Source organism: Ictidomys tridecemlineatus, chromosome 6, assembly GCF_052094955.1.
Source record: "Ictidomys tridecemlineatus isolate mIctTri1 chromosome 6, mIctTri1.hap1, whole genome shotgun sequence".
Lineage (NCBI taxonomy): Eukaryota > Metazoa > Chordata > Mammalia > Rodentia > Sciuridae > Ictidomys > Ictidomys tridecemlineatus.
The window spans coordinates 124354163-124498341 of NC_135482.1; the positions used below are offsets into that span (position 1 = coordinate 124354163).

Below are 144179 nucleotides of genomic sequence, written 5' to 3' on the forward strand. Positions count from 1 at the left end.
CTCCATTCCTGCTGAATTAGTATGGAGCTGAATCACTGTGCTTAGGTGATATAATGATTATTATATTTCTGGGTGTGTCTCCTTTTGGGGGTTGGTAGGTCACATGACCTAAATATACTGAAGAACACCAGGAATATGTAGTTAAGTTTCCAAAAGTGAGATTATGTTTCCGATGACCAAAATCAATTAAGAATGTATGTTTACCATTCTAAATATGCAGACTGATGGAGAGAAAGTTGACCTCTAATCAGAGGACAAAAGCAGGACCTTGACAGGCTAAATGTGAAAGTCATTTCAGAATGTAATAGCTTGTATCTTTAATGTAACACAAAAAATATTTAATCCATTATATTATATTTGTGTGTCATGTCCCTCCATTTCTTCTACAAGTTTAGTAGTACAAAGTTGTCATAAGGCTCCAGGGAATTGTACAATTCACTGCTAATCAAAGGAAATTCTCTGCATTGATCAGCTCAGACATTCTTTTAGAATGCAGGCTTATGAAAATATTCTTCTTTTTCCATACATATATGGGAGACATAGGTACACTGATAATTCTTATTTCCTCTGTTTTAGCCATGTTATCATTTCTTGATCCACTTATGAGGGAAGACATAGGACCCACATCTGAGAAATAAAGTATAATAAGCTTAAAATACTAAAATGTGGTAATCACAAAGAAGAAAGCATGTGTCACAGAATTATCATATATCAAGAACAATTATGATTCAAAATCATTATATTTAAAATGACAGTTTTTGTGTTCAAGTTATTAAATCTACAAAGTCTTCTGCTTAAAAATTAATCTGTTTGGGTACATCATGTTAGTCTTTAAAGGATCTTATCAGAAAATTAGCTATGTAAGAATGAGAATGTCAGTCACAAAAGAGTATAACCATAGCAGGCCCAAGTCCATGGGGTCAGTTCATAGTACCATCACTCCCCAAAATGAAAAAATAAGCTATCTTTAATAAGATAACCAAAGTTTCTGAAATGACATCTCATGTGAACAAATACATGATGCAACACCCATTCCCAATGGCTGGTCATTAAAGCAGGAAGAATGAGTAGCTGTAGATTACACAATATTAGCAGCCCCACCTCTTCCAACAACTCAGGACCACTAAAATCTCGTCTTTTATTAATGCAAATATACTGAAGCCACATGAAATTCATTGTCTCAGTTTCTTAATTTTGTCTTCCTTCTCACCTATCAAGAGACATATTTAGATTATAAACAAGATTGATGTTTCCCCATGATCTAATTATAGCCTGAACTATGATCCAATGGTCCTCATTGACAATCTCTCAAGAGAGGTCGATTCCCTTGCTACCTGGCATGTGGTCTAGGGAGCTGGAACATTGGAATCACCTTAAGTTGTATCAGAAAAGGTAGAATCAAAAACTGCTGAATCTGAATGTATATTCTGGACATAGTCCCCAACTGATAACTCATTAAATGTTGAGACTCTTGGACTATACTGATTCATTTCCAAGTTCTCTACATCAAAAGTTCAAATAAACTCTTGGGGAGACACTAGATGTTACCAGATCAATGCACACAAGCATCTCAAAGATTCACCACTCAAGACAAGTGGAAAGTTTTCAGAAACAAAATACCATAGAAACATGAAGATCCACACAGTTTACTATGTTCTACCTCAGAATATTAACTTTTTAAAAATCCCTTTCATCACCAATTGTTTTCAAATTGACAGATATTTCTACCTCTTTATCAATGATTACACTGTCCTTTATTTCTGAAATAATTTTGTCCTCTAATATGAAAAATTTCTTGTCTGCTTAAGAAAGTCTTCCTTGAATGTGTCTATCATTCTTTCTTAAAGTGGTGTTTCGTTTCTTCACGTTTCCTTATCACTTTATCTGTTTTCTACTGTACATGTATGACTTAAAGTGTACATAATTTATTGCATGTAAATCTCTCTTGATTGTGAACAGGAGACAATCAATCAGTCACTTTTCTCCAAAAAGATTTTATTGTTGGATGCCATAATTATTCTGTGAGTTTCTAGTAAGAACTAATGTAGATAATGGTGTTGGAGATGACTTTTCTACAAATAATAGTGACCTGAGAGTTCAAGTATGAGGATACCAGCTAGAGGGAAATAAAGAATGAGCAGATGGAAGGCAGTTACAAGATAGGATAGCATCTCTAAATGGGGTCTGTATTTGTCTAAAATATTGGGATTGGTGAGAAGGAATGCCAGACAATTGGACAGACTGAGGAAAGGGATAAAGATAGTTGAACAGAACTCATCCTATCAAAGTTTTCTGCTCATGATGAAACCAATCAAAGTTATCAACTGAGATGGAGAATGAACTCCAGGAACTGTTTATGAGGATTGTGTTCATCATGTAGTTCCACATTTACACATCTTTCTATGTTAAGGGAAAATATGTAGGTATTTTATTTGGAACATTATGAGAGAAGGATATATGAGACTCCTCAACCTGTAAGATAAGTACAGTGGTAAATCTTACAGGTTAAGCAGATGCTTAGCATCTGGGAATGCGATTCAGTTGTCACTGTGTAAACAAAAATCAAACAAGGTAAAAAGATACAAAATAAGAGGAAAAAAGAAGCAGAACACATAGGCTACTTGGGATATATCAAGTCACTACTCTGGGAAACTAATAATTGCTGCCTACAAAATAAAATACCAATTCATTCTACTGGAACACAGTACAATGAATCTGACATAGCTTTCCTATGTGTATATATGAATACATCATAGTGAATTTCAATGCCCTGTACACCTACAAGACTGGGTTTCCAATTAAAATATGGTATCTTCCATCCTTTTATAAATATATTCAGATAGATTCTACTGCCATGTGGAACTGAAAAGATTAAATAAAATGAAAATAATAGCAACATAAAAACATATATAACAATATATTGTTTGATGTTCTAAAAGCAGTCCTGATCACAAAAGTAATTATGGGCATCAAATAATCTTTGACTCAACATACAACACACTCAATGCAATTGCTCAATAGGCTGAGTGTCATATTGGAAATAAAATTGATTATTTTAAGAGATGAGATTTCAATATTTCCCAGATTGACATTGAACTCCTGGGATCTAGTAAAACATTTGTCTCAATCTAATTTGTAGCTGGGATTATAGTTTTGTACCACTGACCATTCCATTTTATATATATATATATATAAAATTATTATATAATTATTTTTTTGCATCAGGGATATAACCAACCAGGGGCTCTTCACCACTGAGACACTGAGACATATGTCCAGTCTTTTTTTTTTGTTCTTATTAATTTGCTTTCTATTTAGCTTTGAGGGTGCTATGGTGATAGGCTTGTATTCTCTTTAGAGACAGAGTCTTGCTGAGTTGCTTAGGGCCTTGCTACATTGCTTGTAATTATCTGTTTTTAATCATTGGTACTAACATTGACACTCGTCTTTCTTATGCCAAATCTTCCCCTCAAATTTTGAAGAACCAGAGAAGAATTAGTAATGGGATAATTGCTACAGTATCATACATTTCATTATCACTCTTTCTAGAGAATTTTTACTGCAATATTTACCGATTTGAGTGTCATTATATTCTTCTTCCTTACTACTTTATTTAGAAGGGAATGTCTTATTGTAGTGGTAGTCTATATGGGATTGGAAAAAAATAGTAGGAAGGACCTGACAGCCTGCAGCCATTACGCACATGCTCAGTTTATGACTCAAGAAGAAATAAAAAGAAAATCAATTGTGCACAAACAGTGAACATATATTATTATTGACTATATTAACTACTGTAATGGAAAAGACTCCTTTACTTTTTACCAAGATTTTCACAGAAGAAAAAAATACAATCAATCAACAAATATATAAAAAAGTGTTCAACATCTCTGGCAATTAGAGAAATGCAAATCAAAGCTACACTAAGATTTCATCTCACTCCAGTCAGAATGGCAATCATCAAAAATAGAGACAGCAATAAATGTTGATGTGAATGTGAGGAAAAAGGTATACTCATGTATTGCTGGTGGGATTGCAAATTGTTACAACCTCTATGGAAAGCAGTACAGAGATTCCTCAGAAAACATGGAATAAAACCACCATTTGATCCAGCTATCCTACTCCTCAGTTTATATTCTAAGGATGTAAAATCAGCATACTATGGGAATGCAACCATGTCAATGTTTATAACAGCTCAATTCCCAATAGCTAAACTATGGAACAAACCTAGGTGCCCTGCAATAGATGAATGGATAAAGAAAATGTGGTATGTATTTTCAATTAAATGTTACTAAGCTTTAAAGAAGAATAAAATTATGGCATTTGCCAGTAAATGGTAGAGTTGGAGAATATCATGCTAAGCAAAATAAACTAAATCCCCCAAAACCAAAGATCAAATGTTCTCTCTAATATGCAGATGTTAATTCACAATAAAGTGGGGCACGGCACTAGAGAGGAATAGATTTTCTTTAGATTAGATAGAGGGTAGTAAAAGGAGAAAAGGGGATGTGAGGATAGAAAGGATAGTAGAATAAAGCAGATATTATTAATTTATATATATAATTATATGTATATATAATTTACATGGCCAATGTGATTCTACAACATGTACACTCAGAAAAATGAGAAATTATATCCCATCTTTGTATGATATGTCAAAGTGCATAAATGCATTATACTGTTATCTATAACCAATTAAAACATTTTCACTTTTTTCTTTCTTTCATTGTTCTTTATTTTTCCAGTGTGTCATATATATACATACAATAGATATATTATACATATATAATATAATATAATATAAATATATATATATATTCCCATTTCTAGGCTTTTTTAATGAAAGAAGTCAATTTTTCTTACTCTGCATTTTGAGGGCTAGGATTTTCAATTAATAAATTTTGATTTAGTTTTGTATTGTCTATTTCACTTCTCTATTTTACATCCTTTCTCCTTTCATTGCTAACAGCCAAATTCTACCATACTCTTTAACTCTTCCTTGAAATTTTTATTTCTCTATATACTCTTTCATCCTCATAATCAACACATCCTATATCACCACTTCATTTGACCTAATCACCACATAAAATTGCAAACACTTTTCTATTTTCCTGACTCTACTTCTTTCCTCTTCATCAAATTATCCTTGAGAGATATTCACACTAAGACATGTAATGAGTCCAGTGGTGCATTTTGGATTTGACACACATCTTAGATAATTGTTGCCTTTAAAAATATTTTTCTTATGCTCATAAAGACAATTTTGTGCAAAGATGAATGCCTATGTTGACATTGGTCTTTTTTGTATCTAACCTTCACTCTTCACTTCAAATTGGGGATACAAAAGACTCATAAATAGAAACATTTCAGAGGTTTTCATAGATGGCCACCATATCAAGTGTTTTCATACAAGCATTTCCAAGGAACTATTTAAATGAATTCAAGTAAAAATCTATGTCCCTGGTACATGACATTATTTCACAATTAGCTACCTTGTTTCTTGCCTTCCTCCTTTCCTCCATCCTTCTGGTTTTCAAAAAGAACTGCTACAATGGTGGTCTCCATCTGCCCATGACAAACCCTATGATTCCTAAGTTCCCAAAGGTGCTAAAAAAAGTACCAGCATTTCATAGGATGTTCAATTCTGTATGTGGCTGTTGGAACATATATAAGTTTACAGATGATGAACCAAGGTACCTCTGCATGACTGGGACTTATTTTGAATTTCATTGATTTCCACTCAGACCTTATGTCTTATCTTCTACTGGTTTTGGTATTAGTTTGTTTTTTTCTTTACTAATGACTTGAGGTGGAGCGTAATCTTATTATTTATTTGGAAATCTTTCATTTGTTTTTAATAGTCTTTAAAATATATATATATATATATATATATATATATATATTCTTTTTTAAAAGACATATATATGTCTTTTAAACATATATATATAGATAGATAGATATAGATACAGATATAGATATAGTTATAGTTATATAGATATATTATGTTGTGTCTTTGGATTTGTGTTTCTTTTTATTTCTTTATGACAGCAAAATACATTACAGTTCTTATTACACATATACAGCTCAATTTTCATATCTCTGGGTGTATATAAAGTGTTTTGACACCAATTTGTGTCTTCATACATGTACTTTGGATAATGGTGTCACATCACATTCCACCATCCTTGACAATCCCCTGTCCCCTCCCTTTCCATTCCACCCCTCTACCCTATCTAGAATTTATCTATTCCTACCTTTCTCCCCTCCCTACCTCACTATGAATCAGCCTTCTTATATCAGAGAAAACATTCAGCATTTAGGTTTTTGGGGGAATTGACTAACTTCACATAGAATTATATTCTCCAATGCCATCCACTTATCTGATAATGCCATGATTTTATTCTCTTTTATTGCTGAGTAAAATTACATTGTGTAATTGCCACATTTTTTTTAAAACATTCATCCACTGAAGGGCATCTAGGTTGGCTCCAGAGTTTAGCTATTTTGAATTGTGCTGCTATAATCATTGATGTGGCTGTGTCTCTGTAGTATTTTAAGTCCTTTGGGTTTAGACCAAGGAGAGGGATAGCTGGGTCAAATGGTGGTTTCATTCCCAGATTTCCATGGAATCTCTACAATGCTTTCCATAATGACATCTCCAATTTGCAGTCCCACCAGCAATGTATGAGTGTACCTTTCTCCCACATCCTCACCAACACTTATTGTTGTCTTCATAATAGCTGCCATTCTGACTGGAGTGAGATGATATCTTAAAGTAGTATTAATTTGCATTTCTCTGATTGCTAGAGATGATGAACATTTTTTATATATATATTTGTTGACTGATTGTATATCCTCTTCTGAGAATTGTCTGTTCAGGTCCTTGGCCCATTTATTGATTGGGTTATTTGTTTTCTTGGTGCTTTGCTTCTTGAGTTCTTTATGTACTCTAGAGATTAGTGCTCTATCTGATGTGTGAGGGATAAAGATTTGAAAACCCTGCTTATGAACAACATTTATAGGATTTACTAATTAGTTACATTTAAATGATATGTATCAATTTTTATTCTAAGTGTAGTTCATCCCTCACAGAAATACTTGGCTACATCTACCTTAATCAGAGGTGTGTTGTTCTCACTGTCACAGAGGTGAATGTTGCATTTCTTCTTTATTAGAAAAGCCACCACTTCTGCCTGGTCATAGGCACATGCGTAATGTAGAGGGGTCCTACAAAAGTTAGAAGATTGGTTAGGAGGTCATAGAGCTCCCACTTAAAACAGACAATTATTCATGACATTGTGAACATTAGATAGCAATTAATTCCTCTCCCTTCAAAACAATTTCTTAGGAAGGAACACCAATATTTACTAGCTGTTATAACTAAATTAATGAAAGATCAGAACATTCTAGCTGCCTATTCACTGACTTCTTTCCTTTCCCCAGTCCTCACTGCTGAGGATCAAACTGAAGGGCACTCAACACTGAGCCATTTCCAGAGCCCTTTTATTTTTCACTTTCTGCTAGGGTCCCACTAAGTTGTCCAGGCTCATCTTGAACTTGCAATCTTTATGTCTCACCTTCTCTCCCAAATCACTGGGATTATAAGAATGCACCATTGCTTCTGACACCAGTGAATCTTGTTTTTTGTTGTGTTTTGTTAATAATTTTTCAGATGTATTTTAAGGACTATGTATTTCAATGTTTAAAATGTTTCTTCATACATAAAAAAAAGAACCATCACATAATCCATGGTGCCTTACCTTAAGTGAAAGATGATAAAACAATCAACCAATGACAGTTCTAGTCATATGAATGAAATTTAAATAAATTTTAGTTACAATAAGTATTATAGATAAAGAGGGTTGAATAAGAAAACAGCAAAAGACAAAATTTAATGTAAAGTTTTTCTTGTTTTTTTTTTCAAGAATCGTAAAGCCAAAGGAAATGTATGATTTCAAATGAAATAGTATGTTTCACTTTGTTCAGGATTTAGACTTGTAGCACGTAAGTAAATTGGATATACCCAATACTTTATATCAGTATTAATGTGATCTTAACTTTTCAAATGGGCAGTTTACAAATTCTTATCTCCAGAAGTGCTTTTGTTTGAAAAGCAGGAGGAAATGCTTCACTTCAAATTGAGTTCTATCCCTTCAGTTTTAAATCTCCAGTCAGGGAAACACGAAAGAGGACCTGAGAAATAATAAAATATGTTGACTATATAATAGGTATTCAGGATATAAATGGTGAGTTAATAAAATGAAAGAACACATAAAGTATACTTGGGGAGTTCAGTGCGTGGTGTTTTTTTCTTTATTTGTCTGTTCATTCTCTACTGGGAATTGAATCCAGGGGCACTTAAACACTAATCCACAGCCACAGCGATTTTTATTCTTTATTTTGAGCTAGTTTATTTTGAGACATCTCCCTTAGTTGCTAAGGGCCTCTCTAAACTTGTGATCCTTCTGCCTCAGCCTCAAATGTGGTTGGGATTACAGATTTACACTAAGGCACCTGGAGGGATGTTCAGCATTTTTAGATAAAAGTTTTGTAAATTAAAATAATACTTTCACAGTAGTAATACTCTTTTATATTTGCTTTCTTTTACATTATAAGAATGTAACTAAAACAAAATGATAACTACAATTGCATTTGAAATAAACCTGTATGAAATGAAACATACATGCGTAAGAGATATATAGGTAGTAACATGTATAAGCACGGATGAAAAGATTACCTTCTCTTCTGAAGAGGCTAAAAGTCCGCTGAAGACATCAATCTACAGAAACACACACGTACGCAGAAGTTAGTAGAAAGTGAAAAATTTTATCAGCACAAGATTCATCTCCCTGCTCCTCCCAGAGTTTATTTTATTAATAAGAAATTCTCACTAAAATTTTTACACATATTCATTGTAGAAATAACAGGTAAGAAAAAGGAAAAGTAGAAGTCAATGTGGAATTTTACTAAAATTAACCATATGGAAGGTTAAAAAAAAAAAAGCAGAACACAGAAAACGTCAAAATACTGCACCAATACAGAGCATGTTAACTGCTGTCAATGAAACTAAGGTAGAAACAAACAGAAAGATAAAGAGGAATGACCAAATATTCAAAATAAAATATTAAATGAAAGACAAAATGAAATTTTTTTCTTAGTTGCTCGAAACATTACTTTTAATTTGAATGCTGTAAATAGTAAATTTTCCTACATTTTGTACATATTTGTGCCAAACAGGAAACCACAATCTATTTGTGTATATGTACAGTGAAGCTTCATTTTCACTTGATATTCAAAAAGACTTCTTCCCAGGTCAAAATACATCTTTGTCATCTTTAATAGTCACATAATATTCCATTCTAGGAATGCACTGCATTTTCTTCCTACAATCAATTCTATGAGTCTTTTCTAAAACATTGCTATTTTAAGCCATTCTCAGAAAAACAATCTGTATGCATCTTTTAGTATACCCTAAAGATATTTAGTATAAAGAATTTGTGTACAGAAATATGCATTATTAAAATGAACATACAATAGTTTGAGAAGTCATAAGCAACTCAGCACTTAAATAGCAGTGTAAATACCACTACTCTCTATCTCACAAGTTTTGTAACTAGAAACTATATTTAATTTATCATTAAACTTAAATTTCCTTCTCTAACCAGGGATACAAAGTACTTTTTCCTATATCCACAGGTCACTTTTGCATCTGGAAAGAAAGGAATTTTCCTAATTTAAATTAGAGTTCAAGGGCTCTAGGATTCAGTTTTGTGGCAGAGCACTCAAATAGCAAGCTCAAGGCAATGGGCTCAATTCCCCGGAACAAAATTAAAAACTAAGAGAGAAAAAGAACAAAAGGAAGACTTCTTCTTCAGTTCATTCTTTCCTAAGGACTTTGCCCACATAAAATGTATACAGAAGAATTTGTGTTTTCGTCTAACATTTTTCTCATTTTGTATTATTTAAAATTAATAATCCATATTGTACCCAGGAATTATTTTTGTGACATAAAAATCCAACTAGTTTTCTACAATTATCACGCATCTCATTGACAAATAATTCTTTTCCTACTATTATGATATGTCATCAGTAGCACATTCTAAACGTTTTCAGATATTTGGGTGTTTCTTAGTTTTATTCTGTTCCACTCATTTATCTGCCTTTTTGTCTGTTGGCGATTTGGGACAGTTGATGTGAAATTTGGTACAGAGACAGGCAAGTCTTTATTACAAACATTTTCTTAGTGTCATCATTATCCTAAAAGATTGTATGTAGAACTCAAAAAAGATTAAAATCTGGCATTTTTATTTGGTTATTTGAAACTGTTAACCATAGAAAAAGCTCAGACTTTGGTAATAATGAATATTTCTCTTAAAATACACCACACCAGGGTTCAGGCCCTGGCTATTCCAGGTCTCCTTATAACAAAACAGAGAAGGGGCATTAGGGCAGCAGTTTGCAGTCTGTGCAGGCTGGGCATACCCTGCCTGCCGTCCTCTTGGCCCTGGTGACTGAGAGCCTGTACCACTTAGATGCTGTGAACAGATGCTCTGATCAAACAAAAGAACAAGAATGGATAACTACAGGAAATGATACCCGGACAGCATGAATCTGCAGATTTTCATTCAAAGCATTTAGTGAATGTTCCTTAGTGTGGTCAGCCTGAAATGGTGACAAGATTGAAAATCCACAATGTGCTTGGTACTTTGGAGAATGTGAATGCTGCCTTGCATGACCTCTATTCTACTCTCTCAGAACTCACGAAAGTTAACTTAGTACCTGCAGAAAAAAACAAGGATTCTCAATAATCATGTTAAGAAGATGTTTGTCTGATCAAGAGACATTGAGAACACATGAACTAGTGAGTAAAGCATATGAGAAGTATAAATAAAATAAAATAAAATAGAAGTAAGGAGCACATAAAGAGGAGTAGAAGTGGCAACCCGAAGAAAACTAATGTGAAAAATAATTGCAAAACTAAACCCAGAACAGGGAACAAAAAATCACTGGCCCTCATCAAAGACCCTTATAAGGCTCCAGAGTAGACAAAATGTAAACATAAGTATACATCCATAAAGTAGTATATAGTATGAGTGACATTTTTATGATATTTTTATGAGTTACATTTCCTACTTGAACTATATATATATAGAAAAAATATATATATATATATTATTTTTTTCTAATTTTTATTGAATCTTCTTAGTGAGACATAGTATTAGAGTTAGGGTGGCATAGGCACCATCTGGGTGAGGACAAAGATCACCCCCCTCCAGCCTCAGGCAGAGCTCCTTCTCGCTGACCTTTCCACCTCTTCCCTGGCCCTTTACCCTAGGAGTCTAGCCCAGAATGCAAGTCCTGCCTAAGGTAGGACCCATGGACAGAGGAGTGGACCTGGCACATCTCCTAGCCCAGACTCTTCCCCGATGGAGGATGCCCCCAGCATGTCAGGATATGTGATCCTGCCCTCTGCCGGCCCTTCGTGAGGCTCCTCAGGACCCTTGCTTAGGTCCAGGAGCCAACCCTCGCACTGTCCCCTTGGTGAACAACTCTGCAGTGCTTGCTCCCCAGCCTCCTGAGGGGATATGTTAGCACCCAGGAAACTGGCTAAATTGTGTTTCCATGTGGCTGCTCATTAAGAGGGCCTGGGCGTCACACTGCATAGGTACCATAGGTACTAGGTGCTGATGAGTCCCTGGGAGTGTGAAAGCCAAACAGCCCAGTAAAAGAAGACCTGGCCACCCTTCTGCTCTGTCCTCCAGGGAATGGCCAGGATGGTGCAGGCTTCTTCACCATGGGCCCTGCCTCCCCCAGTAGGCCCCTTGCCTCTGGGGCTGCGGGCCTCCATACTCTATTACCTGTTCTTCTGATCTCTGTCATTGACATGACAGCTCCCTTGAACAAGGAGACGCCTCATCTCATCCAAGTCGCTATCCCTGGCAGCTTTGTGTTGTCTTCCTGTGGGGCTGTACCCAACCACCTTTGCTCCTATTCCGATGGCGCCCAGGGTCTCCAGGACACTGTTGAACCTTGTCACCGGGTGGGGGTGTAGGTCAGAGGCCACCTACTGTGTGCCTGTCAGATTGGGAGAGGCAAGTCCTCCATAGAGCAAGACCCAGGGACAGAAGGATGGACCTAGCACAGGCTTAGACCTACTTGAAAATGCTCTCAACTAATGAGCAAAGCCTATGAGAAGTATAAATAAAATAAAATAAAACTAAGGAGCGCTCTTGTGCCCTGTGCAGCTTCTCAGTCTTCCCTGCTGAGGTCCTGGCGGGCTCCAATCAGGGCGACAACCTGGCAAAAATAGATGTTGCTTAAACATGCATGGGAATTCCACGGCATCTGTCTAACCGGCAGCACTGACTGAGCTCCTGCAAGACCCACGTGAGCTCCAGCCAGTTCTAGGCTCTTCTGCCCACTTAGAAGGTGGAGGTGTGGGACATCAGGTCCCAGAGGCAAGGGCGCTGGAAGAGGAAGTAGAGCCTGGCGCGCCTCTGGGACCCAGTAGATAACTGTAGAAGGAGAGCTGGCCCTGCCTTCACCAAGCACAACTTGCAGCTCAGCACTGGTGGAGTGGATGAAGATTAAGCCTCCTGGTTCCAGATCAAAAATCACTAACCTGGCGGGCTGGAGCACCAGGGGCTCTGGAGGCACAGACAGGAGGATTGCGAATTCAAAGCCAGTTTCAGCAAGTTGCCGAACCACTTAGCAACTCAGAGAGACCCTGTCTTGAACAAAATATTTTTAAAAGAGGTTGGAAATGTGTCTCAGTGGTTAAGCACCCTGGGTTCAACCCCCAGTAACAAAAATAATAAAATAAATCAAAACTTTTTTTAAAAAAATAGTGAGCTTAGGGCAGAGAAGACCTTTCCAACTCCTGCAAGGCCAGACCAGCGCTGCCCGTGCTCAGCAGCACCGAGGGTGCTCTACTGCACTCCACAGTCTTGCCTTGCTGCTGAGGGGACACCAGGCCCCAGAACCCGTCTCTGAGAGTGCTGTTGGTGCCTCTCTTTCTTAGGGTTCTGCTCCTGCCATGTACTCTTTCTGGGTCCCAGCGCTCTATCAGCTTAGGCAGCCCAGTATTGCAGCTGGAGCCTCCTTGTCACAGGTCTGCTCAAGGTCAGGATTGTACACCACAGGCCAAGAAAGAAGCTTTGCAGCCCAGCTGTCCCTCCACCCCAGGGGATAGCCCTTCCCAAGAAGAGGTCCCTTCTCCCTTTGTAGCCACCTTCCTAACTGAGGGGCAAAGGAACTGGGGTGAGGTTCCAAGGGGAAGGCACAGAATCATACCTTGGTTAAAACTGAGTTGAAAGTAGGCTGAAATTTATAATGTAAAGCTTATTAGTCTTTTTTTTTTCATTATTATTTACTTACCTACTTACTATTAACAATTGAACCCAGGAACAATTTAGAACTGACCTACATCCCCAGTCTGACCTTCAACTTGTGATCCTATTGTCTCAGCCTTCTGACTTGCTAGGATTACAGGTGTACACACATCCTGGAATATGGCCTCATCAGTATCTTCTCCTTCCTTCTTTTTTCTTCCTCCCTCCCTCGCCTCTTTCCTCTTTTCACTTCTGCTAGCTGTTTTCTTTCATTTTTCTTTGTACTACATATTGCATCTGAACAATATCCATAATCTTTTTTAGTTTTCATTTGGAGAAATGATCTCACTAAATCATTGAGGTGGTGTCAAACTTGCTATCCTCCTGCCTCAGCCTTGATGAGATTTGCTAGGAGTAGAGGAGTGCGCCAAATGGTCTGATTTTTTCATTTTTAAAAACATCATCCTAGTCTTAATTTTTCATGATTGATGACATCTTCATTTTATAGTTTCTTATTTATATAAAGCATTTTAAACAATTTACTTTGATAAACTATTTTACAAAGATACTGTATATTTGACAATTATTTATAAATTTGATGTTCTATAATAAATGTATACTTGAAGTGCTCTAGCTACCTAATTTCTTTTTTTCATAATTTTATTGGTGCATTACAATTTTACATTCTAGTAGGTGTAATTTTTTCCACTGTTAAAATATACTGCTGCTGTTCATGTTTTTGACAAAAATTCTCTCCAATCAATTTTTTATAATATGTGATTCTTACCATTCCCATGTCTATCTACTCTATGTTTTGCTCTTTGGTATGCATTACAAGGCAAATGACAAACATTCTTCTTTAGAACACTTTCATAGATACTCTGCTAAAATTCATATCAATAATGAGTTGCATAAAGATTTCTTAGCCCTTCTCTAAGAAGGCACCCAAGTTGCCTGTTTTAAAGTCAGTGAGTCTTAAAAATTAGACAACTAAGTTCATATTGAAGCTGAAGTTTTTCTAAAGAGAGCCTCACCCGTATTCTTCAGATAAAGCTGAACTAATGTGTTCATGTGGTTACTCACACTGTAAAACCAGGATGGAAGAAAGAAGCATACCCACTATCCACTGATAGTATACCCATGGATGTACATATGTGCACAAGGAAATAACCTCAGTGTACTTAATAATTTTTTTCCTTCCCCACCAAAAATAGTACATTTGAAAAAAAAATGTAAACAAATTTTTATAAGCACAACTGCTTTCTACACCATTAAAGATTTCCTGTTGACAGACTGTTTTAGTGTTAAGATACTTAGCTGAGTTTGACTACTGTAGTTGCTTCATTTAGGTCTATGAGAGTTTAAAAAATGTGCAACTACCTTTTGATAATTCACAGAAAATCTATTTTAATAAAATGACAAAGTAGTAAGATACTGTTTCTATGTTTGACTTTTACATTACAGCACACACACATCAGCCAGAGTATACAACATTTCCACCTAAGAAAGAAGTAAACAAAGGACACCAAGCAAGAAAAGACATTAGCAAAAAGCATGCAGTGCTTAGGAACTCAGAAGAGTTTGAATCAGATAAACTATTGTGAGGCTGCACAAAGACATAAAAAAGCTGTGGGAAAACATTAGAGTCAATTACAGAGAACAGGTGGCCAGAACAAATCCCGAGACATTGGCTTTTAGACTAATAAAAGTCTTAATTGAAAAAAAATAGGTTGCAGTTGGACAAGGGGGAAATTAGGTTGAAGATGGGAAACTGCCCTCTGATAGAATGAAGGGAAGAATCCCAGAGATCCACAGAAAGACAGCCTCTTCTAAAGATAACAAACAGTAGAAGAGGGCCTTGGTTTATGCCTGAGATGTCAAGGGAGGACAGATGAACTGTGAAAACTACCTGCAGATTCAGTGCCTCCCCAGGAGCTACCTCCAACTGGGGTCTTTTTCTAGGCTTTTCTTCATGAAAAAAAATCAAAAGCCTAGCCTTTTTATTTTGTATCTCAAATACCCAACTGTGAAATTAATTCAGTATGTCACCAAAAAGAGTCAAGCTGAGTCTAGGAGAGAAGGTCAGACACAAATCTTGTGAGAGCGCTGAGCAGCTGGAGGGAAGATCTTGTGGTCTACCTCAGAGATAGAAGCCAAGGATACTTTTTAAAATTTATGTGGAGTTTGGAGCTATGTGACAATGAGTTCCAGGGTTGGATGTGGTAGAAAACTTACTACATGCAGCTCCACACAGATGAGAAATATTCTCCATCCTGAATACAGTACCATGCTCAGAGGCATTTGGAAATGTTGCCTACACTTCCACCAAGAAGGTCCCAAGCAATTCCCTGCATAGTCCATTAGAGCCCTAAGGGAAAGCTCCATTCCAAAAGATTCCATGGCAGGAATGTCTGTGTGAGAGACCAGAAACCCCTGCATGGCTCATAGCTCAAGACACCATAGCCACATCCCTTCACAGTCATGGTGTTTCCCATCACAGAGTCTGGGCTCAAGAAAGAGACTGACAGGAATGTGCCCCAAACTGGTTAACAGGAGGTTTGGCTTGGCTGTTGGACAGTCTATAGAGTCAAATTCAGTGGATGACACTGCCCATTTCAAATAGATACTCTGCGACTTATGGCAGTGTGAGAAACCAGCTGTGTGTTCTCAAAAGGCAGAAGGATCCTGGAGCAAAGGGGCATGGTCTGATGGAAAGCTTGTTGCCAATAGCTCCCCCAACCAAGCTCAAGTTCTGCAGGCAGACTGCTTCTGCCATGCTCAGAGACACTAGAAAGAAACCCCATGGAACCTGAAATCTTGCACACCCCTAAATTCACTGACTGAAGGACTCAAGAAGTAAGGTCTGTACTGTGGCCTGGCCTCCAGTGTTCACAGCTTAGAGGGCTTATCAGGTAGCTCTTGTTAGAAACAGACCACATCTGTGGGTACAAAAGCAAATAGTGAGCACAACTATACCTACACAGCTGTCAACATTCCCTCAGCACACTCTTGGGGCCAAGAAGGAGAGGAACTCAGCATACACACCACTCCCAGGCTTGGCCTGTTTGGGCTGCAACTGAGAAGGAACAGCTGAATATAGTTCCTTCCAAGAAACCTCCCAAAGCTACTGGATTCTAAATCTAGAATTACTGGATGGAAGTGTGTTCCATTTAATTGCATCAGCAAGGAAAAATCTCAAATATTTCTGGTTGTTGCTCTTGGTCTTTGGTCACTTACTGTATATGGGTTCCCCTCACTATTTGTCTCTTATGTTCCTTCTAATAGTGGGATCTTTTGGTTTCTTTATTTTTTCTCTTTAGAATCATACCTTAATGAAGCCCCATCCTTTCTAATTTTTTTTCTTCTCTCCCCATTGATTCTTCTGCCCCTGTTCCTTGCCAGCACTTTACTTTTTATTCTACCTCTTCCTTTACATGTTGTTGTGTTTATTGTCATTAAAATTAATTTTTTTCAGCCAGGTGCATATTGTTATTTCCTACTTCTCCAATTTTATTAATGAAGTCATTTTTAGTTGACATACATTTTGTTTCTGTGTTGTTCCTGTTACTGGTTATTCTTTCCTCTTATAGGATTCTGGTAAGTGAACCTAACACTTTAGTCCTGTTCAGTTGCGGCTTTAACACTGAGATATATCTGTGGCCAGGTCACATCCCAAAGAGAAAATTGTTCACTAAAATGATCCACATATAATAGAATAGAAATGTATCCAACTTTATTCACAGACCTCAGAATAGTAACAAAGACAACATGAGAAAACAATACAATACCTCTAAAATTTCACAACTCCCCAATAACTCAATCCATATATTCATATCCTAATACTCACTGAAGAAGCTGGACAAAAATTGTTCAATAATATTTACTCATTATCTACACATAAATAAAATGAGCTGAGCAGGTTTTTCTTTTCATGTCCTAACAGCAAATGTAGAATGTTTAATAAGCACTGGATTTTAATTTTTTATATTTTATTTATATATTATAGCAGAATGCATTACAGTTCTTATTATATAGAGAGAGCACAATTTTTCATATCTCTGATTGTATACAAAGTATATTCACACCAAGTTGTGTCTTCATACCTGTACTCTGGATAATAATGATCATCACATTTCACCATCATTAATTATCCTACGCCCCAGCCCTTCCCACTCAACCTCTCTGCCAGATCTGTCTGTTCCTCACATTCTCCCTCTCCCTATCCCACTATGAATCAGCCTCCTTATATCAAAGAAAACATTTGGCATTTGTTTTTTTGTGCCTGGCTTACTTCACTTAGCATTCTCTTTTCTAACTCCATTCATTTACCTGAAAATGTCATCATTTTATTCCCTTTTATTGCTGAATAATATTCCATTGTGTAAATATGCAACATTTTTAATCCATTCATCGATTGAAGGGTATATAGGTTGGTTCCACAATTTAGCTAGTGTGAATGGTGCTGCGATATACATTGATGTGGCTATCCCTGTAGTATGCTCTTTTTAAGTCCTTTGGGTATAGACCAATAAAAGGGACAGCGGGGTCAAATAGAGATTCCATTCCCAATTTTCCAAGATATCTCTATACTGCTTCCTGCATTGGCTGCACCAATTTTCAGTTCAACCAGCAGTGTATGAGTGTACCTTTTCCCCACATCATTGGCAACATTTATTTTTGTTTGTCTTCATAATAGCTGCCATTCTCACTGAAGTGAGATGAAATCTTAGAGTGCATTTGATTTGCATTTCTCTAATTGGTAGAGATGATGAACATTTTTTCATGTATTTGTTGATTGATTTTCCATCAACCTCTGAGAACTGTCTCTTCAGGTCCTTGTCCCATTTATTTATTGGGTTATTATTTGTGTGTGTGTGTGTGTGTGTGTGTGTGTGCGTGCGCGTGCACGCGCACATAGCTTTTGAGTTCTTCATATGCCTATGTAAAGATTAGTGCTCTATCTGATGTGTGATGGATAAAGATTTTCTCCCAACATGTAGGCTCTCTATTCACCTCACAGATTGTTTATTTTGTTGAGAAGAAACTTTTTAGTTTGATTCTATCCCATTTATTGATGCTTGATTTTAGTTCTTGCACCACAAAAGTTTTATTAAGGAAGTTGGGGCCTAATCACACATAATGAATATTAGGGTCTATTTTTTCTTCTATTATACACGGGTTCTCTGGATGTATTCCTAATTTCTTGATCCATTTTGAGATGAGTTTTGTTCATGGTGAGAGACAGGGGTTTAATTTCATTTTGTTGCATATGGATTAACAGGTTTCCCAGCTCCATTTGTTAAAGAGGCTCTCTTTTCTCCAATGCATGTTCTTGGCACCTTTGTCTAATATAATTGTTTTTGTGGGTTAGTTTCTGTGTCCTCTATTCTGTACCATTGATCTACTAGTCTTTTTTGGTGCCAATACCATGCTGTTTTGTTATTATTGCTCTGTAGTATAGTCTAAGGTCTGGTATAGTAATGCCACCAGCTTCACTCTTCCTGCTAAGGATTGCTTTAGCTATTCTGGTTATCTTATTTTTTCAGATGATCTTCATGATTGCTTTTTCTATTTCTATGAGGAATGTCATTGGAACTTTGACCAGAATTGTATTAATCCTGAATAGTGCTTTTGGAAGTATGGTCATTTTGATAATATTAATTCTGCATATCCAAGAGGAAGGTTGATCTTTCCATCTTCTAGTGTTTTTTTTTTTAGGCTATTAAGAATGGAGTAGTTTTCCTCATTGCCCTTTGTGAGGATTTGATACTTATATACAAAAATGCCCTTGACTTATGGGTGTTGATTTTATATCCTGCTAATTTTCTGAATTCATTTACTAGTTCTAGAAGTTTTTTGGTGGAAATTTTAGGGTGTTCCTGTTGTAGAATCATATCACCAGCTAAGAGTGCCAATGTGAGTTCTTCTTTTCCTATATGTATCCCTTTAATTTTTTTCATCTGTTTAACTGCTCTGGCCAGTGTTTCAAGAACAATGTTAAATAGCAGTGGTGAAAGAGGGCATCACTGTCTTGTTCCAGTTTTCATAGGGAATGCCTTCAATTTTTTCTCCATTTAGAATTATGTTGGCCTGGGGCATAGCATAGATGGCTTTTATGATGTTGAGATATGTTTCTGTTATCCTGAGTTTTTCTACTGTTTTGAATGTAAAGGAGTGCTTTATTTTGTCAAATGCTTTTTCTGCATCTATTGAGATGATCATGTGTTTCTTATCTTTAAGTCTTTTGATGTGATGAGTTACATTTATTAATTTCCTTATGTTGAACCAAACTTGCATCCCTGGGATGAATCCCACTGGATTGAGGTGCATGAGTTTTTGATGTTTTTGTATTTGATTTGAGCAAATTTTATTGATAATTTTTGCATCTATGTTCATTAGAGATATTAGTCTGATGTTTTTTTCTTTTTCTTTTTGATGTGTCTTTGCCTGCTTTTGGAATCAGAGTGATGTTGGTCTCATAGACTGAATTTGGAAGTGCTGCCTCTTTTTCTATATCCTGAAATAAATTGGAGGGTATTGGTATTAGTTCTTCTTTAAAGGCCTTGTAGAACTCAACTGTGTATCCATCCAGTCCTGGGCTTTTCTTGGTTGCTAGATTTTTGGTGGCATCTGCTATTTTGTCACTTGAAATTGATCTGTTTAACTTGTGTATATAATCCTGATTCAATTTGGGCAAATTATATGATTCTAGAAATTTGTTGATGCCTTCAATATTTTCCATTTTATTGAAGTACAGGTTTTCATAATATTTTCTAATTATCTTCTGTATTTCCATTAGCATGGCTAAGGTTCCATTAATTTTATTTATTTTTTCAAAGACCCAAAATTTTGTTCTGTGAATTTTTTCAGTTTTTCTTTTATTTTATTTTCATTGATTTCAGCTTTGATTTTAATTATTTTCTGTCTTCTGCTGCCTTTGGTGTTGATTTGTTCATCTTTTTCTAGGGCTTTGAGATGTAGTGTTAATTCATTTATTTGTTGATTTTTTTCTTCTTATAAGAAATGAATTCCATGCAATGAACTTTCCTCTTAGAACTGCTTTCATAGTGTCCCAGGGATATTGTTATGTTGTATCTGTGTTCTCATTCACCTCTAAAAACTTTTTAATCTCCTCCTTTATTTCTTCTGTAACCCATTGTACATTCAGTGGCATATTATTTAGTCTTCAGGTATTGGAGTGCAATGTATTGCTTCTTTTATCATTGATTTCGTTTTTCATTCCATTATTATCTGACAGAATGCAGAGTAGTATCTCTACTTTTTTATATTTGCTAAGAGTTGCTTTGTGGAATAATGTATGTTCTATTTTAGAGAAGAATCCATGTGCTGCTGAGAAGAAAGTATATTCTCTCATTTTAAGTTGAAATATTCCATATATGTCAGTTAAGACTAAGATATTAATTGTATTGTTTAGTTATGTAGATTTTTTTCAACTTTTGTTTGGAAGATCTATCTAGTGATAAATGAGTTATGTTGAAGTCACCCAAAATTTTTGACTCTTAAACTTGAGAAAAGTTTCTTTGATGAACATAGCTGCTCCACTCTTTAGGGCATACATATTTAAAATTGGTAAGTCTTGTTAGTATATGGTTCCCTTGAGCAGTATATAGTGTTCTTCTTTATCCTTTTTGATTGACATTAGTTTGAAGTCTACTTCATTTGATATGAGGATGGAAACCCCTGCTTACTTCCGCAGTCCATGTGAGTGGTATGATTTTCCCCAACCCTTCACCTTCATTGTGTAAATGTCTTTTGCTATGAGATGAGTCTCTTGGAGGCAGCATATTGTTGAGTCTTTTTTAAAAAATACAATCTGCTAGTATATGTCTTTTGATTGGTGAGCTTAGGCCATTAACATTCAGGGTTATTATTGAGACATGATTTGTATCACCAGCCATTTTTTTTATTTTTGGTATTTAATGTGACTTGGTTTCTCCTCTGATTAGAATTTCCTTTAGTGTAATTCCTCCCTCTGCTGATTTTCATCATTGTTTTTCATTTTTTCTTCTTGGAATATCTTGCTGAGGATGTTCTGTAGTGCAGTCTTTCTAGTAGTAAATTCTTTCTTCCAAGTGATCTAGTCTGTTGGTTATGCTTCCTATTGAATTTTTTTTATTTGATTTATTTTATCCTTCATTTCTAGGATTTCTGACTTTTTTTCAGGGCCTCTCTCTCTCTTGTAATCTTTTGTTACCTGTATTTGCTCTCTTATCTCATTGTTGGAGTGATAAATTTTTGCTTGTATTTTCTCATTTAGGTCATTCTTTAATTCACAGATCATTTTAATTATGAACATTCTGACCTCCTTCTCTGACATTTCATCAACTTCACTGTCCATAGGTTCTGTTATTATAGCATCCGGGCTTGTTTGGGGCACTTTTCTCATTTGTTTTTTTGTGTTATCTCTGTGTCTTCCTTTCTTGCAGCGTGGATCTGAGATATTATAATTTCTTCCCTAAATTCTTGGAGTACCCATGCAGAATTTCTGTACTGCACCTTGATGTTGGGCTTCCAGACCCTGCTGGTGTCCCTCAATGGATGGTACTGCATCCTGGATCTGAGACCTGCGTAAGTTGGAGTGGGTGGATCTGGTTCACTGGCTTGAACCCCAGTGGTAGAAAGTGTGTGTGTGTGGGGGGGGTCCTGCACCAGAAGCTAGGCTCTGGAAAGTGTCTGCCCCACTAGGAATGAGATGGGCCCAGTTTGCTCCAGGCCTGGGCCCTGCAGAGGCCAGTGTGTGGGGATCTGAGCAGCTGGGCTTGACTTCCCCGCAGTAGCCTGCTTGTAGGAAGGTGTGGTCCAGTGCCAAAGGCTTGGCTCTGGCAGTCTCTGCCATGGTGGGGGAGGGGTCAACCACCCTATTGAGATCCTGGAACCCATGTGGACTAGTGTGGGCAGTCTATTCGGGATCTTGGCTCCCTACACAGTCCACTGATCAGAGAGGTGGTTTTGCACCAGAGGCTAAGCTCTGGCTAGTGGAGAAAGGGGTGGACCAGGCATGCTGTGTGCCTGGGCCCCGCAGTGGCTGGTGTGGGTGGATCTGTAGCATGAAGTTTTTATAATGAGTAATCTATTCCCTACCTTTTCTTAGACAGTAAAGTCAGGACAGAATAAAATGTCTGACCTTGGCATAAGGGACTGGGAACATAAGACCATAACTTTGAGCCACTTGGAATGATTATTCTTTAAAATAAATTCGTTCAGTGGCCATTGCGTTACATGTGTTCATAATTTGAACTGGTTATTTATGAGTCTCAAAATTGACCTAACATTTTTATCAAGTTACCATGAATTCTAAAAGCATTTTCCAATTCACAACCATTTACAATGATTTTAGACATAAACATTAAGTGGAAATTTCTGGATTGTAAAAGAGTATTCTCAAAAAATTTAGTATAATCTTAAATATATTTGCATGAATTTTACATGGTAACATCTGGTGTCTCCTCAGCTGTTATTTAATTTTTTTTTTCCTGAGGACATTGCATTTATTTGGAAACATGGAAATTCACACTCTTCACTGTTTTCTACCTTTCAATCAATCTCTGTTCATTTTTAGTGGCTCCCAAAATGATGGATACTTTTTACATCTTTTTTCTTTAAATATTTATTCTAATTGTTATGATAGCAGAATGCATTTCCTTTGGTTTTTGGAGATTGGCTTTCCTCACTTAGCATGATATACTCCAACTCCATCCATTTACTTGCAAATGCCATTATTTTATTCTCTTTTATGCTTTACAAATATTAACCAAGTATTAATACCTATAATTAACTCAATATTAACAAATAGTTCATATCAACAATAATTATAATTGTTCTAAGAATTATCTCAAAGTATAAGAAGGAGATATCCAATTATATGCCCAGAGGACTTTACAAACTTGATAGGCAAATGACAAGAAAAAAAGAAAAATGAAGAGGTTTATTAGTTGTCAACTAAATGAAAACTAACATAATTGGTTATTATTACTGCTCATAAGACTGACTAATTTAAAAAAAAAATCTTGGTAGCAAGTGTTCAGGAGATACTGAGATGATAGGACCCCTTTCATTTACAGGGAAGAAATAAAGACTGGGAAAACAAAAAAAAAATTAAGTTTTTTAATGTATCTACTAAATTATAGCATAGGTATGGTTATGACCCAGCAATCTCACATCTATATGAAATGAATTCATATGAGCACCAAAAACTACAGATTTATCTTTTGAAACTCTAAAGTGGAGAAACAATATAAATTTACATCAGCAAAATAATGTAGCTTTAAAATTAGCATATTGAGGACTGGGGATATAGCTCAGCTGGTAGAGTGCCGGCTTCCCATGCACAAGACCCAGGTTCAATCCCCAGCACAACAACAAGAACAATAACAACAACACCAAAAAGTTGCATATCAAGGCAGTGAAACAAATACACAATTAAATTGAAATAAATGACAATCTCGCCATAGAGAATGACACAAATGTAGGTCTAAAGGAAGATGGCTCACAAACAAGAACATATTATCACTTCAAATCCCAACAGATTACTACATGAGAAAAGTAATCAGAAAAAAAATAATCATTTTTCTAGAAGAAGGAGGGGTAGTGACTGGGAAGTCATTTAGAAGTTTCCTCTGAAGTGGAGGAATCATAGGTGGTAAATTACTGATAAATGTAAATTTTATTAATAGCCTTAGAACAAATACATTAACAATTATTCCTGATGGTTATATAGCATTTTACAGTTTTGAAAGAACTTTCACATACATAATGAAACCATCACAAAATCTAGGCAGGGTAGGTGTTATTTTTCTTTTACTAAGGAGAACAAAGCTCAGAGGTGAAGCAGGGTCATACTTGGCAAATAATGGAGCCAGGACTAGAACTTAGGCCTTCTGACATGCTGCCTCACTAAGAACATTCAAGTAATGATGTCCACACTATATAATGAAATTTTTTTCTCCTATAATGTTGATTAACTCCATTTTTTATAAGTTTTCCTATCACCTTTCTCTAATATCCTTGAACATTCAAACTGATAAGACATTTCTTCCCTGCTTCAGGGCTATTTCTTAGATGTATCTAGCACCATTCTAACATGAAATTTATGATTAAGTTTTAAGGATCCTTGGCTACACATGCTTAGACTATGATATGAAGATTTACTTCAAAAATTTCTTCCTACATATTCCCATGCTGTTTATATCAAACTAAAACCAAACAGGTTTGTTTTTATTCTTAAGAGATTTGCAATCTATAAGACATTTAGGTGTATAAATGCAAAACATGGGAAGGTGTTTGGCAACATTACTGGGAAACCTACCCAGAGTATACCTGTGGGGACAAGTGCATGAAGTACTGCATACATGGCATAGGTTAAGGGTGTCTGAGTGGCAAACTACTTACCCTGTAGGCATAGCCCTGTGTGGGAGTCCCTGTGCTTGCTCCACAGCCCACTCTGCAATTGGTAGCTGCAAGGACAGTTAGCAGAAATTGCATTGGTGGTTGCTGGTAATCTGCTTAGCTATGCCTGAGTATATACATGGTAACTGTACAATAAAATCAGACCTGCTACCTGCTTGGTCTCTGGAGGTCTTGAATAGCTACTTCACAGCCACATTCTCCTCTACCCTCTTCTGTGGACATCCTCGCTGGATGAGAGGGAGACCATGCATACCTAAATGAAAGTCACATGACACTTATTTGTGTTCCTTGACCTTAAAAGAGGAAGAGAATCACTATTTTCTACTTCCAAGTTTGAAGCCATCTCATGTGTGAAATCCTTAGCAATAAGCTAGAAAAAATGATCTGAATTATACCAATAGAAGGACTCAAGCAGTAGTGTACAAATCATATATATATGTGGTATGAAGGCAAGGGATAAAACCCATCTGATCTAAAATGAAGTGAAAAATGCAAAATAGAAGGTTCAAGTAAACTAGAGAACATCAAGCATGTAGAGCATATTTTAAAAACATGAAAATGACACCTGTATTATCAGGCACCAGGGCTGGAACTCGGCTCAGTGGTAGAGCGAGCGCCCGCCTCACATGTGTGAGGCACTAGGTTCAATGCTCAGCATTCCATAAAAATAAATAAAGACATTGTGTTCAACTACAAATAAAAAAATATTAAAAAGAAATTAACACCAAAACCACAAATGACCCAATCAACAAATAGGCCAAGAAACTGAACAGACACTTCTCAGAAGAAGATATATACTCAATTAACAAATATATGAAAATTGTTCAACAACTAGAGAAATGCACATCAAAATTACTCTAACATTTCATCTCACTCCAGTCAGAATGGGAGTTATTAAGAATACAAGCAACAATAAGTGTTGGCAAGATGTGGAGAAAAAGACATATTCATACATGATGGTGGGACTGCAAATTGGTGTAACCAATCTGAAAAACAGTATGGAGATTCCTTAGAAAACTTAGAATGGAACCATCATTTGACTCAGCTATCCCACTCCTTGGATTATACTCCAAAGACTTAAAAACAGCATACTACACTGATGAAGCCACATCAATGTTTATAGCAATACAATTCACAATAGCTAAATTGTGGAACCAACCTAGATGCCCTTCAATAGATCAATGGATAAAGAAACTGTGGAGTATATATTCACAATGGAATATTACTCAGCATTAAAATCATGACATTTGCAGGTACATGGATGAAGTTGGAGAATATCATGCTAAGTGAAGTGAGCCAATCCCAAAAAGCCAAAGGCCAAATATTTTCTGATAGTGGATGCTGATCCATAATGGGGTGGGGGGGGCAGGAAACATGGAAGGAAAGGTGGAACTTTGGATAGGAAAAATGGGAGGGAGACAATGGGGGGGGGATGGGAGTAGGGATGATGGTGAAATGAGATGGACATCATTATCCTAGGTACCTGTATAAAGACACAAATGGTGTGACTTTGTGTACAACCAGAGAAATGAAAAACTGTGCTCCATTTGTGTACTATGAACTGAAATGAATTCTGCTGTCAAGTATAACAAATTAGAATAAATAAATTAATTACTTTTTAAAAAAGAGCAATAGGGATAAATTTAAGACTGTGGGGGTGAGTACAGAATGAATGGGATTTAGAGAGGGATTTAAGGTGGGAAGTTAGGGAAAAACCAAGAAAAAATTTAAATACATTCAACAATTTAAAAAAAATAGTGACAATAAATGTGACTATTTTATCTTTCCAAACAAAGTACAACTTTAAATATAGGTTAGAAATTAAAGATTAGTCCACAGATTGGGCTGTAGAAACTGAAATGTAAGTGCTACTGTCAGTAATTGATGGCTGAAAACTGTTTCAAAAATAGAATTGCTGTGGTAGGACTAAACATTAATGAAACTATTAAGAAACAAATACTTAACTTTTGTACCTGAAGCCTAATTGAAAAACATTTGTGCTCTTATTTAAAAAAAATCTACCAGTTTGAACTAATGTGAAAAAATAAGAATACAAGCAACGATAAGTATTGTAGCTATATTTTTCTATTAAAAAAGTTAAGATCTAGAATGTTCTAACACAGTATATCAGCTCAAAACCAACTACACACTTTTTAAATGAATGTAGACTAGAGTATCCCCCTTACATAGTATCATTGTCATCATTATTTAATGTTTTCTCTTCAGTGGGTTTGATTCATTGCCTGTGTTCTGTAATGAAAGCATGTTGGTGGTAATAAGAATATTTTGGGGCTCAGTCATTGAAGGATTAATCAGAACATTTTGAACTACAGTTGTTGAAGGAACTGGCTTGGCAGTAGTGGAATGAGAAGGTGGAGTCTGCACTGTAAATCTTTGGCTTGTGGCTAACACTGGAGTTGGTCTTTGGCTTGTGGCTAACACTGGAGTTGCAACTTTACTTGAGACAGACACTGTTTATGGTGCTGCTGCTTCAGATTGAATCCAGGCTTAATCATCTATAAGCTGGGTATCCTTGGGCAAATTCTTTTGTACCTCTGTTTTCTCATATATAGTAGGGGTATTAGTAGGTCTGGTACCAACAGTACCAACACTTAACCATGGAATTAGTCTTCCATGGTTAGGTCCCTTTTGAATTAAGGACTTCAGTCTGTAGTTTGGAGCTGTTAAGCAGTATCTATCAGGTAGCAACCTAGGTCCTAAATATGGCTTATTCAGTGGCAATGGTGTTTGATTTTTTTTTTTGCCTTGCAATATACAGTAATTAGAATACTAAATGTCTTAGTCTCTCTCAAATTGAGCTCACAGACATGTGATTTGAAGGTATATTTTATATTTTGGGGCTTTACAGAAAGAGACCCTTCAGAAAATCTGTTGTGGGAACACGGTTGAGGATACTAGGGGGCAGTAGTGCTCATTATTCTCAGGTATGGGATATCTGCCAATATGAGACACTGCCTTTAGAACTTAGTCCAAAAATAAAAGTCTCTTTCCTAAAGAAAGCCATTCTCCCTTTTATTCAAAATGAAAATTCTAAAACAAATTACAATCTATTTTATCTGCTAGGAATCTCTAAGACAAATTAGGAGTTTAACTATGTAGGTCACTGCATCATTCATTTTGATACATATTTTTCCCTCAATTTGACTTTCCAGTGAATCAGTTTTTCCATCTATTTGATTTTTCTTTTCTACATCATCATTATTTCACTGGAGTGATTTCTTTCTGTAGTTTTCCTAAATCCTTTGTGGAATAAAACAATGTGAATTAAATTGACCTTGATGTATCATGGTTTCCTTCTTCTCTCATTTGTGATTATCTAGAATAAACTTGAAATTTTCCAATTCTTTTCTGTTTGGTAAAATGATTTAACAAAAACAAAAACCAATCTTGTTGGAATTTTAATTGTCACAGCTTTAAAAATATATAAAAATCTTTATCAAATGTCACTAACTTCTACGAAAATACAGAGACTATATTTAGAATTTTAGAAATTGTTTCTTTGTTGAAACTTAATAGTACTTTTCACATGCTTCACCTAAAGGTCATACCATTCTATTTCACATCTGGCTTTTTAATAATTACCTACAAAGGAGAGTAGAAATTATTTTATCTCCTAATATGACTGTCCTGGGTCTTCCAGGAGTCATTTCCCATTGCTGCATAATTCTTACACAATTCACAATTCAATCTCTAATGAAGGATCAATTGATGACCCCAAGTAACACAATAAACTTAGGACTCTCAATTTCTATCAGAATATTTTTGTACTGTCTATTTTTGTTCTTATAGTTCTTTCTGAAGACAACAGAAGTGGAATTAACCCAGTACGTACATGTCTAACTCATGTTCTCCAAGTCCACATCAGGCTGGTAAAGCAAAGGTGTCAACTAGTAAAAATGAGAGTGGCTAAATCCAGATTAACCCTAAAGCATTTCAACTTCCACCAAATGAATGCCTCTTGACTAAGTTAAAAAATTTCCAGAGATTGCCCATGGGAGCTGAGGTATTTCTCCTTGTTTGGATCAGTGGGACATGAGTTCTGGAGCCTCCCTGTTTGCTTCTCCTGATGATGACCACTTATGCCCTCGGGCCATGTGGAAGCCATCCTAGGGACAGCAGGTATAAGCTACTAAAAATTTAGGGAGCACATTTCTAATCCAGTGTTGCTAGGTACCAAGAAGCCTGACTTCTAGATCAATTAGTGCTACAGCATTTGATAATTCCAATCTGTGTTCCTTAGCTTTGTGTTTCCATTTAATACAAAAGATACCTTTGTTAGAGTGGGCAAAAATATCCACTCCCATCAGTGTCATACTTTTGGACATGAGTCACAAAGTATAACAGGACATAAGTCCATAAAAGTCTTACAGAGATCAATATATCTATCACTGCTCCTTATGGTCCCTGTCCTTCTTTTGAGGACTCTGTCATAAATTCTGCTTTGGAGAAGTTAACTCTAGTCTACCTGAGAACTTCACAATGTCTTCTTCTCGAATAAACATCTCTTCTTTTCACAACACTGTATGACCCTGAGAACAGTGTGAAAATCTCAAATCTCAGTCCTATCTAAAGGTGAGCTGTTCCCATGAACATATAGTCATCCTCATAGATATGTGGAGAGTCCTCATAAGCATCTAACCAAATCATGCTGTTTAGATATGAGCATGGAACATTACAAAAGCTTCATTCATTTTGAGACTCCTCCCTCATACTAATAAATCAAAAGATAGAAATCCCATTTCATACAGTGAAAATTATGAACAATTATTGCTTAATCTTCTGCAGATACAGCGTTTTGTAAGACAGTAGGTATTGTAGGAACATTACCAAAGTGACTGCTATAAAAGAGACATAGAGAAAAGACAGAAAAATTAACTTCCTGTAGTCATTGCTTCATTGCTTAAAACAAAATCTAGTGACTTTAAACCAACTGATCATTTTCACTATCCACTGATTCAACTGTATGATGCTTCTGCTGATCTGGCATAAGCTCACTCATGTAGCTGCATTTACCTGGTAGGTTAGCTGGGGGCAATGTATTTTGATATTTAAAATGCACCATATGCCTGTAGGGTTAAATCACTCCACGTGGGCTTTTGTCCTCCAGACTCTTAGACCTGGCTTCTTCATATAGTAACAGAAGCAGTCTAAGCAGCCCAGCTTCACAATCCTTTATGTCCCACTGGTTAAAACCAGTCAAATGGAATGGGATCTACAGAAAAGTGTATCTGGGAAGGTGTGATTCCTTGCAGGCCATTAATGTAGCAATCTACCATGGCAGCTCCCTACTAGGGCTGTTACTTAAAATCCTCTTAAAATCCTTCTAATACTTGAGTGCTGGTATTCTTTAACAAATTTTCTTTTCTACTGACTCCATAACTTATCTTTTTAAGAGCTAAAGTAGTGTACAATCAGTGTCTTGAAAAATTCTGCTCTATATGTGTAATATGAAATGAATGGCATTCTGCCATCATGTATAAAAATTAGAATGTATAAAATTTTAAAAAGAGCTAAAGTACTTTTATGGGTGTTCTAAGCTGATACTAGTCCAATATATCATGGACTCAAAAGTATTTTGAAATTTAAAATGCACCATATGCCACAGCAAATGCTCACTACTAAATTCTTAAAGCTCTTCAGGAAGGAATAAAAATTCCTTGAATGTAAGTGCAAAAGCCTTTAAATATACCAGGGCCAAGTAGTTCCCCCACCAGGAAGAAATGTATAATTCTGCCACTGTTGTCACACAGTCATGCTTCTGAGGCACTTTGCACTTCTAATCAACTCTGAATGTATTATCAAACAAAATGTTCAAATTTCTTAAGAGTTAGAAAAAGAACCACTATTTTCTGGTTTCTATACCATTTGTATACCATCTTCTGGTTTTTATACTATTTCCATCACCAAGACAAGAAGATGCCCAAAAGTATACATATATTAACAATCTGGACACCAGTCAACAGTATGAACAAAACAGCAAACATCACCAAAGAAAAGGTAAGAAGGAAAGAAATGCCTAACTTTATTCTACTTTACAAGTTGCTACTATTTATAAAATACTCTGATAATTTATGGAGCAGTTGAATAGGTAAAATAATAATAATTGAACTGTTAAAGGCATTGACTATACCTCTTGTGATTAGTTTTAGTATATACCTTTTCTTCCATCATTTTTTAAAAACATCAATTCCAGTTCAAGTTTGTAAGTTGTGGTGAAAATGAATGTGATTCGGAAAAATGTGTGTGCCTAGGCAACTAGAGGTGTGGTCAAACTGTGATCATCAGGTGGGTCACTTTGGACTAAGGAGTTTAGAGCTATGACCAAGGCTAACACCTTTTACTATAAAAAAGTCAGAGTAGCCCTCTGAACAATTATGCTGATGCCAAACAAGATGCTGCTCTGTGAATAGGTGACAAAATGCTTTAGAGCTTTTCCATCAGGGTAGTCAAATGTGGAACTTCACTCATGCACAGAAGATGATTTTTTGTTGTTGTTAAATTGGACAATAAAATCAACTGACCATAAAACAAATAAACAAAAATTAGGCCAATAGCAGAGTTATTTTTAGGTTACTTATTTCAATTTTTCATCTTAATGGGCTGGTATACAAAATAGAACAGAAAATGTACCATATGCTACAGTAAATGCTCAAATCCTTATAGCTCTCATGAAAATAAATGATCTTTATCTTAAGTTTTCCATTCAAATGAAACTAAACCCAAAAATATTCTGACATATTTATCAGTTGCCAGAAAATAAAAATATCTACATATTATTGTTAAAACACAACATTTTATCACGTTTGCTAAAAAAAAATGTGGTAACAAAAGAGCTAAAATGAGAATGAAGGTATTGGCTAACAATTGCAATTAAAAGTCAATATATAAAGAAAGCAGCATTTCTAATTCCACAGTGATGAATAGTTCTGAATTTCATAAAGCTACAAGTTTTAGATGACTCATCTACTTACTTTATAATAAAATCAATATAAACTCTCCCAAACGGTCTCAATACTGTAAAGATATAAACTTTCAAAACTTCCTTTTTGGGTGGGAGGGAAGGGGAATGGGCATAGAGGTAGAAAAGATGGTGGAATGAGATTGGACATCATTACCCTAAATATATGTAAAGACATGAAAGGTCAAAACCAGAGATATGAAAAATTGTATATACAATTTTATATACAACCAGAGATATGAAAAAATGTGCTCTATATGTGTAATATGAATTGCAATGCATTCTGTTGTCATATGTAACAAATTAGAACTAGAAACAAATTTTAAAAACAACTTCCTTTATTATTTCAACATGCTACATTCTAATTTAATCACTAATTATATTTCAGAAAACTAAGGTAATCTTGTTATTTATACTATTGGAAAAATTATAAAGATGAGACAGAATGCATGACATTTAAGAATGTGTATATGCACAAAACACATGATCTTGTAATAAAAAATTGATTTATAAAAACAATAAATGTGCTTAAATTAATTAATATTTTTAAATGCCATTATACAGCAAAATATTCACTATTTTTTGTGATGTCCTGCTTTCCCTGAAGGAAACAAAAAATGTGACAAATACTTGGTGTCCATCCCACTAGGGCACAGTTGGCAATTAGGGTGAGGAATACAGAGTGCTTATTTCCTCAAATTAAAAAATAAAAACAAACAAGAAAGGCAAACAAGTAAAATATCAAAACTTGTGGTATTCTCTTGCAGTTAATTAAATTCTAAATTGTGAGTATCACATGTTACATGTACAGGCCTATTTTTTTCTCTGAGCATAAGGCAGACCAATATTGTTAGCTACAGTTCATCATTCTATGTAACCTAGATTTAACAGATGAAAAGAAGCAATATGAAAAATATTTTTAACTAACCTACACATTTATGAAAAAATTAATTTTCAAATAACATTGGTCTACTAAGAAACTCTAATTTCCCAAGAAAAAAAAACTTTAACATAAAACCTCAACTTCTAAAGAAATTCTGTACAAAAGATTAAATTAATTTTATGTTCTAACATTTGAAAATGCACTTCAATATTCTTCATTTTTTTATACAGTCCTAAACATACTTATTTAAAATCCATCCTTTACAAACTAATTTGGTTTAACAGTGGGTAAGAACAATGATTTAGGTTGAATATTAAGCTAGATACAAAAATAGTTTCTTGAATTTTAAAGAAATCACAGTATCTTGCAAGAAAAAAAAGGCATTAAGAAAAGGAAAAAGCTAAAACACTGGCTGCTCTTCGGGGAAAATGTTCTTGAACTGGAAAAAAAGGAATAAACATATTTTTACACATTCATAAATTCAACACACTTTGTGCTAGACATGTGGCTTGCTTTGAACACAAGTTCATCTCTAAATGGTAATTAACACTTTTCAAGTCAACTTATTTGAATGGGACCATGTCTGAAGGAAACAAACAAAAAAAGAGGCTATGTCATCAACATCAGCATGACAGTGTTAAATTTTTATTAAACATTCAACCAGGTTCATACCTAACTTTTCCTTTTTAGTCATGTAAAAGGTATGGCAAGTCTATGGAAATAACTTAAAGGCAGCAAAATACACTGACATTATTGACAGGTGATGTGACTATGTTTAAGTGGTTTGGTTTTATTTTTATCTTTCTCTAGTTTCTAAATTCATATTTAAATCACTTAACACCCATTTTTATTATCTACTTAAGAATTTTTACTGGAAGATTACCTCTAAGTAAGTATAATGGAAACCCCAGCTTCTACAGTTAATGAACAGATATTTGTAGTGCTAGATCAGACTTTGAAGAAAAGTTCATTACAGAATTGATGTATTGGTTAAATTCATTCATTCCTCCCAGACAAAATAAAGCCCTCCCCATGACACAATACCATATAACAATATCATATAAGAAGAGTTACTATGCTCACACAGTAACTACTTTTTAAACATAAGCTTTTTATGATAGGATCACTAACATATGCTCCCAACATCAATGAGCTAAAGAATATATATTACTTGCCAAACCTTTCTTCCACAGAGCACATTATCTCCTCAGTAAATAATTATTTCCAGACAAATGGGAAATAAAATTGGACTTCTTTGACTAAATTATCCCATATATTTTCCTAGCACTGAGGAAGAGGAAAGACATGAGTGTAAAAGTGTCTTTAAAATGTTCTTCCTTAGTGCTTCATTACTGTCTGAAAGCTGTAAGAAAGATTCTAACATTTCAACCTAACTTTCCTAGTGTGAATGTGTAAAGTGGTGATCATAACAGATAGGATAATGTATTAATGACAACAGGGGAGCTCTGTGAGGAGCTCACACCATAGAATAAAATGGTCTGGGCCATTTAGACAGAAGGGAGAAGAATGCAATTTCAGTAGAAACTACAAATTAATTAGTCTTATTTATATTAAAAAAAAGAAGAAAATTACTTCAGAACCAGAAAAATTGGCTTCCTAAATTTAAAACATAGCCAAGTTAAGAATAAAATTCCCACCTAAGTTTTTTACAGGCCTCTGTAGAGGTCCTCAGAAGAGAGCCTTGATATAAATTACCAAAGATATGTACTTAAAAGATGTGAAATCATTCCATCCAAAGCCATTAATGGAAGGCAGCAAAGGTACTAACAGGAGTCAAAATGAGGTTCAGGAAGGAGGAATCTTATATTTATTATATAAAACTGTTAATAATATGATTTTATTGTAATGACTGGGTTATTAATCTAAAAATATCATATTAAGCAAATTGAGATTTACAACTTTTGATAAAAAATAAAAGAAAATGCTGCAAAGGTAAGACAAAAATCTTAAAATAAAGCGGGGCAATATCTAGTTTTGCCACATCTAATAGCTTCATAACTTTATGAAAAAAACCCTTGTACCTTCACTTGTAAATACCACAAACAAAATTAAAAATTAAGTTTCATGTTTCAAGTTTCCAAGGATCTACTGGTTCAGGCAGAGACAACATTTGACTTCTGAGCATATTCACAAAGTCAGACTTTTCTCCTAATAATCTTCCTGGTTCAGTTTTTTGTAACGAACCTGCCTGACCAAAGGGAGCAAGAAATGGGGAATATGATGTATGTGCTTCAGGTAAATTGCTTATTTCCCTTTCTTCTAGCTTCTTGGAATTTGCAAGGTCAGATATGAAGATGCTCTTATAAAAATGGGTTGCTCCATCCTAGAGGACCAACCAAGGCAGTCTAATTTTTAAGATAAAAAACATATATAAAACTAAGCCATCACACAAATAAAAACATCTCCGCAGGAAAAAAAAAGGGGGGGTTAATCTGGAAAAAAGAAAGTCTTAAGATCCATAGTTAAACTGAATTGTGAGCATCTATTTGCTAGCAGGTACTATGTGGAAGATTACAAATATTCTTTTTTGTTGTTATTGTTTTTGATGAACCTTTATTTTATTCATTTACTTATATGTAGTACTAAGGACCAAACCAGTGCCTCACACATGCTAGGCAAGTACTCTACCAATGAGTCACAAACCCAGCCCATATTTTTTAAATCATAAAACTACTATGATGCAGATATTTTCATCTATATTTTACTGATGAGAAAAGTAGGTTAAGAGATTAAATAAGGCAATTAGGTCATGCAGCCAAGATGTGACTTACCCAGGATTCACTCTCCATTGATCTGATGCCAAGCCTCTTTCCATACTGTCAAGTCCACATCTCTATTAACTAACACCACTGCTTGGCTTCTACCTGTGGGCCAACACTGCAAAGAACTGCAAAAGAAAAAGAAGACATTATCTTTACACTCCAGGTAGTTAATATCTAAGAGGCATTCCGAAGAATCAGATGCCCAGTTCACCAGGGGCAGTATGGTATATCAGAAGAACACTGGCTAGAGAGAATAATAATTCACTTACTCTGGGTTTTGCTATTTATTAGTCATAAATAATAATTTTATTATTTTCAATCTCTCTTTCTTTGTTTTATTCTAAAGAATCTAATTGTAATCTTTACATAATTTGGTTCCTATGCATGAAATCAAAGATTTCTATTACCTGTAGAGACACAGGGGAAGACATGAGAATCAGTATTTTGTGTTTTCCCAAATTAGTCTTACAAATAGCAAAATTAACAGAGTGAATTTTTCACATATTTAAATTTTATTCAAGATATTTTCTCAATAGCATCATCTGTAACATCTTATAAAATTACCAAGTTGAAACATATTAGTTCTCTTTATTTGAATAAATGCTTTTATTTTCTAGCAATAACACATAATTCCTTCAACCAATACTAGGTTTACCTTGGTTTGTCATAATTTACTCAGATATTATTCATGGGAGAGTGGAACTGCTGCATCAAAGTGCACACTAAATTTCTGGATGTGGTGGTACATACCTGTTCTCCCAGCAGCTAGGGAGGCTGAGGCAGGAGGATCTCAAGTTCGAAGCCAGCTTCCGCAAATTACCAAGGCTGTAAGCAACTTAACAGGACCCTGTCTTGAAACAAAATAAATAAATAAAAAGGGCTGTGGATATTGCTCAGTGGTTAAGCACCCCTGGATTCGATCCCTGGTACGAAAAAAGAAAAAAATATACTAAATTCATTTTGACTATTGCACATTGAAATTTAAGAACTATCAAAGTGATTAAGTTTTGGTGTTGGAAAATGTGATTAAGACAAGAATATGTGTAGTTCTTAATGGAAAAGAAGTCTACAAAATGTACATATTAATAGTTTTTCAATTAAATCTTTCTTAAATTTGAATCTCCTTTGCCATTAAACAGTATTTTCACCTCTAGTTGTATTTCCTCATCCTCCATTAACATATTTGACTCTGAGGAAAACCTTAATAGTTCAATAGCCATACATAGGTTAGCAGCCCTCACACCTGAGGAAATTTGGTCTTCTTGGACTTTTTGTTATTTAGATCACACAAATATTGCAATTAATGAAATGAAACCACAGCCTTGTCTGTATTTCCTCAGACAGTCAAGTCCTAACTCATATATACTTCATTTCTTATTGTCCTAACTCTAAAAGAGAGTAGACTGTATTTTTCATAAATGCTTTATTGAAAAAATCCTTCTCTTCTGAAAGCCTTCTGACTACGACATTGATAAAGTACCATGTAAAACAGCATAAAAGAATTTTCATTCAACAGTGGCAACCACTTTAGCCAATGAACCAAAACTTTAAAGACTCAGAAATTAAAAATTCATATATTTCTGAAAATATTATTATTTCACAAGTAAGAGCAAAATTATAAAATAGAAGCATGTCCTCTGAGCCTTAAAATTCACATCCACATCTTTAAGCACATTTTATTTAGTCAAAGAAAATTCAAAATGAATTCAAAGGGGAGAAATACAGGCTGGATATTTACGGGCTACTTTAGAATCAAAAATCACAAATTGCTTATTCAAGATATTTAATGTGACAACATAAATGATTAAAAATACAAGGATAAAAAGAAATGATGATGTTTGATTTACAGCTTTCAAAACAAAATATATTACATTATTCCTACATTAGACTTCCTGTCAAAAAGAGAGAGAGAGAGAGAGAGATGTGTTTTGAAGAAAAAAACAGGAGAGAGAATGTGTGTGGGTGTCCCACGGTTAACTGCCTGGCTGGGGTTGTGGCTTTGCCCATAGCAAGGAAGAAAGAACATCATGAAAAATAACTGGAATCTCAGTCTTAGTCTTTTCATGAATCTCCCCTGTCTCCTCCAGCTAACTCTGTGTAATCTACAAAATATACATCAAACTTAAGAACAGAAACATTACCCCAGAAAGACACTATGAGGTTGGTTTTGCTCTTCAAAAAATATAAATACCAGAATCCATAAATGGAAAAAAAACACCAAAAAAACTACCTAAAGAGCCACCCTAAGTAAATACAGTTGAAAATCCTCCTTACCCAAAGGTACACAATAAAATCAAGTAAAATGGCCTTGCTGACTGGTTGAGAGAGAGCCTGGTTGTGCTCAGCTTTCAGATGTCGCATTCCAGGTGCTCACTCACCTGCATCCTGAAGGTGGCTGGGACAGAGTGGGGTGCAGGAGATGCAATGCCCCAGAGTGTGGGCAAGAAAACCTACCACCACCAAGGACAAGGCTGGCAACATCCCAGAAGTTGGCACCCGGTTCCCAGGCAGAGGATCCCAAATAACATGCTCACACGCGAGTCCCACAGCTACTCCTGGGAGATGGATGCGCGCCAGGATGGGGGGCAGAGAAAGCCATAGCCCACTGGTGTGCCACATAAATAGCCTTGGCGGGCTCTGGCTGACTGCGGGTGGCTCTATGCTGGAGTCTGGGCAAAGCAGCAGTTGCAGAGCTTCTGGCACCAGCATGTCTAGTGCTTTCTTGGAAGCTCTGAGTTCCAGATGTCTCTGGCTACCACTCCTCTCACCAGGATCTGCAAGCTTGTATGTACCTACATACTAGCGAGAATGTGCAGGCACCCTGGCTGATGCTGTTGTTAATGCAAACTGCACACAAACCATGCAGGTGCCCCCTCGTTTCCAAGGGGTGCAGCTAGGGGAGACAAAACTTGTTTGTCTTACTTTATGCTGTTACTGTAGTCCTTGTTCTTGATCCTAAACTTGGTTAGGAAGCCGCCAATTAAGATGACTGTCTCTCCATTCCACCTATCTCCCATCATTCCCCAACTTCAAAGGAGGGGAAAATGCAGGGCAGAATATTGTTCGGATTGACAGTGGAGCCTCCAGACTGTCGTGGGGTCCACATGCAATGTAAATAACTTACTGGAGAACTTGTTTGTTCTGCACCCTATCTTCCCCCACCCCCACACTTCTGCCCACTTTCTTCTGCCTCCTCCTGCTTTCTCCAGTTGGCAAGTCAAGGAAATGGGGTGAGGAAGAATGGGAGAACAAAACCACATGCTGTTTTGGCAAAGCCAAGTTGTGTCTGCTGCTTCTTGGCAGTCCCAAAAGTAGGTTCTTTAAGCAGATAAAGCTGCTGGCAAATGAAACAGGGGATTCTACCTGAAGTGCAGAAAGCTTGTAAGGGATTCAAAGCCCTTGGTGGCAGGTAAAGTACAAGGGAGTCAGAAAGGAAGACCCGAGGGTGCCTTGAAACACTGGTCTTTATTTGCATGGTATGCATCTCTAGAGCCTGCGGTAGAGACAGGCCAAGCATCTTTCTCAGTCTTCATTGTAGTGGCTCCAGTCTCACTTGGGCCTAGGAGTTCTTAGGCTTCCTGGTGGTCCTGAAGCCCAGGTTACTGAAGCAAGGCTTGGAAGAAGGGAACTTCTGAGACTTACTTGGGGGAGAAAAATAGTAGGGATGAATGGAAAGAACAAATTGCCAGAGCCTTCTCCACATACACTTTAAAGCCCAAGCACCAGTGTGAGTGATGCTCAGGCCTTGTGTCTAACAGATACTCCCTGCTCCTATCCATGGGGTGAGAGGGGGCTTGCTGGCCAGCTAGGAACCTAGGGGAATGACAGGGGAAAGACCAAATGCAAGACATCTATGGGCAGCAAGACCAGAATCAGGGTGGAGCTTCCTCCTGAGCCCCTTCCCTCCCTGCTATTTCCCACCAGCTCATCTCTAGCCCACCAGCACCACAGCCCTTCAGCCCATGGGCTGCTGGACCTCTGCCCACTGCCTTTACTGTGCCTTGCTGGCTGAGCCAGTGCTCTGCTCGCAAGTCAATTGCAAAGCTTGGCTTTCCTAAAGGTGCTGAAACTTTCCTCCAAATACCTGCAGCCAAGAGACCATAGTAAACCCAGACTGGCCTAGGACTTCTTCCTGACTCTCCTCCCTGGAGGAAAGACAGCTAACTTTAGAATCTCCAGTCCATGCAAGACTCAGTGAGCACATTAGCAGAATCACCTATCAACACATCTGCAGATCGCCAAGACTTCGCTCTTCTCCCATGCAGGTCACTCAGCTGCTACCTACACACAGCACAATACCATCACCTGGCTCTCCCACCTCACCAGACACCTCAGCGCTGAAAGCAGACAGCCACCATCTTGGCTCAATATTTTCACTGTTAGGTGGGGTCAGTTCCTAGATCTGATCTCCAGGGGCCAGTGGATTTTCACAGAAATTATCAGCACTGTGACCACCCATGCAGAAATGAGCCTCCAGGCTTGAGTAATTCTCCAAACTCCATACCCAAAGCCAACAGTTCTAGTTCATGCACAGTTCACAAGTTGCTTAGCAGCAACACATATAAGCACCTCTGTAGAACTCCAGACTGTGCTCCACTCCCATGCAGGTTACTCGGCTGCTACCTATCCACAGCACAAGGCCATCACCCAGCTCCCCTCACATCACCAGATATGCCAGAACTGGAAGAAGACAGACTCCATCTTGGCAAACCTTTCTCACCATTTTGTGGTATGTGTGTCTATCAGATCAGATCTCCAGTTGAGCGGGTACCTGATTTCCAATTCCTCCCCCTTCACTAATAGCGTTAACTCAGCACAGTGGCCGTCCAACACAAGATCAGCTCTCACTTGGGCAGGAATGCAGAGCAAACAGGGTGCCACCCACCTAGTGTGAACCTGGAGGTGAGATCAAGCAGTTGGGATCTGATAAATAAGAGAGAGGAGGGGACTAAAGTCTGGAGCATAGCAGAGACATCAGGATTTGGGAAGTCTCCAGGCAAGAGAGGGAGACAATACTGGGGGCTTAAATCAGACAAGTGGTCACAAAAAACACCCGTGAGGCACTATTTTTCTGCTGGGACTGGTGGACAGCACTCCCCAAATTCAGATGCTCCACACCAGGTACAGTCTTCACACCCTGGTTACCTACAGCATCCTGAGGGCAGAGACAGCTACTGCATGAGACAAGCCCACCTACTGGATGAGAAGAGAAAGAAATGGATCTCTAAGACTATTTCTTTTTCTTTTTCTCCTTTCTCTTCTATCCTATCACCCTCACATCCCCAATATATGTAAAATCAACAACTTTGCTTGGAATAGGACTTTGAGGAATAAGTCACCTAATGATATAATATAGAGGAATTGCATAAGCCCCCCTTTTCTTTTATTTTTCTTCACTCTTTTTTTCTTACTTTCCCTTTTTTATTATTCTTCTTCCTTCACCCTCCAAATATACCATTTTAACATCCTGTATTTTTCTGAAAACATACGTGTGTTAGCTTTAGGTACTCTACTGCCTTCCCATGTAATTGTCTACCCCAAATTACCTCCTATCTATTCTGCTGCTGCTAACCCACTTCACTAGATTTCTCCTTCACATTTCCTAAGATATATTATCTCTATACCCTCACATCTTCTCCCCTCAACATTTCATCCTATGCCTTACCCCCAGTTCATTGTCCACCACCAGAAAAAGTAAACCTTTTTATGAAACTACTGATTATATTTTAAATAATAATTGAATCCAACATTTCTGGGCATTGAGACTAAACCGTAAATGTCTTAATAACAACAATTTGTTTATAGGTAATGTATTGTTGATATTGGGATCTGTTAACATTGGTCTTATCCAAAAAGGAGAGATCTTTGTAGTACAAAAGCACTACAAATTTATAGGGTAAAAACAATAACACACCAGATCCACAGAGCTGGAAAGGAAGGCACATGAGCAACATGAAAAGACAAGGGAAGGAAGTAGCACAAACAAATCAAAACAACACATCATTAGAAGCATTGGCAGCTACAGAAGAAAAAATGACAGTGAAATATTTCAGGATATACATGGGTAAAATGTGTTGGGATCTCAAGAACAAATACAGGCAGTGAAATATCACTTCAACAATGAGCTACATAAACAAATCCAAGAAGCAAAAGATCACTATGAAAGCATCAACAACAGAGTAGACCACTTAGAAAATAGAACATCAGACAATGAAGATAAAATAAATCATCTTAAAAGAACATACACCACACAGTGAAAATGATAAGAAATCATGAGCAGAATATCCAAGAAATATGGGATTGCAAAAAAAAAAAAAAGACGAACTTTAAGAGTTATTGGAATAAAGAGAAGCATAGAGGTCCAAACCAAAGGAATGAACAATCTACTCAATGAAATAATATCAGAAAACTTTCCAAATATGAAGAATGAATTGGAAATTCAAATTCAAGAAGCCTACAGGACGCCAAATGTACAAAATCACAACAGACCTACACCAAGGCATATTATAATGAAAATACTCAACATACAGAATAAGGAGAAAATTTTAAAAGCCACAAGTGAAAAGAATCAGATTACATAAAAGGGAAAACTAATTAGGATGACGGTAGATTTTTCAACACAAACCCTGAAAGCTAGAAGATCCTGGAAATACATATATCAAGCTCTGAATGATAATGGGTGCCAACCAAGAATCTTAAATCCAACAAAATTAAGCTTTAGATTTGAAGATGAAATGAAAACCTTCCACCATAAACAATAGTTAAAAGAATTTAATGCTAAAAAACTGGCACTACAAAACATTCTTCGCAACGTATTTCATGAAGAGGAAATGAAAAACAGCAATGAAAATCAGCAGAGGGAGGTAGTATACTAGAGAGAAAACTAATCAAAGAGGAAAACCAATTTAAGTAAAATAACAAAAATTAAACAAATATGGCTGGAAATACAAACCATGTCTCAATAGTAACCCAAAATCTTAATGGATTAAGCTCACCAATCAAAAGACATAGGTTAGCAGATTGGATTTTAAAAAAAAGACTGAACAATATGCTGCCTACAGGATACTCATCTGATAAAAAATTACATACACAGACTGAAGAGAAAATGTTGGCAGAAATCATATCACTCACATGGACTGTGAAAGCAAGCAGGGGTTTCCATATTCATATCAAATAAAGTAGACTTCAAGCCAAGGTTAATCAAAATGGATAAAGATGGACATTACATACTGCTCAAGGGAACCATTTACCAACAAGACATAACAATCATAAACATATATGCCCCAAACAATGCTGCAGCTATGTTCATCAATCAAACTCTTCTCAAGTTCAAGAGTCAAATTGACCACAACACAATAATATGGGGCAAATTTAACACACCTCTCTCACCACTAAATAGATCTTCAAATGAAAGTTGAATAAAGAAACTATAGAACTCAATAACAAAATCAATAACTTAGATTAACTGACATTTATAGGATATTTCAACCTGAATCAAGCAGAAACACTTTATTCTCAGCAGCACATGGATCCTTCTCTAAAATAGACCATATGCTATGCCAAAAAGTAACTCATACCAAATACAAAAAGTAGAGATACTACCTAGCATTTTTTCAGATCATAATGGTATGAAAATGGAAATCAACAACAAAATAAAAAGTAAAAATTACTCCAACACCTGGAGACTAAACAATATGCTACTGAATGAACAATGGGTTGCAGAAGACTTTAAGAAGTAGATTAAAAAATTCTTACAGGTAACTGAGAACATAGACACAACAAATCAAAGTATCTGGGACACTATGAAATCAATACTAAGAGGAAAATTCATTGTATGGAGTTCATTCCTTAAAAGACAAAAAAGTCAACAAATAGATGACTCCACAACAACATCTCAAAGCCATAGTAAAGAAGAACAAATCAGAAGCAAAAGCAGTAAAAGGCAAGAAATAATTAAAATTAGAGCTGAAAACAATGAAATCAAAACAAAAGAAACAATTGAAAAAATTGAGAAAACGAAAAGTTGGTTCTTTGAAAAAACAAATACAATTGACAGACCCATAGCCATGCTAAAGAATAGAAGGAAAGAGAGAACTCAAATTACCAGCATACATTATGAAAAGCTAATATTATAGAAGACTATAGAATTACAGAGGATAATTACAAATTATTTTGAAATCTTATACTCCAATAAAATAGAAAACATTGAAGTCATTGACAAATTTCTTAAGTCACACGATTTGCCCAGATTGAGTCAGGACGATATACACAATGTAAACAGATCAATATCAAATAAGGAAATAGAAGAAGCCATCAAGCTAACCAACCAAGAAAAGCACAGGACTGGATGGATACACAGTCAAGTTCAATTTCTACAAGACTTTTAAAGAAGGAATAATACAAATACTCTTCAATTTATTTCAAGAAATACAAAATGAGGCAGCACTTCCCAAGTCATTCTATGAGGCCAATATCACCCTGATCCCAAAACCAGGCAAAGACACATCAAAAAAAAAAAAAAAAAGAAAACTTCAAACCAATATCTCTAATGAACATAGATGCAAAAATTCTCAGTAAAATTCTGGCAAATCAAATACAAAAATGTATCAAAAAGATCGTGCACCATGATCAAGTGGGATTCATCCCAGGAATGCAAGTTTGGTTCAACATAAGGAAATCAATAAATGTAATTCATCACATAAATAGACTTAAAGAGAAGAATCATATGATTATCTCAATAGATGCAAAGCATTTGACAAAAATGCTTCATCCCTTCATGTTCAAAACACTAGAAAAACTAGGGATAACAGTAACATATCTCAACATCATAAAGGATATCTATGTTGAGCCTCAGGCCAACATCATTCTAAACAGAGAAATATTGAAGGAATTCCCTCTAAAAACTGGAACAAGACATAAATGTCCTCCTTCACCACTTTTACTTAACATAGTTCTTAAAACACTGGCCAGAGCAGTTAGACAGATGAAAGAAATCAAAGGGATAAGTATAGGAATAGAAGAAATTAAATTATCAATATTTGCTGATGGTATTCTATACCTAGAAGACCCAAAAAACTCCACCAGAAAACTTCTAGAACTAGTAAATGAATTCAGCAATGCAGCAGGATATAAAATCAATACACATAAATCAAAGGAATTTCTGTATATCAGTGACAAAGCCTCTGAGAAAAAACTGAGGAAAACTACCACATTCACAATAACCTCAAAATAAATAAGATACTTGGGAATCAACTTAATAAAGAGGTGAAAGATCTATACAATGAAAACCACAGAACCCTAAAGAGAGAACTCAGAGGAGACCTTAGAAGATGGAAAGATCTACCTTACTCATTTTAGGCAGAATTAATATTATCAAAATGACCATACTGCTAAAAGCATTATACAGATTTAATGCAATTCTGATCAAAATCCAAATGACATTAGTCATAGAAATAAAGCAATCATGAAGTTTATCAGGAAAAATAAGAGACTCAGAATAGCTAAAGCAATCCTAAGTAGGAAGAGCAAAGCAGGTGGCATTGCTATACCAGACCTGAAACTATCCTACAGAGCAATGATAACAAAAAGAGTATGGTATTGGCAACAAAACAGACTGGTAGACCAATGGTACAGAATAGAGGACACAGAGATTCACCCACAAAAACTACAATCATCTTATATTAGACAAAGGTGCCAAAATTGTGCACTGGAGAAAAGATAGCATCTTCAACAAATGGTGCTGGGAAAAGTGAAAATCAGTATGCAACAAAATGAAATTAAACCCCTATCTTTCACCATGCACAAAACTCACCTGAAAATGGATTAAGTACCTAGGAATGAAACCAAAGACTCTGCATCTAATAGAAGAAAAAGTAGGCCCTAATATTCATCATGTGGGATTAGGCTCCAACTTCCTTAATAAGATACTTATAGTGAAAGAATTAAAACCAAGAATCAATAAATGGGATGGAATCAAACTAAAAAGTTTCTTATCAGCAAAAGAAATAATCTTTGAGGTGAACAGAGAGCCTACATCCTGGGAGCAAATTTTTACCCCTCACACATCAGATAGAGCCCTAATCTCTAGAGCAAATAAAGAACTCAAAAAGCTAAGCACCAAAAAACCCCAAATAATCTAATCAACAAATGGGCCAAGAACATGAACAGACACTTCTCGAAAGAGGATTTACAATCAATCAACAAATATATGAAAAAAATGATCATCTTCTCTGGCAATAAGAGAAATACAAATCAAAACTACTCTATCATCTCAGTCCAGTCAGAATGGCAGCTATTATGAAGACAAACAACAATTAATGTTGGCAAGAATGTGGGGAAAAAGATACACTCATACACTGCTGGTGGGACTGCAAATTGGTGCAGCCAATATGGAAAGTACTATGAAGTTTCCTTGGAAATCTGGGAGTGGAACCACCATTGGACCTAACTATCCCTCTCCTCAGACTATACCCAAAGGATTTTAAAAACAGCATACTACAGGGAAACAGCCACATAAATGTTTATAACAGCACAATTCACAATAGCTAAACTGTGGAGCTAATATAGATGCCTTTCAGTAAATGAATGGAGAACAAAATGTGGTATATACACACAATGAAATTTTACTCATCAATAAAAGAGAATAACATCGTGGCATTTGCTGGTAAATAGGTGGAGTTGGAGAAGATAATGCTAAGTGAAGTTAGCCAATACCAAATATAAACAAATGTTTTCTCTGACTCATAGTGGGGTTGGGAGGGGAACATGGGAGGAATAGAAAAATTCTAGATAGCAAAGAGGGGAGGGAGGAAAAGGGAGGGGACAGGGGATTAGGAAGGATGGTGGAATGTGATAGACATCATTATCCAATGTACTTGTATAAAGTACAAGTACTTGTGCTATAGGTGTCTTATTAAGGAACTTAGAACCTGACCCCACATGATGGAGATTAGGGGCAACTTTTTCTTCTATTAGATGCAGAGTCTCTGGTTTGATTCCCAGCACCATTTGTTGAAGATGATATTCTTTCTCAAGTGCATGCACCTTTGTCTAATATAAGGTAGTTGTAATTTTGTGGGTTGGTCTCTGTGTCTCTATTCTGTACCATTGGTCTACCAGACTGTTGTGGTGCCAGTATCATGCTGTTTTTGTTACTATTACTCTGTAGTATAGTTTAAGGTCTGGTATAGCAATACCACCTGTTTCACTCTTCCTGCTTAAAATTGCTTTAACTATTCTGGTTCTCTTATTTTTCCAGATGAATTTCATGATTGCCTTTTCTATGAGGAATTCCATTGGGATTTTTATCAGAATTGCATTGAACCTGTATAGTGCTTTTGGTTGTATGGTCATTTTATTAATATTCTGCCTATCCATAAGAAAGGTATATCTTTCCATCTTCTAAGGTCTTCTTTTTTTTAAAGAGAGAGTGAGAGAGGGGAGAGAGGGGGAGAGAGAGAGAGAGAAAGAGAGAGAGAGAGAGAGAGAGAGAATTTTTAATATTTATTTTTTAGTTCTCGGCGGACACAACATCTTTGTTGGTATGTGGTGCTGAGGATCGAACCCGGCGCATGCCAGGCGAGTGCACTACCGCTTGAGCCACATCCCCAGCCCACTAAGGTCTTCTTCTATTTCTCTCTTTAGGGTTCTATAGATTTCATTGTAAAGATCTTTCACCTTTTTTGTTAAGTTAATTCCCAAGTATTATATTTATTTATTTTTTTGAGGATATTGTGAATGGGGTAGTTTTCCTCATTTCCTTTTCAGAGGATTTGTCACTGATAGACAGAAATAGCTCTGATTTATGGGTGTTGATTTTATTTCCTGCTACATTGCTGAATTCATTTAGTAGTTCTAGAAGTTTCTTGGTAGAGTTTTTTGGCCATATTATCTTAGGTCTCTGTAGGTTTTCCTCCAAAATACACAAGTTTGAACAATAGAGCATTCTGGAACTCTGTGTACCTCTATAATGTGTTTCTGTTCTTGACAAATTATCCAGTCTATGGTACTCTGTTAAAGAAGCACAAATGGACTAAGATATGTCTCTTTAATCACTGTGTGAAACTTTTATTAAAAATTTCAATTTTGCATATGTATGAACAAAAGACCAAACTTTAGTATTATTTTTAAATTCATATTCCTTAAACTGAGGGTAGAGATCAGTGGGAAGGAGCAAGATTTGAAACAATTTCTGGAAATCTTATCAATAACAAACAATGTTACTAATCACAACCTTGATATCAACAGAGCAGAGAAAGGGGAGTTCTTTTCCTACCTCTCTGGGCAGAAACATAAAAGAAGGTGGGTGCAGTTAAGAAACATACCCCTAAAAACAGACCACCAGGGCTGGGAATGTGGCTCAGTGATAGAGCACTTACCCAGTATGTGCAATGCCCCTAGGTTTGATCCCTGGCAGCACACACAAGTGTGACATAGCAGACAACTTTTCCACAAAGAATATTACATAAAAAATAAATGTAAATAAAGTCATTTAACTTCTGTGATTCAACTCCATCCTTGAGGAGAAGCTACATACCTGTGGGTCCCATCATCTTTTCCTAGCCCCTAAAGGCAACTGCTAAAGCTCTGATTACTATGACTTCTGCTATTTACTCCTATATTTTGAAATAATATTTTATTTATTTATTTATTTATTTATTTATTATTATTACTATTATTGTTGTTATTAGCTTAAAGTACTGAGGATTGAATCTAGGGGTATTCTAATAGTGTGCTATATCCCCATCTCTTTTATTTATTTGTTTTATTTTGAGATAAGGTTGCTTTGGGTGACCCTGAACTTCAACCTTTCTGCCTTGTCCTCCTGAAGGGATAGGTATGCACCACCACACCTGGTTTATGTTATCTTTACTTTTCAGACATAATCTGTTGACTTCCTACTACGAAAGGTAAGGATTATTTTACCTTTTTCACCTCAAATACATACCATTTTTCTTCCTCTCATCTTCCTAATAGAGTGGTATCATAAACAACAAAGATTAATCCTTTAACTTGTTACTACATAGGTATGATAGTATGCTTCAGTGTGTAAAGAAATGTGTAATTATATACTACTATATATTTCCATTAAAATAATACACATTACTATATAATTAATATACTATTATATATATATTACTATTGCATACTTTACTTTTTAATTTTCCCCACTAATCAATGTACTATTTAAGGACTCTTAATTCATAACTCTATTTTATGTATCTCTAATTGTTCCACAATTCTTCCCCAAATTTGTGAGCTCTTCTCATGTCACTAGTTGATCACATTACTAGTTCCTTTCTATTGTTAAGAAAGACATCCAAGTGGGCACCATGTCACACTCCTATAATCCCAGGGACTTGGGAGGCTGAGGGGGGAGGATGGCAAATTTGAGGAAAGCCTCAGAAACCTAGAAAAGCCCTAAGCAACTTAGCAAGACTCTGTCTCAAAATGAATGAATGAATGAATGAATGAATGAATGAGTGAAAAGGCTGGCTAAAGATGTAACTCAGTGATATCAAACCCCTGGATTCAGTCCCCATACCGGGAAAAAATAAGGTATCTACTCTTCTAGACCATGTGTCTTCCCTTTTCATTTTAGAGAGGTTGTTTCCAGGCCCCCTGCACAGCTAGGACACTCTTTCCCTATCTTACTGGGAATTAATTACATTTACCTCTTTCATGGTTAAACCACTCTTTGTACCCAAGTCTTCCTCTTTGTTGGCTACATCCTCTTATTGTAGGGTGAGTTGATTTCTGAGAAAGAATGCAAGTTTTCTTTTTTCTTTTTAGACTTGCACATCGGACAGTGTTTTTACAATATTTCCTACCTGCACATATCACTAACAGTGCAGCTAGATATAAACTCTAGGTTGGAAATGACTTTCCCTTTGGTATCTAATGCTGCCAAGAAGGCCAGTGCCATTAGGACTTTCTTGTTTTAAATATATTTTTGGTTGTACATGAACACAACATATTTATTTATCTTTATGTGGTGCTGAGATTTGAACCCAGTACCTCATGCATGCAAGGCAAGTGATCTACAACTGAGCTACAACCCCAGTACTCCCATCTTACTCCCATTAGGGTTTGAGATATGACAGTATGGAATTTTCTACCATATATTATATGAACTGTTTTCCACTGTCTACAACTTTGAAGATTTCATCATTGCTTCATTATCTATGAGGCTCTAAAATTTCAGGTGGTATATTTTCACATTTTTACACTAATACCTGTTGTTCCACGAAATTTTCTTAAATTACTTTTTGTGTGCTTTTCTGCCCTCTTGTTTTCTTCCTAGAGTTCATATTAGATAAAACTTTCCATCTTCTTTTTTTCTATTTTAACTTTCTTTGGGTTTTGGAAGTGTTCTCTAATATCCAGTACATTATATACACTTTTCTTAAATTTCTATCACTTTTTAATTTTCTATAGATCTTCCTTTTTAGGATTTCCTATGTTAAAATATTATCCGTTTTCAGTTTTTGATTGTAATATATTTTCTTACCTCTCTGAGAATATCAATTGTTCTTTTGTGAAATGTTTATCTACTATCTGTACCACCCCTATATTTCAAAGTTCTTTTTTTCTGTTTGATTCTATCCACTGTGTAAGAAGTTACTCACTAATATTTAAAAATTACTTGTTAAAAAAAGTGGCTTTTTTGCACGAGGATAGGGCTGGTGAACAGGCAAGTCTTTGTAAAGTTTTAGGGAAATAACTTGATGGCATCCTTACCCAAAGTACACATATGAAGATGTGAATTGGTGTGAACATACTTTGCATACAACAAGAAAATAAGAAGATATTCTACTTATATCAAAATAGAAAAAAAGAAAATTTAAAAAATGGTTACTTTCTGCTCCATCTTTCTAAAGATTTTGCCCTGGGTATCTGAAACTTGCCAGATGACATAATCTCTAAGAATGTTATTTACATCATATTTAAACTATGTTTTTCAAAAGAACTCATGGGAACTCTTCCTAGAATGTCCAGTTACCTGTACATATTGCCAATTAATGAATGCATTTTCTCTTGCTAATTATTTAGTTTGTTGTATGCTCTCTGTGGACACAGCTAGAAAGATAAATGAAAATTATTCCCTAACAGTGATAAAAGGTAATTAAAGGGTTGCTTAATTTTCCATTGCCTGCAGGAAAAATCTCATGACCTTGATGATAGATTAATCTCCCTCCTTTTCTCTAGCTTTTCTATACAGCCCTCCTAGTGTAACTAACCACACTGAGCTGCTTTCTATGATCCCCAAACTATTATAATTTTAATTCCATTGCAATTCATTTCACGTTTCTTCTCCCTTAAAAAAAAACATATTCTTGTCTTGGGCACATCACTGTTCAAAAAGAATTTTGCTAATTTCCTGCCAAGAAGTGTATATGTTATATATGTATACAGACACACACACACACACACACACACACACACACACACAGATGCCAGCTACCTTGATTCCAAGTAAGGATATGGATATAAGAAAGGAGGCCCCTACACATGAACCCAGTAGCATCATCTCATTTGAAGAAAGACTGCTCTCCAATTCTTTGCTCAAACCAAGCTACCAGTTCAAGAAGAACCCTGCACACCTACAACTGGTACAACGCTAGGTAACTACATTTCCCAGAGAGAGCATGACATCATCTAGTCTATGTTCTCAGTACTCCCTTCCCTTTTCTTTCTTTCACCTCTCTCTTCCTATTCACATTCCATTTTCTTGTTTCTCAAAATCCTCACTCTTAGGTAACTGTCATCATTCTCCTCAGGCAGTTGGTTGATAAAGACTTAATTAAGCCAGTGGCTTGCTGGAGCCAAACTGTACCAGCTTGTGAGAGATAACTGCTCAATATTTAGGAATTTTACAAGCAAAGTTTCAACTTTTGGTAGCTAGTAATCAGCCTTGGAAGAAATGCTTATACCAGGAAATTGGCATTGTTAACACTCCCTACTGGCCTGTGAGGAGCTGGTTTCTGCACACCACTGGGTATTACACTGCCCAGGGGATCTTGCAGTCTTAGTGGGTACTCCTGAAAACCTTAAAGATTCACAATGAACTTCCATTTCTGAGATTTCTCTAACAGGAAATATTTTACGTATTTTGATTATCATGTGTAAAGAAAGAAAAAGTTAAAACTGAGAGAAAATTTTTTAAAAAGAAAAAAGAAAAGCTTACATATATTTATAGCTACACGTATTTTGTCTTCTATTTTTGATTTTTGTATATTAAGAAAAAAGACAAATCAAAAGTTTCCAACCCAAGCTAGGTAAAATTGGAGAAGAGAAAAAAGCAGGCAATACAGCAAATATCTTTCTGACACCTGCGGCTTCCAAAACCAATAAGAACACTCATTGAAATTGATTGTATGAAAATTTATATTAAATTATGTAATGAATATTAAATAATCTGATTTATGTTAAATTTTATTTAAATTAAATTAATTTCTTTACATTTTATTAAATTAATTTAAATCAAATTTAATAAATTTTTAAATATAAATTGTTATAATTTAATATGAATTAATTTTATTAAATTAAAAATAATACTAATTAAATTTTAAGTGCTACATCAAAAAATAAATTTAAATTAAATGTAATAAAACTAACATAAAATAATAAAATAAATTTAAATTAAATGTGATAAAATTAAATTATATTTAAATTACAATATAATTTATATTTAAAAATTGATTTCATATTAAAGTTTGTTAAATTAATTTTAATAAAGAATGTCCTTTAATGGTTCTAAAACTACAGGTTTCAGAGAAGCAATTGCCACATAATCTGCTTTCTCTCTTCTCCGACTTTGCCCAACTCAAGCTAGAAACTCGATTCATCTTTTATCTTAATTTACAAAAATAACAAAGATTAATTTTATATATTCTTTTTGTTAACCCAGAGAAGCATTTAGATAAACAGTCCATATTTTAATGATACATTCTTATGAATTGACTTTTCATTGGAAATGATTGATGTAATAAGTCTTTTGGTTTGACTCAAACTTAATGTGTAGAAAATATTTTCCTTATGAACATATTTAACTCCTAGAAAATTGAGTTTAACCTGAAGTGACTTCTTAGACAATTAAAAATAGTTAAATGGATAGGTTCATAGTATTTTGATTAAAAGAATCTTAGAATTAATCCACTAAATTTTTCATTTGGGCCCTACAACTGTAATTTTCTTTTAGTAGTTGTACAATGTTTTCCTTGATAAAGAATTCACAACTTCTTGCTACATCATACTCTAACTCTGGAGATATATCTTTATCATATGGGTTGGATTTTTCTTTTCCGTCATTTAAATGTATCATTTTTATTTTAATATAATTAAATTTAACAAATATTATAAAAAAGAGGTTGAGCTGTATAGTTCACTGATACTGCTCTGATTCACAATCAAAGTATTTAAGAATTGAATACTGCATAGAGTTACCTCATAACATCAGAACAAATTTTAATAAACGAAAAGTGCTACAGCAAACAAAGAATCAAACAATTTTAAGTGTTACATGAAAACAAAAACAAAAACAAAAAACTTCATAGCTCTATATCAGGGTTTTTTTCTTTATCTTTTTTCTAAAAATATATGACTTTTTTCCAAAAGGAAAAAGTACCTTGAGTTTATGGATTCTGTAAAGTACTAAATTATCTCTGGCTTGAATATTATCTATTGCCTACAAAGGTCCTTTAGTACAACTCTAGGGCTGTTGTCAAGGGGTATTGGCAATAGTGTACAGTTCAAATGAAGATGCCCAGGTCCACCAGGCCCAACCAAGTCCAGCTGGGTTAATAAGAGTCACAGCTTCCAAATGGGGAGCCAAGAATGGCTGAATTGTGTTCCATATTTACAACTTCCTGGTACTTTTACACCTGGCTTTCTCCTTCCTAAAGGTGAGTCTAAAAGTTTCATGGTATGATCAGAAATTTTTCTTTGTAGAATAGCTGGATGAGATTCTCTTTCCAGAAATTGAACCAAAAGTCCTGAAAAAGAACTTTTAAGCCTAGTTTGCTCAGCTGGTCTCAAAGGTATGTTGGGGTCACTTTTGGATCTTCCCATTCAAAATGTAAATCCTTGTTCTCTTTTCCATAATGCAGGTCTGAAGTTGCTGGTGGACGTCAAGGACATCCTAGGAGTATGAAACTAGAGACATTCTAGCATGAAGAGCTCCTCTCTCCATGTCTTTCTGCTGGATAATTTGAGTGAGTTTCTCAACCTCATCTTTCGACAGCTGATCTAACTGTCTGGTTAAAGACATATTCTTTGAATTCTGAAGTTTAATCTCAAGTATTCGTTCTTTGACTCTTTTCACAAAATTTTCCATTTTGGCTTTACAGATGGCATGGTTTTCACTCCCATTTTCTGTATTAAGGCTTTTCACTTTTGTTTCTGGAAAACTATCAGCATTCTCTGTTTCAATATCCTGTCTCTCTTCATGCCCCTGGGCTTTTATTTGTTCAATGGTTTTCTGCAAATTCTTAATTTCCTTGTCTTTTTGAAAAAACAGTTGAGTATGTGCAGCCTTCATCTGCTCATACTGGTATTTAAATTTATCCATTTCCTCCTTCTGCTCCTGTAGTGAATAAAGTAGTTGCATGTGACTCTGGTTTTGATCTTCAATGACCTTTTGATGATGTGTAACTTCCTCTTCCAGATGATTCTTGATGATATTCAGTTGAGAGACCTCAGATTCTAGTTCTGTGATACTATCAAGGGTTTTAGGCTCAGCCACAGCTACAACTCGATTCTGCTGTTCCCTAATTCTTTCCAATTCTTCTTGCAGATGAGTGTTTTCTTCTTTCATGGAGCTGAAACTTCTGTCTTTTGCCTCTATGGTCTGCCTTAAAGTTTCATTTTGTTTTAAGGCCTGAGAACACTTATCTAAATCCTTTTGCAGTGCTGAATTTTCTTGTTTGAGTTGGTCAATAAAAACTTCTTTCTCATTTATAAGTTGCATCAATTGCTTCTCTTCTTCTAAATGAGATGCCAACATTTCCTTAGTTTCTTTCTGATCAGTAGCCATTTGCTCAATATTCTTTTTGAGTCCTGCTATTTCAAAGTCTTTCTCTTGACTGAGTTGCACTACACGCTCCTGTTCCAGCTGTAAGGCAGAGGTATTCCAATTACATACATTTGAGAGTTCCTGAATTGTCTGCCTGTAACTGTTTGCTTCTTCCAACAGTCTCTTTTTGGCCTGACACAGTTCTACTTCTATCTGTACTTTCTCTCTTTTCAGCGTCTCCATAATAGTGTCTTTTTCTAGAGAAATTTGGTTGTTACCAGCAATAGATTCTTCCAACTGATGCCTTATATCTTCACATGCTGAAATCAACTTGTCATTTTCCATTTTGAAATCAGAAGCAACTTTTTTTAAATTTTCATTGAGCTGTTCTACTTCTGCAAGATTTTGCTTCAAGTTTGTAATTTCGACTTCCCTTTCTTTAAGCAAGTCATCCTTAAAATTTCTGTTAGAGTCTTCATTAACAGCATGTCTTAACTTGTTCCGAACTGTACATAATTCCTCCTCCTTTTGGCTAATATGATCCTTAAGTTTCAGGTTTTCCTGCTGGATGTTTAAACTACTTTTCTGTGACTGACTTAGCTGACCTACTAAATCTTTGACTTTATCTTCAAGCTTCTGCTTGGTTAAATGCAAATCACGGAGGTTCAGTGCACTCTCAGTTAACTTTTCTTTCTGTACATGCAACTCTTTAGTCATGTCCATATTATCCTCCTCAAGTTGTTGAACTCTCTCTTTTTCATCCTCTAGATCTTGTTTCAACTTCTTGATTAGACCATCTCCTTCATTTTGCTGTTTTGATAGCTTATCTATTGTCAAATTCATGTGCTTTGTATCTTCCTGGTGCTCGTTTTTCAGTTCTTCTAACTGAGCTATCAGCATTTCCTTTTCATTAATACTCTCATTCAGTTCTTGCTCCTTAGCCTCCAAGTTCAGTGTTAACTCATGTATTTGTACATTTAAATTCATGTCATTTGAAGCCTTACTTTTAAGGACTTCACATTCCCAGCTAAGTTTGCAAAGTGATATCTGAAGTTCTTCCTTTTCTTGTCTTAATAATGACTTCTCTTGTTCTAAAACTTGCACGTGCATTTGAAGTTTCAGATTGTCTTCAGCAAGACTGGTATCCTGCCTTAAACTACTCAGTTTCATTCTTTCATTATGAGTATCAGACAGGGCTTGTGGTAGTCTGAACACTTCTCCCACTGATGAACTCTGTGGAGGAATTGTTCCCTTTTCTGCCACAGGATCACTCTCCTCCATCACAGAAGGCTGCAATTTACTGCATTCCAGTTTCAAGTTTTCACACTCTTCAGTTATTTGTTGCTTTTCTACACTGATATGCTCTTTTTCTCCCTTCAGGACATCTCTGTCGTGTTCTGCAGAAGATAATTTTTTCTTTATGTCTTTTATTGTATCCTCAAGTTCTCTGATTCTTTTTATGGACTCTAGTTTTTCACTTTGTAGAACCTGAATCATGTTTTGCATCTCCCAGACATGAGACTCATCACTTACTGTAACTCTTGAGTCACCTTGGTGTAACAGCTTTTCAAGTTCTGCAATCCGTCCTTCATAGTCATTTGACTCTTGTTGATGCTGGTGATTTAACTCCGCCAATTTCTGTTGATGTGCATTCTGCAAAATGGACATTTCATGTTGGTGATGATCCATGTCTTGACTGCGGTTTTGTTCCAGGACCTTAATAGTATGTTGTAGTTTGCAGATTTCACTGAGTCCATAACCAAATGAACAAGGTGCTTTGGTTGCTGGTACACCACCCACTCCTGAAGGTACTGATTGAGCAGCTGAGTGCGTGCTCAACAACTGCTTCTGTACTGCCATCTGCCTTGCTTGAAAATGGCTGATTTCTACCTGTTTCTGTTGCAGCTGATTTTCGTAACTTGTAGATTGAAGGTTTATTTGAAACTGTGATGCTTCATCCTTTCTTTCCAGATCAGTACAATACTTTTCAAGTCTTGTATTCTCGGATCTCCACCTTGATTCTGTGGCTTCAATTTTCTTTCTCCGACAACGAAGTGAACCGGCTTCCACAGCTTTGGAGACCTCCACAGGCATATCTATAGTGCAGCTGGAGACTTGGCCAGTGGGGGAAGCCAAGCTGCCTCCCTCCTGACCCAAGGACTGGCCCAAGCCGAAGCCTAGGCCTCTAAACCACGAAGACATTGCTAGAGCTTCAGAGAGCCCTCATCTCTGCTCCAAAAACCACTGTATGGCCAACCACCTTCCAGCTGAATGTCCTGGAACTTTGTTGAGGTCAATTATGACAAAAGCATTCAGAATTCTGGACAGCGCAGGGTTCCTGCCACCCTTGGTGCTCTGCCTTAAACAGAGACCTGGCCTGGGCTTTGACCAGGAACTTGCCGCCAGGGGCTCAGTCACCCCCGCGAGGCCTCTGCTCCCTCCCTGGACTTTCAGCCCTCTGGTTGGATAAATTCTCCCTTAGAGTTAGTGACTCCCCGGGCTCTGTGGGCTGCTCCTGCCACCTCCATGCTGGCCACCAGAACACCCCCATGTGAGAGCCTTTATCCTGTCTTAGAGGCATGAAGTTGAAGTTCTGTCCTCAAGGACCATAAAGAAGGAGTTACAAAAAAATTAACTAAAATTAACTAAAACTAAAACACAACAGAGGAGAGAGAGCAGGAAAATTTGGTATTGGGATGGGGAGAAACTAAAGAAATGGGATTAAGGACAAAAACCAATATACAAACAAACAAACTAATGTAAGATTAAAACAGTTTAAACCTATATATAATTATATCCCACCTATGTCAAAACAAGGCTAAATCATAAACACATGCAAAAGAAAGCAATTAAATGAAAGTACATAAATATATATTTTTCTAATCCATCCACAAAGTGAGGACACACACACACACACTTGTACACCTCAAAACTTACAGAATAAAAAGAAATTATAAAGAAATAAAATACAATAATTACCCAACCCCAGGAATATGGTTCATTTGTCCCATAGCTAATATGGAAAATGTGTATTATATGGTATATACTATGTAATTGCTTACATTATAATTTATACACATCATAAGTTCAAGAACTCCAAACTCTCTGAAAGTTCACGCATTCTTTGAATCTGAATGAAAAATATAGCACTCTTCAATAGGTGAGGCACTAGAGTGACACAAATAAAATAAGAAAGTCAAGTATAAATACACATGGAAAAAAGAATTTATAAAAATACATATAACCAACAGTATGAACTCATTGAATGGGTTAAGAGACAAAATAGATTATAAAACATCATGAATAATATATCTAATTATGTTTTGAAAAAGTAGCTATGGTTGTTTCAGGAAGCTAGAAATATTTAGCCATGTCCAAATCAAGCACTGTTTTCTCTGGGTTAATAATTCCCAGTTCTTCTCTCTTAACTTATGTGGCTTAAGATAACGCACTTCCACCATCCTACTCACATCTCTTTGGATATATTCTGCCTTGACATAATCCTATAGAAGATGAATAATAACAAGTAATAGTTGAAGAATAGCCGGATTGGCTGCTTATAAAAGAGGCCCAATCTATTTTGTAGTGGGGAGGCCATTTTGTAGTAATGCAGCCTAAATTAAGAAGTGCTTTTTAGTATAATAATATTGTATTGCTCACTCATTTTAAACTTAAGTCTCCTAATCTGACAGATTACATTGGCATACACAGGTTACATTCCAGCATATGCTGGAATATGAAACTCCTACTGTCATTTCAGAACATATTCCTTACTTGCTCATCCTGAAACTTATGGAATAGTAAATAGAATATGACATTTGAGAATAAAATTTGGTTTAGTATAGTGAATATTTTATGTTGAAACTAAATATGGTCTACATGGGAAAATAAATTTTGAGGATATTCTCTTTATCTTATATGTTCTTTCTACAACATCTTCGAAAACAGAGAGTATATTCTTCAAAAAGATGAATTATATTCAGGAGGCTGAGTCAGTAGGAGTCCATGTTCCAGAAAAAAGTAAAAAGGAAAATGGAAATGGGAATGTAGCTTACTAGTAGAGGATTCCTGGGTTCAATCATTAGTACTACAAACCACCACCAGCACAACAAAAAACAGGAACAACAACAAAAAAGCGTAATTCTGAGAGTTTGTATTTATTGAGACTTTACTGTGAGCCACAGTAACATTGTGAAGTAGAACAAAATGTATTTGAGATTATTTTAGATTATTAGATGAATAAATAATTTAGATTATTTTAGAAACTGATTATTTGCTATAATTCTTACATAAAGAATTTTTCAAAAATTATTCTTTTATTTTTTTATTTGTTCTAAGTAGTTATACATGAGAGAAGAATGCATTTTGAGCATCACACATAAGTGGAGTATAACTTCTCCTTCTTCTGGTTGTACATTATGTAGAATTATATCAGTCAAGTAATCATATATGTACATATGGTAATAATGTCGGATTCATTCTACTATCCTTCCTACCTAACCTCACTCCCTTCTGTCTGATCCAAAGTTTCTCTATGCTTCCCTACCCTACTCCCTTACTGTGGGTTAGCATCCACATATCAGAAAACATGCAGCTTTTGGTTCTTTGGAATTGGCTTATTTCACTTACTATTTCCAGCTCCATCTATTTACTAGCAAATTCCATAATTTCATTCTTGATTAAGGCTGAATAATATTCCATTGTATATATATACCACATTGTCTTTATCCATTCATCTACTGAAGGACATCTAGATTGTTTCCACAATGTATCTATTGTGAATTGTGATGCTATAAGCATTGATATGGCTGTGTCCCTGTAGTATGCTGTTTTTAAGTCCTTTGGCTATAGACTGAGGAGTGGGATAGCTGTGTCAAATGGTGGTTCCATGCCCAGCTTGCCAAGGAATCCCAATATTGCTTTCCAAATTGGCTGCTCCAATTTGCAGTCCCACCAGCAATGTATCAGTGTAAATATTTCCCCACATCCTCACCAACACTTATTGTTGTTTGTATTCTTAATAGCTGCCATTCTGACTGGAGTGAGACAAAATCGTAGAGACTCATGCTATGTAGCAGGCAATCTTTTAAGAGATGGGTCCTGAGACATTTACAAATTCCCAGAACCAGAAATACCATTATAGCATGGAATTCCTCCCATAAAGTGCAGCCAAGTATTACTCAAACCTTTTAATTAACTCCTTAAGACTTATATAATTCTGTGAATTGAGAGCTAGGCTCATTAATAAAGCTAATAATAAAATTATGTCTGGAAAATTTATTGAAAGTTTGTGAGTTTTCTCTCCTTACCTCCTCACAGAATGCATGACAAAATTCATCATATGCATCCAAACCACTTATCCATGTGGCATTCCAACTTCATAATTCATCCTAAATTTCTATTCTGAATAAGCACAGATTTCTTCACTTTTTCTTCAGCTGTGGGCTGATACTATTTGCTGGTTAGATTTAGAATGTTTTTTCTGTTAACTTGTTTTGCTTTTTCCCTGTTTCTTTGTTTAGAGGGGGCATTTTCCAAAAGAGATAGAGACTTTCCTGTTTCACAACAGGTACATGGATGGAAACATGAGCTAAGAACTATAAAGTCAGGCTGAGATGAGGATACTTGCTGCTGAACAGGCTCAAGCCCAGGTTAAATGAAAACTCTGCAAACCATGTGTACATTGACACAAAGTTCCAATTATTACATTACGTGGACCACTGGTGTTCCTTGAAAGCAATCAAAACTGCATATGTAAATTCTCTAAATGTCTAAGGTGTTATAATGAATTTTAAAATATGCTAATATAATCTGCAAATATATAGCCTTTCTAAAGGGGGGTGGGAAGGAGAATAAATTGGTGAGAATTAGTGAGCCCTGTGAAAGGGGCTGGGTTATTTGCTTTACAATTTAGAGACATGATATCATTTATTTAATTCTTCCAACAACTTTTTTTGTTTTGCTTTTGTTCTGTTCTGTTTTTGTTTTACTGCTATTCATCCAACTAAGGCCTTGCTCAGCCCAAGTGTGTACTCTACTGCTAAGCTCTACCCCAATCCTCTCCCAATAAATTTAGGAGTTAGCTATATGATTAGCTATATGATTCCTAATTTTATTTATTTTTATTTTATATGACAGTGGAATGCATTGCAATTCTTATTACACATATAGAACACAAATTTTTCATATCTCTGGTTGTATACAAAGTATATTCACACCAATTTATGTCTTCATAAATATACTTTGGATAATGATGTCCGTTGCATCCCACCATCATTTCTAACTCCATGCCCCCTCCCTTCCCCTCTGTCCTATCTAGAGTGCCTCTATTCCCCCCACTATGAATCCTATCCCACTATGAATCAGCTTCCTTATATCAAAGAAAACATTCAACTAACTTCACTTAGCACTATCTTCTCTAACTCCATCCATTTAACTGCAAATGCCATGATTTTATTCTCTTTTATTGATGAGTAAAATTCCATTGTGTATATAGGCCACTTTTTTTTAATCCATTCATCCACAGAAGGGCATCTAGGTTGGCTCCACAGCTTAACTATTGTGAATTGTGCTCCTATAAACATTGATGTGGCTGTGTCCCTGTAGTATGCTGATTTTAAGTCTTTGAGGTATAAATCAAGGAGAGGGATAGCTGGGTCAAATGGTGGTTTCATTTCCAGATTTCCAAGGAATCTCCATACTGCTTTCAAAATTGACTGTACCAATTTGCAGTCCCACCAGCAATATATGAGTGTACCTTTTCCCCCAAATCCTCACCAATACTTGTTGTTGTTGTCTTCATAATAGCTGGCATTCTGACTGGAGTGAGATGATATCTTAAGAGTAGTTTTGATTTGTAATTTCTCTAATTGTGAGGATGATGAACATTTTTTCATGTATTTGTTGACTGATAGTATATCCTCTTCTGAGAAGTGTCTCTTCAGGTCCTTGGCCCATTTGTTGATTGGGTTATTTGCTTTTTTGGTGTTTAGCTTTTTGAGTTCTTTATATACCCTAGAGATTAGTGCTCTATCTGATGTGTGAGGGGTAAAAGTTTGCTCCTCGGATGTAAGCTCTTGGTTCACCTCGCAGATCATTTCTTTTGCTGAGAGGAAACTTTTTAGCTTGATTCCATCCCATTTATTGATTCTTGGTTTTAATTCTTGTACTATAGGAGTTTTATTAGGGAAGTTGGGGCCTAATCCCACATGATGAAGATCATGGGCTACATTTTCTTCTATTAGACATAGAATTTCTGGTTTAGTTCCTAGGTCGTGATCTACCTTGAGTTGAGTTTTGTGCATGGTGAGAGAGACGGGTTTCATTTCATTTTGTTGCATATTGATTTCCAGTTTTCCCAGCACCATTAGTTGAAGATGCTATCTTTTCTCCAATGCCTGTTTTTAGCCACTTTGTCTAATATAATTTTAGTTTTAGGGGTTAGTCTCTGTGTCCTCTATTCTACTCCTCTGTTTTAGTGCTGTTTTTGTTACTATTGCTCTTGTAGTATAGTTTCAGGTCTGGTATAGTGATGCCACCTGCTTCACTCTTCCTGCTAAGAGTTGATTTAGCTATTCTGGGTCTCTTATTTTTCCAGATGAATTTCATGATTGCTTTTTCTATTTCTATGGGGAATGCCATTGGGATTTTGATCGGAATTGCATTAAATATCTAGTGCTTTTGGTAATATGATCATTTTGATAATATTAATTCTGCCTATCCAAGAGCAAGGTAGATCTTTCCATCTTCTAAGGTCTTCTTTCAGTTCTTTCTTTAGGGTTCTATAGTTTTCATTGTATACATCTTTCATCTCTTTTGGTAAGTTGATTCCCAGGTATTTTATTTTTATGAGGTTATTGTAAATGGGGTAGTTTTTCTCATTTCCTTCTCAGAAAATTTGTCATTGATATACAGAAATGCCTTTGATTTATTGGTATTGATTTTATATCATGCTACTTTGGTGAATTCATTCACTAGTTCTAGTAGTTTTCTGGTAGAGTTTTCTGGGTCTTCTAGGTATAGAATCATATCATCAGCAAATAGTGCTAATTTAAGTCCTCTTTTCATATTTTTTTTCCTTTAATTTCTTTCATTTAATTGCTCTGGCCAGCTTTTCAAGAACTATGTTGAATAGAAGTGGTGAAAGGGGGCATCCCTGTTCCAGTTTTTGGAGGGAATGCCTTTAATTTTTCTCCATTTAGGATGCTGTTGGTATGGGGCTTAGCATAGATCGCCCTTACAATGTTTATATTCCTGTTATCCCTTGTTTTTCTAGTGTTTTGAACATGAAAGGGTGCTGTATTTTTCAAATCCTTTTTCTGCACCTATTGAGATGATCATCTGATTCTTATCTTTGAATATGTTGATGTGATGAATTATATTTACTGATTTCTGTGTGTTGAACCAACTTCCATCCCTGGGATGAATCCCACTTGATCATGGTGCAAATCTTTTTGATATGTTTTTGTATTCAATTTGCCAGAATTTTATTGAGAATTTTTGCATCTATGTTCATTAGAGATATTGGTCTGAAGTTTTCTAATACTCTACAATTTCCAACATTCTACAATTTATTTCAGGAAATAGAGAAACAGGCCACTCTTCCAAACGCGTTCCATGAAGCCAATATCACCCTGATCCCCAAACCAGGCAAAGACACATCAAAGAAAGAAAACTTCAGAGAGAGCATGTTTTGAAATAAATTCTTTCTTCAGTCAGGAGAAAAGGTGCAAGAGTGAATTGGTAATACTTTTAGGTAAACTGCAACTTGTTTCTTTTGAAAATATTTTCTTATTTATTTTTATTTATAAATTACAGTGGGAATGCATTACAATTCTTAGTACATATACACAGCTCAATTTTTCATATCTCTGGTTGTACACATAGTACACTACAACTTTTAAAATGCGATGGAAGAATGGGAAAAAAATCATATTTGGGTTACTGGAATTTCTGCAGCAATGTAGACTATAAGGCTATAGTTTCAAACACATGAACCTTAGCATATTAAAACTTATGAAAGGTCTTAGGCTTCATTGAAATTGACTCTATTTTACTCCCATCTCAAATATACTTTAAATAAAACAAAGGAAAACTTATATTCTTTAAGCTCCTCTTCAAGCTTATTATGTACATTTACCAATTATATGAAAAAATCAGATGCCAACTGGTTACAAAAGGCAAGTGAAACTAAGGTTAATTTTTTATCTATAACTTCCATGTAGAAATCCACATAGAAATATAACTATATTTTAAATCTAAAAATCTACCTATGCATCTATATATTTACACATATAGACATCAAAGAACACATCAGATGTCCACTGATTTACAGATAGTGAAGTCTGTAATATTATATTGTAAATAACACTTCTTTCACTCAATTGCTTGGACCAGCTTTTTCACAACATACTTTAAAAGATGGTATGAGGAATGTGGAAAATACAAGTGTCATGGTTTAGACATGAGGTGTTCTCCAAAAGCTCATGTATAAGGCAATGCAAGAACCACCAGAGTGAAATGATTAAATTATGAGAGTTATAACCTAATCAATGCATTAATCAACTGATGTGAATTAACTAGATGGTGACTAAAAGCATGTATCGTGTTGCTGGAAGAGATAGGTCACTGGCAGCATGTCTTTGGGGTTTAGATTTTGTCCCTAGTGAGTGGAGCTTTCTTCTCTGCCTCTTTGCTGCTATGTCCTAAGCTGCTTTCCTGTATCATGCCCTTTGGTCATGGTGTTCTGCCTCACCTTGAGCCCAAAGCTATGTAGTCAGCCAACCACAGACTGAACCTCTGAAACTGGGAACCAAGTTAAACTTTTGCTCCTGTATGTTGTTCTTGTGAGGTCTTTTGTTCACAGTGATGGAAAAGGTGACTAAAACAACAAGGAAGGAAACTTTGGTAAAACAGCTAGTTCTAAATTAAAACTGAAAACTCAAGGAAGGCCAAAGTGTGGAAGGGTACTTTATGGGTACAGCAGTGGGCTTACATGGAGAGCCAGGTTAGTGGAATAGGCTCTGCTCATGTTCAAGGCCCACTATGGGATTTTCTCATCTATTCTGTTCTTTCGTCTTTGGCTTCTGCATGAACCTAAATAAACACAATCTTTATCTAGAGGGGTATGTTCACCATATGGCATGGGCCCAGTTATTAGTTTCAGAGAGAAACCAAGTGTTGAAATTGACTGTGGACATGGTGGTCTTCACAGCCTTTGAGGCAGATTGTTTGCTCAGGGTGAGGAGCTGGCTGCAGGGAGGAGGCATTTGCCTCTGCTGCTGAATTTATATTCTCCAAACAACTCTGTTCAGCTTTCCTATAGCAAAGGAAATCTCCTTCCATATGATTTCCATCATATGACTATCTCGGCCCTTCTCCATGAAAGCCCCTCAGATGTTTGAAACAGGTACAAAACCATCCATCTTGTAGCCCAATTTATCCCTCTACACCTTGCTTTTATGCACCTATATACCACTGCCTCCTTCAATAGGTGTCTCCTCACAATCCTTTTATTAGAGTATAAAAATAATCAATGACTAATGTATAAAATCCAAAGATATAATACTCTTAACTTCTTGAAGTTTGTTTTATCTATCTTAATTCCTCTCGTAGATTACTGATTGTAAAGTGGATTAGTGTGGTCTAGAAGTGTGTGGTCCAGCTGGAAAATTGAATGTGTCACATAGACAATATCAGGAGGACAAAAAGTAGTTGTCTGAATTAAACTGGGTGAAAATGACATTGAGCTGGCTGATGATAGATAAGTGGAGGAATAAGGTAAGCCTGGCCACAGAAGATGCTCAATGAAGAAAAGAGGTAGAAAAAGATACATGTTGTTTAGAGAACAGTGTGAAGTCAGTCTGGCAAATGGGTTATATGAAGGAGACGAAAAAGATTAAACTATAGCTCTAGTGGGGCAGGATTTATTTCTGTCCAAAAAGTTCTAGGAATACATGCCATTATTATATTTAAGGAAATGAATAGAATAAAATTTTTGTTGTTGCAATGTCATTCTGCTGGCAGGGTAGAAAAAGAATTGAAAGGAGCAAGCTGGGATCAAGAAGAGGTCACTTAGGAGGTTATCACAGAGACAGACATGGAGAAAGCTAGAGTGGCAGCAGTGTGGGAATGAAAGAAAGTAAAAGTACTCAAGAGGAAGAATCACTATACCTGGTGTCTGATCAAATTTGAGGGGTGAAAATTTCTGGGAATCCAATGCCTGGGACAATTTGAGTAACTTAAAGATACTCAGAGTGTTTAAAACAGAGGTTATTTCAGAAAAGAGCCAAGAAATAAGACTAGAGGTAGGACTGAGCCTGGTGCAGATCCATAAAACAGGGGTAAAAGACTTAGAACTTCATTCCCAGGACAATGTGAAGGCTATGAAGAGTGATCAGCTGAGTTTCTAGATCAGGGCTCCATTTCCAAAGAGCTCATTCAGGCCACAGTGTGAACATGGAATTGGAAGAAGGGGTGAGATGAAGACAGAGATAAGTTAAGAGTATTGCAATTATCCACATGAGAGAACACAGTAGCATGGATAGAAATGGTAACACAAGAGAGTGTTGTATTAGAAATATTCAGCATGAATTCCAAGATTTAGTAATTGATGTGATTATGATATTGTAACACAATATCCAGCATCCAGTACACATACATTCTGGGCCTGCAATGTGTTCCACAGTCTACAGGGCTTAGTCAGATCACAGGAGGTAAGGTCATTTGAAAAGGAAGAGAGTTAGTTTCTACTTGAGGTAGGAGTATCCAAGGATGGTGGGATATACAATTCTAAAGTTCAGGAGAAGTACTGAGCTAGAGATTAGATTTGGAGATCATCTACATACATGTGGCAATTGAGACAATCAGAGTAGATGAGGTTGCAGGGAAGACATCTATAGGCTGAGAGGGGAAAAAGATCTAGATCAAACACTGAAAAACAGAAATTAGTAAATTTTCCTATTGACCAGAATGGGCACTTAAATCTACAGATGATACCTATTGTTTCTAAATACTTACCTCCTAAAGAAGATTGTCAGTAATTTTTTCCCCAAATATTATCACTATGGCTTACTGAGAATTTCAAATTTGTTCCTACAACAATCATCCTGAAGTGGATCTACCATGAAACTAATAAAGCTTCAAACACAGGGTTCCTCACTTGCACTGGCCTCTTCTGAAGTATTTGGTGGGGACTTAATAATGTATTACCAAGTCTAATGTTTTTATAAGGTTTGCAAAAGTAAAATATGGGCATATCTCTGTACTATTGCATGTTTGGTTCCAAATCACTGCATAAAACAAATACAGCAATAAGTTCAATCACATGATATTTTAGTTTCCCAGTGCATATCAAACTTAGGTTTACACTATACTGTACTTTGATAACTGTGCTATGGCATTAAGTCTGAAAAAAAAAATGCACATGTCTTAATTTGGAAATACTTTATTGTTAATAAAATAAAAAGCTAATGATCATCTGGGCCTTCAGTCAGTCCTCATCTTTGTGCTCCTGGTGAGTTTTGCCTGGATGATGATCATTTTTGATCAGGGTGGTGAATGCTGAAGTTTGGGGTGCCTATGATAATTTATTAAAATAAGACAACAATGAAATTTTCCTCTCATGAAATACTTCTACGAAGCACACAATGCTGTTTTTAGTATTTTATCCACAGACCTTCTTTCAAAATTGGAGTCAGTCCTCTCAAACATTGTCACTGTTTTGTCAAAACAATTTTTGAAATATTCTATGTCCTCTAACACAAAATTTCCACAATATTCATAGCATCTTCACCAGGAGTAGATTCTATCTCAAGAAACAAGTTCCTGTTCTCAACCATTAGTAGATACTCCTCAACCAATAATGTTTTATCATCAGATAACAGCAATTCTATCACAACTTCAGGCTTCACATCTAACTCTGTCTTTTACTATTTCCACCAGGTACTTTCTCCATGGGAAGTCCTGAACCTCTCATAGTCATCCATGGGGGTTGGAATCAAGTTCTTCCAAATCAATGTCAATGTTGATATTTTGACCTCCACCCATGAATCATGGATGATCTTAATGACATAGAATGATGAATCCTATCCAGAGTGTTTTCAATTTACTTCCCCCAGAGTCATCAGCAGAATCACTATCTAGGGTATCTGTAGCCTGACAAAATTTATTTCTTAAATCTTGAAACTTGAAACTACTCCCTGACCCATGGGCCACAGAATAAATGTCATGTTATTGGCCTGAACACAATATTAACCTCAATGTAGGTCTCCATCAAAGCTCTTGGGCATTTTCAATGAGCAGCAACACTTTGAAAGGAATTTTTTTTTGTAAGCAGTAGGTCTCAACAGTGGGCTTATGACATTCAGCAAACCATGTTGTAAACAGATGCACTGTCATTCAGGCTTTGTTGTTAATAAAATCAAAGTAAAGCAAGCTTATTATTGCAACCAGCTGGGCTGCCTCTCTCAACAAAATTGTGGGAGCTAAGGACAGCACTGCAACTTCTTGCAGCCCAGCTTTATAGCCCAAAAAGTTACACAAAGAGGGTTACAGATAACAAAGGAGCATAACACAAATGCTGGTTTACATTTTTGCTGGCACTGATATCAGAATTTTTGAAGGTCATTAGAGCCTCAGAGAAGGTTATTATGTGGCCAGGGAAGGCCAGGATTTATGAGGCATCACTAAGGTTTAGGAGAGGGTTGTTATCTGGTCAGGGAAAATGGGGAATGGGTGAGTTCAAGACATGAGCAGGCATTCCAAGCAGGTTTACAACATCAAATTATGGCCAGGCTATACAGACATCCTAATATTTTTACAGAAAACAGAAATGAATCCTTCATAACATGTGATAAGCTGGCTTCTGATCTAAAGAGAGAATTAGGCTATGTATATCAGCTCATATTGTATCTTTTCACATCATCTGGTATTACGCCAGCCATTTATAGATCTGTTTTTCTTACTACACTGTTAACTGGGAAAAAATACAGATTTATTCAGCTATAATTCACATAGCATACAATTCACCCATTTAAAGTGAATAACTGAATGATTTATAGTATTGTCACAGAGTTGTACAACCATCACCACAAACAACTTCTGAACATTTTTATCACCCCCACTGGGAATCCTATGCCCATTTGCACTCACTTCCTTTACTCCACCCTAGACTTGAGCAACTACTAATTAACTTTCTATATAGGTCTTCCTATCTAAACATTCCAAGTAGATTGAATTATCCAAATGTGATATTTGGTGTACATGTAATCTTTTGAGGGCAGAAACCAAGACTGATTCTTAGAAGAAGGAGTTAATGATAAGGACATGTGACATAAAAAAAAAGAGAATTTGTTTGGAGTCAGACAGGTCTGAGTTAAAATAACAATTCAGTTTTTACTAGCTGTGTAACTCTGGGTAAGTCGCTTGATCCCTCAGTTCATTGATCAATACAATGTGGATAACAATATCCTTCTTAAAAGATTGTTGTAAGGGTAAGGAAGAGGATATGGAAAGTTCCTGAAGAAGAGTTTGCTCAATAAACCGAAGTTGTTATTTGTACTTATTTGTACACCCATAGCACATGGCACAGTAGATCATAAGGTAGCTTTCTTTTGTTTCTCAGCCACTGTTCTTCCTCAGAAGAAAATTAATCTAGACAATACAGGGAAACAGTGAAGCCAATAAACAACGCTAGGATCTGAGATCAGAAGGAAGGCAATTAGCCTTACTTCTGAAGATACTTAGAAAAATCAGCTCATCCATCTCAACTTCTAGTTTTCAGTTGCATATACTTATCATGTAGTATTCATTTCTGCTTTCCTTATGAGGGGACAGTAGAAGCCTGAATCACACCTGAAATTCTCCTTAAGACAGATGAGCAATACTGTCTGAATCATGAGGAGAAAGAAGTATAGAACCCTTTCACAAAACACATTTTTATCCATAAGAAGGAAAATCCAATCATCATGACAATTAAATTATATCTAGAAATATCCAAATAAATTACAAACCTTCACCTTCTAACAATTAGGGTCCCTCATAGAAAAGAAAGGTATTCACATACTAATTCAATTCCAAAACATAAACAGGAAACAAAGAGACAAAAGTCACAATAATAAGTTTGTTTGCATCAGACATCTAGTAGAGGATATATATCATTTAATTATGAGCCAGAAAGAAACTGAGTAGTATACCTTCAAATAAAAAGGGTATACAAGTAATTCAGTCACTATGGAAAAAAAACACGACAGGATGCTTAAAGAAGAAAATATCTAATTTACAAAGGATAATAGTATAAGTTATAGGAGTTTTCTATAGGAATTAATTTAAAAAAATAATAATCCTACAAATTATGGCAAGAATTTAAAAAATATTTATTCAGAAGAGATAATGTAGCAATTGACTATTACAGTAATTTGAATTAATAAATTCCAGCCCATTAAGTAGGCTGAAGAAATTTTCAAACTTAGCCATGAGGCAGGATCCATTATTAGGACAGAAATAAGCTGAGCATTTCTATATGAAATGGATCTTGCTCTTTAATTTACCCTTTCCCACACTTTTCAAAAACTTTTCTGATAACAAAATTTAAGCAATACTATCTGAATCCAAAGAAAGAGGGCCAGTAAGTTTTTCCATTCACTTGTTTCTCTCAAAATCAGACAGAAAAAGATAAACAGTAAATACATATCAGTTTTTAATATATCTAGTTCCTTATGCTGGTGGTCTGCTCACATGTGTTCATGAACAAGTCACTCTAAAACCTCATGCCATCTCCTCTCCTCCCTTTGTGAAAAGAAATGCTCTGTCAAGGCAGAAAAACTTGAGACCTTGTTGCTGGTTTACCATATAACCTAGCTATCACACTTCTGAGTATATCTCCAAAGGAAACCAAATCAGTGTATGAAGGTGATATCTGAACTCCCATGCTATTGCAGCACTGCTCACAATAGACAAGATACAGATCAACAGATGTGTGTCCAGCAGCAGATAAATGGGTTTAGAAAATCTGTTATATGTTATTATGTAATCTATAATTATGTATTGTTATTATGTGGAATATTATTCAGCCATAAAATAATTAAATTCCATCATTTGGAGCAAAATGGATTAAACAGGAAGACATTATGCTAAGTGAAATAAACCGGATGCAGAAGGACAAATACTGCACATTCTCACTCTTAAGTAGAAGTAAAAAAAGCTGATCTCCAAGAAGTTGGTTAATCGGTACAACAATAGTTACCCAATGATAATAATCCCAATCCAGCTCCAGGACTTGGCCACCAAGGAAGGGAAGCAATGTTTACATTTTGACTGGGCTTCTATTTGCATAAGAAACTTTCTTATACTAAGACAGATGTTTAATACTGAGCATCTCTGAAAATGGTCCTTCAAGCTCTAACAAGCTTAGGAACTACATGGGGGGAAGGGAGAGGAAACTGAAGGGGCAAGATATTGGCATTCAGTATTACCCTAATCATACCTAGAACCGAAACAACCAACAAGAAACTCACTGTAGAAAATGAACAGAATACAAATCTCCTCTCCTGTAAAATTATGGAATAGAAAAATTATTATTCATCAAGTTTCTGGGTCCTCTCTAACATTCACAATGACCTAGGTACTTATCCCATCATTGAATGTCTACATCAACTTTCTGTTGCTGTCAAACCACACAAAATCAAAACTTAGGGCTTGGATTAGTTTTTATGCTTTTTAACATTTCCCAGGAGTTTTGTTTCAAATGCCAAAAGTCTGCTCCCCAGGCTAGTAATCATTAGAAACCTGCCCTATCTTTGGCTTTTCCATTGACTGGTTACTTGACCCAGATGAGTGGATATTTTTAAATTTTTCTAGTTTCTCTTTCTTGAGATAGGAATGATAATATAGTATTTATCATTTGCCTTTAAAGGGTATGGTAAATGTTCTTCAATCTTATGGATATTCTTCTGAACAAATATGAAAAGGCATTTCATATTCAAATATTATGACACACACTAATACGATATTGAAATAAAACATTAAAGTAATAGCTCCATGGCATTAGCTAACACAGGTGGTAGTCATGAATATACATACATTCCAACCATCAGGCACCTTATAACTGCCCAAGTTCCTTTTCTTCTTTGGAATGAAGAAGCCAATGGTCCATTCAATGTATTCCTTAGTCATCAAAATATTTTACATTCCACCAAAAGACTGTTGCCTGTGACTCAGGTATTTTAAAAACTGATCAAGGTATCCTCTAGTATCTAACATCGCTATTTGCCTTAGATAGGTATATAAATCAGACTTGCTACTTATTATTATAAAGGTTAGTTTGATGTGAAATCTAAGTCAAAGGAGCAGAATTATGGAGAAATGGAAAGTATATTTAATCCATTCTACATGCATTGTCATGGGGCTCAATTCACCAAGAATTGTTGTGGCCTTAAAAATACAAGGATCTCAGTAAAAGTGAGGTATGAGATAGGATGACCTCTGTGCTTACCTTGTTAAGACAGCTGTAAGGAATGACAGGAAGGATTTTAGAATTTAAACCCTCTCAAAAAACTTCAATTTCAATTTTGTCTGTTATATAATATTAAACAAATTATTTAATTGCTCTGAGGTTTCTTATGTATAAAGTGGGAACAAAATTGTTTTTGTTGCAGTCATCAAATCAAATATTCATTTGCTTATATTGTTCATTTGTAGCTCTGCCTCTGAGTTTTCTTGAGGGTAGGGACTAGTCTTATTCATTTCTACACCTTGAATACCTAACACAGAAAAAAACACTCTGTTAAATTGTATTGAATCAACTATACGTACCATTACAGCTCTTTGATAACACATTTTTTATCTTTCTAAAGATAAAAATGCCTGTTATAAACTCAGATTATATGGCACATTAGATTACTGCTCAGTAAATCTTTACCATGACCTTCTCCTCAAGGAGAAATTCTCCTACCCCTTGAATATATGCTTGGCTATGTGCCTTGCTTTGGCTAATAGGATTTTAGTGGCCATGAGTAGAGGCTTGTCTTGGGATTGCTCTCTTAAGTTCCTGCCTTCCACCAAGAGAGGAGCATGCTACGGGGTAGCCCCTAGTCCTGAATGGTGGGAGATGCCAGGAGTGAGGCCTTCCTGAAGCCACATTGGATCAGCCAATCTTCAACCGACTTAGATGTGTCAGGCAGAAATAGTACTCTATGCCACTGTTTTGGAGTGTTTGCTACACAACATTACTGAAGTACACTTGATTAATAAAGATGGTGTTTGATTAAAGAGTGTGCATCATTTTCTATAGTATTACTTCTAAAACTGGACTATAATTTTAATCCAATGGGTCCATTTTCGAGGTCAACTCAGTAGATTACCTAATTATTGTAAATGTGTTATTTGTTTTTCAAGTAGTATAATGAAGCACCTCTAGGTGCATCTCCTTTATGATCATCCAGTGATGAGACCACCAGTTCATACTGGAAAGTTTAGGTCCAAAAGTCACTATGGCAGACATTCACTTTTAGTAGAATCCCAGGAGCAAGTCATGATTTGTTTTTTCAAAAGGAAAACAATGACTTTATAAAGTGGTCTGAGCCTTGTTCTAAAATCCTAGGGACCCATACTGATTCTGTCATCTGGACTTGCTGCAGGCTCTATTCATATTCCTCATCCACTCTGGATACTCAAGCCCCTTGCTGTCCACTGGTTTAGAAAAGCTTAAATAGCATAGCCTCTTATACTGAAGTCTGGCCAACCCTGGAGTTTGTTTTCATTTGTCTTGCACTAGGCTCCACTGGAAACATTTTTGGATGGTGATTAAATGAGTCAGAGAAGATCTAATTCAGTTCATCTTGCTTCAAAAAACAATGCGATCAAGCAACTGCACATAATCAACTGGAAACTTAAGAGAAATTTTTATATATAGATAGTTCTAGAACAAACTTCTCACTGTTTAAGTGAACACAAAATACAGGTTCAGGTGGTAAATATTTTAAAAAAAAAGTCAGCCTAACTTTTCAACCTAGTGAACTTTGAACATTTTAAAAGACACAACTTTCAAAAATATCAATTCCAATGATCCTTTAAAAGTAAAGAAAAATGAATACTATAAGGAAGCCATTAGAACCCTGGGAGAAGGAAAAGCAAAGACAATACACTGAAAAGTGCCTTTCGGAAAGGTCAAACCAGCTTTGTCCTGTTTAACCTCTCAAGTAGATAAAAGAACTAGCTGTAAGAATCACAGCATTGTTCCAGTGCTAGAAAAGGAAAGTTTGGTAAAGGATACACAAAAAGAAACAACAGGAATTCAATAGAATTTACCCTAGAAGTGACAGAAAAAAAAGTCAATTCTGACACTTTGAACTCAGTTTTTGATAGAGTCCCAGGCCTTCCAACAGTTTTAGATAAACCTAACTTTTAAAATCAAAATATATCAAATGGCTAGCCTCTCCTTGACAGTCAAAATGTCACGTTCCATTCTGCATTTGATTTTAAAAGCAAAAATAAGCCTTTCTAATTTTCAGTTTTTGAAAACTCAGATTCACTGCTGAAAGTAAACCACCAAATTAAAAATTAATCGCCAAATAAGAAAGGATTCCTATTCCACCCAATAGCGACCAAGAAAATGACATGCTCCCATTCATCCCTAAAACTTCGCATAGTTTCTTAATAATTAAGAACTCTGCTCATCACTAGGGAACTATTCCTTGCAAAAGCCAAAATCGCCATTGCCCCTAAATACCAAAGACAAGAGAGGGAACCCTTGTGCATTCCTAGAAGCTCACCCAGGCAGCTCGAGGGTCAGACGCCATGGCTCCATTCCCAGCATAGGGGCAGCCCGGGGGATGATCCATCCAAGTCCAGCGGTTCCAGGTCGCTCAGTCCTTTCCTCTGGTCCTGCAGCGCGCCACTGGCTAGCTGCCCCAACTGCTCTCCCAGCACAAGGAGAGCATGGCCTGGCCTCCAAGGCCGGGGACCTTGAGTACCGAAGCCCAAGGGAGGAGGCCCACAACCGCCACACACGAGGGCACCACGAGGGCGCTCCAAGGTCCGGTAGGACTCGACCCCCTCGGCAGTGGGCACGCGGGGGCTGGGCCACGTGCGGGAGACCACCTGCGAACCAAGAGGAATGGCTGGATGAGAAGGTCCTAGACGCGAAATGGCCCAGAACAATCGTTCGTGGGCCAGGAGTAAAGGACCAATCGCAACCTGCGGCCAGGAATGCGGACAGCTGTCTCGCTTTCGGGTACCGCGCGCTGACCACTGTGGTGGTCGAAGAGGACTGAGGGTGCGGGAGAGGAGGGCTGCCGAGCTGCTATGGCGGGAAGCCCCGGCTGACGCGGGAATTAGACAAGAGGACGCAGCTGGGCGGCCGGCGAGGCGCGGCCCCTACTGGGCCCCACCGCGTGGCCGAAGCGCGTATGGCGCGAGGCAGCAAATTCACTGGACCGCGGGCCGCTGAGGGCCCGGCCCCGCGCCCGCCCCTCCCCAAGAGGCTGCCTGGCCCGGAGCCGAGAAGCAATGGGCAGCCTGGACCAGGGTGCCCAGCTGGCCGCAGCCCGCACTCACCGATCCGCGGTCCCACCGCTGGCGCCGGAGCCGTTGGACCTCCAACATCCCGCCTTGCCCGGTCATCTCGCGCCCCCTTCCGCAACACACCGCCCACAGCTGCACGAGGTACGTCGCCTCCCGCCGGCCGCGGTCGCAGCCACGCCCCCTCCGGGGGCGGGGCCGACTGAAGCCAGAGGGGGAGGATCAGCATCTCCAACCAGAGACCACTCACAGGGCCGCTCCATGAAGATTGACGAGCGTCTGGGCCAATGGGGAACCAGTAGGAGTGCGGAGCACCGGCGAAGGCGGGTGGGCGATTGCGCAGGAGGTGGCACTCATCCTTAGTCCTCAGCTTGGGAATGAGTCTTTGGCTGTATCTTCTTCCGAGTGGAAAGGTGAGGATGGTTTGGGTCGAGTTCTCGGCAAGTACCTTTATGTTTCCCCCGGTTGCCAGGTACCCAGTATAGTCCCTTGAGTTTCCATAAGACCCTAATCTTAGCTGAAATTTGAGGGCTCCTGGAAACAGGTCTGTCTTTCTGTAGGTTGTCAAACATCCTGCCCGGTTGAGGTTTCAATTAACCCTGAAAGAATTATAGCCCTCTTGCCAGTTGGCTTTATACCCTGTCCAAATCTGGTAGCCTTCTGCCTTCAAAATCTTACCCTCTTTCCCTCTGCAGACTCTTCTTCCTTTTATATTAGTCCCATTTCTAATTTCTGTTCGCCTTGCGTGAGAAAAGCCTCAGTACCTATTAAAATATATTCCTGAACCTACCAACCTAAGTAAGCCCTGGCATAGGGAAACATAGCCAGGTGGTACCAGGTGACTGATGCAAAACTAGACTTAAGAAAAAGGAGGAAAGAGGAAAGGCAAGGAAGAAAGAAAAACAAGTATGCTTTCCTAGGTCTGGAAGAAAATGAGTTTTTAAATATCTTACAGAAATGTTATATGTATTTTATATCCATGTGTCTTTTAAATTATTTACAAATAACATCACAATATGAAAAAGCACTCTTAGGAAAAGGATTTCAAATCCCAAGAAAGAATCCAAGAAAACCTAATTCATCTTATCTTGCTCTTGTCTTCACCAGAGGTGTGATAGGTATGATAAAGGTCCACATCTGTTCCAGCTAGTTACAAAGTAAAAGCTGGGGGCAATGCGTAGTAATTGATAATTATAGCAAAATTCAAAGTATCAGAAGGACAGTGGAAGAAATCAAACACTTCCCTATGCCAATCTATTAATCTACAGCAGTTTCAAAGGAAAGATTTTTAAAGGTCTATTTTAAGATGACATATACTCAGTTTGTATATCATACCAACATGAAATGTACTGATAATTAACAAGGTAAGTAGGATTTTAATGAATGATTGCAATGTCCTAGTACTTGAAATATTGATACATGATAAATTGCAGTAGAATTCAAAGGTACATTGACATTCAAATAAAAATGATTTTACTTCCTTTCCTCTTCATTTACCCAGGAGAATTGCTGCCATGTCTGTGTTTAGGTCATTGATTGAAAAATATGAAGCCATGGGATACCCAGAGTGTGTTTTCAGAGTTGCTAGTTACATTTTTCTGGCCTCTCCTTTCCTCAGTAACCCTGCCTTACATGAATTGCTGCTAGGCTTAGTTGGCACCCCTATTAACCTTCAGTCACATGGTCCTGTTTTTTTTTTTTTTCCTACAGGTCTTCTCCAATTAGATCATTAGTTCCCTGAAAGTAAGGTCCTTATTTTAAACTCCTCTTTCCTCCCCTCAAAATGGCTAGTTCAATACTAGACATGTAGTACATAGAATTCTACCCTTACTATTGTGTCCATAATAAAAGATTGTTTCAAATATAGTGCTCCTATGAACCAGTCCTCTACATAAAAATTACTTAGAGTATTCTTGTTAGGGGGCTAGTGCCTACCACTGAAGGGTGTCTCCCCCTTAGAGAGCTTGAAAAAGTATAACTGAATCAGAGTGTATTGGTTGTCTGTCCAGAAACTTGACTAAAGTGCTTATCAGGGGCGTATCTTTTCCCAAAACAGAAAGACTAGAGAGAGTCCCAGGCCTTCTGCAGCATCTTCATGGTGCCACACGTCTTAGGCTCCTTGTAGCCATTGGCTTTCCTGCCCTTGTCATGGTGCTTTTGCCTTCAACCTCTGATGATGGCTATTCCTCTTCTAGGCATTTTGTCACATGCAGGTTAAATAGTGTGGGCGGTATTGGGAGAGAGGCAAAAAGCAAAAGATGAAAAATATTCATGCCAATTAAATCTGCCCATTTAACAGTCTTTCCTCTGTTTGCCTCTGATTATCAAGACCCATGTCACATGACCATCCCTGTCTGCAAAGGAATCAGAAATACTATTTTAAACAGGATTTTGTTTGTAAAACGGAGGAATGCAGATACTAGGTGTGGAAATATTAGCACCTGCTATAGTTACTGAATAAGTGAGTTTGTGATTGAGCTCTATTTATTTCATCAGGAAGAACTACTTTTTTAAAATGCCACTGAATTTTCAACGAAAAGACTAACCATCTGGGCTGGGATTGTGGCTCAGCGGTAGAGCGCTCGCCTAGCACAGGCGGGACCCGGGTTCGATCCTCAGTACCACATAAAAATAAAGACATTGTGCTGTGTCCATCTACACCTAAAAAATTAAAAAAAAAAACTAACCATCTGATTTTAAAATGAGCAAAAGATCTGAACAGACAATTCAAAAAGTAAGTATGATGATATACAGACGACAAATAAGCATATGCTCAACAACACATATCATTTGGCAATTGCAAACTGGAACAATAAAATATAACATACCTACTAGGGACGAAAAAAACAAAAAAGCCAAATGCAGGCAGTGATACAGAGCAATAGGAACACTCATTCATTGCCACTGGAAAAGATGCAATCACTTTGGAAAACAGTTTGACAGTTTCATATAAAGCCAGGTATAGTTTTACCATTGGACCCAGCAATCACATTTCTAAATATTTGCCCAATTGAGTTGAAAATGTTTTTCCCTTTTTATTCATTTGTTCTTTTCAGGGATACAAAAATGTAGAGTGTATTTTGCCATAGATACATGGAGTATAATTTATACTAGGATTTCATTGTACGTGATGTGGAGTTTCACTGGTCATGTATTCATATAGGAACATAGGACAGTGATGTCCAATTCATTCTAACATCTTTCCTTTTCCCATCACCCCCTCCTATTCCTATCCCCCCTTCCTTCCATTCTTTCCCCTTGTCTAATCCAATGAATTTAAATTCTTTACCCACCCCATTGTGTGTTAGCATCCATATATCAGAAAGAATAGTAGGCCTTTGCTTTTGGGTATTCTCTTATTTCACTTAGCATGATATTCTCCAGCTCCCACCACTCCCCGGGTCGAGGAGACTCCCCTCGAGGGGCGAGACCTCTCCAACCAAAGTGTTGGCGGGAGCTTCCACCGCACACCGGGTCCAAGAGAAGCCTCCAACTGAGGAGTCTGGGGGAGCTCTCACTGCACACCGAGTAGAGGGGACACCTCCCCTCGAGGGGTGAGAACCTTCCAACAGTTGGGGGGAGCTATCACCACACCCCAGGTTCGAGGGGACACCCCACTCTAGGGGCATGACCCCTCCAGCCGGGGTGTCGGGGGAAACTCCCACCACACCTGAGTCGAGGGTACTCCTCCCTCAAGGGGCGGGACCCCTCCAACCGGGGTGTAGGGGAAGCGCCCACTGCACACCAGGTTGAGAGGATTCCCCAAGTGAAGGAGACTCATCTCCAACCGGGGTGTCCGGTGGAGCTCCCACAGCATCCCGGGTCGAGGGCAGTCCCACAACGAGGGAAGTGATCCCTCCAACCGGGGTGTTGGGGGATCTCCCATCGTCCCCTGGGTTGGGGGGACTAACCCCTCGAGGGGCGAGACCCCTCCAACCGGGGTGTCGGGGGAGCTCCCACCGCACCCTGGGTCTAGAGGATACTCCCCTTAGGGGCAAGACACCTCCAGCCAGGATGTTGACACCCCCAGGTCGAGGGCAATCCCCCCTCCAGGGGCGAGATGCCTCCAACCGGGGTGTCAGGGGAGCTCCCACCACACCCTGAATCTAGGGTACTGCCCCCACTATGAGAGAGACACCTCCAACCAGGGTGTTGGGGGGAGATCCCACTTAACCCGGGGTCGAGGGGACTCACCTCTCGAGTGGTGAGACCCCTTTACTCGGGGTGTCGGGAGGAGCTCCCAGCACACCTTGGGTCAAGAGGACGCTTCTCCTCTACAAGGTAGACCCCTTCAATTGAGGTATCAGGGGGAGCTCGTACACCACCGCACCCCAGGTCAATGGGACTCCTCCCTCGAGGATGGAGAGACCTCTTACCCGTATGTCAAGGGGAGCTCCCACCACACCTCGCCTCTAGGGGACTCCTCCCTTGAAGATGGAGAACATTCCAATCGAGGTGTCAGGGGGAGCTCCCACTGCACCCTGGGTCGAGGGGACTCCCCACTTGAGGTTGGAGAGCACTCCAACCATGGTGTAGTGGAAAGCTCCCATCGCACCCCGAGTCGAGGGGACTCCCCCTGCTCAAGGGTGAAGATTCCTCAAACTGAGATGTCAGGGGGATCTCCTACTGCACCTCGGGTCAAGGGGACACCTCCCTGAGGAGGGAGAGCCTTCCAACCGGGGTGTCTGGAGAGCTCACACTGCATCACAAGTCGAGGGGTCTCCATACCTTAGTTGGGAGAGCCCTCTAACCGGGGTGTCGGGGGAGCTCCCACTGCACGCGTGTTTAGGGTACTCCCCCCTCGAGGGTGGAGGGCCCTCCAACTGGATTTCTGGGGGTAGCTCCCAATTCACCCCTGGTAGAGGGGACTCCCCCCTTGAGTAGCAAGACCCCTCCAACCTGGGTGTCGAGGGAAGCTCCCAACGCATCCGGGGTTGAAGGGACTCCCCCCCCCCAAGGGGAGAGACCCCTCCAAACGGGGTGTCGTGAGGAACTCCCGCTGCATCTTGGGTCCAGGGGACACCCCCCTCTACCGGGTAGATCTCTCCAATTGGGTTGTTAGGGGGAGCTCATACACCACCAAACCCAGGTAGAGGGGACTTCCCCCTCGAGGTGGGAGACCCCTGCAACCAGCGTGTCGGGGAGACGTCCCACCACATATCGGGTCAAGGGGACTCCTCCCTTGAGTATGGAGAGACCTCCTACAGGTGTGTAGGGGCTGCTCCTACTGCACCTCGCCTCTAGGGGACTCCCCCCTTGAAGATGGAGAGCATTCCAACTGGGGTGTGGGGAGGCAGCTCCCATCACACCCAGGGACGAGGGGACTCCTCCCTCAAGGGTGGAGAGCCCTCCAAACGGGGTGTCAGAGGGAGCTCCTACCACACCCCGCATCGAGGGGACTCCCCGGTTGAGGGTGGAGAGCTCCCCAACCAGGTGTCGAGGGGACTCCCCCTTGGAGGGTGGAGAGCCCTCCAAACAGGGCGTGGGTGTGTGAGGAAGCTCTCTCTGCACCCTGGGTCAACCCTGGGTCGAGCGGACTCCCCACTTGAGGGTGGATAGCCTTCCAAATGGGGTGTCAGGAGGAGCTCCAACCACACCCAGAGTGGAGGGAACTCCCTGCTCTTGAGTGGAAAGCCCTCCAGAGGAGTATCGGGCGGAGAGCCCTCCAACGGGGTGTTGGGGGAGCTCCCACCACAACCTGGGTCGAGGGGACTCCTCCTCCGAGGATGGAATGCCCTCCAAACAAGGTGTCTGGGGGAGCTCCCACCACACCCCAGGTCAAGATGACTCCCCCCCTTGAAAGGGGAGAGCCCCCCAAATGGGGTATCATGGGGAGCTCACAACGCACCCCGAGTTGAGGGGACTCCCCACACGAGAAAGGAGACCCCTGCATCCGAGGTTTCGGGGGAGCCCGAAAGGCATCAGGAGTCGAGTGTACTCCCCCCATGAGGGGGGAGACTCCCCAACTGGGTTGTCTGAGGGGAGGAGCTCATATACCATTGCACGCTGCGTCCAGGGGACTCCTCCTTCGAGGGTTGAGAGACGTCCAACCCGGGTGTCATGGGGAGATCCCATCGGGATGTTGGGGGGGAGCTCCCACAACACCTGGGGTAGAGGGGACCCCGGCAGAGGGGTGAGAGCCCTCCAACATGGGTGTAGGTGGGAGCTCTCACCACACCCAGAGTCCAGGGGACCTTCCCCCGAGGTTCGAGAATTCTCCAACCAGGGTGTCGGAGTGAGCTCCAACCGCACCCCCAGTCGAAGGGACTCTCCCTCGGACACGGGGGGAGAGCCCAAAAACTGGAGTGTCGGAAGGAGATCTCAATACACCCCGGATCGAGGGGACTCCCACCCCGAGGGGGGAGAGCCCTCCAACCGGGGTGACGGGGGGGGGGGGTTCCCAATGTACCCCAGGTCGAGGGAACTCTTCCCTCGAGGAGCGAAAGTCCTCCAACACGGGTGTCAGGAGAGCTCTCACCGTACCCCAGGTGGAGGGGACTCCCCCCTCAAGAGGGAGACCCCTGCAACCGGGGTGTCAGAGCTGCCCCGCACTCTAGGTCGAGGGGAATCCCTCATTGATGGCGGAGATCCATCCCGGGATCATGGAGAGCTCCCACCAACACCTTGGGTTAAGGGGACACCCCCTCGAGAGGGGAGACACTTCCAACCCGGGTGTTGGGGTGAGCTCCCACCACACCCCTTTTCCAGGCATCTCCCACCTCTACAGAGGAGACCCCTCCAACTGGGGTATCGGGGAGCCCCCACTGCACCCCAGGTGAAGGGGACTCCCCCTTAAAGGGGGTAGACCACTCCAACCAAGGTGTCGGGGGCTATTCTTTCCACACCCCAGGTCGAGGGGACTCCCAGCTTGAGGGGCAAGACCCCTCCAACCCAGGTGTCTGAGGGAGCTCCCACTGCACCCTGGGATGAGGGGCCTCCCCCCACCAGGGGCGAGACCCCTCAACCAGGGTGTCATTGGGAGCTCAGATGGCACCCCAGTCGAGGGGTCTCCACCCCCCCAGAAGCGAGAGAACTCAAACCGGGATGTCAGTGGAAGCTCCCACCACACCCCAGGTCTAGGGGGCTCCCACCACAAGGACCGAGAGCCCTCCAACCAGGATGTTGGAGGGAGTTCCAACCACACCCCGGGTCAAAGGGACTCCCCCCCTCAGGTGGGAGAGCCCTCCAATCGGTGTGTTGGGGGGAGTTCCCAATACACCCTGGGTCAAGGGGACTCCCCCCCAGGGAGGAGAGCCCTCCAACTGGGGTGTTGAGGGGAGCTCCCACTGCACCCAAGTAGAGGGGACTCCCCCACCGAAGGGCAAGAGCTCTCCAACCAGGTGTAAGGGGGAGCTCCCAACGCACCCTGGGTCGAGAAGACTCCCCCTTCGAGGGGCAAGACTTCTCCAACCTGAATGTCGGAGGAATCTCCCAATGCACCCGGGTTGAGGGGACTCCCCCTCTCAAGGGGAGAGACCCCTCCAACCAGGGTGTCGTGAGTAGCTCCCACTGCACCCCTAGTGGAGGGGACAGCCCCCTCTATTGGGTAGACCCCTCCAATTGGGTTGTCAGGGGGAGCTCGTACACCACCAAACCCAGGTAGAGGGGACTTCCCCCTGGAGGTGGGAGACCCCTGCAACCGGTGTGTTTGGGGGATGTCCCACTGCACATCAGGTCAAGGATGGAAAGACCTCCTACCTCTTACACACCTCCTACCGGTGTGTAAGGGGGTGCTCCAACTGCACCTCGCCTCTAGGGGACACCCCCATTGAAGATGGAGAGCCATCCAACCAGGGTGTGGGGGGAGCTCCCACTTCATCCTGGGTCGAGGGGACTCCCCCCTCAAGGGTGGAGAGCCTTCCAACCAAGGTGTCGATGGGAACTCCCATGGCACCCCGGGATAGAGGGGACTCCCCTTGCTCGAGGGTGGAGAGTCTTCCAACCCGGGTGTCTGGTGGAGCTCCCACCACACCCGGGTCGAAGGGACTCGCCCCATGAGGGGGGAGAGTCCTCCAACCAGGGACACCACACTCCTGGTAGAGGGGTCTCCACACCTGAGTTGTGAGAGCTCCCCCAACAGGGTGTTGGGGGAGCTCCCACCGCACCCCGTGTTGTGGAGACTCCCCCCTCGAGGGTGGAGAGACCTCCAAACCGGGTGTCAGGGTGAGCTCCCACCACACCCATGGTCGAGGGGACAGAGCCTTCCAAAAAGGGTGTGTGGGGAAGTTCCCACTGCACCCCAGGTCTAGGGGACTCCCCGCTGGAGGGTGGATAACCCTCCAAATGGGGTGTGGGGGGGAGCTCCCACTGCACCCAGGGTCGAAGGGAAATCCCCCTGGAGATGCGTCAGGGGACTTCCTCCCAAGGGGGGAGAGCCCTCCAACCGGGGTGTCGGAGGTAGCTCTGAATGCACCCTGAGTTGAGGGGACTCACTCTCCAAGGGGAGAGAGCCCCCCAACAGGGGTGTCATGGGTCTATGGGACTCCCACCTCGAGGGGCAAGACCCGCCAACTGGTTGTTGAGAGGAGCTCATACTGCAGCTTGTATTGAGGGAACTCCCAGCCCGAGGAAGGGGGGAGCATCCACCCCTAGTCCAGTGGACTCCCCCCCAGGGGCTCTACCGCTCCAACCGGGGTGTCCGGGCGAGCACCCACCGCACCCCTGGTTGATGGGACTCGCCCCCAGGGGCGAGACCCCTCCAACTGAGGTGTCAGAGAGAGCACCCACCATACCCCAGGTTGAGGGGACTCCACCCCAAGGGGTGAGACCCCTTCAACCGAGATGTCAGGGGAGCTCCCACCGCACACCGGGTCGAGAGGACTCACCCCTCGAGAAGCGAGAAGCGAGAACACTCCAACCCATGTGTCTGGGGGAGTTCCCAATGCACCCCGGGCCGAGGGGACTCCCTCGTCGAGCGCCGAGACCCCTCAATCCGGGTTGTTGGCGGGAGCTCCCAACACACCTTGGGGCGATGGGACTCAGCTAGAGGGGCGAGAGCCCTCCAACCGGGGTGTCGGAGGGAGCTCCCAAAGCACCCCGGGTCGAGGGGACTCCCCCTTCGAGGGAAGAGACCGCTCCAACTGTGGTGTGGGGGAAGCTCCCAACGCACCCTGGGTCAAGGGGACTCCCCACTTGAGGGGCAAGACCCCTCCAACTGGAGTTTTGGAAGGAGCGCCCAACATACCCCGGGTCCAGGGGACTCTCCATGGAGGGGCGAGACCCCTCCAACTGGGTTATTTGGGGGAGGTCCCACCGTACCTTGGGTCTAGGGGACTCCCAGCTCAAGGGGCCGAGACCCTTCTAACTGGGTTGTCGGAGGGAGCTCCCACCTTACCCCGATTCTATGGGAATCCCCCCGAGGGGGAGATCCTTCCAACCAGGGTGTCGGGGGGAGTTCCCAATGCACCCTGAGTTAGGGGACCCCCCCTCGAGGGGGGTAGAGCCCTCCAACAGGGATGTCGTAGGTGCTCCAACACACCCCAAGTCGTGGGGACTCCCACCTTGAAGGGCGAGATCCGGTGGGAGCTCCCACCGCAACCCCGCTAGAGGGGACTTCCCCACCAAGGGGCGAGACCAATCCAACCGGTTTGTCAGGGGGAGCTCCCACCACACCCCAGTTAGAGTGGACTCCCCCATTGAGGGGTGAGACCTCTCTAACCAGGTTGTCAGGGGGTGCTCCCAATGCACCCCAGGTCGAGGGGAATCCCCCTCTGAAGGGGGAGATCCCTCCAACTGGGGTGTCGTGGGGAGCTCCCAATGCACCCCAGGTTGAGGGGACTCCTCTCGATGCCCAAGAACCCTCCAACTGGGGTATTGGGTGGAGCTCCTAATGCACCCCGGGTGGAGGGACTCCTCCCTAGAGGGGTGAGACCCCTCCAATTGGGGTGGCGGGGGGAGCTCCCAATTCACTCTGGGTGGAGGGAATTTGCCCCCCAAGGGGCTAGAGCCCTCCAACCGGGGTATCGGGGGAGCTTCCACCACACCCTTTGTCGAGGGGACTCTCCCACTGAGTGGTGAGACCCCTCAAACCAGGGTGTCATGAGGAGCTCCCACCGCACCCCTGGTCATAAAGTCTCCTCCCCCAAGGGAAGAGAGCCCTCCAACCCCGGTGTCTAGGGGAGCTCACATGGCATCCCGGGTGTACGGGGGACTCCTCCCCCTACGGGTGAGACTCCTACAACTGGGGTATTGTGGGGAGCTCCCACCGCACCCTTGGTCAAGAAGACTCCCTCCCCTGGGGGGCTAGAGCCTTCCAACTGGGGTGTGGGGGAGCTCCCACCACACCCCTGGTCAAGGGGTCTCCCCCCGGCCGAGGGGGAAGAGCACTCCAACCTGGGTGTCCAGAGGGAGCTCCCAACACGCACACTGGATGGAGGGGACTCCCCCGCTTTGGTTCAGACCCCTCCAATTGGGTGTCGATAGAAGCTGCCAACGCACTCGGTCCAGGGGACCCCCCCGTGGGTTCAGACCCTCCAACCGGGGTTTCGGGGGTAGCTGCCAATGCACCCCTGGTTGAGGGGACTCCCCCACCCCCAGGGGCGAGAGCCGTCTAACCGAGGTGTCGGGCGGAGCTCTCACCGCATCCCGGGTTGAGGGTACTCCCACTTCCAGGGGCAAGACCCATCCAATCCAGGTGTTGGGGGAGCCCAAAGCGCACCCCGGGTCGAGGGACTCCCCAACCAAGGGGGGAGAGCACTCCAACCTGGATATGGGGGGGAGCTCCCAACACATCCCAGGTCTAGGGGACGCCTCCCTGGTGGGTTCAAATCCCTCCAACTGGGGTGTCAGTGGGAGCTCCCGACACACACCGGGTGGAGTGGACTCCCCCCTCGAGGGGCAAGACTCATGCAACCTGGGTGTTGGGGGGAGCTCCTAACGTACCCTGGGTCAAGAGAATCCTCCCCCCCGGAGGGGCCAGACCCCTTCAATCAGGGTGGCGGGGGGAGCTCAAAGTGCACCCCGGTTCGAGGGACTCTCCCCCCAAGAGGTGAGACCCCTCCAACCCGGGTGTGGGGGAGCATCCACCACACCCCATGTCAAGGGGACTCCCCCTCTAGGGGGGAGAACCCTCCAACCTGGGTTTCTGTGGGAGCTCTTATACCATTGCATGCTGGGTCAACGGGATTTCTCCCAGAGGGTAGAGAGCCCTCCAACAGGGTGTGTGTGTGGGGGAGCTCCACTGCACCCAGGTCAAGGGACTCCCCCCTTGAGGGTGGAGAGCCTTCTAAACCCGGTGTCAGGGGAAGCTCCCACTGCACCAGGGGACGAGGGAACTCCCCCCTCGAGGGTGGAGAGTCCTCCAAATGGGTTGTCAGGAGGAGCTCACAAAGCACCCCAAGTGGAGGGGACTCCCACCCCAAGAGGCAAGACCCAACCAACCAGGATGTCAGGGGGAGCTCCCACCGCACCCTGGGTGGAGGGTACTCTAAGCAAGTGTGGCGAAACCCCTCCAACCAGGCTGTCGGTGGGAGCTCTCCCCAACACCCCGGTTGGAGTGGTCTTGCCCCTCTAGGGGGGTGTCCCCTAGACCCCCAATGCACCCCGGATAGAAGGGACTACCCACTCTCGGGGAGAAGAACCCTCCAGCCTGGGTATCGGGGAAGCCCCGAATGCACCCGGAGTAGAGGGGACTACCCACTTTTGGGGGAAGAATCCTCCATCTGGGATGTTGGTGGGAGCCCCCTCCGCACCCCGGAGAGAGGGGCCTCACCTCTCCCTGGGGGAGACACTTCCAGGCGCGTGTCTGGGGGAACCCGCATACCACCTCACCAGGGTAGAGGGAACTCCCCTCTGCCTTTCACCAACTGCACTGGGCTCCCCAGATTTGTTTGTCCTTTCGTTTGCAGGAAAATTTGGAATTTTCAGGTTTCACTTGGGTTTGCCCTATTGGGATGAATGGAGTTCAGCCTGGATATCAAACACGGTTTGTGCTAGCTCCAGAAACTTCACAAAGACAATGAATTCTCAGTGAAACCAGAAAATTTTAAATGTTCCTGCCAGCAAACTGTTTGAAATAAAAGACCCAATCTTTTGGAATCGAGTAAGTTTATGTAAAGAATAAATCCTGCACAGAATCAAAAAAAAAAAAAATCAATATCTAACCCTAGCCCTAATCCTCCATTTCCATTAACCCCTGTAGAGCAAAATGATGTCATACCTGAAAATTCAAACATTTCCTGCCAGTGAATGGTTGAACATAGAAGAACTAAACATGGAAAGCTAAGTAAGAGTAGCTAGAGAAAAAACCCTGCCCAGTATCAAAGAAATAGGAATAAACCTAACCCTTACCATACTGCTAAATTTAAACCTAACCCTAACCCTATGCCAAACACTAACCTAATTCAGAATCATTGAACCTAAAAGACCCCAAATTAGGAAGCCTAGTACAGCTTCCTAAATATTGAACCCTGCCCAGTGTCAAAGATATCAGACCAATCCTAACCTTAGCCCTTATCCAAAAGCTAACCCTAAGCCTAAACCTAACCCTCACCTATTCTACAGCCAATAAACCTAAAAGACCCAAACTCAGAAAGCCTAGTGGGGTTGGGTAAAGATGAATCCTGCTTAGTATCAAAGAAATCTTACCAAAAACATTTTGGAACTATGTCAGTACATGCATATTCTATTGCTTGCTCTGAAATCTCTCAAAGATAAATCTGGAGGTTTTTTTGTACTAAAGCTGAGGGCTACGTCAACAAAGAACAAACCAGAGTGTGCACACTGACAAATAATTCAGTGAGTGTAAATTTCAGGAAGCTACCAAAAACTCTTCTTGGTTTCCACTTATATTTCCTTTCATTTCTAGAGAGCAACATGAACTATTCCTGCCAGTGAACCCTTGAACATAATGAACCAAACATGAGGAACCTTGAAAGGCTAAATAAAGGATGAATCCTGCACAGTTTCAAAGAAATCCGACCAAAACTTTTAGAGCTATTTCAGTACATGTATATTCTCCTGTTTGCTCCTAAAAAACTCAGAGAAAAAGCTGTTTGTTTCTACTTCAGCTTAGGGCCTGTTCAACAGAGAACAAAGGATTGTGTGTACACAAAGAAGTAACTGAGTGAGTGAAGCTTCAAGCAGCTAGCACAAACCCTATTTGATTTACACTTCCATTTCCATTCATACCTATAGAAAAATATGAAGTGAAACCAGAAAATTTAAAATGTCTCTGCCAGCGAACTGTTAAACCTATAAGACCCAAACATTTGGACTCGAGTAAGTTTATGTAAAGAATGAATCCTACACAGAATCAAAAAAATCTGACAATATCTCACCTTAAACCTAACCCTAACCATAACCGTAATCCTCAATTTCCATTCATCTCCCTTGGGCCAAATGAAGTCATACCTAAAAATTCAAAGTGTTCCTGCCCACTTGAACCTAGAAGACCCAAACTTGGGGAGCCTATTAAGGCTGAATACAGATGAATTCTACTAAGCTTCAAAGAAATCCAACCAAAACTAACACTAATCATAAAGCTAAGGCTAACCCTAATACTAGTGTTAATACTAACCCTAACCTGTTAGAGAACCGTTGAACATAGAAGACCAAACCTGGGGAGCCCTTGTGGTGCTTGGTAAAGGAAGAATCTTGCCCAGTATGGAAGAATTTTAAACAAAAATATTTTGGAGCTATTTTAGTATATGGATATTTCTGTGCTTTCTCCTAAAATGCTGACAGATACAGATGTTTGTTTCTACTTAAGCTTAGGGCAAATTCAATAATGAACAAACCAGAGAATGCATGCTGAGAACTAATTGAGTGAATGAAGTTTCAAGCAGCTAGCACAAACACTGATTTCCACCTCTATTTCCATTTATCCCTATTGGGAAAAATGAAGTGAAACCTGAAATTTCAAACTGTTTCTTCCAGCAAGCTGTTGAACCTTAAAAAAAATCAAATTTGTATAGTAAGATTAAGTAAAGAATCAATCCTGCCCAGTATCAAAGAAATCTGAGCAAAAAATTTTTGGAGTTACTACAGTATATAGGTATTCTCCCGCTTGGTCCTAAAAGACTCACAGATGAAGATTTTTCTTTCTACATAAGCTGAGGGCTACTTTAACAATGAGAAAATCAGAGAATGCACACTGAGAACTAATGGGTGAGTGAAGTGTTAAGCAGTTAGCACAAACCCTATTTCATTTCCACCTCCATTTCCATTCGTATCCCTATAGGGCAAAATGAAGTTAAACCTGAAAATTTAAACTGTTTCTTACATTGAACCATTGAACTTTAAAGACACAAACTTGTGGTTAAGAAAAGAATGAATCCTGCACAGTATCAAAGAAATTTGACCAAACCTAACCCTAACCCTAACCCTAATGCTAACTTGTTAGACAACCATTTAACTTAGAAGATCCAAACTTGGGGAGCCTAGTAAAGCTAAGAAAAGGATAAAAACCTACCCAGTATCAAAGAAATCTGACCAAAATATTTTCAGATTTATTTCAGTACCTCAGTATTCTCCTATTGCTCCTAAAACACTCACAAATAAAGCTGTTTCTTTTAACTTCAGCTTAGGACTACTTCAAAAAGTAACAAATCAGAGAGTGCAGAATTAATTGAGTGTGTGAACTTGCAAGCAGCTAGTAAAAACCCTGTTTCATATCCATTTCCATTTCCATTCCTCCCTATAGGGCAAAATGAAGTTACAGATGTTCCCATGTCTATTAAAAAGTAAAATGGGCCAGCCTATACTAGCAAGACATTTCAAGTGGTTTGCAATTATTGGCATATACAGCACTTGACTGGAATCTCCTACAACCCCTTATACTCAAGGCATTATAAAAAGAACACAAAAGAAATTAAAGACCATGCATTAAAAAAAAAAAACAGAGGGGAGAAAGCATACCAAGTCCCCTAGCAATGCTTGAATAAAAAAAATCTTATTTAATTTAAACTTCCATTCAATTTCAAAATTTTCTATGGAAACATCAGCCCATAAGTATTGGGTTCCCATCACAAGGCCCTCCCATCTACCTGTGGTCTCATGAAAGGATCTCATAATAAATACATGGGATGACCCAGGGCTCTTCATATGCAAGGGTTCAGGATTTGCATATGTTAACAGGAGCATCACCACATCTTGGTGCCTACCAGAAAGTCAAGCTCTGGACCCCAAGAACCACCAACCAAGAAGATGAAGGAACTTACTCTGGAGGAGAACCCTTGCAGGCAAAGGACTCAACAACAAAAATGGACCTCAAGTAAAGTTACCTGGGGTGATATTATTTGTTGACTAAGTCACAGATAGGCTCCTTTGCCTGGTAGCAATCTCATCCTTGGGCCTATGAGGGTGGTCCTCTGTGCAGTGCTCACTGTTAACAGTGAAGCCCCCTCAGATAATGATAGCATCCCAAGCCATACCTTATTCCCTTGATAAGAGGAATTTCTCTGGTGAAGAACATCTATGTACCTGGGTGAGTGCAGCTCCCTGGAATGTAGCTGATGTGCCCAAAAACCATATTGGCTACTGAACCATATTGGCTACTGCAGCCATTACCAACCATTATGCAGAAAACCAATATGGCATGATAGATATCACGCCAATATTGCTAGCTGCTAGACCCATCAAAAGGGCAGCAGCCAGCTGGATGAATCAATCAATATTGAGTCCAGATCCTCACCATGAATTTGCCTTTATGCCAAATTATACCCATACCCACTATGCACAAGAGTTTGTTACATAACCCTTTGCTCTGCTAATAATCAATGATACTGATGGCATAAATATCACTCATACAGAGATCCTTTGTGCAGTCAATACATCCTGCTGGCTCACAAATTGTATAACCCCTCCTGTGAAACCAAAAATACATTTATCCTCAGAGTGCCCCAGCAATCTGGCTTCCAGTGAACCTGTCCAGAGTGGAGGAGCCCATGGGACATGGAGATAAAGAATCTTCTGAATGAGATCCTGAATTGGACAAGGCATGCAATTAGCCTCATCATCGATGGAATTATTTCCTTTGTAGATGCCATTGGTGCCACAGCCATTGGCACTGATTCTCTCACTCAGAGTATCCAGACTGCTTAGATTGTAAGCAATTTTTCTACTGCTATGGCAGAAGACTTTGCTGTTCAAAATGACTTAAATAAATTCTACCAAGCTGCTAATTTAGTCATTTGGCAAGAACTAGATCTTCACCAGGAACAACTAGGTATTCTGTTATGTTTCAAAGGCTCACTTGTGACCCTGAATTTTGTAGTATTTGTGTCACCCAATATTTTGTATCTGAAAATGTAATCTTACACTTCTCCAGTTTTTCTCAGTATATTAAGGGCACTTGGAATACTATGTTATAACTATGCATAAACTTACTAAGGCAATTGTCAAAACCAATGAGACTAATGTATCTATCTTGACAACCTCTTCTTTCTTCCAGGTATTGATTGAACATTGGAAAGACATGATAGCCAAATTAACTAATCCTTAAAATGCTATTTCCCTGGACTTACTGTTTATAATAGTGATAATTTTTTCTTGTGTTGTGAGATAATTATGTAACCTTATAAAGGCCACTGAACAAAAACCAGCAATGCGGGCAAATGTCCTTGCAGCACAGTCAGATGGGGGAGATATGGGGACAAGTGCTTGGAGTACTGCATACGTGGCATATGTTAATGGTGTCTGAGTGGCAAAACACCCTCCTTGTGCTAAATGCGTGAGTGGCAAACCACTCACCCCATAGGCACAGCCTTGTATGTGAGGCCATGTGTTGCAGTACCTGCACTTGCTCCACAGTTCATTCCTCATTTGGTTGCTGCAAGCACAGGCAGCAAGAAATTGTATTTGTGGCTGCCTACAATCTGCTTAGCTACTGCCTGAGTATATATGCAATAAAATCAGTCCTGCTTTCTTCTTGGTCTCCGGAGGTCTTGATTAGTGGCTCTGTAGTCACACTCTCCTCTGTGGACCTCCTTGCTGGACAAGAGAGAACCCACACAACATATGGCAATATAATATATTGTGACTAAGTGGGGTGATCCCCGGAATAAAGAGTTAGTTTAATGTTTGAAAATCAAACAGTATAAGCCACTATGTTAACAGAATAGGATGATTACCTTAATAGATGAAGACAAAGCATTTGGCAATTTTAAGGTATCATGATACCATTCTTTGCCCTCTGGTGAAAGAAGATTACTACCTGTATCTAATAAGGGGTGTTTTGGCCATGTACATTATGGCCAAGTTTGTTTACTCCAGAAAATCAATGTTCATATACATTATAAAAAAACGGGCTTTGAAAATCACATAAGGCTATCTCCATAACAGCTGAAAAAAATGTTTTATAGAAAAGAATCAGGTATATTCAAAATATTCAGAGTAAATATCAGAGGGTCAAAACCCAAAAACTTCCTTTAAGATCTGTAAGAAAACAGCTTCATTAGCATCACTTCTTTCAGCATTTCATTTTACTTTTTAGGAGATGCAGTATGTCACAGGAAAGAAACCAAACATGGAATTAAGAAAGAAACAACCAACTCAATATTCACAGATATTAGGACGAAATAATGAACTTTCAGGAATATATCAGGTAAGACACTTAGCAAATACAATTAGACCCTTAGTGAAAGAAATATGCAAATCAAACACTTAAGAATTTATTTAATTTATGAATATATTGAAACCAAAAACCTCATTTCCATTCCCAATTTTATTTTTAGTTTCTTGACATCCCCCAACAAAATAAAGGAAAAGATACAAAAATATATTTAAATTCATATACACACATGCACATACATATGCTCACAATCATACTTTGATTTATATCAGGAAGCGATTATTAAAAAAGAAATTTTCTAAATGTTTTCGCTAGCTTTTTAGTTTTCATATTATAGTAGATCCAATTCATCAATTTTAATTTAACACCAGTATCATTTTGTTCTATAACCAAAAGGTGATCTTTGGTTTTTACACATTTTGAATTTTAACTATTTATAAACATGGGCTCAATTTTATTTTGACATTTTCATATTGGTGAAATGTAGTACATATTTGTTTAGAATTTCTCAACAAAACTGCTTAAATGAAACACAAAAATGACAGCTCCATTTTAAAAATTATGTATATCAAAAAATAATATATAAAATGCAATATTAGAGTAAAATTATTTTACTTTCTCAGATTAACCAAAGATAAATGACACTCGTGTTACTTTTAATGTGCACAGAGATGCCAAAAAGGACACTTGAAATCACTTTAGCCCATTAAATGTAATATTAATCCCCAATGAAATTGAAGTTTCAATTGTATAATGCATCTCAACCTGAAATCTCCATTCTTAATTAGTAATTTATTCCTTTAACTTCCTATCAGGTTGGACTTGCAAATCTTCTTCCCTGGGTTAAAATTTTTCACTTACTGGTTTCTAGCGTCAAAATTCAGACTACTAATGCACAACCATGGTATTCTGCTAAGTGTGTATACCATAAGTCTTCAGGAACAATAAAGGTTTATGTTTTATTGATTGCTTAGCATATTCAGTTCAATAATATTTATCAGGATTGTTCTATTTGGACAAAATTTTGGTATTTACTATGGGTTAGGAAGAAATGCTTAATAATGAATTATTAAGTCTAAGTTTGTTTTTTCCAGAGGATCAATAACTTTTATGGTACAATCCAGTAGCAGAAATTATGTCTTTTCAACAGAAGTCTCAGCACAAGTGTTTTCTGCTTCCACTATTTTTTGTGTGAGAATACCACATACAACTCTATCTCTAGCTGAGTGTTCTATTGGACATTACATTGAATATTTACAAACATATATGTCATTAATAAGGAAGAAAAAATTATGAGATTTATATGAAAATCAATAGTTACAGCAAGCTAGCAAACACTTTTAAGTGAGGAAAACATCTCAAGAAAATTTCAATTTAATCCAATATGAGTTTTAGTTTGCAGTTATTTGTGCCAAAATTGTTGAAGGTTCTTACTCCTGGACAAAAAGGCCTAACCTTAATCAATTTGAAAGGCTTTACCTAACAGGCCTTAGTGAAGAAAGCTATCATTTCCAAGGCATATTTGTTACAGAGCCAATGAAATTATTACCATCCTGGGGGGAAATGCAACCTAGGACTCAGAGTCTTTCCTTGGAAACCCTATTGAGATCTCTTAATTGGGGGAAGAAGAGTACTTGAAGATTTGTCTCTACCAGGCCTCTACTTTTCCATTACTACTCTCTAACACACCAACCCCCCATCCCACACACATCCACACACTCCTAAACTGCAAGATCTAATTGCTCAGCCTCTCTGGACAGAAGAGTGATTCATAAGTCTTAGTGATCTATCTGACCCTTGACTCAAGACATTTCTTGGGGAAAAATTAGAACAGTGGTGGAATTAGCACTTAAATGAATGAAATCTTGACTAGGTTCAATACAACGGAACCTGCGAGCACAGCGCCCACAAGATCAGCTCAGCCCTAGAATGCACTTTTTGAACCATTCTTGTCTACAAAAGAGAGAGAATAGCAACATCTCATATTAAGTATAGTAACTGAAAAATTTGGATTTCCTAGGTCAAAATGGGCAATAAATTATAGTAATCCCAAAACTAATTAGAACTGAAAATGACGAACCTGCAAAACAATTAACGACGGTGATTGGATGTATGAATCATTTTAAACATTAGTTAAGTATGGTCTATATAAAGATAGATAATAAATCTTATGACCTCAAAGTGCACATATTTTCTGTAGAAACTCAATCAATCACCTAAGGCCTGAATATTTATATAAAAACTGTTTTGTGCACCTGGTGTGGTGGTACATGTCTGTAATTCCAGGGGCTCAGGAAGGCTTAGGCAGGAGAATTGCAAGTTCAAAGTAAGCCTCAGCAAAAGGCAAAGTGATAAGCAATTCAGTGAGACCCAGACTCTAAACAAAATACAAAATAGGGCTGGGGATTTGCCTTAGCACTGGAGTGCCCCTGAGCTCAATGCCCGGTACCCAAAAACAAACAAAAAACTGTGCTGTAATTCCAAAAACAACAACAAAAAAAAACACACACAATTTTTCCACTTCTATCAAACACTATGGTTATTTAGAACCAAATATTTTAAAATTATGTTTTAACTGATACACAAAAACATTTTTAAAAAGTACATATTAATGAGGTGCCACATAATGTTTCAGTACCTGTAATGGACTCATACTTATGAGTTGTAATTTTTTTAAAATTTTTCCTTCATCTATTGACAGAAGATTGCTTCATATGAACTTGGAGAAAAAAATAGACCATCATCTACCTATTAGATATATTCTCTTAACCAGGATCTGACACAAAATTCCCAACAACACATGTACTTAACACCAAACAAGCAAAATATAATCAAATTAACTCTTTACAGGCCAAGTTAATAATTGGTTACATGAAATAAGCATTTTGGAGTACAACTTTAAGTTCAGGAAACTTCATTCCCCACTGGTGCCAAGAATCACTGTAAGAATACTCTGTTTCTCCTGATGAAGATTTGCCAATTTCTGCCTTCATAATAATTTCTATATAATTGAAAATGCCTTATATTCTTTAAAATTATTTCATGTCTTGAGCATGAAGGCCAACATTTGAACTTTCTCCTTTTCTTTAAATCCACAAATTAATAATTTGTCTTCTATCAGCTATCTATATAATACATTATGTATATGTGTTTCCATGTATATGGAGCTGGAACCATATCAGACAGTGAGTATTTGTGTACACTTTGCCCTTCCTGTTAAACATGAATGAACTCCAAACATAAATGAGCTACTTCGAACCAAGTGAGACAAATGAAGTTTTACAAGATACAGGCACTTTATGTTCCCAGTTTTAAAAATAAACCAAGTGAAAAATACTTAATAAAAATAATTGGAACAGAGAAAGCTTTAGAAGTTCTATCGTTAGTTCTAGTGACTTACACTCAAACTTAGACAGACACCATCAAACAAGCAAAACAAAAATAACTGTTGCTAATGGTCATATCTGTAAAATGAAATCCAAATTACAACTGGAGAAAAATGGCCATCTGAAGACAATTTAAAGATATACCAATAATGTGCACTGAATTTTGTGTATATCTAGGCAGGTGAGTAACATTTCAAAGCTTTGCAAGAGTGTATGGTTAGTGAGAAAAGCAAAAGGTGCTTTTATTCCACAGTATCTGATTAAACAAAACAAAGCAATTTACAAAAGAAAAATACCAAATGATACTTTAAAATAAATAGTTCATCATTTTGATGAATATATACATGTTGAGTTTACTTCTTAGGGATTTAACTATCTAAAAGTGCATGTCACTATCCAGAGGTGTAGGAGCAAGTTCACATGAATAAAACTGTGTAGCTTCACTAGCTTCAGCTTCAGTCAATGGCTCCAGGTGAACAAGCTTACTTTGGGTTGTTTCTGGGTACAGGCTGCTATCCAAAAGCTCATCGACTTCTATGAGTTTATCTACAGAGGACATAACTTCTGATGATGATGTTGTACTCCCCTGTTCAACAGCAGAAGCAGGATTCCCATCAAGGAATGCAAGAAGTGAAAAGGCAGTATACTGGATAAGCTGCCTATTTGGTTTCGACTTAGATTTTCTTCCTTCTTCTGAAACTGATTGAAATACATTGTTCTTGGTAGCTTCTAATCCTTTATTCTCAGATTTTGTATTATTGATGTAATCTGTGGGATTCATCTGCACATAACTATTGAAAAGATCAACCAGGAGATCTGGGTCTTTGTTAAACTGTCTTCTTGACAGCATAGCTTGGAAGTCCTCTAAACTACAATAAATACTGTCAAGATAATCCTACAGTTCAACCTTTCCCAAAAGATTAATGTTATCATTCAAAATGGAATCCATCATGGTCACAGGATCTTCTATGGACAGACAGGATGAACCATTTATCTGGACAGCACTAGACATGAGAGGGTTGATGCCACCACTGCCTGAACGTAGGGATTTTCTGGCTGGTTCACTCAGATCTCCACTCTGAATGACAGGTGCATACTCATCATCATTGTCGTCTTCAAAAATGACAATATCAGGGTACTGGCTACAGTTGGAGGGATCAGATATAACATCCTCATTAGTTTCTGGAATAACTAGGATATTTTCTTCATCCACATTATCATCAGTAACATCATAAATAATGATGTCATCTGAAATCCACTCTCCTGTCTTTACACTTTCAGTCCTACTGTGTGGAACTTTTGATAATGATTATCAACTGGTTCTTTATGTGCTGAAATAAATTCTTCTGGGCTCCATTAATGTTCAGAAGTAGAGGCCTTTTGCTCTTTAAACTCACAAGTTTGTTATTCTGAACCAATGTCACAATAAATTGGACAATCTTTCCAATAACTTGTTGCTGCTGTGCATGCTTTGCTTTTAATTCAGACACCTTGTTCCATAGGGACTCATTCTCAATTTTTAATTCTGAAAGTCTGGACTCAGTTGTTTCCTGTTTTACTTGAACCTTCTGAGCACTACTTATAATTTTTGTTAAATCTTCTTGGCGAATTTTATTTTCTTCTGGTTTTGAAAATGAAAACTTCCTTTTAATGTCCTCCAACAAGTCATCCCGGCTTTGTTTAAAGAAAGGATGCTGAAATTCGAGAGGACCATCTCTTTCCTGCTTTATTATTCCAGAATCAATATGTATTACTTTACGAAAACCATACTCTCTCCTTTGTGCCCTGTTGAAGTCACTCTAAGGAGAGTCGTTTCTCCGGCATGGCAGGAACCACTTCATTTGGGAGCCTTCAGCAGCTTGCAGAAATGTCCGTGTATACTGGAAAATCTGAAAACTTTTTTCCTCCAATTTGTCTTGACTTGGCAGGACAAAGGGTCACTTTCACTAGTCACACTTTGCCCCAAATTTTGTTCTCCTAGGTTCAAGTGTTCTCTTGAACTGGAAATCCAACAGTGTTTGCACCAGCTGCTTGAAACTTTATATATTCAATTAGTTCTCAGGGTGCACTCTCTCCTTTGTGCCCTGCTGAAGTCTTTCTAAGCAGAGGTGTTTCTCCGGAATGGCAGGAACAACTTCATTTGGGAGCATTCAGCAGCTTCTCATGCTCTTCCTCCCTACCCCATTTTGAGTCACCCCCCCCCAAGGCAGAGAAGACATTCCACACTTGGGGGGGGATTGGCTAACTTCACTTAGTATTATCTGCACTAATGCCATCCATTTCCCTGCAAATACCATGATCTTATTACTTTTTAGTGCTAATATTCCATTGTGTATAAATGCCACATTTTTTTATCCATTCATCCAGTGAAGGAAATCTAGGTTGGCTCCACAGTCTATCTATTGTGAATTGTGCTGCTGTAAAAATGGATATGGCTGTGTCCCTGTTTTTAAGTCCTTTGAGTATAGACTGAGAAGAGGAATATCTGGGTCAAATGGTGGTTCCATTCCCAGCTTCCCAAGGAATCTCCATACTGCTTTCCATATTGGCTGCATCAATTTGCACTTCCACCAGCAATGTATGAGTGTACCTCCCACCCCCCATCCTCGCCAGCACTTATTGTTGTTTCACTTCATAATGGCTGCCATTCTTATTGGAGTGAGATGGTCTCTTAGAGTAGTTTTAATTTGCATTTCTCTGATTGCTAGAGATGGTGAGCATTTTTTTTGTAAATTTGTTGATTGATGGTATATCCTCTTCTGAGAAGTGTCTATTCAGGTCCTTGGCCCATTTGTTATTTGTTATCCTTGGGTTATTTGTTTGTTTGTTTGTTTTTTGGTGTTTAATTTTTTGGAGTTCTTTGTATACCCAAGAGATTAGAATTCTATCTGATGTGTGAGGGGTAAAAATTTGTCCCCAGGATGTAGGCTCTCTATTCACCTCACACATTATTTCTCTTGCTGAGAAAAAAACTTTTTAGCTTAAATTCGTCCCATTTGTTGATACTTGGTTTTAATTCTTGTGCTATAGGCATCTTATTAAGGAACTTGAGGCCTAACCCCAGTGATGGAAATTAGGGCCAGCTCTTTCTTCTATTAGATGCAGAGTCACTGGTTTGATTCCTAGATCTCTGGTCTATTTTGAGTTAATTTTTGTGCATAGTGAGAGTTAGGGATTCAATTTCATTTTGTTCCATATGGATTTCCAGTTGTCCAAGCACCATTTGTTGAAGATGCTATCCTTTCTCCATTGCATGCTTCTAGCACCTTTGTCTAATATAAGGTAGTTGTGATTTTGTGGGTTGGTCTATCAGCCTTGGTTCCAGTACCATGCTGTTTTTGTTACTATTGCTCTGAAGTATAGTAACCATCTGGTATAGTGATACCACCTGTTTCACTCTTCCTGCTTAGAATTGCTTTAGCTATTCTGGGTCTCTTATTTTTCCAGATGAATTTCATAATTGCTTTTTCTATTTCTGTGAGGAATGCCATTGGGATTTGACCAGAATTGCATTGAATCTGTAAAGTCCTTTTGGAAATATGGCCATTTTAATAATATTAATTCTGCCTATCCATGAGCAAGGTAGACTGCCAGATTGTATTTAAAAGAAAACAACAAGAACAATAACATTTTGCTCTCTCTCATAGGCAAAGTCATGCATAGACTGAAAGCAAAAGGATACAGCAGGGGTTGGGGTGGGGGGTGTTGGGAGGGATGACTAACATTCATATGGATCTTGTTAACAAGAAGAGGTTTCTATCCTCATATCAGATAAAGTGGACTTCAAGTTAAAGTTAATTTGAAGATAATTACAGATTTATTACAGAATAAAGAAGGCCATTTCATGCTGGGGTTGTACTCAATGTTAGAGTGCTTGCCTTGCAGGGATGAAGTGAGGCACTGTCTTTGATCCTCAACACCATATTTAAAAAATAAATAAAATGAAGGTATTTTTAAAAGAAGCCATCTTTATGTCCCATTTACTGTTTATGGGACATATAAATCATCAAGACATAACAATCTTAAGTATGCAAGCCCCCAAACAATGAGGCATCTACATACATCAAACAAGCCTTCACAATTTCAAGTTTCCAGTAGATTAAAATACAATAATACTGGGTGACCCTTAAATTGTTGTCTCACCACTCAATAGATCTTCCAAACAAAAAATTTTAAAAAAGCTATACAACTAAAAAACACAATTAATTATTTAGACTTAGCAGACATATATGGGATATTTCATTCATCAATAAATAAATACACTTTTTTCTGAGGAGCACATTGATCCTCATTTAAAATAGACTATCTTAGGTAACAAATAAATGCTTCCAAATACTAAATATAGAGATAATACCTTCCATTTTACCAGAACATAGTGGGATAAAATTAGAAATAAAGATAAAGTTATAAATATATTTATTATAACACCTGGAAACTAAGTAATACACTGTTTAATTACCAATGGATAATGGAAAATAGCAGGGAATTGATTTTAAAAAATACTTGAGATAAGTGAAAATAGTGACAAAATATAATTGGACACTATATTTTGTTCTAAGAGGAAACTACATTGCATTGAGCTCATTCACTGAAAGAAAAGAAAGTCATCATATAAATTGCCTAGCATTACATCTCAAACCTCTAAAAAATAAGAACAAAATAACACAAAAAAACAGAAGACAGAAAATAATTAAAATCAGAACCAAAACTAATGAAACAAAAAAATTCAAATAATCAATGAAACAAAATTTTGTACTTTGAAAAAATAAAGTTGATAAATGTTTAGCCAAGCTAACAAAGAAAAAAAGAAATAAAATACAAATTATGAAAAATTGTGACAAAAATGGAAAATCACCATGAATATCAGTGAAATATCGATGATAATCAGAAACTACTTTGAAAATCTATTCTAAAAAGAAAAACTATGATATTGATAACTTTCTAGACATATGATCTACCCAAATTGAAGTAGGAAGACATAGAAAATTTCAACAGATCAATTTCAAGCAATGAAATTGAAGATGTCATAAAAAGTCTACCAACAAATAGAATCCCAGGACAAGGCCAATACTCAGCCAAGTTCTACCAGTCTTTCCAAGAACTTACACCAATATTGCTCAAACTCTCCCATAAAATAGAAAAGGAGGGAACCTTCCAAACTCATTCTGTAAAGCTAGTATGACCCTGATACCAAAACCAGCAAAGACATCTCAAGGAAAAGAAACTTCAGACTAATATTCCTGATGAATAGACATGCAGAAATTCTTGATAAAGTACTGGCAAATTGTATACAAAAACATATTAAAAGGATATTCCTTTCAGAACACTTCATGTCCACTCTCCAGAAAAACTTTCTATAAATTCAAGTTGCCTGAGATAATTAATAGAAGATACCTGGCTCTTGCTTGATGTTCATTTGTATTTCCCTATCCATAAGCATCTTCACAGAATACGCATGCTTTTCACCTGCATGGAAAATGAACTTGTTCCTGCTACTAAAATTTTTAAGTGTAGAGCAATATTTATTGCATCCATAATGCATGTTATGGATTACTGTATTTGCACAATGTGTCATTTGTAAATGGAGCAGAGAATTCTAGTTCTCTACTTTTGATCTGGGCATACTGTGTTGTATATATCAAAATCCCTAGTACTTAGTTCTGATGATAAGATTCAGTTTTCTACACAGGAAAATGTGTAGATGTGACATGTTCCACTGCCAGGCATAGCCAAACAAATACCTGTACTACTAATTTCTTTTTGTTTTTATAGCCAGAGTTTCTCTGAAAGCACTATATTTATGATGACAAAGTTTGTGGATAAATGCCACATTTTTTAGTAAACAAGGACAGGGTAAGGACGAAGAGCTTGAGAAGAAGATTTACATTAAACAGGGATGAGAAAAGGGGAGGGGAGGGGAGGGGAGGGGAGGGGGGATAGTAGAGAATAGGACAGACAGCAGAATACATCAGACACTAGAAAGGCAATATGTCAATCAATGGAAGGGTAACTGATGTGATACAGCAATTTGTATACGGGGTAAAGTTGGGAGTTCATAACCCACTTGAATCAAACTGTGAAAGATGATGTATTAAGAACTGTGTAATGTTTTGAACGACCAACAATAAAAAAAAAAAAAGTTTGTGGAGACAAGTGCATGGAGTACTGCCTACATGGCATACATTAAGGCTGTCTGACTGGCAAACCATTCCCCCATGCTAGACATGTGAATGGCAAACCTCTTACCCTATAAACACAGCCCTGGGTGTGAGGCCACGTGTTGTAGTCCCTGAGCTTGCTCCATGGCCAACTTCTTGATTGGTCATTGCAGGGACAGTTGGCCAGCAATTGTATTGGTGGTTCTTGTAATCTGCTTAGCTACTGCCTGAGTATATATACATGGTAACTGCACAATAAAATTAGACCTGCTTGCTGCTTGGTCTCTGGAGGTCTTGATTAGCAACTCTGCAGCCACACTCTCCTCTATCCAGTTCCAAGGACCTCCTCACTGAACAAGAGAAAGCCTATGAAAAATTTATCTTCTATCTCAGTCCATGAATCATGAATTATAACATGGAGGACAATTGTAATGTCCACCTGTGCTTCTACTCTGAATTTTTACTTAAGAAAGATTCCTCTTGATCATTGTTATTTCCTGGGCTGCTCTAATAAAACCATAGTGCAATGTTTTGTTTTGTCTTGTCTTTGAGAGGCAAATAATCTGAACTGATACATAATTAGATGATTATGATAGATTTAAATGTATCTCTTCCTACACTATTTTTCTGTTTGATGTGTGTGTTTCATTTGTAAACACATGGATATGGATAGGTGTATGTGTTTTGCATTTCTCAGATTATGATCTATAACATCTTGAACAGGTATTGATTTTATTGAAGTTGAATGAAGATAATCTCACTCTCCAAGCCTTTCTATGGGACCATCAGGAAATGCCAATGCCCCAGAGTTTTTTGGAAATTACAGATTAAATACTCAAACTTTTACTTAATGTATAAGATTGTCCTCCATAATTTGCAAAATTTCCTTTTGAAATGATTCTGTTGGCTCTGATCTATCCACCAGCATCACTGAACAATGCTTCAGTCTCAGAGGAGTGGTTTGTCTACTGTTAAACTCAGTATTGACCAATACTATTTCATTTCCCATAAAAATCCAAATATTATCTCCTCACATTAGCCACCACAGTTAAACAATGTTTGTGAGTGCTTGTGTATGTGTCATTTTTTCTTTACATTTTACTAAGAGCCTCACATTTTCCATCTAACAAAACAATTAGTATCTGCTCCTAAATATATAACCTTTATATGATTTTACATTCATCGCTACATAACCTATTTAAAGAGTATATTTTTCCAATGTTCCTTCATGTCTAGGATCCACCTTCATCTTTATTAAAAGGAAAAAGAATACTAGAAATTGTATGCCATCATTTATTTTCTAAATTCCTGTAGGAGAATTATAATAAAAAGAAAACGTAATTGTTAAAGAAAATTAGCCTAGACCCACCACTATGTCTTTGACATAAATATGATGTGTAGATGGTCTAAGCCCAAAGTCAGAGAAGAGACATGAATCATCTAAATCTTCTCTTTACTCTCAGTTTGGGCCCTCAGGAACTGTATATCAAAATATCCCTTTCTCCCTTCTTCCCTTCTTTAGTAGTTTCTCTTCCTCTTTTTCTCTATATCTTCTACCCTCCTCTGCAACTAACTTAAAATTTTCTCTTCTCCCTTTTCCAAAGGCAGTTTCTGGTTATCGTAGAAGTTTCTAGTCACCCATAAAAGCTGCCAACACATACCCATTGACTTTTTTTCTTACACACTGGGAGGTGAAAGTTTTTTGAGATATTTTTTCTTTTTCTTTTGTTTTGTTATGGGCCCCTGAGACTCTGTGTCATGTAAGAAATGTTTCTCTTATGGGAACTGTCTCTGTACCCATCAAGAGTCACTTAGCATAGAATGTTTAGCAACACAAAATGACAATTCTTATACAATGGAATTGTTCTCTTTTTGGTTCTCATTGTTTTGGACATTGTACCCTGTCAGAGAATGATTGTCTAAACATCAGTAACTACTCTTTAACTTGTACTCAACTAAGGTCATTTTGACCCATTTTCTCCTTCTGCTTATGATTTTAGATCTCATGATGTTTGTTTATGGTTTTGAATCTTAGTAACAACCACTTATAATTAATGTGATTTTGGACTATAAATGTGTGCCCTAACTCTTGGAGGGGCTCAAAGGGTGTAGACTTGCAGCCTGTCCCTTGGCTTGCCAGCTAGTGGATCCAGATGATTGGCTGGCGAAGAAAAATGGTTCTGTCTCTTGCTTTAAGAGCTACTTGGTGATTGATTGCATTTTGGAAGTCCCAGCAAGATGATGAGGCTTTGACTCCATGGGAATCTTGGATCCTTTGAAGAAGAGAAAGACACCCTCCCTTTCTAGTTGTGGGAGCTTTCTGCTTTGCAAGGGTTGGGATCCGCAGTGACCAATGATGAGCCTACCCATGAAAGAATTTATGATGTGGCTCATGCCTGTAATTCCAGAGTCTTATGTGGCTCATACCTGTAAATCCAGAAGCTTTGAAGGAAGACAAAACTGCATATGTTGGAAGGTAGCTTTGTTCCTTCCATTTGACTTGATTGTAATTCCTTAGTAGTTCTGAGCACCTGATTGTAAATCTTTCAAGATGTATCAGGGGCTCTCCTCTGGGGGTGTATCAAGTGCTTGTTTGTAAATCTTTCAAAGAATATCAAGTGCTTTATTGTAATGCCCAAGGTACATCAAGTGACCAGAAACCTCACAAGGCTCAGGTTAAGAACCAGTGAACTGCAATAAATAGACCATGACAGCAGTCTGGAGACTGGGATCCAGTAGAGGAAGGAGAAAGTGTTTTTCTTGATTTTTTCTTATCTTGTTTCTTGTTTGTCCCTTATTTGTTTGTTTGTGATAATCTCTACCTTGGTTTGTTTCTAATGTGTTTTTTTTTTCAAATTGCTCTAGGAAGAAACTTTCCTTTTCTTTTGACAGATCTGACCCATCAGCCACTTGGTGACCCACCACCCTCAAACTCAAGTCACACTCAGTGCCCTGTTGAATTCTTTTTTTTTAACCTTACTTTTATTTCTGCCTGTTGTTTTAATTGTTAGCCTTGTCATGGAAAGGGGGAATGTAGATTTTTAAGATTTCCAAAGGCATCAGAAATGTCAACACAATATTTAGTTAAGTTACTTAATGTCATTTGACTTTTGTAAAATATCTTTTTATTGGCATGATCTCTTTATATTAGCTTACATTGATCAAGCCTACCTGTACAGAAAGTTAGAAAGATCTGTAGGCCTTAAACTGACTAAAAACTTCTGACTCTGGCAGTTTCTCTTGATAGGTATCAGGCATTTCTTTGTAAGAATATCTCTTGTCATGTCTCTTGTCACCTCCAGTCTTATTTATTCTAGGAGGACTAATGTAAGTGTACATCTTAAGTTACATCAAAATAACTATTGTTTTTTTACATGCCCAGGAATGTCTATGTTTTGACTTTTAACTATTTTTGCTAGGTGTTTAAAATCAAGCTGATCAAATTGACCTTGCTTCTACCCATTGTTAACAATCACCTGAGTTCCCTTGGGGGGGCTCACTCTGGGGGAACTTGTGAGCAACACTTTAGCTTCACTAGTGCCATCTGTGTTAAGATGGGTCAAGGTTTCACTGACATGTGGCTTCCTTGGAAGCATCAGAGATGTCTCCCCTTTCCAATGACCCTCCTCATGATCCTCGTCTTTTGCAGTATGTTCACTGATTGGCTGTCTTTTTAGGGTCCAGTACTAAAAAATTGCTAAAGCTCAACATCTAAGTTGATGTGTTTTATATATTAAAATTTCTGTCACTAATTTGAACTTTCAAATCCCACATCTGATACCAAAATTAGAGAGAGGTGATATGTATTTAACAAAAGAAAATTTTCTATGTCTAGTGATACAGAATTATTCAATCTCACCAATGGTGAGAATGGCAGTACCAGAGAACATGGAAATCAGAAACATTAGCTTGACCATAAAATTCAGAATTGATTTTAATAGTCCCTTATATGAATATGGTAAAATTTTGTTATAAGTACTGAATTTATGTGTACATAAAAACAGACAAAGAAGTATAAAAATTATAATTAGAAAAAATAATGTAAATTTTCAAGAATTTTAAAAGTAGAAATACCATGAGAGCTGGACAGAGTAAAGCATAAAATGTTAATTTTTAAATTTCTAATGTCAGGATTTAATTTATAGTTAGAATAAAACTTAATACTATACCTATTTCAGTATTTTAAATGTGTATTCTAAACTACAGGGGAGATTTTAAGTATTTTTTTAAAGAGAGAGAGAGAGAGAATTTTTTAATATTTACTTTTTAGTTTTCAGTGGGCACAAGATCTTTATTTTACTTTTATGTGGTGCTGAGGATTGAACCCAGCACTCTGCACATGCCAGGTGGGTGCGCTACCGCTTGAGCCACATCCCCAGCCCCAGATTTTAAGTATTAATAAACTAGTCTCCATGAAACATTTGAAGTCCAACAAAACTAATCTCAGATTCACTTTGTTTTTAAGTTGTTGATGGGCTTTTATTAAAATTTCATATGTGGTGCTAAGGATCAAACCCAGTGCCTCACACATGCTAAGCAAGTGCTCTACCACTAAGCTATAATCCCAGCCCCTCAGATTCATTTTTTTGATATGTTTAATAATTATTAAATTTTATGATTTAGATATAGTATGATTCAATTTTTGCACAAATATAAAAAGAATATAGAAAAATTTTAATTTGGAAAAAACAATAGAACATGAAAAAGAGCAATTTCCAGATTTTAGAAATGTTGGTTGTGAAGAAGAAACAAGTAAGGAGTTAATAAGGAGGCTTTTTCAAGGTGACAGAATAGAGGATGTTGCTTTCCTGGCTTTCAATGAAGTGAAACCAAGAAAGCAGACAGGGAGATTCTTAGCAAGGTGGGTGGAAAACAACAACAAAAAAGTAGGGGACTTTACTGGAATTCAAAACTGGACATTCAAAGCAGATCAGGAGCTCAGGATATCGGATATAGTGAAAAAGAAGGAGGAGGAGGAGGAGGAGGAGGAGGGGGAGGAGGAGGAGGAGGAGGGGGAGGAGAAAGGGAAATCCCCAGCCACACAGCCACTGCCACAATGGTCCCTCTGTGAGCATAGTAAAGAGATAAGAGAATTAAAGGAAAAAGCATTTTGGAGAGGCCCAAGGCATGTCTGGGTACAGAGCATTTAGAGATAAAGGACATTTCCTGGGAAACCTGAAAGATAAACTGCACAGTATCCATGTGAGGAAAAAGAAGTTGCCATGTCTCCAATGAAGCAGGTGGAGAAAAAGGAAAGAAAAAATTTTTCAGCAGCCATATGGGGACTGGCAGCAGAGGGGGCCAATTCCTGGAAAAAAAACTGAGTGTGGCCCAAAATATAGACACAGTAAACACACATTGCACAACATAGTGTGCTTTAATGACCAGGAAAAAAATCAAACTTGGAGGGAGGTTTACACAGGAAACAACTGAATATGGAAACCCAGTGGGTTCTACCCCTTATCCTCTTCCTATCTGACACTGCTTGAAGGACAGGGATGGGAGAGATTGTTTGGAGACTAAACCTGAGACCAGAAAATGTGGGTCTGAAGTTGGTGTAAGAGACTGAGAACTGTGTCCCACACCACATGAGTGAAACCCAATGGAGATTGCTGAGGTACATTCTTCTAGCATGAACCATTAAGTACTGGAATGCAATGATTTAAAATCTCCTCAAGATTTTTAAAATTTTTATTTCACATATATTTTTATCCTTTTTTCCTTGATTGTTTTATTCTGCTAACAGCCAAGTTCTCTTGTTCTCCCTTTCACTCTTCCTTTAATTTTTTACTCCTCCTTCTCTCCTTCTCAATCATAATCATCACATCCTATATCACTTCTGTTCTCACCCTGCCCACCATTTGAAATTATAAACTCTTTTTGTAAAATTGCTATTTTTATGTAGACAATAACATATCATTTCTGTTTATTGTGATAATTAACACTGTAGGTGTGATAGTAAAAATTATTTGGCTTGCTGTATATTATTTGCATTGGTTGTTATTATTTGTCCCCCCCAAACAGTGGGGTCCCTGGAAACCTTCAGGGACACTATAGGATCACAAGATAAAGACTTCACTGCCTCATATCTATACCGTTAGATGGATAGACACACAAAAAACATGAAAAAAAGGGAATAAATTGCCCCAAACAAACCAAGATACTCCAATAATAGAATTCATTGACACCACAGTGGAAGAAATATCAAAGAAAGAGTTTAGAATGTACATAGTTAAACTGTCTGCAAAGTAATAAAAGGTATAAGAAATTAAATCAGAGAGAAAACACAGGAAGTGAAAGATCACTTCAGTAATGAGGAAGAGATTCTGAAAAAAAAATAAGCAGAAATCCTCAAAATGAAGAAAAATAAACAAAATTAAATATTCAATAGAAAGTATCACCAACAGACTAGACCACTTGGAAGACAGAACCTTAGGCAATGAAGACAAAATATATAATCTTGAAAATAGAGTTGACCACAGAGAGATGTTAAGAAACCATGAACAGAACTTCCAAGAACTATGGGATAACATGAAAAGATCAAATTTAAGATTTATTGGGATAGATGAAAGCATGGAGATATAAATCAAAGGAATGCACAATCTTTTCTATGAAATAATATCAGGAAAATTCTAAAACCTAAAGAATGAAATGGAAAATCAAATACAAGAGGCATATAGAATCCCAAATGTACAAAATTACAACAGACCCACACCAAGGCACATTATAATGAAAATGCCAAACATTCAGAATAAGGATAGAATTTTGAAGGCCACAAGAGGAAAATATCAGATATAGGGGGAAAACATTACAGATCTCAGTTGATTTCTAACTCACACTCTGGAATAACATATATATCAAGCTCTGAAAGAAAATGGATACCAACCAAGAATCCAGTATCCTGCAAAATTGAGCTTCATATTTGAAGATGAAATAAAAGCCTTCCATGATAAATAAAAATTAAAAGAATTTGCAACTAGAAATCCTGAATTACAGAACATTCTCAACAAATTATTTGAAGCTAAGGTGAAAAAATAGTGAAAAGCAGCAAAGGGAGCAAGTACACTAAAGGAATAATCAATCAAATGAGAAACTATTTCAAATTAAAAACTAAAAATAAACCAAAATGACTGGGAATACACATCATATCTCAGTAATAACCTTGAGAATTAATGGTCTAAACTCATCCATCAAAAGGGCATATTGGATTAAAAAACAAGACCCCAAAATATCACTCACTGACAGATCACATAAGCAAGCAGGACTTTCTATCCTCATATCTGATAAAGTGCACTTTAAGCTAATTAGAAGGGACAAAAAATTCATTTCATACTGTTTAGGGGAATCATATACCAATAAGGCATAACAACAATAAATATTTATGTTCTAAACAATGGAGCATCTATGTTACATCAAACAAACCCTTCTCAATTTCAAGAATCAAATAGACCACAACACAATAATATTGGGTATCTTCAACATGCCTCTCTCAGCACTGGATAGATCCCCCAAACAAAACTAAATAAAAAAGATATAGAACTAAAAATTATAATTTATAATTTAGACTTAACAGACATTTATAGAATATTGCACCCATTCATGACTGAATACATTTTCTTCCCAGCAACTCACAGATCCTTCTCTTATATAAATCATGTTATGTAAGTTATCTCATATGTTGGCATACAATTGTGATGTTACATTAGTATATTTTTAGCATCAGTAGGGTTGTTTTCATAGCTCCCTTTCCACTGATATTAATTTTTGAGTGCTTGCTTTTTTCCTTGATTAGACCTTTTTTTATAAAATTTTAGATGTATTATTTCTTCTCTATTTCATACATTTCTGCTCCTACTCTTATTTTTTACTTCCTATTACATAATATGAAAGTAACTTGATTGTTATTCTAGCTACTTTTTGATACAAGTACTTTAAGTTATAAATGTTTGTCTGAATCCTGTTTCATCACAGAAATCCTAATATTTTAAGCTTTTATTATCACTTAATTTAAAACACTTTTATTTACTTTTCTTGTGCTTTCTTCTTTGACCTCTAAGGTATTTATAAGTGTTCCATTTAATTTTGAAATAGTTGACATGTAGGGGGTGGGTTCTATATATCTTAAAGTTATTGATTTCTATGTAATAAATCATGAAGGAAACACAGTCTGAATTATTTCAATTTTTAGAAAAGTAATAGATATGCTTTTTATATTGATTTTACTGAATATGTACATGTCAAAACTGATCAAATTTCCTACTTCATATATATGCATTTTATTGTACTTCAATTTTACCCCAATAAAATTATGGTGGGAAAAATGCACAAAGCTGGGTAATGAACAAAAAAGAAAAGAAAGGTTATGACTGGCCAAAATAAAAGTTAATAAGATAATGCAACTGCATTTATCTACATACATTTACCCAGGTTCATATTGATAAATATTTAGTGTCATTGAAATAAACACAGAGAATAGTGAATGTTGTGGTCCTTATTTGTGTCTCCCCCAAATTCCCAAATTCTTATGTTGAAATTCTGATCACCAATTAGGATGGTATTGGGAGTTGGAGACTTTTGGAGCTGGTGAGCAATGAGCACTGTCCTCAAAGATGAGATTAGTGTTCTTTTGATAGATGCAAATGCAAGATTCTTATGCCTTCTACCATGTAAATACATGGCTGGACTGTGTCACTTATGAAACAAAAAGTTCACCCTTACCAGAACTAACCTCTCAGCATCTTGAATTTGAACTTCTTAGCCTATAGAATGCTAATAAATGTTCATAGTTTGTAAGACAGCTGGTTTTATATTTATAATAGCAGCTATGACATGCTAAAATAATTAGAGAGATGATATTAAATATACTTCATCCTCCTCCATAAAACAAAATACCATCTTCTAAGAAATAAAAGAGTATGGGAGACTGTGATTGTGGCCGTCATGGTCATATGACCCCATTGAAAATCAAATGAAGACAAATACAACACTTGCTTAACATCAGAAGAGGTATGGTCATGAGTAGACAGACTCCTTTCTGCTTTACTCTATAGTGTGGAACAGATGAAAATTTCTCAAAATAAAATTCAGAATGAGTAGAGATAAAGGCATCAAAAAGAGCTGGTGAACAGCTTGGGCACTACAGAGGAAGGTTTGTTTGACTTACTTGAGACACTTTTAATTGCTTCTTTAGTGAAGGGCAAACTATAGTATTAATTTATTCTGGAAAATAATCAGAGTATATTATAATCTTTGGTTTTTCAAAAATGTCTTATTTAATAAAGAACACTGGGCAATTTTACTAATCATGGTAAAAATTACAATTTTTTAATGAAGGGTAAGAAGATCTTTGGTAAAAAATATATAATGAAACTACAAAAATGTGTTTAAGGCTTATAAAGAATAATAATAAAGAGTAGACAGAGAGACAAGGTGCAGAGGCAGGGAAAATAGCAGAGTGGCTCTTTGTCCATGTGGCTACATTTATTTATAACAATAGGTTACATTAGGTCATCAGTACCATAACCACACAATTGTTTAGAGTATCAGTACGTTTGCTTATTCTACAATTACACTTAATAGTTACAATATGCAAAATTAGGAGCTTTGTGCAGTTCTCAAGAAGGTCCATTGTCTGAAGTTACTGTTAGGCGGGTAGCTCCAGGAGTTTCCTACCTAAGATTAAGGTCAAAGCTGAAAAGATTCTAGCATGGAGGGCATTACCATAGCAACTGGGCATCCTATGCCTTTGCACAGAAACTCCAGGCACCAAGCATGCCACAGCCATGAAGTCATCAGGGACCCCAGTCCCAAACGACAGAACCCCTACAAAGTTTGGCATTATAAAATTCCTTTCATGAGCATTTACCCTCAATTGCATTGATGGTGGCAGGAATGCACCATTTAATGTAAATCATAGTCTTTTGCAATATTTATAAATTGGATCTCATAAATTACTGTATTGTTTTGCATGTTTTGAAAGCAACCAAAGTTTTGTTTCCATTGTGTTACCCCCAAAATTGTAAACCTGACAGTTTATGTATTCCCATCAAAAGGGACTCTCTCAATTAGCTACTAACTTATCCAGTGTGCCACCTTTCATTTCCCAAGGCTACAAAGGTGTTGTCCTATTAGGGCCACTGGCCACATCATATCAAACATTATTTTTTTCATATGATAACTCATCTTCAGTTGAGAAATTCCAAACATTGTCTATCTGTCTTCATGACAGATAGACAATCTGTAAAATACCATATAATCAGTCAATATTTTTAATAAAATTAAACATATATATATAAATATTAAAACACAATACCTTTCATATTAGGAGGAAAATTCCAAGCTTTAAAAAGGGTAAAGGGATTAAAGGGACAGAATGACAGTAATAGGATTCAGCAGTTCTGTTTGGGATTGGCATCTCTGATGATTTCATGGCTGTGGCATGCTTAGCTGCTGGGAAAGTTTTTGTGCAAAGGTACAGAATGCCTACCTGCTAGAAAAACTTCTGTGTAAAGACACAGGATGCCTAGCTGCTGTAGCAATTCCTTGCATGAGGAGGCTGTATGCTACATCTTATCAGCCTAGACCTTGATCTCAGGCACACAGCTCCTGGAATAAAGAAACTCTCTTATTAGACAACCACAATGTTTTACCAAGCTCTGCTGCACCTGAACCTGTCCACAAAACAGTAATTTTAAACAATGGACTTTCTTGAGAGTTCACAAAACTCCTAACATGGCATATTTTAACTGAGGAATGTAACTGAATATGTCACTGAGGAATAAGCTGCATAATGTTGCTAACTCTGTAACCTGCCTAATGATACAATAATGTACTACTGATGCCAGTGACCTAATTAACCTATTGATATAAATAAAGCTGGCTGGTTGGACAACAATCCACTCTAACTTTTTGGTCATTCTGCCATCCTGCAATCCTGCCACTTTGCCTCTGCATCTTGCTTCTGTCTCCTTTTCCTTTCTTTACACCCCATGCAATAGGATCACCTGAATGTAGCCCAGTCAGAAGGATGCTTTTCTATGCACAGAACCCCTACTCTGGGATTATGACCAGAGAAACCTAGCCAAGGAATTGGGCATTTCCAAGTCCAGGATCCAGGTGTGGTTTCAGAACCAGAGGACTCAATAGGTAAGACAGAGTGAAGGGAGTTCTGTCAAGGACTTGGGACAAGATCAGGGCCATGCAAGGCCTCCAGCTGGCACAAGCCCCCAATTAGGCACTCCAAGAAAGAAAAGAAGGAAGCACACAGCCGTCTCAGAGACTCAAACCAGGATCATGTTGCAAGCCTTTGAAGGCACCCAATTTCCTGGGATTGAGGTCAGGGGGAAACTGGCAGGAGAGATGGGCCTCCCAGAGGGCTGAGTCTTGGTATGGTTCCAGAAACACAGGGCTCAGCACCCAGGCCCCAGAATAGCTGTAACCATGAGGTATACCCCACAGGGGGAAAGGGGAAGCCCAACTGTGACCCTGGGGAACTGGGGGCACTGGTGGTTCCTGCATGGAAGCTAGAAGCCCCCTTCACTGTTCCCCTGGACCTGCTCTCAGATTCTTGGCCACCACTGACCTGACTCCTCACCAATCCCTGGTGCCTTCTGGACTCCAGGATCTCGCTTGGGGCTACATGGACCAGGCAACTATGGGACTGGATATCCAGTCCTCTGGGCCTGAGCCACCAGGACACATTCCTGGCCTCCATCTGCTACCTTCCAGGCTACTCTCCCCAGGTCCCAGTCCAACAAAGGAGCTGCACCATCAACAGACTCCCTGCTGGCCAAAGGGCCAGGAGGACATGCAGGCCAGGCTCTGGAACTGAGGCTCATAGGGCCTGGGGCTGGGTGCCCCAAGGATGGGATGAAATATGTACACCCACTAAAGTCGTCCTTCAGGACCCCTGGACACCCAGAAAACCCTGGGCTTTCTGATGCCTGTGATGCTGGCTTTGCTGCTCCACTCATCTGCACAACTTCATCAGGTAACACCTCCAATCCCTGCTGAAACCTCAGGCTTCTTTAATCAGCTCCTCTCAAGCCCAGACTTTCAGGAACATTTAGGAACCCTTCTAGATCAGAATGAACACAAGGAGCACCCACCAACACCCTAACTACCCCTATGAGAAGACAATTCCAGGCTCTCCTCAACCTATTACAAAACTCACCTGGGCCTCAGGAGTAGCATGTGTTGCAGGTACCTGCACCACACCCTCTACTAACACCCTTCAGGCCTCTCCTTGTCTTGCATGCCCCTTCAGAGGGATGCACAGGCCAGGAATAGATGAAAGCATCTGTTTTAGTCAGCTTTTTCACTGCTGTGACTAAAATGACCTGGCCGGCACAATTGTATAGGAGGAAAGTTTTATTTGGAGCTCACAGTTTCACAGAAGACTGGCTCCATTCCACTGGGCTTCGGGTGAAGCAAAACTTCATGGCAGAAGAGTATGCAAAGGAAGCAGGTCACATGGTGATCGGGAAGCAGACAGAGGTCTACACTTGCCAGATACAAATATGTACCTGAAAGCCACATGCCCAATGCCCCACCTTCTCCAGTGACACTCTACCACTAATTATCACTCAGTTAATCCCTATCAGGGTACTAATTCACTGATTGGGTTAAGACTTTCACAATCAAATCATTTCTCTTCTGAATTTCTTGCATTGCCTCACAGGTGAGCTTTTGGGACATCCACATCCAAACCATAACCCCATCCATCCTGAGGAGCAAGGCCACGGAGAAAGGCAGCTAGCTGCAACAATCCCAAAACCAATGTATGCAACCTTCTCTGGGACTTTTCTGTGGGACCTCTTGCCCTCATGGGGACACACATAGAAGACACCAACCTCTACTCATTGGCTCTGCAAATACGGGTTCCTTGATAAAAACCCTCTGAGTTAGAAACAGAGGCAGGGGAGAAGGATGCTGGGCATGAGAGAGATGGGTCTATGGTTCCCAAAGTTCCAGAGGATCTGCTCCCTTACCCCTCGCTATTTTGGCTGTATAGTCCAGCAACGCTAGCCAGGGAACTGCTCTCCTCTTTCTCAGTCAGGCATCAAATATATGCCCCACAGGTTCACAGCTCCATCCTGCAAGGACACCTCCCAATTTCCAGGGCTCTGATACCTTCCTGCACTTCTCACCTGCCACCCCCAGCTTCGTGGAAAGAAAAGAGACCTAGGGGTAAGCCAGTAGCCTTTGGTTGCATAGAAATGACTTTGGAGGGGAGGGGGACTCTCTCCCTTGACCTTGTCAGCTGCCTGCCTTCCCTTCATTCCCACAATTCCCAGGGATGTGCATGGGTGCCAGGGGAATCAGGCTGATGCTCCACTTCCATCCCTGCCGCCCCAGGAACCCTGGGTCAAGATGGTGGCCTGCCACCTAGGCGCTCTATTAGCTGGCTCTGGCAAAGCAAGTGCTCCCGCATACCTGTCTCGCCACCTACGCAATTCTAGGGTGAACGAATTTTGAGAAAATTGCACCTCTCTCCTCCACAAGGTGGTCTGCAACCTAGGCGCAGGGGTGGAGGGGGATTTTGATCCCAGAGGCCTTGTGGGTTGGAGAAGGGGGGCGTGGGCCAGGGTCAAGCCTGCTTGGGGATAAGTCAGCAGTACCATCTCCCCTGCCATGGAAGTCTGCCCAACCTAATGGGACCTGGGAGTCACTTCTGCTTCTTCTGGCACCCAGTCCCTGCCTGCCACCTACCTGCAACCGATCCTTTGCACAGGACCCTGGGAAGTCTGCAGGGCTACCTTCAGACTTCAGTTGCTGCCTCTGGAGCCTCTCCCCACCCCCCACCCCCCCCACCCACCCACCCCCACCACCACCACCCCCGTGAGCCCCTGGCCTAGGATTCCTGACGTTTTTTCTCTCCCAGGGATCTAGCAGCACCCACCTGGCTTTCCAGTTGTATGCTGCCTGCTCACTTCCACGGCATCCCTCTTCAGCAGCCAATTGGTCTTCCTGAACTGCTGCTCCCCGAAATTTCCCGGATCGTGGCCAGTGGGTGCCATCCTGGCCTTCCCATGCTCGTGCCCCGGTCTCCACTTCCTAGTGTGGCCTTTCCTGCCATCAGGCAGCGTTTCCTTCTTTTCCACCACAAGAAACACAAAACACACACTGTTTGCTCGCCAGTGCACCCACCAACTGCAGTGGCCTCTCCTTGAACTCCTCCTCTTTCCGTGGCAATCAACCTCAAGGAGATTCCCACCTGATTGTGGCTGCTTCACCTATTGGGAGCGCCCAGGAGACCATTGGTTGGGACAAAAGCGCTATAGGTACCAATCACTCTGGTTTTCTGCACAGACCAAAAGAAGTCTGGAGCGACATTCCCACCTCCCTGTGCTCTCACAGTTCACTCCGTGCCCCATCACCTCATATCCACGAGCTACTTGCTTGGCTATGTACCTGTGTGGCCCAGACTGCCATCTCCCTTGGAAGGGCTTTCTTAACCCACTTCCTCCTCCCTGTGGTTTTCTCTCTTTTCTCTTTCTCTCCTTCTTTTATGCTTCCCTTCTCTGCTGTCTCCTTTGGGTTTTTTCATTCTCTGTTTTCTGTTCTTCCTTTCACCTTCCCTCCCCTTCACCCTCCTTTTCTTCTTCTGCCCTTCCTTCCAGCTTCCCCCACACTTCTCCTGCTGTCTTTTGTGCTTGGAAATCCCTAACATTTTCTGTAGGAGACCCATGCCTGTTGATAAGAAGGAGCTTGAAGTCTCTTCTTTGAGCACTCCCACTCCCCTCACCCCATCTGGATGAGTCTCTCTCTTTTTCCCAACATACCTATACCATCATTTTTCCTGTCCTTTGCACGAACTCTGAGAAAATTTCAGTTCTATTTCAACAGCCAAAGGGTGACATGTCCTTTGGGACTTGGTCTCTTTCTCCATGGTCTGATCTCATCCCCTCTGGGGCTGTTATGTTAATGGGGTTGCCCTGTGTCCCTATGGTGGTGCCCACTGCTGGTTTTCATGCTTTGAGTGTGGCATCCAGTTCCCATAGACATTTCCCAGGAGGTACTTGCCCTGACATTTACCCAAGTTTGGGTCCATGGAGTCTAGGCGTTCCAGGACAGGTGAAGAGGCTGTACAACGTCCATGAGTCTCAGTAAAAATCCTCTCCATCCCTGCTATCTTGGCTACCCCTGGTGCTCAAGCAACCAGAGGACTTGATGTCACCAGGCACCCAGTTGCACCACAAGTTTGGGTTTTAAAGAATTGAGATGCTAATCTTTTCTATATTGCCTGTGCTGCTCTTCCAATCTCCCTCTCCTAAGGTCTTATGGGGAAACCCTCTTACTGTAATTTATTAAGGGCTTTCTCTCTGCTGCCATTCTTCTGCTGGTTTAGAGGGTTTTTCTCTTTCTAACACATTTCCTCCCTCTAATATGTCTGAACCTTTTGGGAGTTTTCCAGCCTGAATTTTTCAAATTTTGTCTCTCTCTGCTCATATGCAATCTTTTCCAACTGGAACTTTCTTTAAAATACATTTATATATTTGTATCTTTTTTACTTTTTTTGTGGATGGAGATATCTCTGTTAGAAGCCTCTCTTTCATCACTCAAAAATTCTTCTGAACATTACTTCATTTAATTTCTTCTACATATTTTCATAAAAATGATCATCCAAAAAACAAATGTTATTATCTATCTTTTCACATTGTTTTAGGGCTGATTTAGTGCTGAATCTTCTCACACTGGATGAACGTGTATTTAATCTTATAAACCTTCTAAAAGTCTCTGCCTGTTAAGAAATCTAATAAATTTCATTACTGAAGTTACTTCTATCCCTACCCCATCTTCCCAGCTGAACTGCCTGCTGTCTTATCTGGATTACAGTATCTCATGAGTATGTCTACAATTCTTCTTTGTTTTGGGAGAACATAAAACTTCTTGCTTATCCTTTGTCACTTTCATCAGGGATTATGATTCCTGCTTAAAATTTATGTGAGATTCACACAGTAATATTCTGGTTCTCAAAACAATTCTATACTTAAGTAAATATGCTTTAATTATAAATTTTACTGATATAAATAATGTATGCCACATAATCTACAAATAATTAGAAAGCACATAATACAGTTAATTGTAAATTCCTTATAGACAATTGACCCTTAACATAGGCCTTTGCTAATTTTTCACAAACTTTTTTCTCTTGATATCCCACAGTTCCAACTGATACATATTGTTCCAATAGGGCTGATGGTGTTTTTGTTTTGTTTTTGTTTTTGTTTTTACATTAAAGAGACAAAAGAAAAATTGGTGAAGAATCATATGTTATAATTTTACTCATGACATGAGTAACTTCTTTGTTGAATTCAATGATGGTTTTAAATTTTTAAAGTGTGTATAAAATAGCAGATTCTGAATGCATCTCAGTCCAGAAATCTGTTCCTTTTGTGTAATTTTTAGCACTGAGAATGCAATGTCCTATCCTATGTAATCCATTGAAATTTCTCTATTATTCTCCAGCCTTCATATGAGAACCACTCATATGAAGAGTCTTTCAGTTGTCCATAATGAGGGCAATGGTTCACTCTATGGATTTCATCTTTGGCAGGACTGAGAAAATATCAGGAAGTGCTGAGTTGTGAAATTCTACCATTTCTGCTGACCTTATTCTGGCTCTTCAGAAATAAATCTGTGAATGGGTTTATCTTTCACTTGGTAAGAGTTAATAGAAGCTAATAGAAGTGGAATGGAAGAAAGTGTTGAATAGGTATATTCATTTCCAATTTAAGTTATCTTCAGAAATTTTACAAAACTACATTCTTTTTTGGTTTTTGTTTGTTTGTTTGAGCAAAGTCTTTTCCGTAGGAAGAGGGATTTCAGGCTCTCTGTGACCCAGCAGCAACTTCCCTGGAGTAATACATATTCCTGAGCATGAAGCTGGAACCAGTAGAGAAGGGACATGGTCTGTGATGCATAGGTAAGGGAATAGGGCACAGTGCTGCCATGTTTAGTTTACAGGATTTCATATCTGGAGTTTTAACACAAAAACAAGATGATTCAGATACCTTCCCCATGGTGAGAATCCTGTCACTATAATTAAGATGATACAAATTTAAATCACATCTCGCCTCTCAATGAAAGGGACTTAAGTAAATTATTTAATCAGCTAGAGCCCCTTCTTCTGAAGGTCTAGTTTCTTGGACGGAGCAGCTACTGGTTCTTCTAGTACTACAAACTGCATATGGTCATTGTGGGACTAACCAGCTTTGAATCCTGTAAGCCAATCTAATATATAATTTAGATAGATAGATAGATAGATAGATAGATAGATGTAGATAGATAGATGATAGATAGATAGATGATAGATAGATAGATAGATAGATATCTCCATCCATCATATTGGTTTGGTTTATCTGGAGAATCCTGACTAATACAATCAACAGCAGCATCATCACTATCATGTCAAGACCATCACTATCAACATCCACCACCCCCATGAGCCTATGTTTTAAAATAATCAAGATCCTTATCTAATCCTCATTTTCTCCCTCAGAAATCAGAACCTTCACATCCAGAGTTCAAGGAGAAATCATTTCTGCTCCCAAGCCCACTGGTTTAAGAGCAGCTGACTCAATAGAAGAGTGACTTTATTGAAAATCCATCTATGCCTGAGGCATCTGCTACAGCTCACCAACTTTCTCCCTGTATGTGGAGTAAAAGCCAAATTTCATTACTTTAGATATTAAGAGGTAAGTTAGAATGCAGTTAGCTGGGATCTGACCTTGTTTGGGAACCCAGAGATAGAAATATATTGAGGCAGCTGGCCCATAGGTGGCCCCAGACAAACAGGTAGACCAGCATGGACAGTATCCATCTGGTATTATGATAGTGTGGTCAGGTAAATAAGCTGTCCTCCAGTCCTGCCTCTCCTATGTGGCCTTGGGCACCTCATCTCAACTCTCTGCCTTTATTTACTCATGAGGAGGTTGGACCAGATCTATGGGTGTTAAGCTGTGCTCTTTGAGCCCTTGGGTACTATACAAGGAAACTTGGGTGCTGCTTGCAGGGCATCATGGGATTATAGGAACCCCTAAGCCCTATTTCCCTCAAGCCAAAAAGAGCTACTTCACTCTGACCCAAATTTTATTACTTGAAATTTTGATTACTGGATGATTATAAGATCCTAAAAAAATGAATTTATGCAGCTCCCAGAAAAGCAGGGCTGGAGACTCTCACTGCTTCACTCTTTCGCAAGGACATTAGGGGTTCCCACTACGTGTCAGGCATTATGCCAGGTAATGTTGCTACAGAGTAGGGCAGACCAACCAGATCCTTCTCCCATGTGCTTAGAGTGCTGTAGAAAGAGATGAACAATCTATAAACACAGATGGCTCTGGGTTCATGTCTAGAATAAAGCAGGACAGTGTAGGAGAGCACTGAGCAGTAGACAGATACCATTGAGGAAAACGCTGGAAGTGGTCCTTAAATAAATGAAAACAAAAGAAAGTATGTGGTGACCACAAGTAGACTCAGTGTGACTAAGTAAGGAAGGATGGAGCTCAGGGCATGGCACTGATGTCCTTTGAGCCCTTCCTGCTCTGAAGTTCATGACTTTTACACCAGCATTTCCATCAACAGCACACCCACCATGATCACTGATGAGGAGGAAAATTCCTCAACAGTCCTTTAGATCTTTGGACCAGAGAGTCTTCCCCTATGAGTTTAGCCCCAACTGCCAGCCACTGGCCTTGAATGAGTCATGTATGGGTAAATGAATAGGCTTCTGCATTTGTGATTGATACACAGATTCACTGTGAAAAGTGTATTAAGCCACATGGGCATAGGGCACCTCTCAAAGACACAGTCCTCACTGCACCCACAAAGATAACAATGCTGAACAGAGTTCCAAGAAAAAGGACGTTAAACCCTATGTGGGAAAGATGAAACCCCAGGCCTAGCCCACAGGGGAGTTATACAAATGATGGTTGGCTTGTGATGTGGGTAGTCTGGGGGCTGGTCTGGAAACTTTAAGTTCAGCCCTTAGGAACATGAGTTTGGATTTTTACCTCTCTGCCTCCACAAGGTCCGTTCATCTTGAAGGAAAAACATGGTGCTTATTTGATGCTTAAGGTACTGAAATGTGAATGGGGAATTATACCAAGCCCATGTGCACAGGCCCTGCCGGAGACCTCCCTGAGATCTCCTGCAGGCTATTGGGTGAACTCTCTCCTCAATTTCCTTGACAGATAGAAACTGAGACAGAAAAGAGGATCCCATAGCTGGCTTGTCCAATCTGATAGGCTGGAACCCCAGCATGTTGTTAGAGAAGGACCGGGGCAGGAAAACTAGACACAGAGCAGGCCCCACCCCTCCTGCTCTGATGCTCTCAGAGAGGTCACATTTCCTGGGTGCCTTGGGGGACATCCTGGGTCAGGTTACGCAGCTGGAATCATAGGCTCCTGTCTAAACAAACCAAGGTTCCTGTGCATTCTCTGGCCCAGCCTTTTCTACTGCTGTAGAATGCCACAGCCTAAACTCTTGATGGCCCTGGCCGCTCTGCTTGCTGCCATCAGTGCAGGTGAGTTAAAAACCAGGAAGGTAAAATCCAAGCCTCCAGGCCTGGGCACACACTGTATGTAGGACACAAACCTCCACCTGCTTCTGTCAGCCTCTGCTCAGCTTCATGCATTCTTCAGACTGATGCTTTCAGATGAGCACTCATGGATCAGAGAGGTAAGTCTTGAGGCCATGGGTAGGTCAGCAACAAGACTCAGGACTAGGTAAGAAGCAGCATAGCCTTCAGTGTTGCTGGGGAAATTCCCTGAGGAAGCAGCAGGAGTGGGCACTGCTGGTAATATATGAATGTGTCTAATCTCCACTGTGTATGAAGGCATTACTCTCTCCCCTGACCCAATGCAGAGCTGCCTGCATACAGCATGCTTCCTTTTTGAGTCCTCAAGGACCACTCATTCCCTCTCTGGTCCCTTCGCCTTCTACTCTGTACTTTCCCTGGGGGCATGCAGCCTTGAAGGGTTTTTTTCCTGCCCTGATGGAGATTAAAGTTTCCCTAAAATTCTATGTCTACACTGGATAGCAAGAAACCACACTCTGCATCATATTAGAGGGTTACCTGTAGCTTATTTATCAAACCAATGTGGGTGGGTGTGGGAGGGTGTGTGTGTGTGTGTGTGTGTGTGTGTGTGTGTGTGTGTGTTTGTGTGTGCATACGCACACACATACATGCACGTTTGTGTACCCTTGTTCATTTATTTCCCACAATTCTCAGAGGTAGATATATTGGACCATTTTACACACGACAAAACAACCTGAGAGAAACTGCTAACCTGCCCCAAGTCACACTAAAAGTGCTGGAAGAGCTGATTTGAGTCGGGTCTTTCTGCCCCCAGTGATTGTAGCCTGCCTGCTGAGGCCCAGAGCATCCAGGGCCCTGTGAGGAATTGCTGGTTGTTTTTGAAGTAAAGATCAGCTGACATTCCTTGGTCAGTCTCTGACCTGAGAGGAGGCTGTGAGCTGCCTTGGTAGGACAGATGTGGTTTGGGGGACTGAAGAAGGAGGAGAAGCCAATCTCAGGCCCTCTAAACTGTGGGGAGTCCAGACAGAATCCCAGCTCTCCCACTGGGGCCCATGTTGGCTTATCAGTTACTTGACCCCTCTACCCTGAGCATCCCTACGTGTAAAATGAGAGGCCTGACAAGCCATGAAGTAAGATGCCAGCTTTGTTCTTCCATGGTGTTGACTGCAGGGCATTGAGCTCTTGGAAATTCTAGCACAGGATGGCAACCAGGCCATTGTGGCTTCTTCACTGTGTCAGGTTTCCAGGGTCCTAGGGTTCTCCGCTGATACTGGCCCTTGTTACATGATCTCTCTGCTTTTCCTTTCCTATACTTTATGGTGCTGTCACCCACACAGCCATCCTCAGCATGGCTACTGTACCCTACACGCTTACCAAAGGCTCTAAGGACTTCGATTTGTCAGAAATTGAAGTTCTACACTGAAGTGACAACTCCAGTCCAGATGCCAGCTCAGAGGGACTCTCTGCAGAAGAATAGGGAGCAGGGTATTAATACCAACCCTGTTCTCCCCAGGGCTGGCCACCTTCTTCCCCTGTAGTGGGATTAACTGCCTCCTCCTATGCCTCCTCACTTGCTCTCCAGGCCAGAACTCCACAGCAAGGGACTGCGTGAGCTGCCCTGCAGGCTTCTTGTAAGGATCATTCACCTGTTCCCAGGAGGATGGAAGGGAGGGCATGGGGAGCCTGGCAGGTCCTCTTCATAATAGCCCCAAGTGGGAAGGGCTGTCAGGGGGACGATCGTTGCTGTCCCAGCCCTGAGTGTCCCAAGTATGGTGGAATGATCCCCCAGGGTCCACCCAGGACATAGACCTCAATAGAATGTAGGATGATAAGAAGGGTGTGCTGATCTTGCGCTGCTCCTCATCTGCTCTGCGACCTGGGTAAGTCTTCAACCAGAAAGCCCGGAAAGCAGGACTGGTATCCAGAGGCATGCTCCCAAGTGATTCCTTCTCCTGCTTCTGGGGCCCCTCCTCATCCTAGATGAAGGACGCCAGGCCTTAGCCCAGGATCCCACAATTCCAGCCCCTTCTCTCTGGGCCCCCAGGATGAACCCTAAATGGTCAGCCTTTTCTGGGGAAACTGTGCTGGCTAATGCCCTAAGGCAGGGCATTCCCATGAGCTGGATGGGATGGACCCTGTCCCCAAGCCCTTCACAATGACCATTGTGAAGTTGGGAACACCCTCCTGTCTCCTTCTACTCATCCCAGTGGGGACAACAGAAAGTGGGCCAGGTGACAGTATACCCAGGCAATGGGAAGAGCCTTGCAGCCATATATGCTCACATCAAGGCCAAGTTGATCTGGGTTTAATAGCCTCCCTGGAATAGAAGGTAAGGCTCTCTTCAGGCTCTTGGCTTCCTTTGGCCTTTGCAGTTGTCTGGGTGACAGGACACCTCCATGGATGTGCTCCACAAGAACCTGTAGGTGGCATCTGAGACTCACAGACATCAAGAATAGCCAGGTGATTCAGAGTGTGGGGTGGGGTTGAAGCTCTGTCATTTTTCCTCGGGGGAAGAGGGGAATGGAGATCATTGAAAAGAACCCAGAAAAGGCTAAATCTTCAGGTATCAAAACTAAACCTCATCATCCCTAATTTGTATAAGCCTAAAGCAGTGACCTTGTCCTTGGGGAGCAGCCCACACCTCCACTTACCCATCCAGGGACATGTATATTAGGTGTAACGTGGAAACCACTTCAACACACCTGGAACGCTGCTGTGGCATCAATGAGATGATGACCATGCAAGTGTTGGGAGGTTCAGAGCCACTGTTTCCATGTGTCATGCAATGAAGGGAAGTGCCATGAGGACTGGAGCAGCAGAGATGTGAACATCCACGGTGGCCACCCCATGACTTGGCCATGGCCCTCACATACCATATGTCACCATAGTGTGTGGGTGGGATACAGAGGAGGGTCAGGAAGTCCTCTGAACCCTAATGCTAGCTGACCCTCAGAGCCAGGTCCTGGCAACAGCTACAGGGGATGGAACTGCAGGTCCCTCATAGAGTCCTAGTAGGAGGTGAGGACCTCCCTTATCCACAAACTGAACAGACCACAGAAATAAATTCCTCCTCACTGTAACGCGAGGAGGTGATATTCTGTTAACAGATGAAACTGGAGGACAAAGAAGTTAAGGTCTACAAGGACACTCAGCAAAGCAGACACGTAAACTGAGGCAACAACCTGTAGCAGTATCCAGGTAGATGTGTGGTGCAGAATCCAGCTGCCCTCTCACCCTGGGGTTCCTTCTTGTTCCTCAGAAGTGCCCATTTAGACAGAAGCCAAGTCCACAGCAGGCCAGCTGTGCCATCGTCCCTCTGGGTTACTTCCTCACAGGCAGAGGTGTGGGATGCCAGCCCTGCCACAAAGGTAGGTAATCCTGGGGTGGAGGGCCTGGTGACATCTGGGAAGGACTAGAGAACAGGGTGGACTGGGAGAGTCCTCAGGTTATGGATGAATCAGTTTTTTATGACAAAATATAGGTAAACTTTTAAAATGTTTATTTAGCTCAAGTTTTAGAAGCTGAAAATCCAACCTTGGGCAGCTCCATTTGTTCAATGGCATTACAGTGGAAGCACATGCAAGAGGGATCACATGGCAAACAGGAAAGCAGAGAGTGATTCAGTGGTCAGGTTCACCCTTTCATTTTCTTTTTTTTTTTCCTTTTGGAAATGGGATCTTTCTATGTTGCCAGAATGGTCTTCAACTCTTGATCTCAAGGAATCCTCCTGTCTCAGTCTCCCAAGGGATAGGAAGGTTCACATCTTTTTTTTAAGAGAGAGAGAGAGAGAGAATTTTAATATTTATATTTTAGTTTTTGGTGGATACAACATCTTTGTTTGTATGTGGTGCTGAGTATCGAACCCAGGCCGCACGCATGCCAGGCGAGCTCGCTATCGCTTGAGCCACATCCCCAGCCCCAGGTTCACATCTTTATAACAATTCTCTCTCCTAAAAACTGATTGAAGTCCCACAAGAACTACATTATTTCCTCCCAAGGGCAGAGCCCTTGATGACCTAAGTACTTTGCACTCAGGGATACCTCCTAAATACTAAACCAATACTCTCCTAAATACTCTGAGGACCAAGATGCTAACACATGAACCCTTGGGAGACACAACCATATCCAAACCATATCATGTCGCAGGGCTGGAACTGGACTGTATACTTCCAGAGCTCAGGTGGTCTCTGAGGGGCAGAGTTCAGCTACCCCTGGCACCTACACATGGGTCTTAAAGCATGGAAACAGTCTCCCTTCCCACCTCCAGGACTTTAGTGAATGCAGAAATGACAATGATAATGCAGAAAGAAGGGAAGAGTAGTAGGGAGCAGGACATTCAGCATGGTTGAGTCCTGCTTCTGCTTCTTCCTATTTGCATGACTTTGGCAGAGCGTTTACAGACCTTAGTATGCAGATCTTACTTTTGCTTTGTAAAACTTATCCCCAAGAAGATCTTGGTTCTGTATGTTACTATAAAAGGAGTTGCATATTTCATCTCAGGTTTCAGTTGTTTGTTTAACAGTGATTTATGAATGCTGCCTTCTTTATTGACTTGTTATAATAGCTTTTGTGTAAATTTCTTAGGATTTTCTTTATACCCTATCATGTTATCTGTGAATATAGATGGTTTAACTTCTGTCTTTTCAATTGGCACAATTTTAATACTGTTTTTCCTTACTACACTATCTTTAACCTCTAGTACTATTTTAAATATAAGTGGATAACCTTGCTTTTTTCTTGAGGGGAAAATATTCAGCCTGTCACCATAATGTATGGTGTTAGATGTAGTTTATTATCAAAGACTTTAGTCAGATTAAGGAAGTTCCCTCCTATTTTTAATTTGATGAGAATTCCTTCCATGAATGGGTATTTAACTGATTTGTGTGTGTGTGTGTGTGTGTGTGTGTGTGTTTCTGACTCTATTGAGGTGAGCATATTGAATTTAATCCCTTTTGTTCTGATGATGTTGAATCTTATGTTTTTATTGTTACATTAACTGTGCAACTCCACATGGTCATGATCCTTTATCCTTTTTGTACCTGGAATTTGATTTGCTAATATATTTATTTGCTACTATTTTTATAAAATTTTTTGAATCTATGTTCATGATGAATATTGGTATAGCATTTTTATCTTAAGTTTTTTGGTCTGGTCTTGGTATCAAAATCTTGGTAGCTCATGAAATTAGCTCAAAGTCCTCCCAACTTCTCAATTTGCTGAAACAGCTTATGGCAATCTGGTATGGGTTTGCACTTGAATGTTGCATAACGCTTAGCAATTTCCTGGTGGGCAGGCCTTTAATTATAAATTTAGTCTCTGTGATACATTTAAGTCTATTCAGATTTTTCTCTCCTTTGACAGTTGGTAATGTAGCTCTTTAAAGGATCTGTTCATTTTATCTAAGATATAAAATCGATGGTCATAGAATTGCTCATCCTGTATATTTGCTGAGCTTTCAGTGAGTCATCTGCACTAATAAGTCACTCTCTCTTCCTCCCTCACCTCCTCATCCTCATCCTCCTCCTTCTTCTCTTCTTCTTCTTCTTTTTTTCTTTCTCTCTCCCTTCTGTCTTTCTCTTGACATGGATGATCCTTGTGTTTTCCTTTTTTCTTCATTAGTCTAGTTGGAGTATGTCACATCCATAGCCCAGTTGTGCTAGGGCAGTGGGGTAGGTTATGGGAAAGCCAAAGAAAGTGCCCAGAGACAGCGTGTGAGACATAACTTATTAGGGAAAGTTTACAAGAGATCAGTGACTGCCTCAGGAAGAGTTCAGTGGCGATAGACTGAAGAGACTGTACCTCTGCTCCTTACACTGTGCCAAGCATTGCCTCCTTCCCCTCATGGTGTCTTGTCCAATGGTGGCCAGTTGGACTAGTGACATATATCCTTTCCATGGTGCCCTCAGTCTTGCCCTAGTCCCCACTCAGAGAGGGATTTTATATGTTAGACAGCAGAAGCAGTGATATTATTATTATTATTTTGTTGTTGTTGTTTGTTTTGCATATATGACCAGCATCCCAAGAAATAAATGTCCCAGTGAATATGCAAAAAATTAGCTTCCTACAGAAAACACTAACTTTCCCTAGTACCCAGCACACATAAGAGAAAGTCTGTGTCCTTCAAGATAATATGTATTTGGACCTTCCAGCCCAGACTGTTCTCATTGTTCCTTAACTTGGTTAGGTCTAGGGGAACAGAAAGCAAGCATGGTATTTTACTGTCAATTTTCTTTAGAGATGATACACCATATTTTCAACATCACTCATGTTTTCAAAAAGCTAGCTTTTGGCTTAATGTATTCTCTTTATTTTTCTTTCCATTTTATCAATTCCTAGTATTCTTATATCCTTCCTTTTAGTTACTTTTAATTTTCTTTTTTCTGCCAAGGAAAGCAGGGAGGGAAGAAGGGATAGCAGAAGACGTCCCCAGCTGTCCCCTCTACCTCTGCAAAGCATTACTGTTTTGACCATTACTGAGTTTTGCCACCTGCCTTTCTCCCTGCAATGATACCACCCTTGGCCCTGGGAGGACCCTGCCACATACTGGGTAATGCTGATCCCTTAGAAGCCCCTCCATGGACCTAGCCTCCTTGCCCACACTCCATCAGCCTTCAGGTTCCCCCCATGATGAGGACTTGCAGCCCTGGTGGACACACCCCATGAGGCTTCTATGCACAGGCAACTTACCTCCAGACAGGAGCTGCCTGTGAGTTATATCTGAACAGAAGCTTCAAGAGCAGAAGGAAGATACCCTAGCCCAACAAGATCCTGCTCAGCAGGGCAATTCTGGGTTCCACCTTTGCCTTCCCAATGGGAATTGTGGTTGAAATTTTAACTTTGCTAACTGGGCACATCTCAGAGGCTGATGAAAGCTGCCAATCACAGGCTGGAATCATGTCTAAGGTGCCTGTGAAGGAGTGAAACCCATGAAAATCACACTCAAGAGTGAAGCCAGTCCCCATCAGGCCCATTTCTCTTCTCTGAACTCAACTGGGAGAATCAGAGCGTGCACAGGAAGGTCATTGTTAACCTAAATGATTCTACACAGAAACTTAGTAAGACAGAGGGTGATTTGGCTGGGAACCACTAGCACTAAGAATGGGAAATAGAAATAAACAGTTTAGAGTAAAGCAGTAGAGCATCAACAGGTACACAGGAGATGTTTCCCATAGTGGGCAGAAGCACAAAATGCCCAGGCAGGGTACGTCCCAGATCTGCTGAGAACCCAGGGCAGGAGATCAGAGCTGAGCTTGGCTCTCCGGAATACAGTGCTGAATAGGGAGGAGTCACTTCCTCTTGAGATCTCAGAGTTAAGAATGTGAGAGGCCAAGGACCTACTAGTCTCTCCTTCTGTCAGACACTAATTTCCCACCTTGAGCCTAGGAATTTCACTGCTTGAAAAGTAGGAAGTGCAGCAGTTTTCTCAAGCTGAGCTTATATAATCAGCCACAGCAGAAGTTGAAGAAGCAGCAAGACTTCAGGGCAGGAGAACATGAATTTTGTGTGAGCCTAGCAACCTGAAGCTGTTCCACTTCTAGGGTATGCCAGTGTGATCAATGAGAGTTCCAATGTGCCCAGAACTGTGCAAAGTTCTGGGCACAGTCCTCATAGCATGTCTAGGAGCACAGGTTATTATGACCTTAATGGGAGATTAGAAGTTGGAGGGTTCCCAGTCACAGCAGCTCCTGGACTGCGTAGTGAGGGAGGTAGTGGGAGCTCCCCAAAGTACACAGCACCAAGCTCAGAGCAGGGACACTAGACAGTATGTATGGCTAATAGTCACTGAGTCAAAAGACTAGGCCTTACTCTGAAGCTCACTCCCCTTCTGATAAAGAGGGGAAAAGGCAGATCCCTGCAGGCATAAATCCAGGGGAGATCAGGTAGGGCTAGAGCCTAGCAATATTTGCTGAATTTCTCTATTCTGGTTTCCTTCAGAGAGATAACTGCTCTCTTCACAGTGCTCAGCTTGTGTCTACAGTGTCCTGCAGGACACTTCTGTCCCCACAGAGCCACCCACCCCATTTCATGCCAGCCTGGAATATTTGGTCCCTGTCCATGCCAAGACAAAACCACAGACTGCATCCTGTGCCCAGCAGGCAGGGCCTGCACCCAGGCTGGGCTGACTCAAACAGATGCACAATGCACACCAGGGTGAGTATTGCCATTTGTCAATGGCAGTTCCCCCGTGGGAGCCAGAGACAACCCCAACTATTCTTGGAGGTTCATTTCAGGGAAATACCAGGTTTTTCGAAGCCTCTTGCCCTCTTTGGGCCAGACAAAGGTCATGCTTCCAGATAAGGGCTCAGCCTCAGCCAGCCTGGGACTCCAGGACCTGCCCCTCAAACACTCAGCTTAGCCACATTTCAGGTCCCCACACCAAGGAAGTAGCACAAGAACCCACACCCTAACTTTGTCCATGGGCAAAGAGAGCTCATAGAGACCAGGTTACTGTGAAAAGTCACATAGAAGTCCAAGAGCTCGTTAGGATCTCATAATGAAACTCTGAAGGCTGGGCTCTGCCTTGTGGGCACCATGTTCCCATTCCCCAATGTCATAGGTATGTGTTCCCTGTGGGCTCTTCCAATCCCCATGCTTCCTCCCATGCCTGCCTACCTAGGACCTTCAGCAACCATACAGACCTCTCTGACCCACTGCAATGCAAGACTTGCCCCATGAAACAGGCCTGTACTGGAGGTGAGTGAGTGGAAATGTAGGGCCGTGCCTCAGGATGGAGACCCAACACCATCTAGGGCAGGGGGTTAGGAAAACAGAACTTTCCCCAAGGTCTTTGTTCCCAAAAAGGAACAAGATCCACTTAACTGTGGGAATAAGCCCCCAATATGGGCCCATAACTAGCACTCTGAGCTCCAACCAACTGCACCTGTTATAGTAGCCTGGGGAGCTACTGATCCAGATGCCCCTATCCCAATTCCATGCCTCAGCCCCCTGACCCTGTCACCTGCCAGAGGATATGGCTGGAGTTCATGCCTAGTCCAGAACTGTTTTTAGGAACTAGAGGCCCAGACTATCCCCCTATCCGCTGTCCAGCTGGCCATTATTGTCCCACGGGCACCAAGGAGCCCACCCAATTCCAGTGCCCCCCAGGCACCTGGAGTAACCAGACTGGACTGACCACGAGTAAGGAGTGTATGCCCTGTCCTCGTGGCTGGTTCTGCATCAGTGGAGCCCAGGAGCCCTCAGGGACAAGCATGGCTGGATATTACTGCCCACAAGGTAGGGGAACAACCTCTGCCCTGGCATAGTCTCAGTTGAATGCTGGGAAATGATGCTTGGAGGGGATGCCATGGCCAGCCTGTCTCCTTCTCTGGAGAAGATATGGCAGGAAAGGCCTCTGTATAACTGGAGGGATTAAGACCAGATTTAAGAAGACCTTCCTGAGAGGAGAACTGGGAGAGGCAGGATCTCTGAGACTATTTCAGACTGAGGGGAGGTCATCAGCAGACTGAGGCTAAAGGAAACTGGTCAACCACTGTGAATCCTGGTGGAGCATTTGGGTACATCTCAGCCCAAACAAAAGGCAACCTCCTAAAGGATGGGGACTGAGCTATGGTACCCTGCTCCCTGCCTTGTTCCCAATGGCATCCCCTAGGGAACTATCCTTAGAAAGCAGCTGAGGAGCTGCTGTGAAGGATGACATAGTCTAACCCTCTTTCCTCCTTCAACTCCCTCTACCCTCTGAACCAGGCACAAAGTGGGATACCCAGTTCCCCTGCCCAGCGGGCACCTACAACTCTCAAGCCGGCAGTGGCTGGCTACAGGATTGTGCATCCTGCCCCCCAGGGGCTTTCTGCCGCCGTGGGACTCCCAAGCCTCTGCCCTGCCCACGGTAAGGAAAGCTGAGCCAAATGTAATGGTTGTGTTTGAAACCAAGTCACCATGGTGTAATGTGTCCCTGCTGAACCTGGCATTTTCCTGGACACTGAGGGGTTCACAGAGAAAGAAGATCCACGCTGAACTCAGGACCCAGATGCCTTGAGGAGACAGAACACAGGGAAAAAGCAATTCCAGGGCTTCAGTTGCTCAGGTGATGGGCACCATCACCATGGCCTAGATATTGAACCAGAAAGAACTCTAAACTGGATAAACCAAGGAGGGCATCAGTGTGAGGTATATTTATCCAGCCTTAAAAGAGGCGCCAAATTCAGGATTTTAAAGTATTTCTTGATTCTGTCATTTGAGAGCATTATCAACAAAGGCATAAAGTCAAGAGCAAAGTTGGGGGCTTTTACAGGAAAGACAGGCCAAGCATCAATATACTCCATGCCTTACCATATAAAAAGCCCTTACAAGTCAGTGAAAATAAGACAGGCAGAGGGGGTGGACTATGGAGGCAGAATCAACAGAAAAACATAAATTAAATAGATGAAGAGATAACTCTGATAAACAGCCTAGTTGGCCTTATTTTAATCTTCAGGTCCTACTACAGGGCTGAAGCAGGCTGGGACTTGCCCTGACCTATTGCAAGGAGTCTGGGGCAGAGAAACTTCCTGCCATGTATTGAGGCTCCTTCGGGAATGCTATGAATCTTTGGTACTCTCTCCTCTAGAGGAACCTTCCGCCAAGCTCCAGGTGGAACACAGGCTGTAGCCTGTGCCCTGTGCCCTGCTGGCTACCACTGTCCCGAGCCAGGCACCATCAAGCCTCAGCCATGTGATGCTGGAAGCTTCTCTGTAAGTGACCCTGGGACAAATGCCATCTTCAGAGGGCTCTGAAGGCAGGAGGTGGGAGGCTCAGCCCTGATAAGCCTGAGCTGAGTTCCAGTCAAGGAGGAAGCACACAATTTGTGGAGGGCATGGAAGGAAGTGTAGTGAATATCCCCTCCAGGATGGGTTTAAAACTGGGAGGCCCCAGATGCTTCCTTTAAGGAAGAGGTGTGAAAATAAGCATAGAGCCTCCTCCCTGGGCCAGAAAGGGAATCCATTTCCTTTCAAGTGGAAGAATCCTGCACACAGGCTGTGTGTAAATAAAACATTTATAGTAAAGGGAAGGGACTGGAGGAAGGACTTCAGTGTTCACAGGCATCTGAAGATAAAGTTGCCCATCATCAAGCCCACCCTACAGCGGGAAACTGGGGAAGAGGCATTTTATATGTATGCCCAGGAGCAGGGCTGGTCCAGACCTACCCTGGACTCACCTATAGCCCAGCCCTGCTAAGTGGAGTCCAGGGGCTGGGGAGGACTTAGAAGTTTCTTGTGTGGGCTTGCACACAACTTCTGTACTCACTGCTGCCTTCTGCAAGTCATTGTCATGAGCCTGGCTAGGGGAAGCATCCCCATTTAGTGCTCATTGCAGGAAGTTACAGATGGTGAGGGCATCTGACTTCATTTAGCTAGTAGGTTAGCAATGAGCAGGAGTCTCGGAGATTCCTTTTCTAATCCAGAGAAATATTCATGCTCTCCTTCCTCTACCCATATCTGCATTCATTTGTCTCATAATTCCAGTGACAACAGTGCAATTCAATGTGAAGGGGAAGGTGACACTTCAGTAACTTTTACTGGCTCTGCCATTGCCATCTCTACAGGTTTTTCTCATTAGGGAGAGTTTGAGGATTATTCAAGGAAGTAAACTGAGCTCAGGGAGGTGATACTGACACTGGGGGGCTGTGCAAAGCAAGTCATAAACTGCATTTTAGTGAGTATGACTAGGTTTTCACTCAGCAGAACTGAGGATAATTGTGTTGCTGCCCACAGAGCCCAGAGTGTATTTAAGAGACAGGATCTTCCCTTGCTTCTCACTAAGCAGTTTCCTTGCCCCTTCCATTTATTTGGAGCTTTGATCTGTGAAGATCCCAACATGTGCCAACCCAGGGATCCACAGAACACAGTTCCCCCTTTTCTAAATGAGGGGAGTCTACAGATGGCAGAGCAAGGGTACAAATCCAGTGAGGCTCTAGCACCATTTATTTATCCATCTCTCTGCCCAGTTTCCTCCTGAAGTGCCTGGGACTCTAATTCAGACACCAGGAGTCCTGGCAGCCAGGAGGAGGTAGGAAGAGTGGGGAGCAGGGAACAGAACCTTCTATGTGCCCACTTCAGCTCTCCTGACTCACACAGGGTACTACTCCACTGGGAATTGAGGCACCTTCAGACCAGGCCTCTTCCTCCAGGCACTGTTAACACTTGGTCATGTCAGACATTTAGATCTCAACCTAAGTAATATTCAGAGAGAGACTCCAAAGAATACTGATAAATAGTTTTGAAACAACAGCGCACTGTAATGAGAATACACACATCATAGTAAAATATGGGCATTTTCAAGGAAGCTAAGGCAGGGAGATGTTTTTAAAGGCAAAAAGGGAGAGATTTATGTGAGCTGTTTGAATATAAAAGTCATTGGTCTTGGAGAGCAGAGGAAGATTGGATTCATTGACTGGGGTGCCATGAAAGCCATCTTGCCTGAATTGTTAGTCTTAACAAGTGTTAAAAACAAAATTTGTTAAAGAAATTTTGTAATCGTGGGATCATCCTTGGATGCTTACAAAACATGAGGAGAATGTTTATACATAATGACAGAATGTCTTTGAAACCTATAAAAAATTCTTCTTAGCCAGACAAGAGCTGTATCCCTCATGCATTCCCAGTTATAATGTTGTGGTCTAACTATAACAATTTGTATTGTGGGGGCATTAAGTTTCACAGAGAGTCCCCTACTTCTGCCACACTTCTGCTCTGAGGGAAGGGAGATGCACATTGAGCCTGGGGGTCCTGTCAGAAGCAGCCATGCTCAGCTTCACTCACGTCCTGATCACTGGCCTTGCACCAGGTCCCACCTAATGGTAGAGACCTGGAGATAGCCTGGCCTTGTTTCCCATACCTTTTAGGGTCCAGCAGGTCTCCAGTGCCAGAAATGCCCAGGAGGAAAGCTCTGCAACCAGACAAACCTGGCTGACCCCATAGCATGTCCACCTGGCCACTACTGCCCAGCCCCAGGCCTGCTGTCCATCCCCTGCCCCATGGTAAGACCCTCCCCTGGATCACCACTGGACCTCTGGGTTTATTGCATGATAAAGCCCTGGAGCCCTTAGCCTTGCACTGGGGTGGAAGGACAACATTCCTTCACATGACACAGGACAGAGTTAGCCCATTGTATGGGAAGAAAAGAAGGTGGGAGAAGAAGGAAGGGGCTCTGGATGCTGGGAGAGCAAGTGCAGGAGGAGCTCCTAGGAGGGGTCAGCCTCACCTCTCTGACTCCCAGCCATGGCTGCCCTCCCAAGATACACACCCCTCTACAAGTGATGAGGGCTGCCCTGTTTTCTTTGTCCTAGTGCTATCACAATTTGCTATGAAGCAACGGTAGCTACAAACTTCCTTGTGAGGTGAGCCTTTCACAAACACTTTTTGTCTAAGGAAGTCAGTCCCTCCACTAGTGCTTGTCTTGGGGATGCATTCTTGGGTAGGATGACTTGTCTTCTCCCCTTGTCATGTCTGGCCAATGGGGAGGGTGGGGTCAGTAGGACAGTGCTCCCTCCTCAGCAGAAGTCCACCTTGTTCAACCTGCAGCCCCAACTCTGGTCTCCTTGACCTTGACAGTTCCCTCTTACTACAGGGCACTTTTCGAGAGGCCCCTGGGGCTGCCCACATGGAGGACTGCCAGCTGTGCCACCCAGGGACCTTCTGTGGCAGAGCCGGCCTGGCCAAGCCCCAAGGACTGTGCCGCCCAGGCCATCACTGTGGACCAGGCTCCAGCACTGCATCTCCGGTGAGTGCAGGCCCCTCAGAGCCTCCCACAACAGGGCAAAGCCCAGTGCCTGCCCACTAGTGCTTATTGCCTTGTGGGAAACAGAGAAGGGTGAGTAGAACAATGGACACTATCTTTACCCAATGAACATGCAGTGACAATAAAGGACACATCTAATGTCCAGGTTCTACTGTGCAAAGCCCAAATACAAATATGTCATCAACTGAAAGAAAGCATTGCCCTAACATCAAGGGCACATGAAGCAATATCATTCTTGTGCCAGACACATCTACTAACCCTGGAAATCATACAAGGCATCACTATGGAAGAGTCCAACCCCACTGCAGTCTGAATACTTGCCACACACAGCAAGAGCCCAGAAAATTTCCGTCCTGGGTTCAATAATTTCAATGTGGACAAGAACCTGGAATGGGGGGAGTCATTTACGTAAAAGTGTTCAAAACACCAAATTATAATAGGTAAAACAAAACAACAACAAAACAGTGAGAAAGCCTAGTAATAGAAAAATGTCTAGACAGAGAAATAACAAATCAACCTAGGGGGATATTTGGTAATAATGACAGGTAGCTATAATGTCTGATACATGTAAGATGGGTATATGAAAGATATATTGAGTGATTGATTAATAGATGAACAATAGTCACATATAAATAAAAAAATTTAAAAAGGATCTCTTTATAAATAGAGTCTATACATGACAATGTTTTTAAATAAAATGATTTGGTAAAAAAAATAGATGAATGATGGACAATATAGATTGATAACCCCATAAATACATACATATATAGAGAGAACAATTAATTGATAAATTAATACAAATTAAATGGATACAGACATATGATTGGCAGGTACATTGATTACTTGATAAATTTTAGATAGGTAGATGACAGTTTGAGGAGAAAAACAATCTAGTCAAGAACAAAGAAGAATTATGATTATCTGGGTGTTATAAAGATCACCATCCTGAAGACAACAATTTCAAGTGGCCTTGACTTTGTACTTCATGGTTTTATAGGCTGGTGGCTCTTTTTACAACTTAAACTACAAAGGGGGATTTGTTATTAACAAACCCTCCTTTGATGATGTAAAAAATGACATTTTTTTTGCACGGGGGGGGGGTACCAGGGATTGAGCTCAGGGGCACTCAACCATTGAGCCACATGGCCAGCCCTATTTTGTATTTTATTTAGAGACAGGGTTTCACTGAGTTGCTTAGAGCCTCCTTTTTGCTGAGTCTGGCTTTCAACTCATGATCCTCCTGCCTCAGCCTCCCAAGCTGCTGGGGTTACAGGCATGCACCATTGCACCCAGCTAAAAAGAACATTTTTAATGACATCACTTGATTATTAAGAATTATTCATTCAACAAGATTGTTTAAGAAAAAATGAAAGAAAAAAATAGGGCATATTTTCCATCTCTGAGCAGTTTAAGATAGGTAAAAGGGGTCTGCTTTCACAACTGTTAAAAAGGCTAGTAAATTTCATTCTGGAAAGTTACAGCTTAACCAGTTCACAAGCTTATATACCAGTGGGTATGTGTAGACAGCTCACTTCAAAAGTGCAGCTGGTGTGATACATATACACAATATAATATTATCAACCATAAAGAAGAATGAAATTATGGCATTTGCCAGTAAATGGATGAAACTGGAGACTATCATACTAAGTGAAATAAGCCAATCCCTAAAAAGCAAAGGCTGAATATTCTCTCTGATGTGCAGATGCTGACTCACAATGGAGGGAAGAGGGGGAGGAGTGGAGGTTCAAGGTATTGGAAGGGGGGAATGGAAGTAAGGGAGGAGATGGGAATGGAAAAGACCATAGAATTAATCAGACATAACTTTCCTATGTTCATATATGAATACACAACCATTATAACTCCACATCATGTACAATCACAAGAATGGGAAATTATACTCCATGTATGTATGATATGTCAAAATACATTCTACTGGCTTGGCTAACTAAAAAGAACAAATTTTAAAAAGTGCAGCTGGCAATTTGCCTGACACCTGGTATAGCAAGGCCTCCCCACTGCACATTAAGTGCCCTTATCCGTCAGGGCCCTACTTTGATTTTCTTCCCTAACTGATAGATAAACTGATTAACTAATATAAAAGATAGGTGATAGATTAACTGATAAAAATATAGATATATGAATAGTGGACAGATTGATTAAGTAATAGAGGATAGATGGAAGAAAGGCAGAGAGGTGCACTCACCACAATTAAAGCTGTGTATCAGAACTATGAGCTAAGAAACATGGAGTTGGGATTGTTTAGATTATTAAACAACTTAAAAACTAAAACCGGTTACATTTTCCTGGAAGTTAAGATCCCAGAGTGGTTTCTGGAGAGATACTGGAGTGCAGGAAAACAGATGTGCCTGGACTGAGCCACGCTAAGCTAAGCTAAGCTGAGCCAGCCATGGGAGGGAAGTCAGCCATGGTTGGAGGAAGCCTCTTGCTGTCAGCTTTTAAACCTCAATGGCCCCTCTTTCTTCAGGAGGGACTCCTCTTTGGTGACCTCTGCCCACCTGGCCACTTCTGCCCTGCTGGCACCAAGGATCCCAGGCAGTGGCCCTGCCCTGCAGGGACCTGGAATGCAAAGAGAGGGGCTTGGGACCAGAGCTGGTGTCTGCCCTGCCCACCCGGGCTATTCTGCACTGAGGCTGGTGAGGCAGCCCCTAGGGGTCCATGTGCACCAGGTGAGAGCACAAGTGGGAAGAACATCCAATAGCCCTGAGAACCACAACACCTAAAAAGAACCTCCAGAGGACAGGCATGCTAAAGTGTGCCTTGGTCAGCGTGGCCAGGTTTGGGCTAGGAAGAGGGAGGCAGGCTGGAGAATGACCAGGGTAGGGATGGGGCCTCACACAGTAACCCTGTCAGAAGTCATTTGCATCAACCCAGCCCCAACGCGCAAGTAGAGTGGGAGAAGAAGGGGAGAAGGATAGAGGTATCCTCGAAGCTGAATCAGAGGTTCCTGCCTGCTCACTCAGGGAAGAATTTGTATCCTCATAAGACACTTTGACCAGGCTCTGCGGAAAGCCTAATCAATCCTCCAAGAGCCTCTAGGATGGGGGTCCTGTGCACCACAACTTCCTGTGGGCTTGGTAGTTCCTCCACCATTTTGCCACTCAAACCCACAGCCTCCCCTGATCACACAGGGGACACAAATTAAAGATGTGGGTTGAAATGGGCCCTAAATCATGAGTTCATAAAGATGCTATACAACCAGCACTGGGCAGCAGAAACCTGAGCTGGATGAGGTGCCAGGCTCCAGTCCACAAAGCTCCAGTCCACAAAGCTCCAATCTGTTGCTTCTTCTGCCTGCAGGATTTTATTGCCCAGGAGGGGCAAGGACCCCAAGACCTCTGGGAGGACTTTGTGGACATCTTGGAGGCCCCCTAGTGGCCATATCCAAGCTGGACAAGGAGCACAGCAATGGCACAGGTACTTGGTAGCTCAGAAGGTGGCAGAGTTGCTTTGAAAACTTGCTACAGACCAAGGGGAATAGACTCTCAGATGAGCAGAGCCACTTCTTTTCCAGGGCAAGAGGGCTTCCCCAAGAAGACCTGTCCTCCTGGTCACTACTGCCTCTTGGGCTTGTCCAGTCCCTGGCAGGGTCAAGGCCAGATGCAGAGCTGTCTGCCATGTCTTGCAGGTAAGGAGAACGGGCAGCTGGGGTCTAACCTGGGGAAAGAAGCCAACAGTGTGTCCTGGGATCAGAGAACATTGGCTTGCTAGAAACTGCTTCTTCTGCAGCTTCTGTTTGAAAGTTAAGGTGGGGAGGCTGGGGTTGTGGCTCAGTGGTAGAGCACTCACCTAGTGCTTGTGAGGCCCGGGGTTCGATCCACAGCACCACATGAAAATAGATGAATGAAGCAAACTGAAAAATAAATAAATAAATAAACATCTTTTTTAAAAAAAGAAAGTTAAGGTGGGACCTTTGGATAGAACAGATCTGCTTTCCCCTTTGGAGAAATCAGTTCACTCAGGAGCTCTAAGCATCCATTCTCCTTGTAGATCTGAGGTGAACATTAAATAACATAGAGCCAGGAATTAAGAACAGACATTTACCTCTCTCCTGTAACCTCAGAGTGATGGGCATAACTTTGTGCAAATTATAGGATCTCAGTGTTTAAGAACTGTCATACTGCCATCTCTCTGCACCTGTCTCTCTAGCAGGAATATGACCTTCAGTCTCCACGCATTTCCCAGTACATACCCACACTGATGCACTGATGACACATCCTGAAACACACACACACACACACACACACACACACACACCTTGAAGACAAAGAACAGGACCATATAACTGGGTCTTTTATCCTCCCATAATAACACTGGCCCCTTTTCCTTGAGTATATTCAAATAATTACGTGTGTCCACTCTCAGTCTACAAACATCTGAGCATATCATCAGGAAATGACCTAAAGTTTTAAAGAAAAGTGACAATCTTGGGAGCATATTTGAAAACAAATATCCAGAGACCCATGCTCAGTTGCCTGTGCTATCTTTTGGCTGTGTCTGGCACCTCCCAGCTCCCCTGTAGGGTCCCCTCCACCCTGAGGAGGACCAAAAACACAGGATGAACAACAAATCCTGACACCTCTTTCTCATGCTTTCTTTATATTCCAATTCAGGGTCCTACCAAAATAGCCAATAATTCTTTCAAAGGGGCACCTCTGAGGATTCACCCACTAGTCCCAGGAGAGTCAGGGTTGCCCAGGAACCTGGGCTTGGAAGCTTCCTGCCATAGAAGGTTCAGTTACTCCAGTCTTTATGCTCCACTCCATTCTTCTGGAAAGTCCTACTGTAAAACTCTGTAAGGAGGGGGTGGCTGGGACCAGGGAAGGGCTGCACTTTGGTTAAACCTTCTTCTAACTATCTGGGCAGGAGCTGATGTGGCATACCCCAACGGAGATGGAATCCTGGTGATGGCAGGGGGGCCCTGCCCTCTAGGCCACTTCTGTCCTATGGGCACTGGGCTGCCCCTGCCCTGCCCTGTGGGTACTTTCTCAGATCGGTGAGTGCTGCTTCCTTAACCTAGGGCCAAACACAGTACCAGCTTCCTCCCAGACCTCCTTCCCAATGACCTGGTCCCCTAGTGACGGGGAACATGGGTCTCAGAAAGTAGGACCCTCCCTACCCTGGAAGGGTGGAAATCCCCTGGGAAGTCATTGTGGGTTGGAGAGAGAACAGTCAGACAATTGTGGCCAACATGGGTTCCTGGGGGCTTATAATACTCAAGAAGCAAAGTGATAAAGAATCCATGTGCTTTCCTGAGTCCCATTTGAGACCAGATCCCATATCCCTCTTTAGGAAGCTTCAGCCCCCAAAAGGGGACAACCTAGAGCAAAGGAACAGCCAAGGAGCCCATGGATATTAGAAGGCCATTAGATGTTCCAATTAGAGCTTCCAGGGGGTGGTTAGCAGCCCCAGAGAGCCTGAGATTGAATTGAGGACAGGCAGCCCCATAAGGCAGCACCTACCAGGATGTATCCACCCACAACCTACAGAGCCTCCAGGTTCCACTGATCACCTTCTTATCTCCCAGATTTCTTTTTGTCTACCCAGGATATTTCTCTCCATGGCCTCTGAGTGTCTGTCCTGCCCTCCAGGACATTTCTGTGCTGCTTCTGGCCTTGCTGCCCCTTCAGGACTCTGTGCCCCTGGCTACTTCTGTCTGGCAGGAGTCTCCTCCCCAACCCCAACAGGTAGGGAGACTCTCAGAGCACGGCTCCTGCCCCAGTCAGACACCCTACAATAGGGCGCTCTGAGGTCGGGACCCAGATGAGTAGGGGCAACTGCATTTGGGGTACTTGGAGGAAAGATGGAACATGTTTGAGTTGGTACTGGACATGACCTTGGCCAAGGTGTCCTGTGGTCTGATTATTACTCCTTCAGTCACCTCCAGCAACAATGTGGCTCGTGTCCTCAGACGCCATATTCATATCTACAGCCGCTGAGCTCACTACAGTTCCACTCAAACCCACTGAATTAGTCATATATTTGTTGGGAGGTAGGCAGAGAAGACAAGGAGGTTGGGGAACTTCCAGTCAATGGGTACAACACTGGTACTCCACAGGTCACGCAGGGACTAAGCTGAACATAGGCTTCGTCCTCCATAAGGTCCCTAGGTGGCACCTTGTGGGTAGGTGAGGTCCAAGACCAAGGTTTCGCAGAACCCTCTGCAACCCCCACAAGGTACAGGGGAGGCAGATGGTTCAGGTCTTGGAGGCTACAAGCTAGTGTCAGGCTCCCTCTAGACATGGCTGATCTCCTGAAGGAGGCTTCTGTATGGTGTCTCCATTGGGCAGATAGCAGGTGGAGTCTCTGACTCTTCAGGAGGAGAAGAACCACAGGTAGACAATACTGAACCTCAGCTTTTTCGGGGGCGTCTGAACGTGTGACAGGGCAAATCTTTCCTTCTCTACCATGTCCATTATTCAGAAAACATCAGAGACACAGGTCTAGCTCCCAGATGGAGGGTAAAGTTTTGGGGAATTGTGGGTGGGGATCTGGAGGGCAGGAGCCAGTTCCCTCCTCCCCTCATTGAGTTGCTAAGTCAGGACAATGGCCAGAAACAGAATCACCCTTCAGTGGAGAACTCGAAAGTAATGCCTCTCCGTCTATTTATGGAAAAGTGAACACCCAAAGGGCCATCCTAGAGAGAATACCTGAAGGGATAGCAAAAAGGGTCTCAGCCTGTGAAGTGCCCAGGGCATTGCTGGCACCTCTACTGACATCTCAGGACTTCATCCTCAAAGACTCCTCAGTTTCTCTGCCCACCTGCTGAGCAGAGATGTTCTGAGTCTACAGTGACATAACATGTGTAAAACACATGTCTTTGATCTATAAGGTTCTATATAAATGATAACTAGAAGTGTTATTTCTCTCCAAAAAACCTTAAAAATCTGATCCAGGTCCACAATGGACCCCACTGGCAGCACACAACTGCCCCACGTTCTGGCTTGTTCTGCTGTGACTGGGACTGCACCTCTCATGCAGCTTCCTTCCCCCTCAGGTCTCTCAGAGCACGGAGGCCCCTGTCCCCAAGGCCACTTCTGCCCCCAGGGAACCAGCGTTCCACAGCCCTGCCCTGCTGGCTCCTATAGCTCCCTAACTGGCCAGGCCTCCTGCTTGTCCTGCCCTGCTGGCTACTACTGTCCTGAAAATGTCACCAACTTCAGCCATCACCCCTGTCCACCTGGTTTCTATTGCCCCCAAGGTAAGTACCTAGGCAGCCTGGTGAGGCTGGATAGTGGGGTGAGAGTTCAGAAGCTCTTAGCTCATCTCTGAAGCACTGTGCCTCCTGCCCAAGCCCCTGGAGGGGAGAGCACCCTCAGGAACCATTATGTAGGGCCTGCTCCTCTCAATTTTACTTCTCAGGCACCAAATATGCCACCCAGTTCCCCTGTCCTCGAGGTTACTACAACCCAGACCCGCTGACCCACAGCCTGGATAGTTGCCTGCCCTGCCCCCCGGGCCATTACTGTGGACAGGAGAATCTGACCCAGGCTTCAGGACCCTGTGATGCAGGTAAGTTTCTAGCATTACCCTAAGAAGGCTCCTACTCATCTCTCTGCATCTTATTTTTGCCCCAGGCCTGGTGTCGCCTGGAGCAGATACCAAGAGGGTTGTGCCTAGGATCTGGTGAGCTCAGCCTTAATTCCCCTGGACTATCACCCTCCCCACCCTGCTGGTTCCCACTCCAGGCTGGTTCTGCATTTCAGCAGCATGGACTGCCCGCCCCTTTGACCTGGACAACTACACCAGTACCAACTGCTTGTGCCCAGCAACAGCCACAGGAGGGAATTGCCCAGCTGGTTCCTACTGCCCTGAAGGCAGTCCATGGCCCACACTGTGTCCACCAGGGTCCTTCTGTGCCACCTCCGGTAAGGACTCATTGTGACCTGTCCCCAGCTGATGCAGTAAAAGTACCAGGTTGAGTGCAGCACATAAGTTCCTCTTCCTATAAAAGGACCATCAGATTTTTCTCTAACCTTATGGAGTTGTACTACAAGCTTCTTGTTGGAACTATGGAATGCAAATCCTCACTGACCCTCACTGTGGGGTGAGCACAGGCCATTCACCACAGAATAGCATGGGGGTGGGAGAGGGTAGTAGCTAGATCAGCAGGTTCTGCAGAGGGAGGGATCTGGTGATCCCTCCCTCTTCCACAACCATGCCTGGAGATCTGAATGTCACTACTTCCTAACCACTTGCTGTGGAGGGATACTGCCAGTTACTAGGATCCAGGTGTGCAGTAGTTCATCCTGCCCTAGAAGTGCCCAAATCCTTCTCATAGACTGTGAGGTCTAGGCCCCATCCTGAGTCTACTTATATTCTAATTTCAGTTCTGCAAGTAACTGAACATGACCTCACTCTCTTTGACTAAGAGAGTAACTGTGTCCCAAGCTTCAGTAGGAAGAGAAAAATATACGGAATACTTTTCAGGGCTCAATACAGGCTCAGCACAGGATTCATCTCAGGTTCTTCAAAGGCTTAGGACAGGTTCATCACGAGTTCAGCATAAGATTAATACAGGCTCTACATAGACCCAACACAGAGTTCAGCAAAGGTCTCAGAACAGACTCAGCACAGGACTTAGCATACAGCTTAATGCAGACTCTGCAGTCTTAGGACAGTTTCAACACAGTCTTACAACAGGTTCATCATAGGCTCAGCACAGACGCAACATAGTGCTCATCACAGGCTTTGCACAGGCCAAAAACAGAGCTCAGCAGAGTTAGTAGGACAGGACCAACACAGTGTTCTTTATGTGGCTCAGCATAGTCTCTGCACATCCTCAGTACAGATTGCCACACATGGCTTAAAACACATTTGGCAAAGACTTAGCACAAAGGCCACCAAAAGAAAATGCTCAACAGAGGCTCAGCACAGCCCTCAGTGATCACTCAGAACA

General features: G+C 40.2%; 1 long non-coding RNA gene and 3 pseudogenes across 1 annotated transcript; all 4 read right to left on the minus strand.

Moving 5' to 3' along the window:
• Positions 1-8733: 8733 nt before the first annotated feature.
• Positions 8734-74733, minus strand: LOC144365025 (uncharacterized). Its single transcript, XR_013423287.1, has 4 exons — positions 74182-74733; positions 36151-36251; positions 35410-35525; positions 8734-8776 (listed from the first exon to the last, which is right to left on the minus strand). It is a non-coding gene; the product is annotated as an uncharacterized LOC144365025 (long non-coding RNA).
• LOC144378439 (transcription initiation factor TFIID subunit 9B-like) lies at positions 26875-28610 on the minus strand (annotated as a pseudogene).
• LOC144378441 (thyroid receptor-interacting protein 11 pseudogene) lies at positions 53450-56622 on the minus strand (annotated as a pseudogene).
• A 21467-nt stretch (positions 74734-96200) lies between the features above and the next one.
• LOC144365104 (heat shock factor protein 2 pseudogene) lies at positions 96201-116000 on the minus strand (annotated as a pseudogene).
• Between the last annotated feature and the right edge of the window lie 28179 nt (positions 116001-144179).